At 37.7% G+C, this 144,179-nt stretch overlaps 1 protein-coding gene across 1 annotated transcript; it reads right to left on the reverse strand.

The window, feature by feature from the left end:
* Positions 1 to 3,088: 3,088 nt before the first annotated feature.
* Positions 3,089 to 60,932, reverse strand: LOC104360466 (ancylostoma secreted protein). The gene is made up of 14 exons (XM_042803456.1): positions 60,761 to 60,932; positions 57,745 to 57,806; positions 55,642 to 55,761; positions 55,075 to 55,162; positions 53,721 to 53,866; positions 52,858 to 52,952; positions 51,270 to 51,358; positions 9,204 to 9,265; positions 7,353 to 7,481; positions 6,016 to 6,106; positions 5,334 to 5,479; positions 4,664 to 4,758; positions 3,875 to 3,963; positions 3,089 to 3,216 (listed from the first exon to the last, which is right to left on the reverse strand). Exons 1-14 carry the CDS (start codon positions 60,930 to 60,932, stop codon positions 3,089 to 3,091), a joined length of 1,512 nt encoding a protein of 503 aa, XP_042659390.1.
* Positions 60,933 to 144,179: the final 83,247 nt, after the last annotated feature.

Below are 144,179 nucleotides of genomic sequence, written 5' to 3' on the forward strand. Positions count from 1 at the left end.
TAAGACTTAGACTTGTAACACAGTAGTTGCTCTTATCATCTTTCAGCATATGTGCTTCTTGTGAGTATATCTGGAACCCGAACAGAAATTGTAAGACATTCTCAGTGTTACTAGCTTCTTTCCTGAATTACACCTAAAAAGTAGCACAATTCTGTAGATGTAACTTCAGCACTTTCCAAAAAGCATATGCTAGTACTAGTAAGAAAACGATTCTCAGGGCATCAGTATGAAAAATAATTAAAAAAAAAATACAATCAGAGAATGGAGAAAAATGTTATTTGACATGCTGGATCTCAGTGAATGTCATATTGCTTTTACCTTGCCTGTATAAGGGAAATGTATTCAGAAACATCTCAGCCTTTCTAGGGACATGAACAACTAATTAGAATTACTCAAGCTCTCCTTTAAGTCTGTTACTAAGAAATAGGATCATCCAGGTAGCATTTCATCTCATCAGCTATTTCTTCTATTTCACATCAATAAGGAAGCAGAATCTTTTGGAATCTCCTATGAAAGTAAGAGGGTTAATGCCTGGATACCCTGCAGTAGCCCAGCAGGATGCAGGATGCTCCAAAGTGGCACTTCATGATGTGGATGATCTCTTCCTGCTCCTTTTGCTGCCATCCTCAAATACCATATGTAGATATCCAGAGCACAACAGCTGTCTCTTTGGGGAGGCAGCTCTCTCAGAAATCTCTGATAATAAAATAATTCCTCTTTAAATATTCATTGGCCCAGAGAGTGAGAGAGAGAGAGAGAAAGGATAAAGCGTGTGTGTGTAGAAGGAGTTTTAACACTCATGTCCTTGGTTATAAACAGAAATTAAATCTTGGAAAATACAACAGAAAACAGTTGAGAATTCTACCAAAATTATATATCTTCCTGTAAGAGAACTGGGACTTTACAGAATAGTATTTTCTGATGAAAACTTAGGTTTCTCAGGAAATTTTTACCCAGCTTTGGTTTGAATCACACTTTCTACAAATATCACTGTGCTTGTAGGAACTTGAATAGTGGCACACAGTCATGATGTTGAAATTGAGCTTCAGGAAGGTAGAAAATCAAGGCTACCAGAATTAGTTGTTGATATCCTGGAAACCATAAATTTCCTTTATTTGATGGAATAAATTGCTTTAATAGGATAGCAATTTGGCCAACAGAGATAAGATAGAATAATGAAGGGGAAGAAACCGCTACCAGACCGTTTCTATATGTAGTGATTATTTATTAATCCAGTATTGGCTAATAAATTCTGTGCAAACAAGTGTTAAAAGGAGGGCAGGGTAGGCCCATAACTTTAATTTCTAGTAGAAGGAGGAGCCCTTTATACAGGTAGCAAAATGAAAAACCAGCGCAGCTGAATGTTTGGGTATGGTTCACCCTCTTGTGTTTTTAACCAGAATTGCAGTCTTATTGAGAAAATTATTTTTACTCGTCTAAAATAGGAAGGGAAGGTGGTAAGTGGGGACAGTCCTGCTCAGGGCTGGTATATGTGTCTCAAGACCTATGGGAGATCAGCACCCATCTTGAGGAGCAGCTGGACGTCCAGTGGGACACAGCAGTGCATCCTGCATGGAACCAGGATGTATCACTTGGGAGAAGCATCAGGAAGAAGGTTAGTGGGAAGGAGTTTCTCTATGCAGTGAGAAGATGACATCCCAGGTATCTGCTCATTTTTTAATGTCTCTCAGAGTTTATAAACTGTAAGCAAAGAGTTTCTATTCCCTCTTTACCTATCTTTTTATTAGCTAGAAATACAAAGATTAGATAAAAGTTATGACAAGTGAAAAATAAAAGATGAAGATGATTCTGAAATACTGTTTTATCAATGTAATAATATTGTTAGTATCTAAAGAGGCATGACTGTGATAATGCACCTCAATAAATGGGTCAGAAAGTTTCTCCAAGTAACCAATGCCACTGAGAGATAACAAATCTAAGTCATCAGTTCTTGATCAATATAGATACGCAGTCATTTGAAGTCATACCCTGCATTATAAAGAGCCTGGAAAGATATGAAATTAAAAGCATTACTCAAGGAAACGCATCATTGGAAGGAATACACAAACCAACATGGCACTGTGAGCATGTTCAGCAGATCCAGCTAAACTTTCCCCATAGGCAGGACCTGGTGGCGTGCTTGGAAATAGAGGTGGGAGAGGGCACATCTAAGGCCTTCAGCTGAACTTAATCCTCTTGGAGACATCTTAAAGGTGTGCACTGCTAGGAATTGACACTGAGATGATTCCTGGGAAGTTCTGAAGAAAATCAGGTATTTTGACGGGGATTTTAGAGAATTTGGGTCTACTGCTTTATGGGGGGGTTTTTTGGTAGCACCATTTTTTTCTATGTGCTGCAATAGGAATTCCAAGTGAGTGTGGGACTTACTCATAGCGATGATGGGAAGGGATTTATATCTCTTTCTTTGTATGAATGGTTTTAAAAAGCTTCATATTTCTCAACTGTTAGTGCTGTATGAAAAAAATTATAATTTATCACCTGCATACACAGATGTATCAGAAGCTTTGTGTTTAGGCCACAGAGCAAAGCGCCTCTTATTTTGGCTGTGCAAAAAAAATGTATCATTTTTTTTTCTTTGTCTTTCTTTTCCTATTTCATCCCCACTTACATGAAGTACCAAAGATTCTTGAAATATCCATAAGGAATTTTTCAAATGAAAAAATTTAATTATAAATAACTTCAATGAAAAGCTCTGTTTGTGAACCAGTAGTAAATCATGTATTTATTTAGCAGGATACATTCCATTGATAATCAAAAAAGATGTAACAGAAGAACTTTATGTGGCATTTAACATATTTTGTAAAAAACCTAAAGTGTGTTAAAAGTGTATTTCCCATTAAAAAAAAATGAATCAGTGGAAGATCCACTGAAAGGAAAACCACAAAGTAACATATTAGTAGGTTAAGCATGATTTCTACAAAGACTGAAGTAATGGTGAGATTTCAGAAAAAAAAATGTTACCTATGGGTGAATCTGAGCTGATGCACTGACAGTGAATACACTTCACAGTGAGTTCTAGTCTTTCCTAATAAGTCTCACAACAGCTATAATGACATCCACCAGGACATTATATGATTTGAGTGGTGCATGTACAGGTAGCAGGACACTTCTTCATCACCAGTGAATGGCCACAGCCAAACAAGGTTTTCAGATTTCTGCAGTTTTCAAATAAGTCTCGATAGTTGCAAGGATTGGCTAAAATACAAAAGATAAAAACAAAAACATGCAATATTAATTGTAAGCCAAGTCCTGGTCTGATACTTCTACATTTTCCAAAAATTCTAAATTTTCATGTCTATATAGTACTTTGCTGTTAAAATTGCTTAAATATTATTGAAAAGGGAATGCAGTCGGAAAGGTGGTATCTTACAGTTCTCATTTATTTTTATGCTTTAACTTGCTCCACACAGAAGTCTGCAGAACCCAGAGGCCTGTGCAGATCTTCAAGTGCATGCAGATGTGTGAGGGCTGACTATCTGTTTGTGACCTTAGATATAGATGTACATCAAGACATTTTGTCTTGATCTTTTCAGAAGAGGACAGAAGAAGATTGACGTTGTGATAATGCCCCTATTGCTCAACAGCAACACAATGTACCCGTTCTCACAGGGTGGTTGAGTTTGGATGGGATCTCTGGAGGTCATCTGGTCCAACCCCCGTGCTCAAGATTGTGCCCGCGCAGGTGAAATATTTAACCACTGTTATTTCTGGGGGACATGAAAGGGGCAGTTCTAGAATCTTTCATCCAGATTATCAAGAAGTAACTATACAAACATAAAATGCTACAAAACAACAAAATTATTATCTGAGGTAATGCAATGTTTTTTGTAAGGTGGAGAATACATTCACTTACTGCAAAGCCCTTTGTCACAGTGGCCAGGACAGTCAGCACATTTTGGTCCGCTTTTGTAAGGTGTAGCTATTTCCGTTGCCCTATTTCCTCTGAAATTTGAAAGAAATACAACACAAAACTTGATCAAAGTGAAGCTCTGAGCCATTAACAGGAGTTTACATTATTTATCACAATGAAAGGCATCTGGAAGTTTTTGGATAAATTTATTTTCATAGACAGTCGTATTTTACTTTTGGATATTCACACAATACAATAACTTTGATTTAAATCAGAAGGACAATACGGTTTAAAGAAAATTAATCAATTATTTGCATTTGTATAGCATTATCTGTTAAAAAAATAATCTTATGTGCTTCCCAGTTCTGCTTTCCTAATAGCTTTCAAGTGATGGTGGCTCATAAGGAAATAACCTCAGCAGATGCCTTCTAACATGCAGCTGTTCCAGATATGTTGTTTACCTCTGTGAATATTCATTTGCTGTTGGCTTTCACTTTGCATCTGACTTTCTTGCTTGTGGACAAAGTTATAGGATGATTTGTGCGTAATGCCTGATTCTGACAGAGATAGACCTTTCTTTGTTCATATGCTACAATTTCCCTAATATCTGTTTCAAAGTGAAATAAAATAAATATTTAACCTGATGTTAAACCCACAGTTCACATTTGTGTTTTAAAAATTATAAATGGTTAAACTAGACTGTAATCAATTTATCCTGCACGTGATCACAGGAGTTTTTGAAAATGTATCCCTAATTATTGCATCTTAAATGAGTAAAAAGGCAGTACATACGCAGGGCAGTATTGGCAAACATAAAAGTAGTTGAATTGTTTCATAGGACAGTAGGCAACTGCACATCCGATCTGGTAACTGTTGTACCAGATTAACTGTAGAATAAAAATAAATACAATACTTCAGTCATATTTTATTGAATTCTTATCAAACAACTCACAAAATATCAGAACCAGAAGATAATTTCTTATTTCACAGTGTCTATTTAGCTTTTAAGTTTGACAGTTGTCAGAACTGTCAGAAATAATAAATAGAAAAATGAGTTAACCATGTCCTCCAGTTTCCAAATGTTTATGAACACAGTTTCTGGCAGGACACTAAAGTTTAAATTCAAGTATTTTCATCATAGATAGTTTGCTTTTATATTTCTTAATCAGGTATTTCATTCCCTATACAGAAAATATTTACTTCTAAATTAAAGGTATTGATTTTTTTTTCCTACAGAATATTTCTCTCTGGACATATGTTCTAAAGCACTGGTTCCATTGCATCATAATTTAGATGAAAGAGAGTTTTAATTTATCATTCATCTTTGGATCAGAGTGTGAATGATAGATAATGTTTTGATGACAGTGATAATTTTTTTTCTGACGATAAATATCTCCCAGATCCCTTAAGTGTAATACAGTAAATCTAGCGTATCATTGTAGTTTGTTTCAATTCCTCATACCTGAGTATAGTTCTCAATATTGACATTTTTCGCAGTTGCTCCAAATCCATACTTGAAATTGGAGGACTGACTCTGCCAGACTTGAATTACTTCAGCCCATGTTTTTGGGTTAGATGATAGTAATACATTCTCACCACAGGTGACACCTGAAACACAAATAAATCTATTTTATTAATTAGGAGAGAAGCAAACTGTAGGGTGGGAGGTAGCACAGAGTGATTGTAGCTATGTCCTAAAAGACTCTACGATGTCAACCTATTTGTTCTGTGATTTTAAGAGGAGGACAGCACACCCGATACTATGAAAGTTTCAGGAAATGTTATGCTGATTTTGGTGATCTTTCAGTCACAGATAATTATCTGACAACAAAATGATACACAGAAGTGTCTGTACTTAGTCATACCAACAGTCATCTATTGTGCTGCCTTGTCTCCAGCAGGAGCCAGAAGTGAACACTTCAAGAAAGGTACAATAATAGACAAGTACACAACATCCCTCTCTCAAGTTCCAACAATTTGTCTTTCAGGGTATTTATCAGACAAAGATGATGGTTTTGTTTTTAGTAATCCTAAAAAGATATTCTACAACAGATTAAAAGTTTTCTTTATTTCTAGTTCACATGCAGGGGTCATTTGCAAGTTGTCATTAACTCATCAGCGTAGGCTACATATTTGTCATGTACCATTAATGATTCTCTGATCTCTTGGACTGATTTTCATCCCACACATATTTGCCCATTTCTGAGCATTTTTGGCAGCTTTCTCATTCCACACCTGAAAAACACAAAGAAAGAATTATCCAGGTCACAGATAAATTAGTGCGGTCCATGAGAAGAAAAAAAATGGGGAGTAACTTGAGCATTGTGCACTGAATGCTCCTATGGTCCTCAACAGAAAGTAGAGAAGTTGTGTCAGTTACACTATTGGGGCATGGGCACCACATTTCTTTGGCTCTTAAAAGTTGCAGAGAAGATTATCCTCCACAGTATCACACAGTCCTGATCTCCAGATGGTCCTGATTAATAGGAATTTTACAACATACTGTTGCTTTCTTTTGGCTTTGTCTCGGAGTTAACATTGCAGGGTGGAGTGCACTAAATGGCACAAAACTCATTTTCAGTCCAGGTGCAGCCAAGATGTAGTGATAGACACCAGCTGGAATTTGAACCTGGGGAATGTTTACAAGTCTCACTGCGGAGACTTAACCATAAAGCACTGACGAGCTCATCTGCTCATGGGACAGGGGTAACAAAGAATGTCAGGGGTGACAGGGATGAGAGCAGTGATGGGCAAAGCAAGATCAGCTGAGGACAACTGGCTATGCAGAACTAAATCTTTTTTCTCCCCCCTGACAGTGTGTGATTCAGAAGTATGCTGCTGCTTGTGTTCCTGCTCCACCTTTGCTTTACATACGCCTTCCTTCATCCAGAGTAAATGTTTCTCTTCTTCTAAGGGAGCTGCTTAGCCCACAGGCTAAAGAATGTTATCTATAACCTGAGAGCCATCACTGCATTTTGTGCCCTCTACCCAGTTTAAATGCTTTCCCTGAAAAGACTTGTAGTTACTGTCTATTGCAATGAACAAATGTGAGGCACAAACTTATGATTCACTGTGCGGGCTATGTTAATGTAGGCTTGACAGCAATAAATAGATGTGGCTGGGGCAAACCTGCATTCATGGTTCCTGTAGACAAATAACTTCAGGCATGGAACAGTTCCTATGTTAATTAATTGAGTTTTTCTGAGTGAGGAAACTAAGACATGTTGGTTAGGAGAAAGGTTTTGAATAGTACTTGTGGCTGTCCTGAGACTTTGCAATGATTTTACAAATGCTTGCATCATCAAGGTTTGCAAAATTAAACATAAAGCCTGGAGAAACAAAGGGATAAAATTCTGATTTTTACATCTCAGTCCTAGAGAACCTTTCCTGGCATCTTTGTTCACTGAGTTTAGATTGTTTAGAAGACTAAAATCTTCTACTAATAATGTGGAAATCAGACTAATTGCAGTGCATAACTTACCATCTTCAGCATGTTCCTGGCCGTGGGAACTACAGATCTTCGTACCTCATTGTGTTTCTCAAGGATCTGTTTTTGGTTTTGAAACTGAACATGAGGAGAGGAAATGTCCATTTGTTTATACTGAAAACCCTGGAAAAAAATAATGGTAAGGTTTCAGATATCAGAATAAGCAAGATAAATTATGAGCTTATATCAAAGCAAACCTTCTTGGAAATTCCCAATTTTCCCTTATTGGTTCTTCTATTCTTATAATTGCCAATTTTATTTTTCTTTCTTCTGGCATCTGAACTGTAGTTTTCATTAGGAGATGTGACCCTAAATGAAATTTTTAGATAGGAATTCTACCTTCAGATGTCTCCACATCAAACATGGAGAAAGCTTAGCTCTGGAACCAAATCTCAAAACTGGTTTTGACCTCTTGTGTACACTCAAAATGTTCCCAGCTCTTGTCAGTTGTAAGCTTTGGAAGAATGTGAAGCTGGATCAGACCTGGCTGTTTCCAGACGACTTTCTGTAATACCTAAATCAAGATAGCAATAAATGATTTAGACTGCCTCTTACATAGTGATGCCAGGTCATGAATCCTTGCAGAGAAAAAAAGCTGCAATGTTTACATTGGAGTTTTCAGTCTAAAACATTCCTCAGGAAAAGATTATTCCCTCTTAAGGCCTACAAATTAGACATCTCAGTCTAAGCTAGATACCTTCACTCTCTTTGTGGCAGAAGGCAGAGGTAGCTCATCTCAAAAAATGTGAACTCATTTTTGGGACTGTAAGAACCACTCTCTACAAGTACCTCTTTCTCTTTTTGTTTGTAGAGGGAGCATGACAGAGATCTGGGCAACTAATACTTTGATGCTTAAGTCAGTGAGATGAGTTCTGCCATTGGTGTGGTGGTCTCTTTTCTAGGCACTGGTTAATCTTATTTAATTTTAGATATCTATACCATAGGTGTAAATATCTAAAAGTCATCTCAATTTGCCTTTATTGTCACTGAGAAAAACAGAAAATGAGAGAGACTAAATTCTGGAATGTCCAAGTAATATGAATGAATCCCCACTGCTTTGCTTTCAGAGCTCAATTCTAGGTTTTAAAGGCTATAGGCAGTGGCTTAAAATGTGACCTAATGCCATTTGAAATGCCCAGAGCGCTCTGCCTAGCCCCAGACTGTTGCTCCAGAAAAATATAGCTGTCTGTACAGCCATCTGTGAATGGCTCAGATACTCTGGAGAGTCTCAAGGTACACTAGGACACAGCTGTCTGGGCAACTGAACCTACCCCAAGAGGTGTCGTACATCTTGTTTAACTTAAAGACATTTACAGTGGTAGAAATAACATCTCAGCCAGTTATTTTAGGCTGCTGTTCTACTCAGGTAAAGGAAACAAGCAATTTAGGACATGGTTCACTCAAGATTTATTGAGAAAAGGGATGTTTGGCATCGTTAAAATACTTATTTATTTTCATTCATTATTAAATAGATTTTGATAAATAGTTCACAATCAAATGTCTATATAGTAGATACCTATATCCTACAAGATTAATTCTCTCTAATGAGAGGTGAAGAGTAGATTTCTGATACTTAGCTAAACTAGTTTATAATAGCCTTAGTTAGAATGTTTTTGGGGAAATATATTTTAAAAATTATTTTTTGTGAAGAGAAGACTATTTTGTTAAGCAGAAGAAATACTTTAATGTAAAGGTCTGAGGAAACCAAGAGTCCATCTTTACTGTGTTAACATGTTAACAATAATTTAAACTCTGAATTGTAAAGCTCTGCATCAGACTATGCTGTGTCAGGTATCTATGCAATGTGCTCAGATATGACTCTTTTGCATGGATGACTGCTCTTACCTGTCCATCAGATTGGTGTAGCAAAGCAGCCAGGAAAATGATTGCAGTTAGTAGATGCATTTCTACAGAGAAAAAAAACAAACAAACAAAAAAAAAAAAAACCAAATCCATGAATCGCTGTTGCATAAAGTTTGTGGTGTAATATGTTATGGGAGCAAGATACAAAACTGTTGCAAAGTCAAGCCTGCCACACAGAAGATTATTTTAGTTGGTACCTAATACAGCTGAATGTGCTGAAACTGTGTGAATGAGTGCATGATGGTACATGGGCACCACTGCCTTGGACAGAGAGATGACTCCACCTTGCATTGAATCAGGGACTGTAAGTAGCATAAAGTTGCATGTTTCTTGAATTTACAACATTTCCTTCATCTTTCCCTCCTTGTACAAAAAAAAACCCCACATTAATTTGTTCAGTACAGTCACATCAGTGTCCTGCTCAAGCAGTCATCACCCACTTGGCAACTGTCATTTTGAAGCAGAGCACTGAACACAACAGTTGTCTCCATTCCTTTTCTGCTCGCTGTTTCCTCATTAAATCAGCATCATAAAGACTCAAGCAAATCATGGTGATCACCTTCAAGTTATGTCTGACACTTAGACATAAACAAAGCCTTCAGGAAATTATATTGGCTATTGCCCTCTGGCTGCTGAGATACATTATAGAAGCAAATACCACAGTATGTACACAGGCAGTCTGAAACCCACTCATATTCGTGGGATATTTTTTCTATTTGTCACAAGCAAAGATTACGTACCTTCGTATGATTGAGGATATATGGGAAATCATGTATTTTTAGTTGGTAAAGATGAAAATCTCAAGGAAAAGTAACTGAGCTCAAGGAATTTTCTTAAAACAGGCTGAAGCAAGCAAGGAAAAGAGACATAATAAAACCCATAAAACATAATAAACCTTAGAGCTGGCCTCAGAAAAAATCCACAGCGTGACCAGTACACGTCAGTGGTAGAGATATAGGAAATCCTGCTTGACAGGGAAACTATTGGGATAGCACCTGTTAAAACCGTAAATATACAATGAAAATATAAACAATCTGCCAATCCATCTCTGCTAAGTGATTAAATGAATATGTTTATATTAGGTGAGAAGAATGAGTTAAGAGCTTTTACTTCAGGTAGAAATGGAAGCACAGATTCACATCTCAGAGAATTAACAGCGAGTTATCAGGGAGTTGGAAATGCAACTTAATATTTCATTCTTCTTTCACTAAGTAAAATGAACATTTATTTTTTCTAGAATTATGACTTGGAAGAAATGTCATTTATAACATTATTAATATTATGTTCATTATTTAACACCTGAAATTGCCTCTAGATTTTTGATCTGATTTCATTTATGTTGTGTTTGTGTTATCGATGTCAGTGGATTTACTTGTTATTTAGTCCTGTGTGAGTGAGTCAGCCTAGAGCTGTGGTGTCAGCCATTTCTGCTTATTATATGGATAATAATAATAATAATAATAATAATAATAATAATAATAATAATAATAATAATAATAATAATAATAATAATAATAATAATAATAATAATAATAATGATGAGGCTCCAGAAAGTGTGTTAGTTTTCTTACATGCTTTGATGTCACTCTTTCATTTATAAATTAGGAAGTAGCTCCAATACTATGAGAAAATTCTATACGTTGTGGTCTCTAACTGGGCATAAGCAGGTCCACTTAGAACCCTCAGTTTGGGCTAAATTTCCAACTAAAAATCAACCCTGGGCAGAGGGTTTGGGAAAAGCCTACAAGAACACTGGAAAATATGCAGTTTTTCAAACATCTCTCTGTGTGTGAGACCCCTTTTATGTTCACTTTTTATGAGTATTTCACACTAGTTTGCAGTAGGAGTATTCCAATATACATGTCACAGTGTATAGTGTCATGGTGAAGGGTTTGATGTAGCGATGCTCTCGCCAGCATTTAGCTTTGTGGTTGACAGTGACTTCCTCTGAATTTAGATGCTGCTAACTATAGGCATAGATAGAAACATTCATCATTTTTACACAGAAAAGACTTTCCACTAAGATTGGAGGTCAATCAACCAGAGAATATAAATGTATACCATGTGACTTTTACAGTCAGCAAAAAGATCTTAGGCCTAATATTCGCAGCAAAATATTCATGAACAAATATAAGGCATGAATCCATGCATCAGAAGCTGGCCATCAAGCCACTGTTGAATCAAGAGAAGTTCTTTATTTTTTTAGATGTCCAGCTATGCAGAGTTTCAACCTACCTCTAAGGAAATGAAACCAAAGAAAAAAAGTAAAACCACTGTTCTCTTCTCACTTGCATGGTAGCAATGCAAGACTAAATTGTCTGAGTTCAGACCAAAAGCTCCACGTACTGTTGAGTTATTCTATGAAATGTGCTGTGTTCTTTCAGGAACTCGGAAAGTAATGATCTTGGACTATCAATTCCTAAACCAATACTGACAAAAATGGTAACACAGCACTGCCATGCAGAGATGTGAGTTTGAATCCAGTGGGATTCATAGTTACATTATGATGGTATTGTGACTGGGCTAACAAATCTTAACTCTTAGGAGGTCTATTCAACCTATGAAAACACCAAGAAAATGTGATCTGGTGACTGTAATGTTCCTGGTACTAGATAAGTTGCAACTAGTTTGATCATTTATTTTTGTACTGTATTTTGTTGCATGATATAAGTTAACAAGACATATCTTATCACAGCAAAATCTTCATGTCATTCAGATATTCAGTCTTTAGCTTGTTTTCCCATGATTGCATAAGGAAATCACTTGTATGAGGTAGAGGCAGGGACCTCACTCATATTAATGAAGAATAAATTCTTAAACTGAAGGGATATTTTTGGCCACTGAGGAGTTGTCCTCTTTACATGCAGAAAAAAGATGTTTCTGGGACTCCCCAGATAAGCGCTGCAACTAGAAACATAAAATGTTTCTAGCTCCAGAATTAAACTTGATTAAAATACTATTGCACATCTTTGATTGTGAGACTGCACAATGAAATCTGTCCCTTAGAGTAAATGTATTTGACATTACTTTCAAAGTCAGAAGACAACAGTTCCCAGATACAATTATCCTTCCATGTCAATAGTATTCAGTCCACTAAATCACTTCTGTGCTTCTGGAAAGACAAATACTAGCAATGCATTTTTAGGTAGCTCTGCTTGAAAACAGGACATTTCATACAAATTTGATCAAATGTAAAAAAAAAAAAAAAAAATCTATAGCTAAAAAGCTAGAAACAAAGTTCTATTTGAATAATACAGTACAGGTTTTCATGTTTAGTCCTGGTGTTTTATTCCTCAGCAAGCCTTTTTCCTGCCAGCTGATAAATCTTTCAGGGCATATCAGGTTTGAAAGTTTGTAAGAGTGGGAATATTTGCCTTTTCAGTTACTTTGATATAAGATTTTTCTACCTCTATATCTTTAACTTCCAGTTAGTAAAAAAAAAAAATCACTCTGCATTAATAAAATGCAATTATCTTACTGCATGTTAGAGATATTTTAATAGCTTATCTACCTGAAAGCTTGGACAGATAATATTTATAGATGGCAAAATTCTGAGTTCAGCTTAGAACTGGTATATCCCAATACTCAAGTGAATTAAATTCAACATAAAAATAATTAAAATTACATTAGACAAGCATTTTCCATGATTGACCACCCTCTGCAAAATTGATTAATTTATGTTCACATTTGAAGAATGAAGCAAGTGAGTCAGTGTTACCTTTTGATCTAAAGAAATATGGGAATTAGACTTCACTGAAGCCATTTCTTACCCACACAGGTGGAAGGTATGCTTTCTAAGCAGAGAATATAATTTATTTTTAATTTTTTCCTTTGGGATTATTATAAACAGGCATTTTCCTTTAATTATCACATTTGGTATGACTTAGATATGAAATACATTAACCTTTGTAGCACAGTACCCAATCAATACTGACCAAGTTACTGTATGGATAAAATTAAATTCTGCATACATTACCTTCGTCCAGCCAGAATCCTTCCGTTTCTTAGGAAGAGTGGCAGGAGTGAGAGGTTCTTCTCATTATAGGGTTGTATATATATGTACGTTCCCTTCTCTCTCTTTGTCAATATTTATTGCCTATAAATGACATCAGCTTTAGGGCTGCACATTTTAGAAGAAAGAACTTTTCTTAATGAATAGGTGACTGAAAATGAACCAATCAAACTGCCTTGTTCTGGATTTTTTTGCTTGTCTTCAGGGCAAGGAAAGAGGTAAGATAAGATAAGGTAAGATAAGAGGCCTGTCCTTTTGCTGCACTTTGCCAAAATACTTGTAGTCTGGTCAGCAAGCTGCAGTGCTAATATTGTGTTCACAAAATGAAAGCTCAAGTTAAGAGGTAGTTGCTTTGTAATTATGTATTCTGGCTCTGGCAAAAGTGGAGTAAATATTTTGAGGCAGAGATATAAGTCAGTAACTCACTTCACAGCCATGCACAGAATGACCTGCACACTGGGCAACACAGTGATATTTTCTTCCAAGTGGCTCCTGAACTTCCACTTGCTAAATACAATTTATATTGCATTAGCTCACTGAGGCCAAAAGGCTGTGGCACTAGGCATTATTGTACATACAATTCACCCCATGTGTTGCTCAAGAGTAACCTACTTGCAGAATGGCTACAGACATGTACGTCTTCCCCCTTTAGTCTGAAGAGATCTGTGGCATGTGTTTGCTTTTTTGCTCCAGTGCAGCATCACTCAGCTCACCTTTCCCTTTTGCAGAATCTTTGCTTCCACTTATTTATAAGGTAATATCACAAAGTCAGCTTTGACAGGTCCTCAATGCTCAACTCTGCTCTGTTTAAACACAACCTGACTGGCTTCCTTCCGTGCTGCCTCTTGTCTTTCAGTAGGCATAAAGAATCTGCACATCTTGTAGAATCATAGAATGGATTGGTTTAGAAAAGACCTTAAAGATCATCTAGGTCCAACCCCCTCTTTATTCTGTTCCTGCAGTTCCCTTCCTCATCCTTGCCTTTGCTGTGATGCTTTTCACACTGAGCAACATTTTCATCATGCAGGGTCGAGGTTGCTGTCCACAGTACAACTCAATAATGTTTCACTTTTTCTTGTTTTCTGCAGTATTTCTGCAGCTATATGCTGCTGCCAGAATTTTAATATCAGGTTATAATTCACTTCTAACACAGCTGCTTTCGTTCTTTATTTGCGTAGCGGGCAACACTACAGGAATTGCTTGTGGTAAGGTCTCTCATATTCTCCCATGTTTTGAGACAAGGACAAGGGTATTTCTTTATCTGAAGTGTTTGTGACAACTTTGATGAGGCCAGGGTTGTCACCATCAGAAACCCTAATGAGCTGCCTACAATAATTATTCAGACTGCATCTCTATTGACTGTGAAGGGAGGAAGTCTAGCACCTCCAGATACTCAATGTCCTGGAAGATAGTTCCATTATTTTATCCCATCCACTGTGCTCAGTAATTTTCATTAATTTTCTAGAGTCAACTGATCTTTATTTGTATTGTTAAAATGAAATAATACTACTGCAAGTATTTCTTTAAAACATGCCACACCTGTTTGAATAGTGAAATTCTTTTGTTTTATAAAGAATGTCTGTCAGATATGCTGTAATTCATGGTCTATGGGTAAAATAAATGAGAAGAAAACAAAGATTAATAAAACTGACATCCGGGACCATAGTACAAAGAGCAATTTAACATATCAATTCCCACTTCCTCATGTGGATTACCAGAGGTGGTGGAGTAATTGAATTAAAAAAAAAAAAAATTAATTCCACAGGTTTCTGCAAATGTATTTTTTTAAAGATAAATATGTGGAAAGTTCTTTAAAAATTAAAATCAGCTTGGGAGATTTGACTGTGGAAGTTCTTCCACCCCTTACATAAACCTGAACTACAGGAATCTGATTTGAGCTCAAGCAATGAAGGAAAAATTCCATTTTCTTCAATTCTTCAGTTCCACTGAAGTTAATGACAATTTAACTGGTGCATTTGATTAAAATTCATGCTGTTCTGTGTGGTTCAGGCTTTGCATAGATCTTTTTCTTAGCTATACAAAACACCTTGCAACCAGGTCCTTTTAGATAACTTTGTTTTGCAAAAAAGAATATTAATTTCTTCCACACAACCCAACTCACTTTCCACTCCAGTTTATTATTAGGGACGTAACCCACAGGGTAATAATTCAAACAGCAACTGTCATATGGGAGTACTTGTCTCACAAAAAAAAGCTAGCCCAGTCAAAGACAAGGCACGTAAACACAGAAGCTACAGGTATTGTTGAAGGCTGTTGGATTACCAGGGGTAAGATGCTGGGTGTAGACAACTTGTCAAATTCAAAATTTTGACTACATCACCATTATAATACCTCACCATTTTTTTGAGCTGGAGGAGGCGCACATTCAGCCAGCATGGAGACCAGGTAGAGCAAATCCACCCTCCTCGGAGAAACACACCATTCAGTCTCTGCCCTCGATCTTTGGAGAGAAAAGCTACTTGCCATTTTTCTCTGACATCTTTCAGTCCAAGCAGATGCACTGTCTAGATCTCTGCCCCCCATGGCACAGCTGCAGTCTTCACTCACTTTACAAAGCAGACATTGCAGGCACCATTGCTGCAGGTGATTTTTCTGATCCACTGTCTCAGAGGCAGACCTGCAGACTGGCAGCGCATCTGATCCTCATTTATTGGGCTGCATTGACTCAACTGATGAGTTTAAGCCTTTGCTGAATACAGTTTAATCAGATCTGCAGTGGTGAGGGATGAGGAACAGCTGAGAAAAATCCAAACCATCACCAACTAGGTAGATTTGGAAGGAGACTTCTACGCAATCCTGAGATTGTTTTGATCTTGTCTTTCTAGCAGGAACTACTGAGCTTTGTATACTTACATACATAATATAATGTGACTGACTTCTAAATTTAAAAATACTGTGAATACATATTGTTCAGGTTATTTGTTCTCTGGCCAGTAGCAAGGAAATTCTCAACAAATGAAGCTGTAGACTAAGCACACACATAACTCTGACTGTGGTTACCTGAGGCAGTGTTACTTCAATAAGTACTCACTTCTGCCATAGACAAAACATCTCATAGATAGTTTTAATAGCTAAATATATTTGCACACAGCCTACAAAATAGGAAGGGTTTCTGAAATTCCTGATCTCTTCTTTTGAAATGAAGAGGGAGATTTTTAACTTGTAAACTTGTAAACAGGAGTTCATTACAGTTATATTCTTCCTTAGAGAAATCAGCACCCTAGAAACAGAACACAAGAGAGAAAAATATAAAGAGCATATGAAATAGAAGTTAAGCATGCTAACAAGCAGTCCCACCATGTACCTTCTACATGCTTCCCCTTTGTGGAAGGGGATGAGATACTTCTAGATGTTTTGAGCACAGGGACATTATCTTTTCTAAACTCACCTGCTTCTGCAAAGGCCCAGATCTCTGAAACAAATGGAAGCAGCACTGACTGTAATGTACAAATTGTAGTCATTGTTGCTAACCTACTGCTAGTACCCATCCTTGGCATCACAGCTAAGTTATGAAAGTATTCACGCTGAAGTGAAAAATATGTGTGTGAGTCCCCCACAAGGGATTTCTCCCATTAAAGGGATTTAACTTCTTCCAGTGCCCAGATGAAATGGTGATTCTGCCAGTGATTGTAGTAAGTGTGCTTTCATGACACTGTGAAACTTGAAACCACTGCCTATGGTAACGATTCACAACCAAGGATAAAACCCCCAAAATCTAAATGAACAAACATAAGCATAAGCACAGTATAATGGAATAATTAAAAAAATTGTCAACCAGAAACTTTGAGAGTCCTATATCCTCCTTTCTGCCCCCAGAACAAGACCTGTTATAAATAGGCTATACCTGACAGATGTTTTTTTTACATGGTTCCTAAAAGTTTGCAGAGAGGAGAATTAATGGTTTCCCTGGGTAATAAACTTCATTCCTTTCTAGTCTTACTATTCAAAAGCTGCTCTTAAAGTGTAACGTATGAAACTGCAGAAGGAAATTTTTTTGGGGGGGTGGAAGTCATTTGCATGAAGTCCAAAATGGATTAGCATATGATTCAATTACTAAAATCATACACTTTTCATATCAAAACTCAATATGTGCATGTGTGTATGCTCTTTTCAATCTTCTCTGTTTAAATGTGGCAAAGCTGAGCAATATGAAAATGTGGGATTGTTCTTTTTTAACTGTAAACATATTGGCACTTCAGCTACAGTTTAGATCTAATAATTCATTAGAAAGATTTTCTAAACCTATGACATCAAGGATTTGGCTTCAGAAAGAAAATCTGGGGTAAAATTCATTCCAGCTCCTGGAACAACTCAATGATGAAAATACTTGCATTTGAGCTAGTCTTTTTCATCTCCCTTTCTCGTAAATAGCTAAAAACCGGTTTTAACATCACCTTTAGGAATCATGGAATTATAGCATGGTTTGTGTTGGAAGGCACTTTAAGGATCATATAATTCCAAGCCCCCTGCCATGGGCAGAGACACCTTCTATTAGACCAGGTTGCTCAAAGCCCCGTCCAACCTGGCCTTGAACACTTCCAGGGAGGGGGCACCCACAGCTGCTCTGGGCATCCTGGGCCAGTGTCTCACCACACTCACAGCAGAGGATTTCTTCCTTATAGCTAATCTAAATCTCCCTTCTGTAAGTTTAAAACCATCACCCCTCCTTCTATACCCCCACCCCCCGATCCAGAGTCCCTCCCCACCTTTCCTGTCCCCCCTTTAAGCCCTGGGAGGCCGCTCGAAGGGCTCCCCGGAGCCTTCTCTTCTCCAGGCTGAACCCCCCCAACTCTCTCAGCCCGGCCCCCCAGGGGAGCTGCTCCAGCCCCCCCAGCATCTCCGTGGCCTCCTCTGGCCCCGCTCGAGCAGCTCCGTGTCCTTCTGCTGTTGGGGGCCCCCGAGCTGGCCCCAGCACTGCAGGGGGGTCTCACGATAGTGGAACAGAGGGGGAGAATCCCCTCCCTGGCCCTGCTGCCCCCCCTGCTCTGGATGCAGCCCAGGGCACTGTTGGTTTTCTGGGCTGTAAGCGCACTTTTCTGGCTCACAGGCAGTTTTTCACCCACCAACACCCCCAAGCCTTTCTCCACAGGGCTGCTCTGAATCCACTTCTCACCTGGCCTCTATTTGTTCTTAGGATTGCCCCACCCATGTGCAGGACCTTGCCCTTTCCCTTGTTGAACTCCATGAGGTTTGCACGGGCCCACCTCTCCAGCCTGTCCAGGTCCTCCTGGATGGCATCCCTGCCCTCCAGCTTGTCACCACACCACACAGCTCGGTGTCATCAGTGAACTTGCTGAGGGTGCATCAATCTCACTGTCCATGGCACCAACAAAGATATTAAACAACGCTGGTCCCCACACCAACCCCTGAGGAACACCACTCGTCACTGCTCTGCACATGGACATTGAGCCATTGACAGAAACTTTTTGAGTGTGACCATGCAGACAATGAAGTTCCAGGAAGCAACATATCTAATGCATTTAAAATGTTAGATTAGAATAAAAGAAACTCTCATATATAGGCCAATGAGAAAGATAAGCTATATCCCTTGAATTGCGTTTCTCCCATAAAACAAATAAAACAACGCCTATTGTAAGTGAATGTTAACAACAACATGGAAGGATACAAAGAAAGTGAACACAGAAGGCTTCTATAAGGAATCCTCATGTGGAACAACACTTTTTTTTCAGATTTGTCTTCCTTTCTGGGAGTCTTATGTAACCAAAACCCCCATAGTTATGCTCAGCTGATGTTTTAGAATAAATCTGTTATTTGAAATAAATCTGGCCAACAGGAAACAAAGCAAGCAAATAACAGCAGTACTTCTCAGAGTCCAAATTGTCTTTTGATATAGATGATTTACTGAGTGATTTAAAAAAAAAAAAAAAAAAAAAAAAGAGGTAATGGAAAACACATCCCTTTATAACTAATAGTGAAATATACAAAGCAATACAAACTCTAAACTTTCACAGATATCTCAAATGTATATTATCTGGATTATCTGGAGATATTTGTTTCTTACTCATGAATAAAAATGGTTTTAAGGGTTTAGCTTCAGTTTACATGGTTAATTACTTAAGCTATAACTGTTTCTGTGTAAAACAGGCTAACAAGTTTTTTATTAATTCTTTTTTGTTTGCTACATGTATTTGCTGGGAAAAGGTGTTTCTCTAATCTAACAATAGTGATGACAATGTTGGGGATTTTACAATGTATTCTCTAAAAAAAGTGTCAGCCCTACATTCATTCCATATATAAACATTTTAACCTTCTCATACACTTGACATAGGAGTATACTAGAATATTATAGATGGCACAGCAAGAAGGTTGGTCTTCTTGTAACAGTTTCCAGTTGGTAAAAAATATTTTGAACTTGCTGAGACTGAAAAGCATATTAAAATGTAGAAGAAAACAGGAAAATCAGATTTTCAAGTCCTACATGGATCATTCTATTGAACTGGTTGCAGTAAGCAAATGAGAAATATTTAGAGCATGGAAAAGAAATATTAAGATAATTTTCATTTAAAATCACAGTATCCCAGCATGAAGAACCATTTGGAAATTATATTGCTGGTTAATTTCAGTTTGACTCATAATAATTACTGAACTAACTTCATTTGACCACAGCCAAGCTTGTTTGTGGGGCGGCTTCTCACCTTTTTCATAATAGCATAGTGGTTATAACACTCTGAAATGGGAAACTACTTGTTAAAAGATGAATGCAAACTACATAGACAGTGGACATATTACATATCCATTCACAGCATATCTTGACCAAGAAGACTTTCTACACACCTCACTGAAGCTCAGCCATTCCACAGTCTGGCGTGCAGGAGCCATAGGACTAGATGGACAAAAAAGCAAGAGGGAGAGTTTAATTGCACGAAAAAATTCCTGAGAAAAAACATTGTAAATGGAGGCATAGATTTATGGGGTTTGCATCCTGTAATGTTTTTTCCTTTTAGAGAGACTTGATCTGACAGAAAATGTGCACACAGTCCAGGAAGCAGAACCTGGGACACTCTGTTCTGTAATGAGCAGCAAAAAAATAATTGGTAAGAAAAAAAATATTTCCTGGTTGAAACTGATACATGTCTTTTAAAAGTTCCTACTATTGGAAAGTATCCAGTTATTCACACTAGTATCAGTAATATCTAAGCAAATTAGTGCTTTTCTGTGATCAAGGTGGCGAAAAGCAAATACATACTTTTCTTCATAGATCAGTGAATAAACTCTTTTGAAAGAAGTCATAAAATACAGTTGTGTCTAACTGAAGAGGGTATCTAAAATGTAGGTTTCTACACCTGAGCTAGTTATCCCAAAAGTGTGAAGGAGATCTTCTAGGTTAGTGGACACCTAACTCTAAATGCAACAGCCTGTATACAGGTACTAGACACCTTTTCATATGAAACAGGATGTCCAAGACACCCTTTCAGTGTGAAAGATGTTACAAAGGACATATGGGAGACTTGCACCCTTCCAAATTGTAGCCGGACCCCTGGCAGGATACTCTGGGGCATCTCCGGAGGCTGTGGACTCCCAACTGAATTAAATGCTTAAATGAGAAAATGAGGGATGTCTTGGGAGACACTTCTCTCATATTACGATGTCTACATTTCAGCAGGCTTATTGCGTATCAAGCTCTATTGTGTTGACTGATCTAGCTCCACCAAGGAGAGGAACCCACAGTAGTTTTCTGGAAAATCTAACTTTGAGCAAACAGCTAAAATCTAACAGGCGAATCTCCAGGTGAAATACAGTTGAGCTCAGGAGCACTCAAGATATCCCTGTTTTCTAATTGTGCACTCTCGTACCTTTTATTTAATAGCTTGTAATACTGCTATTAAGATTCCACATACCCATCACAGTCTTTTAATGACTAGAGTAGAATTCAATTTATATTTGAACTGTATATAACTACAGTATAGCTGCCTTCATCTAAATTTAGTTCCCTTTAGTCACTGAAGAAAACCAGTCACATCTGAGATGTGATATGCATTGCTCTGAATGTCTCACCCTAAACCAGACCACAAAGATATGGGATTAAAAACATGTATTTTTCTCAACTAACCAGAAAAGTAATTTAGAGAAATTAGTCTGCATTATAGATATTTCAGTCCAGGAGAACTGACTATTCACCTTCTACTCTTCAGCAATGGGGTATAACAAACTGGAAGTATGTTATCTGTGAGGATGTGTAGTTTGGACAAGGTATACCAAAATGAAGCTATGGAGAGAAAAATAAATGCAAAACTGATTTAGCAGCAGCCAGGAACTGTTTTAAAAACATAGTAAATAAGTACACCCAATCTTCTCTTTTCCTTATGTGACTGACGTTTCATAAATTATGTTTATCCCAATAAATTAATCCTGCTCAGAACAATTGTGCTCGAGGATGTGGGTCTGATGTCTCTGCTTCACCTACTGTTCCACAGTCAAGTGCATTTACTAACCATGTCTGGTTTAAATTTCAATTTTTGTCCCTTGTTCTGACATTCTGCTGTACCTTATTAGTATCAAAACTAGAACAAAGACTACATTTCTATTCAATTTTCCTTGTACATGTTGGGACATGGTAGAAACTTCATACAAAATATAATAAGCAGGAAGTAGTGAGGAAGCAGGGAAAGAAAAAAAGAGAACCATACAGAAGTATGATACAGTTGTACTCAAAGCAAGGTCAGCTGCAAAACGGGGCCATTGAAGGACACCACAACTGTTGAATTCATACACACATGCAGTTATGGTTTGTGGAGAAAACCTGACAGTGAGATGTTCAGGCGGTTAGAGATAAGTTCTGCTCTATTGTATCCATTGACCACAAAATCAGCAGCTGAACAAGAAATTTAGCAATCAGCTAAAACACATACGCTTTTCTTCTCATGTCCACTGCTGTCAATGAGAACCCACCACAAAAAGTTCCTGGATATAAAAACTGCAGGTGCAAAAAGAAATAGGTACTAGCTCTCCTTTCATGTCCTTAGCTCTTAACAGTTTAATGCCTTTGGCTAGAGTCTTGCTTGCATTTAGGATTTTGGAGATGGGAATCTTGTCCCTCACTGCATCAATACAGTTGCAGAGCACCAGGGGAGGGCAGTTTTGTGGTAACAGCTGTGCATGTGGATTTGCAGAGGCTGCAGCTGTGTGCAGAGAGGAAATGGGTAGGGTGAGAAACATAGGGCTAGCAGCTCATAAACCCCAAAGCATGAGGGCAGAAGTCTATGATCAGCTCTATGAGAACAGTCCAGCAATAGCCCAGGGCTGTTCGTTGCAGGTTGAAGCTCTTCCAGGTTTGGTTTCTTATCCATTCAGCTCAAATTAAGCAATCAACCGTGCTTGCCAGGCAAATAGCAAAACTGTAGCCTAGAGCGGAAGAACACCAGCTGGGAGTCAACCTAGAGCTGAGAAACATCTCTGATGTTGTAAGCAGCAGATCTTTCACGTCCTACCTCTGACACTGAAGATGAGAAGAGATATCAAGAGTATGCCAGTTTTTAATGTCAGCTTAGGCTGTGAAGTCAGCTAGGCTGACATTCACTGATCCTTAGGAGAATATAGCCTACAGAGAAAGGGTAGATAGTGGTGTTTACATGATGTATGTTTTAATCTGTCCCCTTTACAAGCCATAACAAGCTGTCCCTCAACCTATATGACTCATTAACTATATATTAACCTCTTCTGAGGAAAAAGAATACTTTATCTGGATGGTCTAACCTAAAGAAATTACTGCTCTGGTATGTGACTGGATTGCTTTGAACCTCTGAGTTTTCAGTCCTGTGAAAAATTGCAAGAAAACAATTTCTGAAAATGGGCAAGATGACTTTGTACTCAGAGAGAGCAGAACTGTAGTTTGGTTGGAGTGGGAAGGCCCCAGTGGGTCCACAACCATTTTACTGGTTCTGGCTCAGAATGTTCAGCTGTAGAAGTAAGAGAGGGTTTCTGTTGCATTCTCATTTGGAAAATTGTGAGCTAGCTGAAGAGCACCATTTTAGTTGTCCTGAAACTATCGGGGATTTGGGTCACATCAATCAATAAGTTTTGTCTGGAATTAATTTTTCAGAGTTGGATAAACACTGTTCCTTTCTCCTATTGGCATGGGATTAAAGCACCCAACCAGGCTACATGAAATCCAGTTTAATTCCCTCTGTTTTAATAGAGAAGACATATCAGCTCTTTACAGAGCTCCCCAAAATGTGTTTATACATTATTTTGAGGTTATTCTCCCTTGATATCGACTCTGCAGCCTCATGTTTAAGACACTGCCCTAGGAAGCAGCACACATGCATTCTAGCGTTGCTTTAGAAATTGCAAACCCTGCACAGATATAGGTGCCCAGAGTGTCTGTGGGTGCCATGTAGGTCTTTCCTGGCCTCTTCCTTCTATTCCAGAAGGATATGGGACTCTCACAAACCATCTGCCAGCCCCACTCAGAGGTACTATAGGCACTGGGTCATCTAATAGGCATTAGGCACTTATGTTTGGGCATCTTAACCCAATCCAGAAGTCATTGGGAAGAGGCAGAAGAGGGGATAAAGAGGGCATATTCATGAGTGCAAGTCACTCAAAATCCCTAGTGACATGAGGATTAGGGCAGTCTTCCAGGAGGGGTCTGTGCATCAGCACAGAGAGGAGAGGGGTACATCCAAGTTTCCTACACAGTGAGTGAAGTATTTTATTCATGTAGGTACTAACTGTGAAGGAGATGGAGATCTAATCACTACTTGTACATCTCTGTCTCTGATTTTCCCATAAATGCCCTGAATCTTGTTCCCAACTGAGCAGAGCAATCCAGTCTGATTTATTTTTTTTCTTAATGTGTCGGAGAAAATGGGAAAGAAAAGGTTATGTTTATTTATTTCAAGTCAAGTTCCACCTCTAGGTCCTTAGCTGAGCTTCAGGACAAGAGCACCAGAAGAGTAACAATTATTGTAATCATCTTTACAGGATCAAATGTTTAATTTCTGAATCTTCAATAGACATTTCTGTTTTATTTAGTTTTTACAGTCACAGTTTGACACTGCAATTAACAGTTTAGGGTATTACCTGACTATAGATCTTTGTGCTCTTTTTCAATATGCTTTACATTCATGTTTCTCTTTAAGAATACTTTATTATAGTACAAACCTGGACAGCTTTCAGTTCATCTGTGGTGAGAGACGTTTGGGAATAGAATTTACGTAAGCATTTGTAAAGGTCTGGTAGGAGAAAGGAACAGTCTCTATCCAGATCCGAAAAATATCTTCCAGTGAATTATTTTAAGCACTTTGTCAAAGAACCATTTCATAAACTTGGGGAAACAACGCACTGGATGCAAAATATAGAGAATTTATGTGACTGTTTTGGGGAGCACTGAAAAGCACCTATGGGAGCTCCAGCATGGTAACTTTTCCAGGCTTCTTGCTTCAAGTGCAATTAAAATCTTAACACTGTCATTCAAAGCATTTTGGTGAAATCTTAAAGCTTCGGCTGTAGCTTTCTACTACAGATGCTTGTTGATTTTTTCCCTTTTTGTTATTTGTCCCGTCATTTTTTAAGGATTGTTACTTTATGAAGGAAAAATATTGATTTATGGATCAACTCTTTTTAGAAATATGCACTACAGTGTAGGGGCTAACCAGAACTCTGTCTCTGTTAATATGTTGCATGTTGTAATTTATTCTGACCATCTATTCATCTTGGTCTGGTTACTCCTTCCTCCTCAGAAAGGAAAAATAATTAAAAACCTTAGTTCTAGTTACTCAGACTTCTTTCTGATATCTTTTTTCCTGAACATTATATGTCTCACAATCACCTTGAGAAACTGAGGAAGGTCTTGATATATTGTGTGGGCCAAATGTATCCTCACTAAAATTCACATTGCATGAGGTTAACTGTTGCTTTAAACGGAGGAATCATGCTAATGGAAATATTACAGCTGTAAATTTCTTGTAGGAAAAAAACCCTGAAAAATTCAAATATCTGCAAGAAAGAAGCTGCTGTCTTGCTTATTGCAGCCATATAATATTTTCAGTTACCATGCAAATTACTTAGCCTGGCATGAAGTTGAACTCACACATACCTGTTCTAAAAAACTGTGCTAGGACTTTCCAGAAAGTGCACTATAGTTGTTATGTACTGAGTCATCTCTGTACCAATATTTACACAACAATATATTTTAAATTTCTTTGGAATATTAGTATATTAATTTAGTATTTACTGATGGTGAAGAAAGTGAAATAATTAACTTGTAGGTCTTACTAACAGGAAGGTATTTAACACATCCCAGAACAAAACATACCGTTTTTGATGCCTCATCCATTTTAAGGCTTGCTATCCTCCAATATCACATACTTTGTTATTTTGTTGTCTCATCTTTTAAGAGCCCAGATAACATTTCCAGTTTATTAGGCTCTTTTTTGAATTCCAAGCCCATCTCCTACACAGTGTGGAACTTCAACCATGTTTAGTTAAAAAGTTTTTAGAACTGAACTCCCTGTTCAGCTGCACAAGTAAACAATTAAAACAGTGATTGGTTCACACATCATGGGAGCTCTCTGTGCGCTTAGCTGATATCAATTCTTCATATCAAAGTGAGATGTGAATTGAAACTTTTCCGAGTTTCAACTATGTGTATTTCCTTCATGGAGATGTAATCTAGATGACATTTTCTTTCTTTATATATAACAGCATATTAATCAATATCAAAAGTCTTATTAAAGTCAAAGTATACCTTCTCCACTGCTTTCAGTTTACTCATTTTGCCAGTTATCCATCTGTTACAGCTGAGGGTAAATACTCCCCCTTTGAATCGGACAATTGAGATGTAACATACAAACTGATCAAGGTGTTTATTGATTAGTGAACACACTTTGAGGTAATAAGCAAAACAGCCAGTCATCTCAATCAGTAAACTAAGGAACCAAAATAATCCAGAATCCAATTAACAAAATAACAAGCTACTAATATTAACTGACTGTTATATAGCTATGCAGGCATTTGTATGCAACTATGAAACTTTTGGTTATAGCTCTTTAATTTAACATTTAGATACACTATTAAATTACAATTCTATAAATACTGTGACCCAATGTTATTTACCCCCCCCCCCCCCCCCCGCCAGATGTTGACCTGATACAAAGTACAGTGGGTTTTCCAATGGGAGACTCTCAATTGCCCTGGTGGACTCAGCTGGCATCATTGATGTCTGTAGGTGTCCATGCTCTTGTTGCCAAAAGATTCACTTACTATTGTTCTTTGATTTTATTCTTTATTTTCCATTTTTTTTTCTGAGTTTGAATCCACCTTTTCACTGTCCTTGCACCACATTTTATCTTCTCAAACTCCTCTCAGATAAACAGTACTTTCTTAATTACATTTCCCTCTTTGATCTTAGTTTTGGTTTTAGTGTATCAAAAACCTGATATTTCTGATAGCATTCCCATGCCAATCTTGCCATTATATGATACTACTCATATTGTAGATGTGAGTGCCACTGCAACCCAAAACACTCCTGTCATTTTCCAGTTCATACTGGTTGTATTTATTTTACCATATCCAGTGACTTGACATAGTTATTCTACTTTAGCCTTGATTCTTCTGCCTAGCTCCAGTTGAACACAAGCAGGTTCTTATGTGCCAGTAGTTCACATACCAGAGCAACAAAGTAACTTTTTTTCACATTTCTGCTTTGCAAACAGAAAGGGAAATGTGAAAGTTCCTTTTTAAGAACTTATCTACCATGAGACTTCTTCATCTTGTAGGCTTGTTTGATGGAAAGTTGAAATATCAGATCTGTTTTGTTATCAACAAAACCTTTATGGATTTATGCATTGCTTTTTCAACAATTTGATCCAGAATTCTTCCCTGGATCAAACCAGGCCAATGATTCAAACCAGGCCAATGATTCAAATGCTTCTTTAGTCCTTTTTTAGGCAGAATTCCCATAGTCATCCTCCCAAAGATCTAAATCATTTTTCCCATGAGGTGATTGCCTCCATGAAGTTGGTTGTTCATGGTTCAAAGGTTTGTTCAATTAGTTCCTTAAGTATATGTGGTGAATTTCATCGGACTTGACTACACTTCTGCCATCTCACTGCTATCTTTAATCTTGCAGATGGATTTGTCCTGTCTTTTATTGTAGTGAAGACAATTTACATGGAGATTTATTACATTTCCCCTGTATATGACTAGGTGTTTAAATATCACTACCTCGGTCATCCCCATATTTGTGTAGCTTTAGGAGAGAAACAGAAAAAAGCTTTTACTTCGTGACATTCTCATATGACAGAACTGCAGATTACAGTCTCATGGACTTTTGTTTTGCCTGTCATTTGCTCTGTGGAAAGCAAACATTTTGGGTCAGTGAAGTACCACTCCCACAGAGCCAGAGTGTTTACCAGGAAACTTTCTGTTTGCCAAAGTAATTTTTCTTTAATATTCCATGTTGTACAACCAGGATATTTTTTCATCTGCTCCAAGAATACTTCTAGTGCCAAGCAACAAATCACAAGCTCTGTTCAGCTTATCAAATAAACAAGTTAATGTATATTTACCTTGAAATAACGTCATAATCTGAAAGCCTGAGTTTAAGAGCAAATTACAACTCCTTTCCTTGATTTTTCTTCCCAAATCTTTTTCTTTCTTTGTCCCTTACTCCTGCATGAAAGGCCTGAGAAAACACAGGGAAAACCATGCATAGTCACAACAATATTGATCAAATGAGTGGATCAAAGTGAGGGTTGGGTAGTTTGAAGGGAGATTCAGTGGATGCCTCCAGCTTCCCTGTTCTTTGTTTGGTCACCACTTGTGTGACAACCTCTCTTGAGTCTATTTGCTCTGGTGTCTTTAGTCAGGCACAAACTGTTCAAGCAAGAGATACAAAATATAAAGCAATTATTTAGTGCTTTATATAATTTTTGTCATATGTAGAGGTGACTACAGTCTGAGAAGCTTTGAGGCTAATAGGCTCATGACCATGCAGAATCTTTGCTGCAGGGCCAGGCACTGAGGGGTCTGGTTGGCCTCCCCAGATCCTTGGAGTGCATCCTCAGTGGCGTTGAGATATCAGCTTCCACCAGCCCTGTGGACACCAGTGGCTCTGATGACACCCAAAGGCCTGGTGATTCCCCACTAGCTCCTGACCTGCATCCCTGGCTTTTTTATTTTATTTTTTTTTTTTTTTTTCTTGTAGGACTTTATACATTTCCATATTCATGTTTTCCTCTTTAAATCATCAAGCTACGAACAAACCCTTATCTCAATAATACTTCCTTTCTCTCTATTTTTACTCTGCTGTTTTTCTACAAACTTTCCCTCTGATCTTTCCCAGCAGCAGGATTCAAGGGTACCCACTTGGGCCATGGATATTGGGAACACAGGCAGCTGAACCCTGGCACACACCTGGAGGGAGCTCACAGCTGGGGTTGCAGACTGACAGGATCACACTCATTCCCAGTGTAAAATTCAAGGTTCAAACTGTTTGTACGTGTATTTTTATGTGCATTTTTCTATTGTAAGACTGCTGAACAATTTTAATTTATTGATGTATAGTGGCGATAATATTGACAGATGAATAAAGCTTTATACACTGGTTTGTTCTTGCTGTCACCTCCATGTTTGCAGCAGGAACAGTTAATTGGTGAGGGTGAGGGTGCTCAGGTGGCTGTCAGAGCTGTACATCGTCATATGGGCAACAACAGTTAAACCAGTTGAAGTCTCTTGTGAAGTGGAGGAGGTGGCTGATTTGGTAAACCTATACAGTCTAAATATTGTTTTAAGGTCTCCCTTTTGTTTTGCCCTTGTCCAAATTAAGGGGGCAAATGAGAGGGGATATTCACGTCATCTGTACCTAGCACACTCAGTGACACATCCCAGACTCCATCTGCAAGGAGACACTTCTCTGCAGGACACCATGAGGCAGCTAATCAGAGATCCTGCCCTGATCCATCCCACGGAGGACCCTGTACAAAGAGCAGCCAGCTGTCATATTTGCTTCAGTTCCATGTGGTGGATCCCCCCAGAATGGCTTAGGGGACCACTTCCAGTCTAAGTGCAGAATTTACACTGATCATTAATTGTAGCATAGGTGGGATGACACCCTGGGTAGCTGGCACAGAGAAGCACTCTGCATGCACAGCTTTCCCTCTAGCTTGCAGGAATGACTAAGCACACAGGGTAAGACCGTTTAGCATAAAGAAAGTGGAGGGCACCTAATTCACTGCTGAATTTTCCCACTAATAAACAGATTCAGACAGTAATTTTCCCACGAGCACGGTGTCCTGTTGCCATCTGACGGATAGCAGCCGCCCATCCCCTCCCCGGGCAGAGCAGGTTGGCTACGGACACACCCTGCACACACAGCAATTTGCTGAGCACTCATTAGGATGGCTAATTTGGGGATACGACTGAATGGGTGTCAGGACAGAGGGTTTCATACCTCTTTACAAGACCCACCCTGCAAGTGTTTATATGAGTTCAGTAGATTTGCTCAGGGTGTGGTATCTGATTGCAGTTTCAAATCTACACATGTTGTCATGCAGACAGAAAAGATTTATACTGACAGAAATTTATTATATTAATACAGACGTGCTCCCAGTAGGGACAGCTGTATCACTACAGGACAGTTTCATGTCAGTGTAACTGAAATTACAGAATTAGCTTGTGCTGCTTTGATTTCTGATGGAGTGATGACAGAATCTCTAGGAGCCCCTGGAGATTTGACATTTTAATTTGAAGTACCCTGCCTGGTATTTTTTCCTTATAGAAGACACATTTAATTTTTCCTATAAGGCTTATAAACAAATGGTGAGAAATTAAAAGTATCTTACACTTCACTTTGAAGGCACTTACTTAAATAAAAAATAGAGCTGGAAGAAACTTTGAAAAGCCCAATTGCAGAATCCACAGACCTAAAACATTCCAGACAGCTGTTTGCCTATACTGGCTTCACATCTGTTGAATTTAGACTGTTGAATTGGCTCTGGGAGCCAATTGCACCCCCCACCTCTTCCCAAGAGATTGGTCTCTCAGAGTAAATAATAAAATAACATAAAATCAAATTTTAAACACAGTACTATGCATTAAATATAACACAATGAAGTTCCAGTCGTTCATGAATTACTGCATGATGAACTGCATGATATTTTATTTCTCACTTGTTATCCATGCAATCTTAAATAAATATGAGGAAAGAAAAGACATTTAAGATTATGTTGCTTCAGAGAAAAAATCTCAAGAAGTTGTGAGGTGTGGGGGAAAGGAAATCTCTGTCTGAAGACAAGCTAAGTACCAGTAAAAATATTACAAAATATTTGCTTTATTATTTTACCACTAATTAAAAATTTTCTTCCTCTGTAGAAGTTGATTGGATGTCGTTGTTTGTCATTAATGCACAGTTCTCTTATTCCATACAAACAGTGATTGGTTTGTAACTGGGTTGTATTTCTCACGAAAAATCTTGATTAATTTATTTCTTCCAAGTTGTATGTCTGATTTCTTGTTATATTATTCTCTATAAACATTATAAAAACTGCACTGAATATGTGCTGCCTGCAGTTATTGCTTATATTTACTTGTCTGCTCTTTTTCAAAGATATTTATTATACGATAAAACACACAGACACACCCTGAATTAGGATTAAATGGCACCTGCCTTCCTGTCTTGCTCTCTGAAGGTGGAAGGTCTGAAATTTCCCTAAACCAACTTTCTCCCTCATTGTCCTGGTCACAGGGAAAGCTCCACTGTAACCTCAAACTGGTTTTGAGCTTTGTCAATCTGCAAGGAAGTCTTCAGAGCCCTGACACTGAAAGACAAGCAACAATTTTGTTCCATGAGGCAGAGCTGACATTATTTTTGTATGCAGCTCTTTCAGCTGGTCTTGCAGTGTTGTAGCACAATCCTAGTAAGTCCAAACTTAAATAGCTAAATGAATAAGAATATGAAAATGGCATCACTGGGTCACACCAAAAGTCAGCCTAGCCCCACTGTCTTTCTGCAGGAACAGCCAAAAGCAAACTCCTAGAAAGAATTGGAGGATAAAGATATGATGCTTTCCAGACTATCTCCCAACCTTTAACTCCTTCTTGGGATTCCAACTCCCAGCTCAATTCCTTGAATTAGAGATGCTGTATTTGTATTCAATACCTTTGACAGATTTTTCTTTTATGAGTTGGCCTAATAACATAAAAAATCCACAAAATTTTTCAAAAACATAGTGTAATAAGTTTTAAGAAAAAAATTTCGTATGACAGTAAGACAAGGTGAACTACTGTTAAAATAGTGTTGCATGTATTGTTAGCAGCTACAGAAAGGCAGGTACCAAGCCCTTACTGAACATAAAAGTCAGGTTTTACAGTCTTCTTGCTTTTGAAACCAGCCATTGTGCTTTTGGATGGACATACACCCCCCATTTATTTTCAGTAGAAATTAGCACAAAAATAACTCAATTTTGATAAACTTGACAAATTGGAACCAAGTTCCTGATTCACTCTATTTTGTGCCTCATTTTTCCAAACATCCTAAGATATATTTTTTTTTATATATTTATAAATTACCTGTATGTATAAAATGTATCTTAGGATACATAAAGCCCTGCTGCATATACTTACAAGATATTCACACAGGGGTGTTATTTCTTTTCTGGAATGACCTAATTCTGAGTACACGAGCAGTATATTTATTAAATATGTTGTACTATATGATACCATGCATTTCAGTACTTTGCTCTTCTGTGATAATGATGGCTGAATACTGAGGGAAGGTCTGTAACTGTTCAAAACTCTTCAGTATATCTGAACTAGTTTCTGAGGACAACTTTGACAGAGGAAATTGTTGATAACATTGGGCCCTGATCCAGACAAGTACTTAAGCATACATGTGAGTTCAAGCATGGAAGTTTTTATATTCAAACCAAAAGACTGAGCATCTTGGAGAATCAAACTCTGCATGCATGACTTAGCTTTAAATAAATAATTTTAACACAGAAGGAACCTGCTAGGTGGAAACTGTTTCTCTATCACAAGGCTAAGCTGCTGGTAGTCTAGTGTTGGTGCTAGCAGAGGTTGTTTTTCTGTTCTTACTGTGCTGTGCCTTGAGTGTGAGGAATTGGTAGCCATAAAACAGTCACAGACTTTTCCCTGTCACCAATAGGAGAGATTCTTCTACCCTGACATGGAGGTCTAAAAGTTGCATATTTAGGTATAGACCTCCTTTATGATTGTAGACATACTTGCACAGGTTGTTCACCGAAGTCCAAAAAACATGGAGAGGCACAAAAGACCTCTCCCTACCTGCAAGAGTAGTCTTTGCAGCAAATTGACAATAAAGGGTGCCCTTTTGGCAGCAATTACTCTCCCAGACCTATAGAGCAAGTTTAGTCATCTAAAACAGAGCTCCATATGCTACAATCCCACTGAAATTATATATTCAACATAAAATGTGTTACGCTTGCTAACTGTTAAACAGATAGTTTCTTTAAGTCTCAGGAGATGAAACACAGTACACAGTACATCCCTAGTACATCAATATGAACTGTATTCCAATGCTTTTATTAAAGTTGGAAAGAAGATTAAATCTAAACCAACTTTTTTTCTAAGAATAATAATAAAAAAAATATTCTAGGTTGCCTAACCAGGAGTAATGCTTAGATGAAAATATCCAGTGATGTAACCAAGATCTGATCTGGGCCCTGCAGTTTCTTTTGGTTTACCAGCAAAGAATTGCAAGTATTTGTAGTTGAGGAGAAAGGTAATTTTTAGTGACACCAAAACTTCAGCTTCAGATGTTCAGTTTTCCACCAGAGGGCACTCCTATATTTTTAATGAAGACAAGTTTCTGAACAACGCTGATCAGGCTTGCATAGTTTGGCATGTATGGTACAATTCTAGATGCGACATGGGAAGCAGCAAAATGCAGAATCAGATTCACCTCGTTGCACATCTGTCGACACTATGCATCATCTGCCACCCTCCACTGCCTGCGGACCGTGCACAACAAGTCTTCAGCATGCCAGATGTGTGAGGCTTATGCACATAAAAGAAATAATCAGTTCATACGCACAGCATCTGATGTGGCCAGGATATGACCCAGCTTAATTTGGGTTTGAAGGGATCTGTGTTTTCCTCCTGAGGACGATCGAGGCCACCTGTGTCACCAGAGTTGGTACCAGATTTCAGCTTTTTCTGTGGAATATTCTATCTCCTGTGCTGTCCAGTGTTTTATCTTAGTTCATAGAAATACATATTATAATAAAAATTAAACCACTTTGAGAGTTGATGAAGCTTGTGTTGATTTTGTAGCTTTGACACTTGAGAATTTATATCAATATATAATAAAAAACAAATACCTGCAGTCAAAACTATAGAGACTGAAGAACCTGTTAGTTTAGATGGACTCTCTCCCTATCAGTAGTCAAATATTACAGGGCTTTTTGAGCCTTTTTCAGCTGTTTTAGTTGTTTTTAGAATGATATTATGGTAGTTAAAGTAATGTATTTGGATGAATAAAATCTAGATAGTTTGTTTTTTGATGACAGAAGAGAAATTATACATTTTAGGGCATCTGCATGAGAAAGTCAGAGCTTTTTGAAGAAAAATGCTAGAGAAAATTAGAAGCTTGTTTTATCTAGGCATACAATACTAAACCACATTTCTTAACAAGCTCTGTTAAGGCTGAATTACCTCCTAAGGATTTATTAAAGTTAGTCTCATTCTTTAATTACTGAAGTAGTTGACAAAGGCAGTTTAAGGACTAAATGAACTCTTCCGGTAATTTGACCAAAATATGTATGAACAGAGTCAGCAGAGATTGGGCATATGACACACCAAATGGTTTACATGTTCTGGCACCAATGTCAAAAGTGACAGATTCTGACAGCAACTCTTAAACTGAACAGGTAGATACTTTTCCCTTCCCTTAAAGACAGTGAGAGGGAACAGCCTGAGGTCAGACCACTACACTTGGCTCCACACCAAGGAGAAATCTATGTTACCCTGAACCCAGTTGAGACAACAAGGGGGAGCCAGGCTGAGCTAACACAGCTGTAAGCATGTTGTTTTGGTTTTTTGTCGTGTTTTTTTTTTTTTTGTTTTGTTTTTTTTTCCTATGGACACCTTTGGCATGTTATTTCTGTCAAAGTTTTTTTTTCCCAGTTAGTTATAGCTCTACAAGAGGTGCTTACAAAATCACTGGTCTTCACCAGACCTACAGATATCCCAGGCTGTGACCTGTCGGTCTAGTCAGAAGCAAAGAAAATCACAGAGAAAAGCCAGTCAGCTTTCAGTTACAAATGTACTCTGTGATAAGACCACTTCCTTGACTGCATTGTTCTGTGATGGTACCTCTATAACTTGCTACCTGTTCTCCAGTTAATGCATCAGCCACTGTCTGCTCTGGGCCAAACTCATCATCTCTATTGTAATCAAAGGGAGATCAAGAATATGGGGCTCTCCTATGAACCTGTGATGTTGAACTTCAGGAAGAGACCTCTGTGCTTTCAGGATTCAAATATGGGGAATCTCTAGCTAGTTCATCTAATGAGACCAGTCACTTCACTTCTCTGGAGTGTTTTATGACTACTTTTCTTAATGTGCTTCTTAAACTTCTTTTGACCCACTGTAGAAAATCTCTCAGCGTTTAATTGGCTGCCAGTATCTCCACTATTCAGTCTCTTGCTTTTCAGCAAGAATCCTTATGCTCTGCATATCTCCCACCTTGCAGCCCCATCCCAGCCAAGTCTGCTGTCATTAAAGTTATCGTCACTATAACTAGTTTCCACATAAGTCTCTTGATTTTACAGGTGATGATGAAGATCTGTCCCTGAAAGAATATTATCTAGACTTCTGGGGTGGGATTCATCTCATCTAGCTCTAGAAGCTAGGGGTCTACTTCAGAGCCATTCTCTGTATGCTGTTTTTAGAGGTAATGGAGGGACTTCAGGTCTGCATTTCATCTCCCCACAGCACATGCCAGAGATAATCTGGATGAGCAGCTAAGTTAAATGACTGCCCTGACATCACAAAAACTAGAAAAAAGTATCATATGGGTCAAGTCAATCACTATATCTCTTTGAGGACAAGGTTGAGGAAAACAGTTGTTTCAGGAAGAGATGTAAGGGGAAGCTGTAAGGATATAAATGCAGGATATAAATGCTATGTCTATAGTACTATGTGTCTAGGATAACTTTTTGGGCCTTAAGGCCAGCTGGTTTGGCTCTGGTCAGTATAGTGGAACTCTACTTCTTGAACCACTATGATGTCTTCCAAGCTGCTGGTATAATGAAGGGTCCTTGACATTATTAGCCTCTTAACCATGTCAAGGCTTTTCTGGAGTGTAATACTAGTTGATCTAAGCCAAAATAATGTCAAGGACTAAGATTATAAAGATACAGAAAATCATGTCAGTGCTCAAGCCTGTGTTCTAGTTCCCTGTAAGCTATCAGTATAGATAGACATGGGAAAAAGAATGGGTGGACACGGTTTAGAAGAAGATCTAGAAGAAGGTCTAAAGCTAAGAATAGAATCCAGTCATACCACAGAGACAGCATTTACACTTCCTACTGTAGAATGGCATCAGTGACTGACTAAAATACACATGGAATGTGTTAGGCTACAATGGACACTTGTAAGGAAGACCTATCTGATCTAGTTCATGTTTATTGGAACCAGTAGTGCAAAGCCATCAGGAAGAAAACCTACTCCCAACTGATTCATCTCAACACTGTATTACCTTTTGAGCTTTGGTACTGTCTCTATATGGTCTGTAGGAATGATTAAAATGTGCTGTTTCCTTGGTGAGAAGCAACATATAATTGTACCTCTCCACTCCTTCAGCTGGTTAGCCAATTACAACTACCATCATAGCTCTGGTGTGTATACACATCACCCATTCCTGCCCTAGAGGGTTATTTTTAGAGTGCAGTGCAGTTTTTGACATGTTCCCTAGTTGCACAGTCACAGAATGCCTGTTCATGAGGATGGACAATACTACACATACCATGTGTATTCTATATACATGGAATATCCAGGCATGCTGCACAACTACTATTTTGTCTTTAAAACATGACTACTGCTTCCCCAGAAATGAGCTCATATACTCGTTCACCTGCACAGTGCACTTACATGACACACTTGCTGGAAACAGTGGCATGAAAAATATTTGTTTTTCATGCAGAACAGTACATTTCATACAATCATAGAATGGTTTAGGTTGGAAGGGACCTTTAAAGATCATCTGGTTCCAACCCTTCTACCATGGGCAGGAATGTCATTAAAGATGGGAAAGATTTTATGGCTGTTGTGTTGTACACCCCACACAGCCACTCACTCACTCCCGCTCAGTGGTATGGGGGAGACAATCAGAAGGGTAAAAGTGCAAAAACTCATGGGTTGAGATAAAGACAGTTGAATAGGTAAAGCAAAAGCTGCATGCAAAACCAAAACAAAACAAAGGATTCATTCACTATTTCCCATTGGTCAGTGGATGTTCAGCCATCTCCAGGAAAACAGGGTTCCATCACATGTAATGGTGACTTGGAAAGACAAACACCGTAACTCCGGACATCCCTCCCTTCCTTCTTCTTTCCCACAGCTTTTATTGCTGAGCATGACATCATATGGTGTGGGGGTATCCTTTTGGTCAGTTGGGGTCAGCTCTCTCAGCCGTCTCCCCTCTCAGCTTCTTGTAACCACCAGGCTACTTGCTGTTGGGGTGGTATGAGAAGTTGAGAAGACCTTGACACTGTGTAAGTACTACTTATCAATAGCTAAAACACCAGTGTGTGATAAACACTGTTTTAGTCAGAAATCCAGAACATAACATCGTATGAACTACCCTGAGAAAACCAATATAATGGCAAACAACTTCACTAATTGCAAAGATGGAGACCTGTAGCTATTGGTTTTAGTAGTCTAAAACTATCCCCTTGTTTTTCTGTAGATTCTGTAGTGTACCCACCAGCTCTATGTGTAGATCTTTGACAACCCAGAGTATCACATAGTGCCTCTGTTTGACAAAAATTTTTACTTTTTTATGAATTGTTCCGTAAAATTCATAGTAATCATATCAATTTATCTCCCTTCTCCCCATTAAAGACTGTCAGTATGACAAAACTGGGTGTAGATGGCTAAAGTAATTCAAGATGGATCCCACTCCCCATATTGATATTCCTGACGTTTTAATAGGTAAGTTCATTTGCCTTGGTTGACCCCAGGAGCTGTGTGGTACTTCTTGCCTAATAGGTGTCTTCAGTGCCTAAGCTGTGCCACCTTGTTTCTTATTAACAGGTAATGGGTGGACTGACTGGCAGTTATGGCTCATTAGGTGATGGGTTAGCCTGAATGACATTGTTATTTGTCATTAGTTTCTTAAATGCAGTAAAAAGGTAACCTATGCATTGTGTAACACCTCCTGGCAGGATGAGCCTACTGCTATCACCCACCAATGGCAAAGCAGGTCAGAGGCTGCAGTTCATAAAGTGAACAAAGACAGCTTGGGCTCAAGGGAGATGCTTTATGCAGCAGATGAGATCAGGCTGAGACATCGAGCTGCTTGGGGCGATGTGTTATTAAATGCTATCTAGCGATATGCTACTTTTGTAGCAGCTGATTAATGACATCCTACTTTATTATTCCTTATCTTTTATCTTCACCTTGTTTCACAGATGTAGCTGGCAGTACACGGCACTAACCAAAGACCCGTGGCACTCATTAGATGGTGGCTGCTCCTCACAAGTGCCATCAGGCATGCAATTCCTATTCACGATTTTGCTAACGATGCTGGTTAACATGTTGCTGTGTTGCTGTTCAAGCAACCTAGACAACATGGTCTTGTCAGTCTCAAACTAACTTATCTTTTAGTTATCATTTTCTTTGACACAATCCACTGATAAGCTGAGACATAAATACATGACAGGCTCTGCAATGTATTCCCCCGGCACTAAAATCTTAGCAGTAGCACTGTAGAGGGGTTTCATCTAATGAGTGCTTCTTTTGACCTGTTTTCTATTTTGTTAGACTGTTGCAGCTGCAGATCTTAAGGCACATTTAAACTAGAAACAAATTCTTGTTTAGCCATTCTCCATGCCTCAGGAAGTTTTCTGTCTTTGTGTGAATGGGGGTGTTTAATGCTAGCAGCTCAGGACAGGTACAGGATACAGGCAAGTCAAACATATTCAATTGCTAAAAGTCCTGTTTTGCATTAGCTTTGATGCAGTGATTAGAGGAGAGGAGCAATCCCCTCTAAGAGAAAACTTACTAGAGGAATAAGTTTCTGCTGGGTTACTGTGCTGATTTATCTCAGCTAGGGTTAATAAGGCATCAGCATACTTTTGTTGAAAACAGTTAAATCTATCTTGGTTACTTCTTATGGCAACCAGGTGTGGATTTGGTGAGGAGGGAGAAGAGGGGGATTAGGGAAATGCAGCTTCTTGTTAGTACTGGCCCATCTGATGATAATGGTGTGAGGCTGTTGTGTGACCACACAGTCAGCCTCTCCTTCACCCTGCAGCTGTGCCTGATCCCCAGGGGCAACCCAGAGCTCTTGAACAGGCTACAAAACCTGCATAGGTCAGGGGGTAAATAGCAGGGCAGTTGCACTTCATAGAGCTGTGAAGGCTGCTGGTATTACCTGAGCTATAAGGAGCCTAAAATCAACTCCAAAAAAACACTTAGAACCACGTGGAGTTCAGCTGTTAAATTAACAACAGCAAGGATACACTGTGGGGATAGCTTCTGCCTAGAGAGCAGGTCATGGAAAGGAGATGCTGTAAGGCAAAAGGAAAGCACAGAGAGCAGCAGTAACTGAGCCACCGTGTCACTACAGGTGAGAACATAAGATACCCCACACCTTGTTTGGTGCTCTATCTCCCAGTCCTAAAGCTGGCTGGGTGACTAGTTAAAGATCGTGGTGATAAAACACAGCTTTTTTGTTGATATACCATTGTGAGAATATGGTTCTGTTTATTTTATTTCAGTGGTGCCTGATAACGATGCTCAGCTGAATTGCGGTAATATGCACGCCTCTGCCTTAAATGAGACATTTTTAATACTTGCCTGCACATTTACAAGAGTTTGCTGAAATATAAAGAATGGAAAATTTGAAAAAAAAAAAAAAAAAAAAAAACCATGTGATAGATGAACTAGCTTTCAGGACTTATTTAGTATTACAGATTGTCAATCACTGCAAGTCTATTCTGCTGCATGTCCTCATCCTAGCTGATTTCAAGTGGGAAAAAGACTGATTTAGTGAAACGGAAGTGAGTAAAATGCATCTTTCTTAATGTGCTATCCCTCTTCTATAATTTTCTGAGCCAGAAGGATAAGACCTTCAGTGACACCCTGTGCCTCACCCATCTAATCTGGGCAAGGGGTTCAAGTCTCTGTCAGTCAGTCTCATAAGGAATGTTTCCCAAAGTCATCCTCTTAGGAAAAGGTTAATAAAAAAGCTTGTATTTTGCATATTTATTTTGTTAAAAACCTCTCAGAAGCTTTTGCCCTTCTATTAAAAAATTTTGCTAGGAAATTAAATCTTTCAAAGTGCACATCTACCTGATTTCAATAGCAGAGAGTGAGAGATTATTCTTTTGTAGCCCTTGCACTTACACCTTTGTGCTCTTTAATGCATATCTAAGAGATACTTAGTGTCTTTTCCTGATGTCCAGCCCATTCAATCCCTTAGTTAAGAAGGAACGGTAATTTTTTTTTTGCTCCTAGCTTGTGCAGTTCTGATGAAATCCTGAAAGACCTTGAGAAAGGCCAGACTAGACAGAGAAAAAAGCTGCTTGAGTTTATTACTGTTTTGAAGCCATGATTTTAAAGTAAACCTGTAGTTTTATGAACTACGGCTCGTGAGTTGAGACCTTGTAAAGAGGTCACAGAAAGCCTCATCAATGGGAATAATGGTCACCAAACAGAATGAACCCTAGTTGAAAAGCTTTTCATTGCAAGTCATGGTTATATAAAAGTCAACGAAACAGAAAAATGGAGCTCAGCTGTCTCTTCTAAATACAATTCTGGCATGCAGCTGATTGAGCCACCTAATAGTTTCCCACTGTTGTTGGGGAAGATTCTGTTAATTTCTGTGACTATATGTCTCAGTACCAGACAGACTGTGGATGTTTTTTTGCCAGATTAGAAAATGGAATCAACTCAGCAAGAAAGAATCATAGTGGTGGCACTGGGGATAATCCTCCTCTTCCAACAGTGGTAACCTGCATAAGCCATCCCAGGTACCTTCGCTTCTGTGGTGTTGTCAGATAAGACAGACAATCTATTCTAATAATTTTTTGCTGCTTCCCCCATCACTCAATTCCATTCCCACAAACAGTCTCTGCACTTCAACAGATCATGTCTGAAATCCTACCTATGAGGTATGCATGAAGTAATAGCATAGTTTAACATTCTCCTTCCACAAAGTTAATTTTGCCTTTTTACAGCACCTCAATTATAACAAAAGGACTTGGTGTTGGACCTTATAGCAAATTATGCCGAGGACCTTACCCCAATTAAAAATAACTGATTTTTGCTAAGTTATTTTTTATCATAGACCAGCTGTCTGAAAAGCAGCCCCCTGCAAAACAGCCAGAACAACATTAATAACTAAACTTATGGAAAAATTGACAGAATTTTTTTTGCTACATCACTGCTACTAAATGATAAACTTGCAAACTATGAGGAAAGCATATTATAGGCAGAGTAATAAATATACTTACAACAATGGACAGTCCCTGCCACTTAAAGCTGAAAAAGTAAGAGGTGTGTTCTTGACATATTACAGCAAGTGCTGGTTTGTGGACAGGCTGAAACACAGATTAAAGGATCCCTACAGACAGCTCTGGGAAAAATACAGCTACTTAAATCCAAATGTGTGGTCCTAACTGCCTCTGATAGCTCTCTGCCATGCCAAGGGAAATATGTAAGCCTTATGCATGCCACAGCATGGAGGGAGTGGGAGGATTAAACCTTGTTTCCTATTAAATTGAAATAGACCACTCCTTGCTCAGTCTTTTGTTGCAATTTGAATATAATTTGGAGACACATACCTCTCGCATAAATCACTGTGTGGGCAGTCTGGGTGTTAAACAGAAGATTGTGGAGACCATGGCTGAATTTCAGGGTGTAAAACATCAAGTTCTGGAGCGTTTCTTGGACCAACTGAAGGCACAGGTTATCTCTGGCAATAGTAAGATCTGAATGCGCGTCTCCTGGGTATATACCTGCTTCCTTCTTTTACGGCTGCAAAATGATAAAATGTTAATCTATAAATATGTAAAACTATCTGTAGATTATTTCTGTTTTCTTTAAAGTTTGTCTTATCTTGTTTACCCATCCAGAAAGGTGACACAGCAGAGCAGGTGAACATCAACATAAATCTAGGAAATCCATCTAAAAATGTCATAGAAAGAGTTAGAAAAATATTTGTTACTTTGTTATATAACACTTACCTGAAAAGTTTATCTGTGGCTATTATAGAGAAAACAAATGAAGATTATCTCCATACAAGTAGAAAAGGCACCTTTCTGCTCAGATGATTAATATCTGAAGTACAACTGTCCCAAATATTTTAAGGCCATTTAAAAGTTCATTGCATCTTTTTTGATGTCTTTACTCATGCAGAACAGAATCAAAACCTGGCTGATGCAGACTGTGGACAATCTGATACTAACTATAGCATAGTATGTAGCAGATGATGATGTGGCTTCGTAAGAAACCTGTTTGATAAAACATATGATAGGTTACATATGATAGGTTAAAAGACAAACAGTATAGAAGGATAAACCAGCACTGGCAGGATTTAACTGGATAAGAAAAAACCCTAAGTATTTCTTGGTCTTGTGTAAGCTTACAATTCCAATTAATTTCTCTGGGTTTACATAATTATGTGAGAGAAGATTAAGCCAAAGGTACCTGCACTTGCAAAAACACAGGAAAAAATATACAAAACCCAATTAATTTTTTTAATGTAGCAATCAAAATCAGATGTGTGAAAAGTGTAAGTGTGATTTCACTATGTCATGGATGCTGATTTCTTGACTGATGATCAAACTGACACAGGTGGGATTTTGTTGGGAAGCTAGCATTGTCAACATATTCAACAGCAGTAGAATGGTGTTTCTTACTTTCATTTGGAGGAAGCTGCAAGACAAAAAGGTAAAATAGACATGTCTCAGTGAGGTTTTACAAACAGGTTACTCTGTTAGAAAAAAAAGGAAAAATCTACTGTGCACTAATTCTATGTTTTGCACCACTGCCACTGGTAGCCTCCTAGGCAGAAGTGCCATGAGGTTTAGTTAGTCATTGGCATAGTATCAATGCATTGACCGTTACGGGTTGTCCTGTCTGTGATGTTGTTGAATGCTCCCTTTTCCCAGAAGGTGGAGTCTTAAGCCTCATTTTTAAAAGAATGCTCAGCTATAGTGTTCCCAATAGGCCTGTACTGATTATCCAATTGATGAATTATTTTGGAAAGTTGAGTGTCCTGCTGGGCCTCAGGTGGATTAAGGCTTTTTTTTTTTTTTTTTTTTTTTTTTTTTTCCCAATAGGCCATTAGCATTTTCTGCTATTCTATTTGATTGAGGATAATAGAGGGGGCATGAAATATCCATTGAATTTTTTCCTGGTTTACCTACTCTTGAACCAATTACTTGAGAAGTGCAAGCCATTATTGCTTTGAATGACAACAAGAATAGGTTGACTTGAAAATCAAGTCTAAAGTCATATGATATTTTGCCCATCAATCACTGTAAGCAAGCCAGAAACCGCTTCCACTCAGAGGGTGTCAGTGGCCTAATATAATCAATTTGCCATGTAGATCACAAAGTTTTCCCTCCACTGATGTGTAGAGGTGGTACTTTAATAGGATCATCTGTCTGTAATTTCAATTTACATTGGGGGCATTCTATAAGGATGTTTTCACATGGTTTTCTGTTTAGAGGCCAATCTCAACTTTGGGCTGTAAAGTGCATTGCTTCTTGGCCTGTGTGCCCTAATTTTTGATGCAACCATTCCCCTAGTAGGTACCATTCAGAATCTGATGTCTCTCCTGGTTTTATTTTTTTCTAATTCTGGCTAATCTACTTGTTGGTTCCAATTTGTAGCTGGCTTATTGTCTTTGGCATGAGCTTTCACTGATCCCATCTTGAATGGTGTTTTTCTGGCTGTGTTTAGTAATAGTTGCCAATCTTCAGTTCTCCAGACTGGGGATCTATTTACTCCCCACTTTAGGGCTTCCTATTAAGAAAGCCACTGGTGGCACTTGCCCATACAACAAGGGAATATATATAGATTATCTTTGTTCCATTTTGTGCTGCTAGAAAAACCACCCTTAATTCTCTGACTCGTTCACGATCTTCACCACCTTCTATTACTTGTTTGCTGCTGTTAACTTATGATGAAGCAGCCTTATATTACCACTTACAATTCACTCTTTTTGCTGAGGCCTTGGTGAAACAATTGCCCTCAGCTGGTGTTTCCTCAGTGAGAGGAGGTGCATCTAGAACTGGTGAAGGTTTAAATGGTTGTTTAAGTGCTAGTGGGTCAGTGTTTATAAGCATTTGTAACTTAGAAAATTTTGTTTGTCTTTCAGTCAATTGAATTTCATCTGCTACTCCCACCAGGTAGGAATATAATTTCTTCTTGGTGGCTTTCTGTGCAATTCCTTCTGGGGTACCGGTTTCTTTTAGACTGTTTCTAGCAAATTAAATGGCCCTCTAGTCTGAACAGATTCTTCCTGGTGTATTTTCTCAAATTGTTTAACTTCTTGAACTAAAGACAGAAGTCCATTTTCCATTCATAGTATCTCTGGTTTGTTTCTTTATTATTTTGCTCAACTGCTTTTAAAGGTCTCCTTGGTCCATCAGGGCCAGTTTGGAATAGGTTACAGTAAATAACATGTTCTGCAAAACCACATTGTACTGTAACAGGATCATGGGGGTAAATTTGCCCCAGTGATTGATATGTTTTTAATTCCTGTACTAAGGTTTTAACTGACTTTTCATGTTCTAGATTCCATTTCCACGTTTTTCCCTTTTGTAAAAGTGAATACAGTGGACAAGCAATGATATAAAATCCAGGCACATGCTTCCTCCGAGTACCCTGAGGTACCCATGAGCTCTTGTAATTCTTTCCTATATTGGGATATCTTCAATTTTTCTATTTTACTTAGAGTGTCCAGTGGAATTGCTGCACTACCTGCAATCCACCATGTGCCTAAAGGTTTTACTTCTTTACTTGGTCCTTGACATTTCTCAGGTGGGGTCTCAACTTCTGTTTTGTGTAGAGATTGTCACACTTGCTGCCACTTGCCGGACTATCTGAGGGGAAGTTTCTCCAATCAGAATATCATCTATATACGCGTACAGTTTCACATTTTGGGGGAGTGACACTATCTGTAAAAGTTCAACAAGCACAGCATGAACAATCATAGGAAAATATTTATGTCCCTGTGGGAGTCTGTTAAAGGTGTATGTTGTACTGTTCTTCAAAATCCTCATGAAATCTACCTTGAGAGGCATCCCAGCTCAGGGGGAGATACTGGGTCACAGCCTGCTGCAATCCTGGGGAGACCAAAGGATCTCACTTAGGATCGCTGTTTATAAGATCACAAGATTATTAACTTTGGTCAGCATTTTTTTTTTTTTTAATATATATATTTTGACCATAATTATTGTCAGGTAATTCTGGTATCTTCCAGAATGGGTTATGATCCAGGCAGCAGGATTTTTAGATACAGTTCCCAGGCAACAGGAATTTGAGTATCGTTAAGGAGCACCTAATCATCCCAACTCATTACATTTGTAACCAAGACAAGGAAGTGCCAGATTGTCCTAGCCCACTGCCTTTGTAGCCAAGACAAGAACACAGTGTTGGCTGGTCTTGACACGTCGCCATTGCCCTGGGGGTTTGCACTGCCACAGGTACTATACTCCTAATCTTTGCTCTCTCACTGTAGCCTCTCTCTTTTTAGTTATCATCGAAATATGTTTAGGTGAGGAATGGAAAGTTTCATCTCTCTAGTATGCAATTTCAGCTACTTGTGATATGTATTTCAAAAAATCAAGCTGTCCTTCCCTTCAATGCTTAGGACTTTCTTTAAGACTGTATTTGAATAATATGGAATTTTCCATATTTTGATCAATGCATTCATGTATGCTTTCATAGCAGGATGTTGATAGCAATTGCAGAGCCTATATTACTTGGTTTCCTCAAATGTTAATAACATGTTTAGTTTGAGAAAGGAAAAAAAAAAGTTGAAAGATACTTTAAAAATAGCTTGCAGGATGTTAAATATCATTAGCATATCTTAAAACATTAATATTTGTGACCTGTATTAGCTAATGTTGATGTCTCTCTCAGTAATTATATTTTTGGTTTTGTGATATATACCAGGCAGAGCTTTGCTGGAAGCTGTCAGGCAGATTAAAAAAATAGAGCTTCCTCTTCAAGTATCAAGAAAGTATGAAAAGAAATTCACTGAAGACATTATATAATCAAATGTCAGTTTTTAACATTTTAGATTAATTTATGAGGTGTTGGTTTGTTGTCCCTGCTCTCAAAGGTATCCTTGTATTAAGTCCATGTTATTGGTTACTAGCTCTGTCTTTCAAAATGTTGTGGGGTTTGGTCCTTGGATGTTATTTGGAAATAAATAAAAAGTGACAAGCAAAATGAAGTTTAAAAAAAGAAAAAAAAAAAAAAAAAAAAAAAAGGAAGAAAGCCTATTCATGTCTTGCAAATAACAACATGAGTTCATTTTTCTCCTGCTGCTGCTTACAGAGTATACAATTTGGAAGTCATAATAGGTCTCACCAATCTTTGGAATGCAATGCCATTTACCTAAAATTTACTTCTCTTATAAAGCCTATTGGATGTATTGTTAAACAGTACTGTCCTGACACATACCAATGTATACTAAACGTTCACTGGTTTAAGGAAAGTTAGCTATCTCTGTGATGAAGGTGGTATTTAAAAGTTAGAATTCCTTCTTGCAGTTATTTTGTTCAGAGACACTTTGTTTCTTTCAACTCCCTTTCACGGAGAACAAATGTTACTTTAAAGCACACGCAGTATCTTTTTCTGGAATTTTGGGAAAGAACTGTTAATTGTGCAGCCAGGAAATAGTCAAAGTGAGAGGCAATCCACAGTTTCAGGAGGGATTTTTCAAACCCACCACACATAATAAGACTTCACTACTTTCCCCTCCTCACCATTGGAACATTGTTGTAACACTTTAAAGTGTCAAATCAGTCAAGGCTCTAGGCACACATTTAAAAGCGTACTGCAGGCTTTTGCTTTGCAGGTTTCAAGAACACTTCTTCAAATTCTGAAAAGTAAGTGAATCAAGGCTTACAGCATGAGAGGTGTAAAATACATCCGTCTTACAGCTTTCACAAGGCTGCATACGTTCTAGGAATATCCAGAAGTTTCATAACTAATGATGATACATTTTCAAAATGACATTAAAGTGTCTGCTTCAGTGCTAAAAGGATGTCATGACTGGTGGATATCAAATCTGGGGAAGGAGCAAACTCAGTTTTGCCTACCACCGAATTTTTCTTCTTGCCATTAAAGGACATTATTTTTGTAATAGTGAGAGACAAGATACTGCCTTAGCTGAACTGTGCTATCATCAAGTTTCACTGTTCCTGTTACACCATTGCACAAGTGAGAGATTTCATGCAGTTTAGAGAGGAATTACTTCTAAACTAGTTTGTGATTAGTCAGTGGGACTAGGTAGGTCTCTTCCAAGTGATTCTATTTTATTTCTATATTTTATTCCTATCCTGTTCTGTTTTAAACTGTAATTCTACACATAGAAAGAGTGGCCCATTATACAGGATACTTCAGGCACCGTCCTGGAGCAACCAGCTATCTGCAGGGAGCTCCATCAGAAGTAGGTGAAGAAGAATGGGAAATGACCCCTTTCCATGGGCCCTCCCACAGCAGCTCCTTGTCTGCTCTGGATCCTTGGTGAGGGTAGGAATGGTGAAGTGACCCAGCAACAGGATATGCTGGGGGAATGCATGCTCTGATGTGGGGACTCCAGTGACCACAGGGAGCTATCAGGGACAAGGCACACTGTGTTGCAATACATTATGAAGCATATAGTATAATGGCTTTTAAGTCTTTTACCAACACTGCCTGGTTGCAGCATGACCATGTGGTACCAGAGTCAGTCACTAAACTTTTCTCATGCTCTAGAAACACTAGTAGATGAACATAAAGCAGTGGTAATAGATATCTTCCTTCCAAAATATGCTTAAATGAAAAAAAGATGTTGGTGGAGGTCTACTTTTTACCAATTTTCTTTGTAGTGAGAGAATGTTTTAGGGGAATAGGAGACCTGATACAATGTCAGTCTGCAGTACAGCCAACATTTATAAAGAAGATACAGCAAGCACTAAGCTAAATGCTATTTGGGATAGGTGAAGAAGGCATTCTCTGTTCCACTCATCAAAGATATGTCCCTTTGGAGAGAAAAAGAGTATAAAATTCCTTGAAGTGAACAGGAGCAGATTAATGTCTCTCTAGAACAGCACAGGACATCTTGGATATCCTTCTCCAAAGACTGTTTATACCATCATCAATCTGTTGATTGTTACTGCTTCTCCAGATCTCATCTCTCCTAAGTACCAGTTATTCATTTTAAACTAAACTGCAATGGATTAAAATTATGGCATATTTCTTAGAACAGAATCAACTCTTAATGTTTGTTGGAAGTAATCTGGGAATGTAGAACTTGGTTTTGTCCAAGAAAATAGCCTAAATGTGCTTGTGGCAAATGGCAGTGTACATCTTATCCTCCTTCACCCAAGAAAAGCATTCAGTGAAGGTATTCCATACATTGGCAAAATCTGTCTTCAACTGTGATTGTGACCTGTGGCTGGGGAAGGTTATGGACATCGTATGTGAGAACTGCACAGTGAGCTCTCGATGTGGGTACTATCTGCCTCTGCAGACACAAAATTGCATTGCCAGAAGCCTCTGTCTCTGCCCCCTGCGCAGGAGCATTACAGATGTGTGTGTTCAACACCATGTGTGTGCCATGTCTTATTCTTTTCATTCGAGCTGCAGCTCCTGAGTTTGCGAATGTCTTTTGTGGCTTTGTCAAACATGCTACCAAAGCCAAAATAGCATCCACTCATCCAAGTTACTCACTGATGAAAGTTTGGTTTGGCAGGGTCAGCTCATGACGAATCCATGCTTCCATTTTTTACTCAACTGATTACAAAATTACAAGTAAAGAATTCGCTCCATTTTCTTCCTGGATATCTAAATTAGGCTTATTGACCTTTAGTTCCCTGGGTCCTCGAGTTGAGAAATTACCTTGACACTACTTATTTTCTCTTGTGAGTGACTGAGAAATCAGTTCTTGTGGTATGGGTTATGACGAAAGGGCATAGTATTCTAGACCCATTATTCATAGTAAATGGACTTTTTAGGAGGGGGGGTAATGGGTCTACCCATTTCCTTAGTGATAACAATACTGGGTTAACTATTGCGTTATCATCATTCTTACTTGGACCTCTGCTAATTATTTGAAGTCATGTTCCAGAGCTCACATATATATCCTGACATTGCTTAATTTACTAGTAGAGATGAACCCGAATGAGATGGCAGTATATCATAGAGTGAAAAAGTGGTGGAGATGAATAAGGAAAAACCCAACCAGAACAATAAGCACTTTGAATTGTGAAACGAGTCTTTTAATTTAATTGTCACCTTTCATACACTAAGAAATGCCACTAAAATGAATAAGTTAGAAATATGTGTTGAAATTGCCACTGAAATGAATGAGTCAGAAATGTGTGTTGAAATTATTCTGTGCCAAAGAATCTTGGACTTGGAATATTAGTTATGACAGGTGAGACTAAAATAATATTTAGTTCCACTGTTGACTGTACATAAAAACATGTGCTTCTCAGAGATCACAGAAGTGGGTATTGCATGTTATTTCAATTAATGGTCATTTCTCTCTGAAAGAGAGTCTGAAGGAAATTATTTGACTGACATCTGTTTTTGCCTCGGAAATCTTCAGTTTCTCATATGAACATTTCTCACACTTCTGCTGCTAAAGAATCAGGCTCCCTTCAAGACCTAATGATAATAAAGTCACACAGTTTGTAGAAGTTTAGTGAACTGTATTTCATAATAGTAAGAAAGAATGAAAATTACAATTAATTGGTCAGTGAAGAATGAGTAATTTAGTGATTGATAAAGCAAAAGCAGATATTAAAACAGAAATTTTGGAAGAGACCTCTACTTATTATTAAAAGCAAAGTTTCCAAATGCAGGGACCTTCCATCTTGGTTATCTGTTATTGTGAAGGCAGATTTGGTTACCTGTGTTTATGCTAAGTGCAATCTTATACTATAATCAGGATCATTAATTTAAATTAAGTACAATTTAGTTTTTTGTTTTTTGTTTTTTTTTTTTTTTTTTTTTTTTTTACAACTGAGCATCTTACAGTAGAATGTATTTCAGCAAAAGACACAGATTCTAAACCAGAATAGTTCTAGTGGAAACTGCTCTGCTCTCATAACTACTTTTGAACACTACATATTTCAAGCAATCCTGTTTATATTCTGGTCCTGTTAACAGTACAATAGTTTAAATTGTTGATCAAGTTAAATCTAGTTGCATGACCAAGGACTATCCATCTATGCTGAGAACAAATGGAACATATGGAACCACAGAACTCTAAACAGTGTTCCTTAGATAACATTTTGGGGAAAAATATGTGATAAGCTAATCATTAAATATATCTGGCACCCAAATGCCAAATTTCAGTTAAGTTCTCTATTATGTTCAAGACTGTTATATGAACAGAATATATACATCCTCCTACAGCTTTTTCTCATGTGAGTCACTGGACTGAAGTTAAGCCTACTGTTTATGTGGGAGAGGCAGTATGGAATCTGTTTTTTTTGAAAGAAGTCACTAAGAAGATGGATGTCCAGGAAAAGAAAAGTTAAGCCTGTTATTTTATTTCAGTTTTGCATTGTCAGGAAGAAGAGCAGTGAACTTGATGAAGCTATGGGTACATCCAGGAGACTTTGCCAAGGTAGTTGGAATAAACATCTTCTGACTTTCAAAGCCTGGCTGAAAATGAATTGAAACACAAAATTAATCATAAATGGGAAAGTAAAACATGCAGCATTTCATTTCAGAATAATTTTAATTGATATTTATTTTTTCTGTATTTTTTTCCTCTTTGCTGTCACTTACTCCACAGCAGCATACAAGACTTTTGACCACAGATACAAAATTCTTAGTTCTTTCAAGGAGATTTCTCACTGAACTTGCAAAGTGTTTTGAAGATTTCTTCCTTTATACTACATCCCACAAGGAGAATTAGGTTAATTCCATAAAAGAAGATTGAAATTAAATCTTGCATTATGCCTATAAGTTTTTATTTTCTATTAGAATTCTTAACGTTCAGATTTGTTACTTGTTCTTATCAACTGTGTTGCTACTGCTACTTGATCAGCCACCATTGTTCAAAGGAGGAAGAATAAAAAAAGATGAAGAAAAAAAAAGATAAAGAAGTCCCCTCCTTCCCTGGAATTTCCTAGATTCAGGGATGAGAATGAAAAGCATATAAACTGCAGCTGGAAATCTGGAGCTCAGATTTCCATGCTACCATCAGTATAAACATATCTCTGACCTCACTTGCAGTCAGTGCATCTTCTTACACTAGGAAATATTAATGAAAGTTTGCACATGGAGACCCAGATATTGTCATCTTTAATGAAAATATGGTCATGGGGATATCTTGATTCATGAAGTGGAGGGTATCTGTGTGCCAATGTACACCAGCCACTGTCTAACATTTGCCCACCCTTATCATAGACTCCTTTGGTTTCACTCCACAAGTCATCCCAACCAGGTAAAGCAGGTAGCATGGTGAAGTGTGGTCCTGTAATAGTGCTTTTGGCCCTGTATTTGAACAAATAATTTCAAAAACTTTCAGTTTGCATAAGCTAATTGGTATTTTTTAAAGTGCCAACTCTACACAAGTTACCATTAAAATGCTTAAAACTTACTGCATAGTCCGTTCTCACAAGCACTAGGGCAGTCACCACAGGGTTCTCCTGTTTTGTAAGGTGTCTGAATTGAACTTAGTAGATTCCCCCTGAAACATCAACATTGTCAACAAAAGCTGTAAAGTCACTATAACATATACGAGAATTAAACTTAATTATATAGATGCATACATATATTAATTTACAGAGTCTTTGGTTATATGTAAAAAAAAAATCTATATATGTGTTGGGTTTATCTGTAAAGGTTTTGGTAGTGGGGCTGGGGAGCGGGGAATTTGCAGAGGTGGCTTCTGTGAGAAGACACCAGAATCTGTCTTTATATCAGACAGAGCCAGTGCCAATCAGCTCCAGGTGGAGCCCACTGTTGCCCAGAGCTGAGCCAGTCGGTGACGGTGGTAGTGTCTCTGTGACAACATATTTAAGAAAGGTTAAAAACTGCTATGCAACAGAAACGAGAAGAGAGGAGTGAGAATATGTGAGAGAAACAACTCTACAGGCACCAAGGTCAGTGAAGCAGGAGGGGGAGGAGGTGCTCCAGGTGCCAGAGCAGAGATTCCCCTGCAGCCTGTGGTGAAGACCATCGTGAAGCATGATGTGCCCCTGCAGCCCGTGGAGGTCCATGGGACAGCAGATCTCCACTTGCAGTCTATGGAGGACCTCATTTCAGAGCACGGGGGTACCTGAAGGAGGCTGTGACCCTGTGGAGAGCCTGTGCTGGAGCAGGCTCCTGTCAGGACCTGTGGACCCATGGGGGACCCATGCTGAAACAGGTTTTCTGGCAGGACTTGTTACCCCACAGGGGACCCACACTGGAGCAGTCCATTCCTGAAGGACTGCATCCCATGGAAAGGACCCACACTAGAACGGTTTATGAAGAACAGCAGCCTGTGGGAAGGACCCATGTTGAAGTTCGTTAAGGACTGTCTCCCACAGGTGGGGCCCCACACGGGAGTGGGAGAAGAGAGTGAGGAGGAAGGAGCGGCAGAGACAACATGTAATGAACAGACCACAACCCTCATTCCCATCCCCTGGCACTGCCTGGGGAGAGGAAATAGAGAAATCAGGAGTGCAGCTGAGCTTGGGAAGAAGGGAGGGGTGGGAAGAAGAATTTTTTAGGTTTGTTTTTATTCCTCATTATCCTACTGTGTTTGATTCAAAATAAATTATGTTAATTTCCCCAAGCTGAGTGTTTTGTTTGTGATGGTAGCTGGTGAGTGATCTCCCTGTCTTTATCTTGAGCCATGAGCTATTTGTCATGATTTTTCTCCCTCTGTCCAGTTGAGGAGGTGGAGTGGTAGAGCGACTTGGTGGGCTACTGGCAGTCAGCCAGGATCAACCCACTGCATTATATTGCAATGTGAATGTGTAAATTAATTTTAGGCAGTTTATGAAATCATCACTCTGCCTTAAAATTCCCACTAAAGTTTTTGGTATTACTTATAATGTTCATTGTACTGTCTTTCATATTCCTGACACACTTCAAACCAGTTCCTCAATTATGGGTGATGTGCCCTATTACAATTTCCGCCATCTCCCAACTAATTTTAATAATTTAATAAGAAGTTCCAGAATCAGAATCAATACGTACATGGGGCAGTACTGGCAGACATAGAAGTATTTGTATTTACTGTTGGGACAGAAAGCGACAGCACATCCAGTTTGATAAGAATTGTACCAAACGATCTGTAGGTATAAGAATAAAAGTCATGGGAGAATGAAAAATATATATTTGAAAATCATTTAAGTACAATATGTATTACAGAAACATTTGCAACCAAGTTAAGTCACTTTATTTACCCTTTGTAGTAAAATATATGTCCCACCTTACTGGAAAAACAAGTTTTTCTCAGCTTTCACCCCTGAACCAAAAAACATGTTGGTTATAACAATAATAATTGATCACACATTTATACAAAACATTTGAGTTAAATTGTCTCAATTATATATGTTTTCATTTAATTGAAACTGTTGAAGAGATGTAAGAATCATGCTGTATATTTTGCAACCTCTGTTTCATGCAGGTGAACAGAAGAGATTCCCATAAGCCATTGTCCAACTGGAAAACATCTGAGTCAATGACGCTCTGTAGTCTGTAATAAACTTATTTACATGTCCTTCCTGATACCTTAATAACCCTGTTCTTCCAGTGTCTGAGCAATTTTCAGATGTGTCAGCAATTTTCTAAAGTTAAACAAACAAATAAGTTTCTTCCCTTTGTTTCTTCCTGAAGATTTGAAATACCAGTATCTTTACTCTTTACTCTGTAAGAACATTTAGCCTATTATTTTCATTTTTATTCTGTTACTTTGAGAGTTTTCATCTTGTTTTTGTCAGAATAATCCTCATATCTCCACTGTACCTATTCCTTTTAAAGGTAATGACAGGGTAAAAGTTGTCTAGCTAGCATATAGATTGTTTATTCCTCCTGAAATATAAAAAAGTTGCATCTACCTGAGTGTAATGGCCAATCATAGCATCTTGTGTTTTTGCTCCAGTACCGTATTTGAAATTTTTCTCCTCACTGTACCAGGCCTGAATAACATCTGACCACGAGGAAGGGGCAGTCGACATGAAGAGATTTTCACCACATTGTACAGCTGAAAAGAGAAAGGTACAGAAAAATGCATAAAAGATACATGTGTGAGAAAAAGACAGCAAAAGGTGGTATGATTTCCATGGAAGTTCTCGTCCCAGATGGGATAGCAGGGTAGGTTTGTGTTTTTTTTTTTTTTTGGTTTTTTTTTTTTTTTTTTTTTTTGTTGTTGTTTTTTGTTTTTTTCCAGTTCAGTGACATCAGTCTTTGTCAATACTGAAGTTGTCAGTTGAGACCGGTTTGCAGCATGGACAGCCTGCTTGGCTGGTAGTTTGTTTGTTGACAGACCTTCTGCATGACTGTAGACACCTGCACGTGTGCACCACAGATTCATGCCTGTAATTTTACTATTTGAAAATTAGCAACCTAGTCATTCTTCAGGTGACATCTCAGTAATTTTGAGAAAATCCCAATAATTCAAACTTATTTGAAATAAAAAAACTTATTTCTGGTACACAAGAAAGTGTCTACACTGTCCTCACCTACTGTTTTTATTCAGGTCCAACCCTACTGTGTATGCATTAGTTCTTATCTGAGATTCACCTTAGCAGGAAGCTGAGGATTTGTTTTTTAGGTAAAAAGTATGGAGTCTGAAGGACCATCCACATCTTACATACAGTATAGACAGAAGTCAGTCAGCTCCAGATTGGGCACTGATCATGGCCATTGTTAGCAAATTATTGCTGTAACTTCAATAAACAATGACTGAAGTGTTTATATGAGCCTTCAAGAGAGTTATATGTTGCAAGTTGTCATGGGATTTAAAAAAACTATGAGTCTTGTCTTATAAATTATTCTTAGCACCACCAGCCAGTTTTTTGTCCTTCACCCTTTTCCCCTTCCTTCCCAGACAGTTTAATCCAGCACATGCAATTTGGTTTCCGCAGTAAACTGGGTCTAGATTCTTTTCTTTCTGATGGATATTTTGAGAGTGTGCTTTCTCACTATGTTTTTTTTCACCTACTGTAGAAAATGGTTTACACCTATGTAAAATAAATAAATATTATTGGGATGAGAATAGGATTTACATTTCTCACTTACTGGACAGATTTATATCTAGAATTTTGCCTTTGTCCCATGCACCGATAAAAACAAATTAAATATAAATAGCATCTCAAAAAAAAAACCCAAATCAAAAACCAAACAAAATCCAAACTGTTCATATCAATAACATGGATGAAATGATTCAGTTAGCACTCATGCTTCACTTACTGGTTCTCCTCATGTTATCAGGACTGTGCTTTAAAGTACATTGATTGGCCCAATTTTGGGCATTCTTTGCAGCCGGAGGACACCATAGCTTAATGAAAGAAGAAAATATTTGTCATTCAGACACGTACCAACTAATAATCCCTCAGGAAGGAACAACATTTGGAAATTACACTTCAAATAAAAAAAAAAAAATCATACATAATATCCTTTTCTTCCCATTTTTTTGGGGGGTAGAAACAAATTTAGTATGAACCCAGTAGAATAGAAACTTTGAAGACTGCTGAAGAAGGTATCAGAAAGAAATTAACAATGCCATGGATGCTCCTTTTCCTTTTCTTTTTACTCCAAAAGAAAGAGACATTATTGTTGATATACCATAAAATTTTCAAGACTTTTTTTCCACCTGCCCAGCTTTATGTTTCTCTTGGCATTGGCCATGCTCAATCCTTAGGAAAGGTCTGGAGAGTGAATCTGTGGCTAAATGAAATAATGTGACCTTTCATACTGTCTTGTATCTCTCATAGAGTCCATTACTCATTAAAAATAGATTTACAGCATGCAACTTACCATCTTCATCATGTTGCTGGCAGTTGGATTTACTCCTCTCCTGAGGGCGTTATGTTTGTCAATAATCAGCTTTTGCTGATCTGCTTTGCTAGTTGACAGAGCGTCAAAACCTTCAGGTTCCTAAATTGAAAGAACATGTTATATTTCTTTTTTATTGGAATATAACTAAATCCTAAATCTTGTCTAGGAAATATTAAAATACCAAAATGTTAATATCAACCAAGGAGATGATCCCTGTGGTGGAGGAGGTACTGTGATATGCTTTGTTTCCTAAGTACCTCTAGGGGTGCTTCCATGTGGAGTAGCACTTTCAGTAGTTCCACAGTTTACTTAGCAGTAATAACATTGGTTCCTGTGTCATATCTGCCAACCCTCTGTGGATGGCTGAGATCATGGAACACCTCATGTGCCTGTAGACTCTTACATTTAGGCAAGTGAATCAGACTTATTTTATTATAATTTCCTTCATGATGTTTTGAGAAAACAGGATCTAAAAAGCAGCTGAAGACATTAATGTGCTTATTATGTGTTCCTTTTCTGCAGTATTTTAAACATGCCTATCAATTTCTTTTACTGAAGGAAGCAGTTGTTTAATCACAAGGTCATCACAGACCTCTTGTGGTACTCCATCAGGACATCCCAATGAACAAAGAAGTGTGCCTATGTTTTTCATGTCATAGGTTTTCTTCCTATCCTGCTATAACTAATAGCATTTCTCAAAATTTTCATGTGTTTTCTAATTAAAAAATAGGCATGTGAAGAACTCAGACTCCTCTTTACAACCATTCTCACTAGTCTTCTAGACTGCATCATGAAGAGTGGAAATTGAAAAATTATGGGGAAATGTAGTTCAAGACTTCAGTTACATTAATGTTTCTGAAACAGAAATAGTAAACTTCAAACTTCAGGCTACCTATGGTTTGGGAGGAACCACTCTAAGTGTGTGTTGACTATATTAGTTCATTAACTGTTTGAGAGAAATCAGTGATATGTGTTGAGCGGATGGGAATGTGAGCAAAGGGAGAGATACATAGCTCAGCACCTGTAGGATGAGAAAGGGAGAGAGTTAGGTAACTGCTGCCTGTAAAACTGTGGGGAGCTGACAGAAAGAGAGCTGGATCTCTGGGAGATCCAGATTACAGGATCCGTGCATGGGAACTTCTGGAAAACACAGTTGTCTCTGACTCAACTTGTAACACTGGGTCTATAGATAGTTTAGTGTGCAAGTGTGGAATCAGTCTACAACTTTGAAATTAAACAGACTTCAAAGATAAATGCTTTCCATATCCTAGATATCTAATCAGACTCTTTCTGTATATGAGTGGACAATGAGTGGATTGAGAGCAGTGTCGCAGAGAAGGACTTGCAGATACTGGTAGACAGAAAACTGACTATGAGCCAGCAATGTGTGCTTGCAGCCCAGAAAGCCAACCGTGTCCTGGACTGCGTCAAGAGAACTGTGGCCAGCAGGTTGAGGAATTCTCCCCCTCTGCTCTGTTCTGGTGACTCCCCCCTGCAATGCTGGGTCCAGCTCAGGGGCCCCCAACAGCAGAAGGACACGGAGCTGCTCGAGCGGGGCCAGAGGAGGCCACGAAGATGCTGGTGGGGCTGGAGCAGCTCCCCTGGGAGGCCGGGCTGAGAGAGTTGGGGGGGTTCAGCCTGGAGAAGAGAAGGCTCCGGGGAGCCCTTCGAGCGGCCTCCCAGGGCTTAAAGGGGGGACAGGAGAGGTGAGGAGGGACTCTATCAGGAGGTGTGGGGATAGGACAAGAGGTAATAGCTTTAAACTGAAGGAGGGTTGATTTATTTTAGATATAAGGAAGAAATTCTTTCTTGTGAGAGTGGTGAGACACTGGCCCAGGGTGCCCAGAGCAGCTGTGGCTGCGGTTCAAGGCCAGGTTGGACGGGGCTTTGAGCAACCTGGTCTAGTGGAAAGTGTCCCTACCCATGACAGGAGGGTTGGAACTAGATGATCTTTAAGGTCCCTTCCAACCAAAATGATTCCATGATTCCATGATCAGTGTGCATACGAAAAGACATATTCGGTCAGACAATAAGTGCCTCAGGTTCTATCCAGATTTTCTGAGTCTAAAGTGTGGGTCCTACCTCTCCAGTAGATGGAGGCAGCACAGCTGTAAGACACAGAAACACCAGTGGCAGAATCATCTCTGAAAATGGGAGAATGAAAATTTAATTTATTTTGTAAGGAGCTTTCATTTCTCTGAATACATAATGCATGTTTCTCCAGTGTATTTTCTGGCTTTTATTCAAATAACAAGGTAATGGTTTCTTTCTTACCTCCTCTCCTCATTCCATTTTTAGATGTAAAAAAATAGAATTCATTCCCTTTCTGCATTTCCAAATTTCTATGAACCAACTGCTTTGTACATATCATACTTCCTTCTGTAATCCTGGCTAAATACCTTCACCTGAAATCACAGTACAGGAGGACATTTGTGTTTCCCTTCCTGTAGGAAGCTTTCTTCTCATTGTCACACTGTGAAATGGCTGGGGTTGGATGCTGCTTTTAGATTGTTCCTGCACCTGCGTTAGTTTGAAACTTCCCCTACTCCTCATTGACTGCTTTGACTGGACTGCATTGGTTGAAAGGAGAATTAGACACTGAGCCCATGTGCAGATGTCTACACTTAGATGTCTGAGTCAGGATTAAAACCCCTTATTTAATCACTAGCACTGTGAAGCTTTGCACGTGAGCTGGGACAGAACTGGCTGGACCAGAAATGGACCAGCACTGGCTTCCTGGGAAAGATTTCTTTCAGAAAGCTTTTCTTTGTTTTTATTTTTTAAAAGATGAGTCTTGATTATGTTACAGATAGTGTGGAATGACAACAGAAACTAAAGCCTCTAATTGAAGAAGCAATCACCAGACTCTGGACTCCAAGACTCTACTTGCTTAGGAGGCACAAAGCACCGTCACATCCCACTACAGTGACCCAGTAGGTAATGTAGGTCACTTCAAAGTTCAGGTGTCTGATTGCAATCAGTCATAAGAGTTACATTCAGTTTGTTTCTGTTTAGCTACCTTGGGCAGGCAAGGAGGTGACTAGAATGGAATTTACTTATTTTGGCATTTGTCCCAGCCTCCCACTCTATGGGGATTTATGGATATGTTACCACAGAGATATATTATTAGCTTAACTTCTTATTTGCTTTTGAGGGGCTGCTGGTTTTAGTTTTAATTTATTCTTGGGGAAAGGCCAATAGGGTTTGCTGATCTTTTCATATTCAGCAAAGCCCCTTTACCTTGAGGCAACCAATTTTTATAAAACTCAAGGTGCTCCAGCTCATGGAAAACATGTAAGTAAGAAAAATCACCCTTTTCCAAATGGTGCAGCAAGGCCCATTTTCCTCAACAGCTTGTTTACATTGCACTGGAGGTGAACCACAGTCCTCAGCCTGTAGGCAGGGATGCTGCTCCAGCTCTGCTAAAGACCAAAGCCCAATGAAGTGGACTGCGACTATGAGCAGCTGTAGTTGGGCCAAAAAACTGGATAGGCTGGCCACATCTGTACAATTAAACTCTTACAGCCTTCAAAATAGTGTGGCTTTTTCCAAGCACTTGTAGTTGAAGAAAGATCTGGTTGATCCAGGAGAAAAACATACTGGTAATTAACACTGTAAGTCATTGATTTCCTGTTCTTGGTATTGTTTTATGTCACTTAAGTTTCATTTTGACATCAGCTATGCCTCCTTAAAGGGCTTTATGATCACAGAAGCTTTTTCTTACTAACTTTTCTATCACTTATTTCTTAGAGCCATTACAAAACATTGCAGGGTGTATGACCTAGATATTTAGCAATAAAATATTATACTCCCAATAACATGAAAAAAATATTCTTTTTACTTAAATTTTAAGTAGAAAGTAAATAGATGGGGTTATTTTTAGCTGTACTCAATTTACAAGCAAAAATATGTCTTTTGAGTGCAAAAGGTAGTGATATGCAAATAGAAAACAATCCTTTTTGCACCTAAAACATGTAAAAACAAATTATTTGTTTCAAAGGAAAAATACCTCTTCATTGAAATTGTGAAGTTTTCTATTATTCAAACCAAACTGAAGAACCTAACTTAAAGGCATGGGCAAAGTATTAATTCACTGTAATATTTTCTATGAATTAACTTACAGTTAAATATAATTGGTAATTTAATACATGATACAAATTTCAAAATGCTATTGGAATGCTTTTTAAGACTTAGTGGGTTTCCTGCTCCAAGATATTAACATACTTTTGGCAATCCCACTGATTTCAACCAAATGCTTATAGTTTATGAGATGTAAATTTAATTGCTCTGCATTAATTTCTAGGCACTGGTCCTAAAATCAGTCTCTCTGTCCCCCTCCCCTGTTCCCCCTCAATCAAACATAAATCAGGACATGTGCCAAGTCTTACTGACTTTCCTGCAACTCCATCTGTGTACAGGGATCTGCCACTGAAAGATGGTGTTTTAGCATCCCTAGTTTGTATGAGTTTAGCAAACTTGTGTGAATATATTTTTCCCATCTCTTGTCCTAAAAAAAAAAAAAAAAAAGGTGTATCCTAAGTTTTCCTTACAAATTAATATCTATTAGAAATAAACATCCCCATTAATTTTTATCATCCTTGAAAAAGACCTGAAAAGGAATAATGCAAACTGTCATTTAACTTGTACAACGTTGTTGCTCAAAGTCCTACTTAGCAGCCATCTTGCACAAGAGTGGTAAGTTGCACAAGGTGGTAATTTCCCCACTCTGAAAATAAGTGGTGATAGCTACATATAGCAATATAATATACTGAACTGAATATATATCCAATTCAATATGTTCAGTCTGTCTCTGTCTCTTTCTCTATGTACATGTAACCTGCCAAGATACTGCTTTCTTGCATACAGGCAGCTTTTCATCTGTTTTAGATCGTTCGTCAATTTTCTCTCCCTTTTTTTTTTTTTTTTTTTTCAGCTCATGTTACACTATTGCCTATGTATTCCTTATTTTTCACTGAATAAAATCCTCTTTTTTTGTGACTGTCCTAAATTGTTCAAGAAGTCTTCTGACAATAGGTTTCATTTTAATATGTGAAAAAATTTGCAATAGTTTAAGCAAATAACTCAATATAAATCCTACCTTTTGTTTCCAGGAAGATCAGAAGTTTCTTTCGTCCTTCAGGTGTTTGTGGAAGTGAGTGGAGTTCTTCACTGGAGGGTAACATATAGCTCTTCTGTTTCCTGATAGGACAAGGTGACTCAGCGTCACGGGTATTATAAAATTCAAATAGTGACCAGATAGAGCAGAACATTTGTCAAGTGCACATTCTTCCACGAAGGAGGTTGTTTGCTTGTGTTCCATTTTTATTTCCTCTTACTTCTTGTATTGGAAAAGATTAAATACCCTGAAATGAGTTTTGTGTGTATTGCTCCTTAGAAGTGAAATTTGCAGTCGGTGTGAATGCCAGGTACAAAGACTTTCTGCTAATGATTGATGCATACAGTTGTAGTAAGACTTGATCTTAACCTCCAGCAATGCAAATAAACTCAGCTGGATATAGAGTTGTCTCCAGATTGACATTGTTGTAGCCAAGACAGAATCTTACCTATTGATTTTTCCATGGGGGTAAAGAACGTCTTGGGCCAAGTCCCTGTTCATGCTATGGTTTCTTTACATCAGTCCTACAGTCTAAAAGTCAATGAAGGAGACAAAGATATTTCTGTAATTGAAATTTTTGCCCAGGATTGGATAAAGATTAAAAGATTATTGTGCACACTAACATTAAAACACATATTTGTTTCGGCATTTCCGTGTACATGAGGTAAAATGAGAATAGGTAGAAATATTGCCAGATCAGAAGGGCATTTGTGTGAACGTTGACTGTTTTCAGTCCACATTCAGCCTCAAGTAATTGCTGACCAGAGCAGCTGGTATTGTCTCCTTTTTATAAAAATTTTTTATTTTCCTATTTAAATTCAAGTCTTCCTTCCTTGTAGCCACTTGACTCCTACCCTAGCCCCTTGTGAAGTGTGCCTTCAGAACATTCTTTTGCTTTTTGTTACCTTGGAAAACAGTATATTTACTCTACCAGGTGACATGGTAGTGGTATGATTTGTTAGTTTGTAATTATATAGAAAGAAACACTCTGTCAGCAAGTTTGGGGTTGACACCAAATTGCAGGGAGCAGTCGTTACGATGCTGTGCTATAAGGCTGCGTTTCAGATGAATCTCAAAAAGCTGAAGAAGTGATCTGACATAAGTCGTCTGAAAGAAATGATCCGAAAGTGAACAACTGGGAGAGACCAACTGTCTAGGGAGCTCTGCTAACAAAGAACTCTTAAGGGTTGTTGCTGGACAACAACTTGCACAGGAGTAAATAGGTCTCCCTTGCAACAGGGAGGGCTAACCATGCACTGCACTGTATTAACCATGACATAGTAAGAGTATTGAGAACAGGGATTATACTAACTTTTTTCATAATTTCTAAAACTGTGTCTGGACTATTGTGTCTAATTTTGGTGTCCCCAGTACAAGAAAGATGTTAACAAACTGGAGTAAGCCTAACAAAGGGCCACTGTGTCAGAAAAGGGAAATGCAAAGATGGACTCTTTTGCAACATGGACATAAGGTAAGCGACACAGATTGCAACCCTGACTAGATATAAAGAAAAATAATTAATGACTGAAGCAGATTGACTAGTGAGGTGGTAGGTTTTGCATACTTGGAGATATTTAAAACTGGACAAGGTGCTAAGTAACCTAATCTAACTTTCAAGTTGGCAGTGCTTTGAACATGGTGTCAGACCAGATGAGCTTCAGAGGCCCTGTACAACCAAAAGTGTTTTAAGGTTTTGTGATTTTTGTATTGTTTACACTGGAAAGGCACCAAATGAGACTTGTCTTATTTTACTTGTTGACAGATATGGCAGTTTAATTAATTACAGTGGGAACCTCTAATTGTTATACAAGAAAGCAAGTGTTACTAGCATAACCATTGTAACCATTAATAATGAAAAATGTTTCATTCTGGCAATCGGTGAACCATGGATTCTAAGGTAAAAACTATATCCTCCTATTATATGCATGTCATTCATCTCTTGCATAATATACACTGAAACCTCTTGAATCAACTCCCCATTCCAGTGTAAGAGCTGTCTATAAACCTACGTGAATGACTCAGAACAACATCTTATCCCATAATAACACTTCTGTAAATAGAAATTCTTTCATGACACTTCATAAACTGTTCTTATAGTTTATTATCATAGAATTACAGAATCATAGAACAGCCCAGGTTGGAAGGGACCTTGAAAGATCATCTGGTCTAAACTTCTGTGGGAAAGGGGACCTGGATCAGATTATCTATCATCCTGTCCAGTTGCATCTTGAAAACCTCTAGTGATGGGGACTTTACCATGTTCCTGGGGAAGTTATTCTAGTGAATGACAGTGAAAAATGTATTTCTTATGCTGAGCTGAAACCTCTCCCAGTAACTTGTATCCACTGCCCCTTGTCTTCTCTATGTGACTCATTGTGAAAAGACAGCCTCTGTCTTCTTTATAGCTGCCCTTTAAATCCTGGAATACTGTGATGAGGTCCCTCCTGAGCCTTTTCCTCTCCAGGGAGGAAAGACCTAACTTCCTCAGTCTTCCCTCAGAGTGCATATTCTCCAGCACATTGACTGTCTTCGTAACCCTCCTTTGGACCCTCTCCATTCTGTCCACATCTTTCTTGAACTTTAGGTACCGGAACTCGACCCCATACTCCAGATGTGGCCTGACAAGCAGTGAGTAGAGTGGGATGATGACATCTTTATCTCTGCTAGCTTCTGAGAATGCAGCTCAGGATCCAATTTGCATTTGTTGCTGCGGTGATGCAGTGCTGCCTCATGTTCATCTTGTCCACTAGGACTGTCACATCCCTTTCAGCAAGGCTGCTCCCCAGCCACACAGATCCTGGCCTGTACCGGGATTTTTGATTATGATATGATATTGTAACTCTCAGACTGGCTATGGAGCTCCAGTTCCTCTTTTTTGTTGGCTTTAACTTGTATATAAAGGACTTCTACTGAAACTGTTCTAGAGGAAGGACCACTGCCTTCCTGAGCACAGGGGACCTGACACCATCCTCACCTGCCCAAGATTCTGAAGCAAACCTAACTGCTGAAACGTGTATCAGGGATGATAAAAGGTGGCTACATCAATTGATTTTAGCTTGCCTGTCAAAAACATGTATTGCATAAACACAGGCTTATAAATTGCCTCTCTGGCTCTAGAGTTCAATCTCCTATTAGAGGCTAGTGATGCTATACATTTATTTTCATAAAGCACCTCTAGTTTGAATTTCCATGCCTTCTATTTTGAGACGTGAGATCTGATTTATCTTCAATTAAAATTTTCCATCATAGAGTTCTTTTCTTGCTGGAGGCCTTAGTTATCAAAAAATCATAGAATACCAGGTTAGAAGGGACCTCAGTGATCATTTGCTCCAAACTTTCTTGGCAAAAGCACAATCTAAACAAGATAGCCCAGCACCCTGTCCAGCTGAATTTTAAAAGTGTCCAATGTTGGGGAATCCACCACTTCCCCGGGGAGATTATTGCAATGGCTGATTTCATTGTGAAAGTTATGTTGACTTCAGGATCACAGAATAATTGAGGTTGGAAGGGGACCTCTGGAGATCACCTAATTCAGTCTTCCTGCTCAGAGCAGGGTCACTTAGAGCAGGCTGCCCAGCGCTCAATAGTTATGTTTTGAACATATCTGAAAATAGAGACTCCAAAACCTCTCTGGTTAAGCTGTTCCAGTGTTTGATTATCCTCAAGATAAAAAAGTTTTTTCTCAAGTTTAAAAAGAATTTCTCGTATTTCAGTTTGCACGCACTGCTTCTCATCCTTTCCCTGGATATCACTGGGAAGGGTCTGGTTCCATTGTCTTTATATCAGAAACTTGTGCATACTAATATGATCTGTCCTGAGCCTTCTCTTCTCCAGGCCAAACAGACCCAGCTGTGTCAGCCTTTCTTCATGAGAGAGATGTTTTAATCCCTTAGTCATCTTAGTAGCTCTTCTCTGGACTTGCTCTAGTATGTTCATTTCTTTCTTGTACAGGCGACCCCAGAATTGGACACAGCACTCCAGTTAGTGTTGAGTAGAGGGGAAGGACCACCTCCCTTGACCTATTGGCAATGCTCTGTCTCCAAACCAGGATGCAGTTGGCCATCTTTGCCACAAAGGTACCTTGTTGGCACATATTCAACTTATCATCTGGCAGGACACCCGGGTCTTTCTCCACAAAGCTGCTTTCCAGCCAGTAGGTCCCTAGCATGTACTAATATATGGGGCCATTCTTTCCCAGGGATACAACTTGGCATTTCCTTAACTTCGTGTTAGTCCATTTCTCCATCCTGTTGGTCCATTTCTCCATCCTGTTGAGGTCCCTCTGAATGGCAGCACAACCACCTAGTGTACAAGCCACTCTTCTCAGTTTTGTATCATGTGCAAACTTGCTGAGGGTGTACTCTGTATCATCATTCAGGTGATTAATGAAGATGTCTCATATTATTGGCCCCAGTATTGACCCTTGGCAGGAAACAACTGTTTTTTTGGTGAGGTCTCCTGAGTTTACTCTCTACTGTTTTGTTCTTAGAATTTATTATAGCATTATTCTGAACTGAAATCTCTTGTTATCCCTAATCAGAAAATTCTGTATTAGTCTTACTGCTAAAATAAGATCTAAGAAAGGCATGTAAATTCTTGAATGTTTAATGAAAGTTGATCTACTAGCCTTCTTTCCCCCTCATTCACCACCCCTCCGGAAAATATCTTCTTTTTATGCCTGGCTGATCATTTTCATTAAATTTGGGAAATTAACTTCTTTGATGCCATTGAAGCTAGTCAGGCACATCTCCCTTGATAAAATACGAAGAAAAATGGACTTTTCCAGGATGTGAATCATTTCATCCTGTATTACTTATCTAAAGTAGATTCTATTCACAAAAGCCTACAAATGTCTGTTTTACTTAATTTTCTCTAAAGCCTAGAGCAACTAACTCAGCTGTAGACTTCTATACTGTAGATGTCTAAAGGTTGATGAAATAAATCACATCCACTGAGGGAGCAGAGTGGTCACGCACACAAAAAACATTATTATCTAAATCTCACTTCTCTAGTAAATCACATTAAATCTCAGGTATTTATAATGCATCTTTATGCCTGGCATTGCTAATATAAATACAAATCCTAGTCTTAAAATTTTTATGCCAGTCCCATCTAATCAATCATAAGCCACTGGTTGCTATTTTTCAGATATGTAGAGCACCCCTCTGTCTCCTGATAATCATCTTTCACTCACTCTTCAGATTCTGACTATGACTACCTCAGCCCCTGGTGATGACTTTCACCTTTTAGTTGGTAAATTTTCAGCATCTTTAGTTTTGTTATGGAAGAGTGGTCAGTAAATATTTGAAGAGTTATCTTGGGATATTCTTTGCTTTGATGTCTACAAAATATTTGAGTTCAGTAAGCCAGCCCTAGTCTGTGGATACTGTCTTACAAATAGGTCAAAACCATTTTATTTTATTCTTATTATCTCCATTTATTAGACCTGTTTGTCTGTACCCCTCTTTTATCTTGTCTGGTATCTACTTATACACCCTCTAGGAGGGAAAGCATCCATTTGTTCTCATTTGTACATCATATTCTAAAATAGTTTCTTAGTACAGAACAGTGTCTTAAAGGCTATCACAATAAGAACAAAAAGCACTAATAAACTTTATGAAGAATCAAACTTCAGATACCTCTCACTTGTCTTTAGATGTCCAGGCAATGCATACCTAGCACAAAATAGTTTCCAAGAGTCTCTCAATAGTCAACAGAGAGTAAGAGACACCTTTCTCTTTTCCTATCTTAGACATCTATCTTAAATATATTAGCTTCTGAAAGTATTGTTCTTTTCTTGTTGGCTACAGAGAGAGCCCAACCTAGTCTAGATGCCACAAAAGTCTACAAAAATTCACTCTGTCAAAATATTCTTGTATGTGGGACAAACCCAGCACAGGACACAGTCTCTACATAGCTAGATATTCCTGGTTCCTTATTTTGTTCCACTTCATGATTGTAGAAAGGATTAGATAAGAATCAGATATGGAAAGAATTCTATATTTTCCAGTGGAGAAAAAAATCATTGTTATCATAGATTAGGATTCTTTTTAGCTAAATTTATCAATCTAAAAAATTATTTTTAGTCTTTAAAAAGGCAGGTAACCTCCAAGTTCTTCCTACTTAGAGACTAACCTTGGGTGATATCCCTGTTCACTGATTAAAACAGACACTTGTATAAGAGATGTCAAACATTTGAGAGAGAAATTTCACCTTTCCATCCACATAATCACTTCTGTTCAGCAGTCCTGCATTATAAATGAGTGGAGCTGTCACTTTTTCTTCCCGCCACAAACCAAAAGCCCAAACACTCATCTGAAGTTTCATACATGTTAGACAAATGAAACAGTCAATAAATGCATTGCTCTTAAAGGCCAAATAGACTTTCTGGCAGCTTTCCCACTGGTATTTGAGACATAATCGGCCACATTGTTTTCTCATGCTCCATATGACGAAAATGTTCTCAATTATTCGAGCATATAATTTTTTTATTACCCTGAACAAAAGTGTGTTCTTTTCTATATATTATCTACATTTATCTCAGGGAGGTAATTCCTTTGTGAACAGTATAGCCTCAAATCTTGAGAAATGTACTCAGATATTTGATAAATATTTTGAGTCCATTAGTGAGTTTATTGAGATGAGTCCATTATTGAGATTTGAGTCCATTGAGACCATTTGAGTCCATTATTGATATTATTGAGATTCCAATCTATATTAATAATCCTGAAAGAAACTTGATGCCTCAGCTTTTGTCTCAAGTCACTTTTGTGTTTCCCAAGGCCTGTTTTACCAATAAACTGATGGAAATATAGTGTCATTAAGCACACCCTTTGGAAAACAGCAGCATAAAGGCTCTGCTGTGTATCTCTAGGAATAGACTGGTTGCAAAGTCAATCACTGAGGCACAGTGCTTCCATCATAAAGGCAGCATTTGTTCTTTCAGGAATCAATAGGTCTTTCTTACCTCTCCATCATCTCTAACTTTGGCACACAGAGCACAAACACCAGGCTCTTCTGTAGCTTCCCAGAGTACTAAAGCCGGCAACTCTAAGGAAGCATGACTTAGAAGAAGGCAAGACAACTTCCTTATTTAGTAACTTCAGACTTCTGCCATAGAAAATACATTCAGCAACAGTGCACTTATTTAGCAGGATTATGTTTCATGGATCTACTCTATTAGGCTGTCTCACAGAAAAATGCAACTAAAAATAAAATTAAATTTCCATAGCTTATCTGAAAGAAATGTTTCCATGTTTAAGGTGAGAAGCTGTATGCCACTATTTTAACAATATAGCAAGCTTGTATAACAATATCCTTCTACCATAGCATGCTTCTCTGTAAGGCCTCATTTAGATCTTCAGCGCAGTTAATTCCCAACATAACTGTTGTTATCAATCTGATTTTAAAATGTCAAGAAGAACACGTTACATGTCATGGAAGGGAATATCTGTGATAACCATTTTGGGCCTGAAAAAAATGATAGAAAAGGAACATTCTGCGGATTTTTATAAATAAATGTCCAGTACATATTTCTTACCCTTTGTTGAACATGGATCATTTAAGGAAATAGCATGTCCATGGGTATATTCTAAAATTCAGTATCTTCACTGAATGGAGCTCTCAGTTCTCTCCTTCCCAAAGGGGCATTTTAGGTACAGTCTTGCCTTTAGCTTGATCAAACCCTGAAGTGATCTAAAGCAAGAGTCTGTTACAGAAATAGCAAAGTCTTATGTTTAAGTCTAATAATGTACTACATTAAGAGAGTAGACTTGGAATTAAAATTTAATTCTACCAAGGAATTTGAGTGGAAGAAAATTTTGTTGTAAAACTGTGTTTCTGTTTTTCTATATCCCTGTATGTGTTTATTTTTCTCTCTATGACTTAGAGAAAAATATCACGGGGCAAGGAAAGTTGTGTTCACAGTGCAAATACCTTTTGCTCCAGCACCTGTGGTTCCCCAAGCATTGCGCATTAGAACAAATCTTCAGATCTTCTGGGCTGACTCCAGGCAACTGGGTTAGAAATTTAGTCATTGTTTCACTGGCTGTGGTGGTATGCATGTTATCACATGAAAGGACCTGAGAACTAAAGTGTCACATCTTCTCATGTGGCCAAAGCCAGGGTGTCTACTCAAAACTGAATCTCAATAGCTAATTTGCTCTTTATTATGTCATCAATGTGTGGGAGAAAAAGAGGGCTCCAAGAGCTAAATGAGCTTTTGTGGACCTTTTCAACATGCCTATGAACACACGCAGGCCCTCGTTAATGTCAGTGCAGAATTACACCTTGTGGCCTTTCACAGAAAAGGAAAAGCCCCAAATCTTTCTGAACTGCCTCCCACAAAAAGGCCTTGTCTTAATACCACAGACAGGAAATGTTGAGGAAGATATTTACTGCAGTTGGAGACTTTAATAATTATTTTCATGAATAATGTACCTCCAGTTTTATTGAGAAACCTCAAAATCTTTGGGAGTAATTTCTTTCTACAGGTTAAAAACATATCCTGCTGTCAAGCACCTGGATGTGATTCTAAATAACTTCTAAAGTAATACTGTCTCCATCATTACACTAAATCCTATGCATATAAAGGCAATAAAGCTGTAACTTTTTTTTTTTTTTTTCCTCAGGTATTCTATGTTAATATACATACACAATACAGGAAAATTGACTATCAACCTGCACATCTAAAGAACTACTGTGTCAAAACTAAGTCACGTATGATTAGAATATAAGAAAGAAATATAGACAATGCTAATGAATCGTGCATTTTGTTTCTTTTTAAGAACTATTTGCAGTCTGCACAACATTATAGCCATGGTCGTCTCCTGCATTAGTGACTTATATAGTCACACCCCTTTTGAATTTACTTTAAAACTAGGTCTACTAGGAAAGATGATGAACAGTTCTCAAGAAAATAATATTACAGCGACTATTAAGACCACATTCTCCATGTCATCTAGGTGTCTGAAATGAAATTAATTTAATTAAACATAGGCATCTCCATTTGAGCAAGACTCATTTCATAAACTTTGGAAATTAACAAGCATGTTAACAGGCATAGGACATGATACATTTCATCCTAAAATGAACATCTAATCAAAATCATACTTTGTCCTAGAAGTACCTGTTTATGTTATGAATACTGAATGGCCATTACAATTTCAGGGTTTTTTTAATTCTTCTTTTTTAAAAATTATTTTTATTTAACTAATTAATGAAAGAGTTACTAAAACTTATCCTTGTTAGGATAAATAAGTGTAGCAGATGCTGAGGGAAATGGCTGAAGTAAGGGAATAGCATATTCAAAGCTGGTACACACTTCTGGAGAGTTAGTCTTGTCTGTCCTTCTCTTCACAGGGAATTTTTGTAACTTCTCTCTAGTTTGTGTACAATTTTCTATGTCTTGTTGTGAAATTTTAATGGATATTCAATAATCATAACATAAACATAAGGTGAAGTAGTATTAATTGCAGGCTGTTATAGGAGGAAACAAGAGGAAAACAGTTGCTGGTCAAATGCGGCAAGTTTGTGTCTCAGTCACAAATGGAACTTAATTTCCATACACAAAGCCAAACTTCCCTTTCTCCTTCTCTTACAAAAAATGTCATTGAGTGATCTGCATGGTATAGATCTTAACTCATATGCTGTACATCCACCAGAGGATCTGAGCATCCTCTTTGGGTATGTCCTCAGTAGTAAGTGAAAACTGAGCAAGACTGGATTATTTGTAAGAAAGAACAAATTCCTGGAGCAATGAGCACTGTCTGGGGATGAAGGTTATCTGCCTTGGATTACACACCATACTGCACTATACTGCTCTGTGCCTTAGCTGGCTGATGCTTGCGGTTCTGTGCTATGTGGGTGACAACTTGCAAGGTTGGTTTTCCACATGCTCAGGAAAGTGCAGACATATAAAAGAGGATTTTGTTGCTGAAACATGGATGGCTGATGCCAATTTTGCTGTAGCATATTTGAGACATATGCATGGTACTGACAGGTATTACACAGCACTTATGGGAGACTACCCTTCTGGAGTGTCAGATGGAGGCTAGGTAGGACATCCTGTAGTACTTAAAATAACCCTAAATGTCTATATGTAGGCAAATGAATCACATCCCTATTGTTTCAGACATTGTGAGCTATCTTGCCCAGACCCAGCTATGCTTAAAAACTCTGGGCATTTCCCAGAAGTTGTCTGTCACATCTGCATATCTTCTAAAATTACACTAAGTATGGGCAACTGAATATAGCCCACTGTCTGATTCAGTCACTTTCCTTCAGATGTTGAATTCAATTACCTCAACTTCAGTGCCTGGCACTGTCTTGAGATGCTGCAAAATATTCTGCCTTAACATTAGCTACTGTCTTTTCTTAATCTTAGAAAAGGGTGAACCATCCTCTACAGGTGCCTATTTCTCCCCAGTGACTAAAAGTGAACCTATGGCAGGATTCAAGTTCACACATCTAATTGTAGGTGTCTACACTTCACCTGCATGTCCTGTATCTTGTCATAATCACTGTCAGTAAGATTCAGTTGTCTACAGGCATCCAGAGACTTTATAAATACCTTTGAATATTAAATATATTGATGTGGGCCATGTTGTTTCTTTAGATTTACAGATTACATTAAAAGAGTCATACAGGCTAGTGGATCTAAAATACATCTCTCAGAATCACAAGAAAATCAAGGAATTTCTTGTGTCATTTGAATACTCCATCCCAGGTGCTTTATTTGGTCAGATCTTGGACAAACAAGGCTTTTCAAGATCTGATACCAGACTGGATCCAGCTGAGATATTTCCTTTGATTTCCCTGAATACTGCATTGTGTTTACAGGCAGGATTCAGATGGTGCTGTAGGAGAAGACAACACCCTTTTGTTACAGTAAGACCCCAAAAGGATGTTTCACCTGAAGCCCCAACGTTGGGTAAAGACTGACTTCACTGCAGTGTACTGTAGACTAATGTGCCAAGGTTACAATGTCCTAACAGCATGGCCCTAACCATGCTAGACTTATGAAAATGCATTGGCAAGTGTGATGTAAGTACCCAAATGAAGGTGGATTGAGATGGAGTGACTTACAGTTCATACTCTATGAGTCAGCCTAGGCCATTCATCAATTCATAGGTTTCTCGTGAAATCTCTTTCCCTTATGTTTGTCTTGGCATTGGCATTAAGAGAACTAAGTTTCAAAGTGGAGGTCTCCTCCAGGAAATACTGCCACAGATGAGTTCTGGATATAGAATGAAGGTGTTACTAACCCTGCAGTTAGAGTTAAGATCTTATGTGTTTGATTTTAATGAAACCATATAATATGCCTTCTTTGTTTGCAAGATCTCAGGCTTGTATAGAAGTACTTTCTTCCTTGGGGTTTTTGTTGTGTGTTTTGTTGTGTTGTTTTTTTTTTTTTTTTTTTTGTGCTTGGACCTGAGCAGTAGCCAGTGATGACTGTTTCTCTCTATGTGTGTGTGTATGTGTGTTTGTGAGCCCAATGCCATATTTGAAGTCTTTCACCTCATGCTTGTCTGACAGCTGACCAAGTACCGAAAGTGTCTGTCACAGACAGATTTTCACTGCAGTTCACAGCTAGCATAACAGAGGGAGAGGGGAGGGGAAAGACAGTTCACAAAATGTCTGAGGAAACGTGTCGGGAAGATGCAGGGATCTCTGCGCAGACAGAGTGTCTTTTGTCTCTCGGGCAGAATGACTCCCTGGCTCAAAGCCCACAGCGAAGCAAATAACAGAGCAGATTCATTATGCCCTAATGCTGCTAAATGACAGTACATCTGGGAATTAAATTATAGACAAAGGTGCACTCTCTCTATATTATTTTTTTTGTCATCTCAAGAAGTTGCCATTGTCTCACAGTTCAAGAGCTTCTTTGTATTCACTAGATGGACACACTAAAGCCCAGAATTACCTTACTCGAAATAAGTTACAGTTGCATTGCAAATGTTTCTTCATATTAGTTTTCACTCCATTTCTGAAAGAACAAGGGCCTATTATTGATCAGTCATACAAAACAGATGGCATTATTCTTTTTTATATCAGAGAAAAACACAACCATATTTATGTATAAATGGTGAGATTAATTTTTAACAAAGTTTTTATATGTTAAAGTCTGATGTCTGGTCTAAACTACTCATATAGATGTCCTGTAGATATTAAACTGAAAAAGACATCAGTGGAGAAGGATTTAATCCACTTGAACAACTAAAGACAAGAGGCATTGCATTCTGGAAGTCCTTGTACTTCTCCATTCATTACAGAAATCTTAGACATGGATCACTAAAATAAAGGACTGTCATTTCTTCTGAACACCCAAAAATCCTGACTTTTTAATGAAGATCTTTATTTTAGTTTCTACTTTTTTTTTTTTTTTTTTTTTTTTTGGTAAGGCCAGATGTAATTTTAATTCTTTTTACATTTTCTGTGTAATTAAATAGAACGTTAAAAAGATTATATAAGAATATAGAAACAACAGAACAAAGAAAGGTCTCCCCCAACCGATATTAAATATTCACATCAACTACTTTTATAGTTATTTACAGGTGGAATTTTACACTTCCAACATTTAGCTAATCACTGTTTTCACTCATCTTGATGAACTGCCAGGACTGATAAATGTCTTATTTTCTTCTGAGGTTCTTGACACTTTTCTCTATGCCTTGGTAGTTACACATCTTGTCATTCAGATGCAACATATTTAGTGGCTTATCTTAGGAAGCAATGGTTCTGCTCAGAAATAGTCTGTTGTTTCAGCAAGATAAATCTCCATGAGTTTTGGTATGTCAAGAGAAACTCATTTGGTGCTATACCTCTTCCAGATGAGTAATTTCTTAAATATCCAGTCAAATCTCAGGAATTGCCATTGGTTCTGTACTGTTTGCCACAGCACCTAGGTTTCTTACAGGTATACAGATTTCTCATAAAGGATCCTGCTGGCTCCCCAAACAGAGCCTTGAAAGAAAAGTCTGGAGAAAGCACCGATAATTTATTTGGTAGACTTGTGAGCTATATGCTAGCTTCATTTGCAGTACTTTTCTCAAACAATTAGTTTGTGTTCAGAGGCATAGAATTTTCCTAGTGTATAAAATGAACATTAGTTTTCAGATTTTGAATTTGCAACGTAAGCCCAGAAGAAAGACACGGCTCATAAATAGTGTAAATACACAAATATGAGCCTAAATGCTGCCAAATAAATTTTGTTGTCACACATTTAGTTTGTAAGAAAGACAAGGTAAACAGAAATTTTTAAATTAAAGTACTGGAGTTCAGACCTTATCTCTGTATGATCTGAGGCTTTATCTATTCTATGTGTATATATTTACATATGTATTTACATATGTACACATACATAGACTCTCTATCCTTTTCCACCTCTCTGTATATACCTACAGAAATACGTATATGTGTACACACATGCATAAAAATACATAAGTGTGGCAATTTGGCTGCCGGCTGGGTTTAAACGGTGACACAAATAAATCTGCCTGTTCTCTAGCTCTGAGACAATTTGGTGACTCAGCCTCCAAACTGTATGACTGCATTGAAATTATCTATTGGGGATGGTCTCTGACCCATGTTGACTCTTGAACCATGTTTAGACATTATTTGGGAAAGAGTTAGACAGACATGTATCCTTCTATCAATTACAGTGCTGAGTGAATCAATGGAGTCTGCAGAGCTATTAATTTTGGCTATGCTGACTCTATCTCCACTGGCTGTAGTGGGAGCCTAGGTATCTAACTTAAACATAGACACCTCTGTATATGTGCTCAAGAGCAGGTAAGCTGATTTCCACCTTTGTGCTCTCAAGACAACTTTGAAAGTGAAAACTCATGGCTAAATTAGTTGCTCAGACAGACATGTGAAGAGTTTTCTTGCATATCTTATTTTTTAAAAATAGAAGCTTTAACGTGCCATTTGAATGTTATCTAACAATAGAACAATACTACAGGATGATAGAGAAATGCCCAAAACAAAAGCAGCAGATACTTCTGAAGCCTAAAATTAATGCAGTAAAATTAAAATCCCTGCTCTTTCACTCCTACCAGTACTCATCCTGCACCAGTGAAGCCTGTTGTTCATTTTAGTACACACAGAATAACAACCATATCTTACTCTACTATAAATCAGCATGAATTTGGGGCCATACTTTGACTGTACACTACAGGTACCTATCCTGGACCCTGTAAACTTAATGGTTTATAATCTAAACAGTATTTAGACCACTTAATAATTTCTATCCACTGGATTTTCTCGATATGGGTGTTGTTGGTTTGGTACACACATTATAAACAAGACATTTGCAAATTGCAATAGTTCAGCAGAAGGCCATGAAGATAACTGGGGGCTGGAGTTAATGACAAAAGTGGAGAGGCTGAGGGAGCTGCATTTGTTCAGGTTGGAGAAGATAAGGCCAGCAAAGAATATCAGATTCATAATTCAGCAGGGTCTGTAGAGAAGACAGATACAGATTCTTCTCAGAGATGTACAGGAAATTGTATAAGGGAATAGGTATGGATTGTAAATCAAGGTGGGATGAAGAGGTGTGTCCAAGAAAAAGTCCTATTTCATGGTTCTTATGAGAAGTTTATGAGAAAGGAAAGTAAAAGCTTCATCAGCATTAACGTTGGGGAAGATTATAGTTTTCCCCACTGATAAGAAGGGAAAAGTTCAGTAATGGCAGAAACATATTGGTCATGTGTCCTGAGGAAACCAGACCGCTATGACAATCATAGAGATACTAGGAATTAATATGGGTGATTTGTGTCCTGATTTTTATCTTCCCCCTTCTTTCCCATGATTATCCTGAGGAGGAGTGGATTCTCTTGCAGTCTAGCAGTCTAGACATGCTCATGGAGAATGACAGCTACTGCTTATTCTGCTTTCCTTTTTTTTTTTTAAAAAAAAAAAAAAAAAACAAAAAAAAACTGTATCTGCTTGAATAGCTGCTGTATTTTTCCTCAACACGCTCTCCTGTCCATTTTTCTGACTTGCTTGCTGCCAGTCTGAAATAATTTTAGTTATACAGGATAACCTATTTAGCAGTGCCCGATAGTGGTACACATATGGTCCATGATGCAAACCTCAGCTTTACGTTCTTGAAAATTTCCATACACTGCTAACTTTCCCAAGCTGTCCCTAACACTCTTCTATGTAAATTTATGTCCTAAATCTTGTCATTTCCAGATCAATGGAGCAACTGACTTACTGAAAATCCTATTCTGCCAGTTGTTAAAGTGTGCAACTGACTTAAAACAGAGAGGTTGATTTTCTGGGGACTACTCAAACCTTAATGTTAAATATTCCTTGCTGAGTCAGTTGACATTGACTATGGCTGTAGGCAATTAATATAAATTTCCCAAATGACAGCCATCTTCTCTTGGTAATTTACTTTATTATTTTTTTTTCCATTTCAGAAACAATTTCACACGGAAAGACTATGACAGGTTGCTACTGTGAAACTGCTGCAATGCTTCCAGGTATTCATAATATTGTTTGCATTGCTAAGTACTGTGAGAGAAAGGTATCAAAGTCAAGGGATTATACTTTGTTGAAGCTGATTAAACAGTTCCTTCAGTTCGCAGTTATGACAAATAAAAACCTCTCACACACAAAACCAAGTTATCCAGGTTGTCTGTTAATGAAACAGATGCCAGTTTGCTTAAATGTCTGGTTTCCTTTTTTTTTTCTGTACTTCAAATGCTTGAATTTCTGCCTGAGCAAAATTAGGAGTGTACTCTTGCATAGCATTTGCCATAATAGTAAGAAAATTCTATAATCTGGCTCTTCCAGAATTAAAAAGGGAATTTTATAGAAAAAAAAGAAAATGTTGCAGGAAAAAAAAAAAAATCTCATTCTTTTGTTCTGGTTTTCATCTTATTCATAATTATTCCATTGGAAATGCATTTATAAAGTAGTTTATCAGAAGGTAGAATTCAATGGACCTACCTTAATCTTCTCACTTTAAGGATCTAATCTAGGAGGTTGTGTAGGCTTCCTGTGTATTAGATGGAGAGAGAGAGCTGTAAGAGGGCTATTCGTCATATCTTTGCAGTGGTGTGTCTGAAAACTAGGATAAAACATTCTCTGCAAGAGATTCGCTTTATCCAGTGACAATGGTCAGACTAGATTGGATTGGATCCTTCATGTTTAAAAATCTGCAACTAGGCAAGACACCTTGAATTTTATTTAGGAAGAAAAGACATTGCAGATTCTCTGAGAAAATTACACTGTGATGAAGAATTGGAAGCAACTTTGTAAAATCAGTATTTTTCTTGAATTTTCTCAAGTGGTGTCAAAGCAAAAAACATTGAGAAAAAATAAAATTATGAGGGTTCAGATATTTTAGTAGGGAATTTGATTGACATACAAGGAGACTCAATGGGAACATATTCCTAGTTAATAGGTAGCAAGACTTAGTAGAAGATAAAGTCTAACTGGAATATTATGTATTATAACTAAATTATAATACAGTCATACTATAGCTATAGAATATAGTAGGCAATCAGGTTTGTTTGTTTGTTTGTTTGTTTTTAATTTGGAGATAAGTTCTTATTACATATATTTTTTGTTGTACCACAAGGACTAATCACTTCTATGTCAATTATGTAACTCCCTTAATTCAAGTATTTTTCTATCTCAGTGATGCATTTATAGGAACCAGGATAGTGTTCTTGGACATATGGGTGATTGAAAGAATACCTCTCTTTCCATCATGAGTAAATATCCATATTTACAAAAACCAGCTGAAAGTCTCTAAGGCTGTGTCCTTCCCGAAACCCAGAGCTGTGGTTAATAATCTGGGCAGGAACACCTGAGGTGGTTTTCCTTTCTTTAGTTTGGGTTGATGAGACTAGAGATACTCTTCTAACTCAGCTGGTCCAGGCCAATAGGATGAGTATTTCACAGTCATCTTTAACCTTATTCAAGTGCAGAAGAGAAAGAGGATGAATTTAGCATCCCTGTGTTAGGGATTATGTCTGTGTTAGTGGTGCAGGTATGCCTAATACTCATGTCCAGGAGGATTGAAACCTTGGCCCAAATAAATCCTGCTGATTGTCTCCATTAGTGAAGGAATTGTTGGGCATGGTTAACGAGCTGATGGCTTGGGATGGTGTTTCTCAATAGGACATGGAATAAGGGCATCTCAGATAACACTGAAGGGAAAAGGGAAAGAAAGGATTTACTATATCCAGCTCTGACTCAAGCACAGTCGTCTCTTTGCCAAGGGCCTGCTATTCCCCTGCTCTTTTCCTTCTTCAGGCTTTACCAATTGTTCATTTATTTCACAAAATTCTGTTCTGCCAAGATAACCACCAAAACATCTGCATCCTCTCCACTGATATCAGCTCATTTGACACTGCTTTTGTAACAGTGGTATAAGTCCACACACACCTTCACATTTGGGCATTGGGAAGTCATTGCATTCCCAGGCATGTTATTTACCACTTGTCCCTTTCATTCTTTAAAGTGATATAAACATTTCATTTCTCCCTGCTTTTTAAAAAGATGTTTTTTTCCCAACATTTGATGCAAATAGTGTCATATTCACAGACACTCTTGCACTCACCCAGGACTCCACCAGACCAGGGATAGGTGAGTAAATGGCTTCACTCCTCTTATGCAGCTGCTCTTTGAGATCAGTGAGAATAGTCCCACCACAATAATACTAACAGGCTATATGAGGCTATAAGAAGGAGTTACTCCTTTGGCATAAAAGCCACTTCCAGGAGCAGGACAGTATGACTCATTTGCATGTATTTAGATGGATAGAATATAGAAGCCCCATTTGGTCAGCCCCATCCTTTCTTTACAGACAACAGAGAATAGGGGCTTGACAGAAGTAAACTCTTTTTAAGGTGCAGCTAAAACACGTGAGATGTTCATATTCTTCTTCACAGTCTTTAGCCACAGTCAAGACTATCTCAAGTAAGGATGTCAACACTGTGGACATAGAGGTTTGCCCATATATAGTCACTGAGAGCAGCCTGAGACGACTCAGACCATCTAAGACACCTACCCATGACATGGGTCTGACAGGGAAGGAAGATATACAAAAGATCCACAGTCTTCTTGAGCAGCAGCTGGATGCTGGATTGTAGATACACAAATCAACAATTACCAGTGATGAATACTACCCTTAAAGTTAGATGACCTCAGTCTCACTCTTACAGATGTATCTAAATTCAAGAGACTAAGACCATGTCAATATGTACTGAATGTACCTATTAGCAAAGGCTGCAAGACTCAGTGTTCTTCTTTAGCCTAAGACTGAGGTAGGAATTTTTATTCTTCTATGTATGTAATACAGACATGCTCTGTTGACTTGTTTGATACACACTAAAGCAGTCTTAGATAATATTCACACTGATTTACTCATATTTGTTCTGAATTTAAAAGGCCATAACAGTTAATCCCATCTTGATTAGCATAGCAGGTAGTCCATTATGTACTGGATATAAACATATTCAGTAATAGAAACACGTATTGTTTTAAGAAAACAAACAAGTCAAATCCCCTTGACTGAACTTGGAATGGATTATCAAGCTCAACATTACTAAAGACACATCAAATCTTCAAAAGAATTACTGTCATCTATTTACTTACCGTTTAGTCTGTTATTGCAAATGTGAGGACTGTTGCTGCAGGGGATTCTTCTGGGGTAAGGTGTGTAAACAGAGCTCATCAGAGTTCCTCTGAAATTTTGAAACAATGTAGAATAGTACAAAATCTTTTCTTCATATCTACTCCAAAGACAAGAAACCTTGTTCACCGGTGCTGCAGCTGCTACCCAAAGGGAGAAAATATTATCTATTGTCTATCTAATTTTCAGACAACTGAATTCCACCTTATATAAAGTTATAGGACTGGCAGAGAAATGCTGGTTTCACTCAAAACCAGTTAATCTCCTTTAAAGGTAAGGGAAGTAGGCAGAACAAGAGACCCCCTTGGTTTAACTGCAAGCTTCTGAGTCTGCTCAAAACCAAAAAGAGAAGTGTGCCAGATATGGAAAAACAGATGAATACCTGTTGAGAACTACAAGGGCATTACCAGGGTGTGCAGAGATACACTTAGAAAAGCAAAAGCTCAGCTCAAACAGAAATTGTCCAGAGATGTCAAAAACTACAAGAAAGCGTTCTGCAGAAACAGGAGCAGAAAAAAAGATAATATTGGCCCACTGTTAAACAGGAGAGGTGAATTACTCACCAACGCTGAAAAGACAGAGGTTCTCAACACTGTTTTCACCTCTGTCTTTACCAGCACTGTTGGGTCCCAGACCTTGGGAACAAAAATCCAGGTCAATGCAAACACAGACCCACTGTCAGTGAAGGAAGAATTGTTAGGCAAACTATTACAGGATCTTGACCCCTACAAATTGATGGGCCCTGACATTATCCACCTGAGGGTGTTAATCTTTGAGAAGTTATGGAGATTGGGGGATGTCCCAGAAGACTGGAAGAAGGCTGATGTCACCCCCCATCTACAAGGAGGTCTTAAGGGTCCTGGAAATTATAGGCCCATCAGTTTTACTTCAGTCCCTGAGAAAATTATGGAATGAATCATCCTCAGGGCTATCGCAAGTCAAATGAAGCATGTGATTGGGAAAAGCCAGCACAGATTCACCAAAGACAAATTGTGCTTAACAAACCTGACCGCCTTCTATGACAAAATAACCTGCTTGGTTGATGTGGGGTGAGTGATGGACATTGTCTATTTGGATTTCTCCAAGGCTTTCGATAGTTTCCCACAGCCTCCTCCTGGAGAAACTGGTGAGTTATGGCCTAGAGAAGTTGTCTGTGAAGTGGGTGGAGAACTGGCTGACAGGACCCACACAGAGTGTGGTGGGAAACAGTTCTTTTTCAAGCTGTCAACCTGTCACAAGTGGGGTCCCCCAGAGATGGATATTGGGCCCAGTTCTCTTTAATAACTTCATAAGTGATCTGGATGGTGGGAGCAAGTGTACGCTGAAGTTTGCTGATGATGCCAAACTTACTGGGGAAGTAGAGACTTCAGAAGGGAGAGACACTATGCGGGAAGACCTGGATAGGCTGGGAGAGTGGACTTACAAGAACCTTATGTATTTCAACAAGGACAAGTGTCAGGTCTTGCACCTGGGAAATTATAATCCAAGAATGCAACACAGGCTGTGATCTATCTGGCTGGGAAACAGCTCTGTGGAAAGGGACCTGGGTGTACTGATAGACAACAAGCTCAATATGTGTGACCAGTGTGCTGCAGCAGCAGACAAAATCAACAGGATGTTGGGTTGCATCAACAAGGGCATCACAGATAGAGATAAAGAAGTCATTATAGCACTCTACTCAGCTCTTGTCAGGCGTGCCTGGAATATTGTGTTCAGTTTTGGTCCCTGTTATACAAAAAAGATGTGGACAGGCTGGAGAGGGTCCAAGAAGATCCACAAAGATGATCAAGGAACTGTGAATCCTGCCATGTGAGGAAAAGCTGAGAGAGCTGGGTTTGTTCAGCCTTGAGAAGAGAAGGCTTAAGGAAGACCTTATCATCATGTTCCAGTATTTCAAGGGTGGCTACAAAGCAGATGGAGACTCCCTTTCTTCATTAATGACATGGAAAAGGTGAGGAGTATTAGGTACAAGTTATACCTGGGGACATTCCAATTGGACACAGGAGGAAAATTTTTCACAAAGAGAACAATAAGCTACTGGAGTAATCTCCCCAAGGAAGTGGTGGATTCCCCAACATTGGACACTTTTAAGATTCAGTTGGACAGGGTGCTGGGCCATCTTGTGTAGAACGTGCTTTTGCCAAGAAAGATTGGACCAAATGATCCTTGAGGTTCCTTCAAATCTGGTATTCTGTGATTCTACAATTCTGTGATTCATTTACATAGCCTTATCTGTTGTAGGGAGAGCTTAACAGTAGCATAATTCAATGGCTTCTGACACTGAGAGCATGTACTAATAGCAGTACTTGGCAATACTTAGCTGTTGCAAGGTAGTAAAAACCTGGCAGAATTTTGGAAGATATTGCTGCCACTGTAATCACTATTGGCAGTGCTACACAGGAAAAGGTTGGTTCTCCCGATGCAGCATAATTTTTTTTAGTTCAAGAAATACCTAAGATTGATTTCCCACCACTGTCCTGGATGTTCTTGGTCCATTAAACATGAAGGTTTGTGTTTCAACAAACTAGTCCTGGATGGAAGGTGATCATGAGGTCTATGCACTGGCATAATAAGGATTTTTAACCTTAGGAAAAAGAGTATGAGAGTTTGTTTGCTTTTGTCAAGGAAATGTTATGAAACCATTCAGACATTGCTAGAATTAAAGAGAATGGAATACAAATGAGAGAGAACAAGTGCTTCAAAATAGCAGTTTGGACACCTCTCAAATATCCTTATCAATATCAAGCTGATCATTCTTGCATGCCTATATGTACCTTACACATTTTGACCTAACTTTCATTTATACCAAGATTTCTTCTGTCTTCTGTGACAACCTAAAGAGAACTTCAAAAGTGAGCAAATATATTGCTGCTATCCTATCTCACCTGTTTACATTACAAAGACTTTGTGTATATGAGAATCTGACTCTGTAATTTAAGCTGATTCACCTGTAATTTTTTTAGTATGGAACAGTTTAAACCTCGACCCTTTCCTGAGTCCCCTTATCAATGCCCAGAGTCTCATCAGGTAGACTTCATCTTTGAAGGAAGTCTTTATCTCCATCCTTTTCTAAATCTTGCTTTGTCTTACTGTCACATTTCTATCTTAGCTGAGGAAAGTAAAATTATTTCTGGCAGCTGATATAGACTATTAGCCTTCATAACTGGTCGGTGCCATCAGATTCAGATTTCCATTTTCCTAGCGTAGATTTTATCAGCTTGGTTAGTTATCTGTTACTTTACATTGTCACATCAAATAAATCAGAAATCTTGTGCTTTTGGAAATAATGTTGTTATACTTCTGCTTCTCTTATCCCTATATACAAAAGAATGCAAAAAATCTTAGACTGAATAGAGGGTACTTGAGGAAAACAAACAAACAAACTTACTTTTGCATTGTCTTCCATAATTAGAACTATAAGATAAAGTGCACATGTTTTCCTAAGGTTTATCATTCTTTGCAGCTTCATCATTTCACACATTAACATTAAGAAAATAAAGGAAAAGAAACGGTTAATTCAAAGGATAAAATAAACTACTGAAGGGGGTTTGTCTGCTTTAGTGGCTTTACCTAAAGTTGAATACACTAGTTGATATTTTCAATACCTATTATTAAGAACTGCGTGTCTAAACTCCTTAGAACCTGTTGAATTTCTTAGCCCAGTGTGCACAGGTAGTTCAACTGTCTGCAGAACAAGTGCTTAAAATTGCTTACATCTCTCACGGACACTGTATTTCTCTGAATCTATACAAACCAGCCATGTAATAAGGTTTCTTTGTAAGGAATTAGATCCCCAAATATAGATATCTAATCTAAAAGAAACTTGTTCTCATTTACTTAGTGTACCCAATGTCTCGTGAGATATAATGATAAACTTTTACCTTTAGCTAATTTATTGAAGTTAATAAATACTGAGATAAAGGCACATTCCTAGGTTACTTGTCAAAACGGTTGTTGATTTTAATTCAGTACTATTTGAGGAACTGCTTACTGAATAAGGAAAACTTCCATTCTAGCACAAATTTCCAACATTATTGGCTAATTAAAGCTTTGTCTACACTGGCAGCTGGGGACTTTAGGCAATCTCATGCCCATATGCACTAACCATTTACATTGTAAATCTTTTGGCTAGGTCTTAAGTGACAGTCTTGCCTGATGCTGCAAAAAATTTTGGCATGAGTCTGATCTGACCCCTTCATACCATGTGCTTTGAAATTATCTGGGCACACAATCTGTAAGCACTATAAATCGATCTGTTGCAATCCCACAAGTTCCTGGTTTTGACTTCTTTCAGTTCCTGCAAATCCTTTCTTTTCTTTTTGCCACCCATAAATACAAAGTCAGAAAAACACAGACAATTCAAGGTCGATTACTAAAAGAGATCAATTTCATATGGGAAAATGGAAACTGCGATTCACCTTAGCCCTTCCTCAGGTAATATAAAGCATCAGATACATGATTTATAGTCCTTGGAAAGGGGAGGGCGGTTAGGTTTACTGTGGACAATTCAAAGTTGGTCATAAATATCAGATTAGATTTCCTTTGTACAACATAATGAAGACATGCTTCAAGGTAGCTCATGGCAGAGGCATAACATTTAGCAGAGAAAAATAAAATTTACCTTGCAAACTCTTTTTTATGCACAGATTTTTCCAGGTCTTGCTTTTTGTAAATATCTTGCTTTTATTACATGAGCACCTTAAGAACAAATTAAGCCTTTGACTTATATGCATGTACAATACACATTGAAGAAAAATATTTTCAAGACTAATAGTCTTGAAAACACAAGTGCTTGAACTTCTCAGACCACTCTGAAAGCAGCCTGTTTTTATTGAGTTCAAACCAGTCCCTTTTTTTGCCACTCTTGTCATTTTGTTCAGTTGCTAACAGTAGTTTCAGCCCTTATTCTCTAAATTTCTTCTCCTTTTTCTTTTTTTTTTTTTTTCTCCAGATTGTCTGTATTTCTCTCCATCATAAGTACTACTTATTCTTGTGATTAAAAGGATGAATAATGATTTATAATATATGCCTTCCTGATCCTTTTCAGCTCCACAGCATATTTCATACATATGTAGTACTATCCAGACTAAATCTTGCCTGAATTAGATTTTTTGCACGAGGTCTTCCTTTTTCTAGGCAGAAATAAAGATGCTCACACTAGGGGAAGTAGATATTTCCATTAAGAGAAAAACATCCGTTTCAGGAAGGACTGAAGAGATGGAAGCTGAGAGAAGGAAGCATGTAGGATAAGCAGACTGGATCTTCCTCTGCAGAGGCTGCAATGTGAGCAGCCTTAAAGGTGGCCTGGTTAGAAAGGAAAAATTACTGAACAGAAGAAAATGACTACTGAAAACTACTGACAGAGGAATTGCCTGCTGGCATGGGAGCTGTGAGCCTGGAAACTAAGCCTTCAAACTAGAAATGTCCCTGAAAACTGCAGCTGGCCTCTTTGAGGTATAGCTAGGGTAGCTAGAAGCCAAGGCATCCTGAGATACCATTGATAAGCACAAGAAACTGTAGCAGCAATCATCTGAAAAAGTCTGGAAAAATAAAAGTGGTCTGAAAGAACCAAAACCATCATTATCTAATGACTGGTACAGGTGAATACCACAATTAACAGCATCTATTGGCTCCTCAAAGTGGTGATGTCTTATGTCCTCTTATGACTCTATGATATAAAAAAGACTTAATTTTTATCCAAAATAGAACCTCTGTCTCTGAGAACTTCCCATTCTGCATATTCCTTGCCTTGCCTTATCTTTCCCTGATTTCTCTGCATGAACTTTCTATGAGATCTTGGATTCTCACCAGGATCGTCTGGGCAACTTCAGACTCCATGATACAGATCACTTTTGAAACGAGTCTCTGTCCATTTCTTATTGGTCCCCTTTTCAGTCCACTTCTGGCATCGGGTTGGTTTGTCCTCCCAGCTCTGGGATGGTTTGGTCCCCCTCTGGGATTGGTTTCCCCTCTCTTTTGGGATGTTTTTTCCCCTTTTGAAATCTGTCCAATTCACTTGTAACAGGTATTATATATCCACATAAATAATGTATCTTAAGTATATCAGCAAATGTATTGTTGATAAATTGCTTTGTTAATAGGTTTATAGTAACCTATAATAATATATACCTACTTTGTTATTGTTGTTATTAGCTGTTGATGATATTATTAACTGCTGCCATACTATTAATTGCTATGCTATTGATTGCTGATAGAACTTGTAATAACTTGAGAAAGGGAGATACATATGTGTTCACTCTATTAATCATTGGTGTACTTGTTAGTGGTGATTATTTGTGCTAATCTGTAATAAAGTAGAGAAATTTAGAGAATAAAAGCCTATGTGTCGTTGTGTATTATAGTCCTATGAACTCATCATCATGATCTTTACACACTCACAGGCAAGGTAACCATTTAAGTCATGACAGGCTGATCTGGTGCTAAAGGGTGAAAAGAATTTCTCTCCCTAAAGTCAGACTCCTCAGTATTGAACAAGACAGTGGCAGGGCAGATTCTACACAATTTTAGGAGTTCATTGTTATTGCTTTATAATACAATGGAATACAATAAAAATTAGTAGCTATGTAATATCTGATACAGGATTTGGTGGTCTGGAAGACACAGAATCATATAATCACAGAATCACTGAATGGTTGAGGTTGGAAGAAGGGACCTCTGGAGGTCATATCCTGCAACCCCCTACTGCTCAAGCAGGGCCACCCAAAGCCAGTTCCCCAAGACCATGTCCAGACATCTTTTGAATATCTCCAAGCAGGGAGATACTCTTCAAGTCACAGTTGCTGTAGTACCTGGTGGCAAGGATGAGGCGCTGAGGATATTTCAGCCAAAATGGTTGCAATGTTTTTCTTGCCTCCATCAGAATATCAATGAAAATTGAGTCTGTGAGGCTTCTGGTGTTAAAACATTTGAGAATCACTGCTCCAGTAACATGTACAACATCTTTATCACAAATGTCGTCATCAGTATGTTGTTAGGTGTTGGAATTATTCATTGTAAGTCAGTGTGCTTGTCAGTGACCTCATCTTGTGTCTCTGGCAAGTAGGTAGACAAAGCAGCATAAACTGCAGCAGTGTCCTAAAATGCAATTAAAAATTTAAGGAAAAACATTTATTTAAATAGATATTTATTTGCATTTACACACTTACATTATATTCATTTAGGTGCCAGCTTGGGACAGATTTTGCCAGCAATATTTTAAGTCTTCCAGGGCTGCAAGAAGAGTTGTTGGTGACCACGTGTCAGGACTTAAAAGATTTCTAAGGAAACACCACATCTGGGGGCTACCTTAAATTTCAAGTTCGTATCTGTTTGAGGCAGATGAGATTCAGCAACTGGTTAGATGAGCAGAGTTGGTAGACTCATCTCTGAAAAGGAAAAAAGGCATTTTTGAATCCCCTGAACTTGCTGCAAGTTTAATCATTTGGAGAATTCCCATAAAACCGTCTCACAAAGAACATATAATTCATCAAAGAGTGTGACTTTATTGAAAGACTAATAACAAAACATATGCAAATATAGGAAGGAATTGTCTTAATCTTGGAAGTAAGTGTTGACTGTGGATGTTCATTCTGAAATGCTCCAGTCAAAGATATCATCTGACTTACCAGAGAAGAACATAAAATATTAATTTTGCCAGATTTCATCCCTGTAAGGCAAGTTAAAATACCTGTGGGATACTAACTAGACAAGTTTGCTTGGTAAGTCTTTCTGCCCATCTGCATGTGAGTCCCATGGTACTGGGATGTTTCATGATAGTTTCCATCACCTCCAAATTTTACAGTTCTCCAGATAGTGGGTCAGCCTGTATATTTATACTCCTAATTTATATATGCCATGATCCTATGCATTGCAGCACAAAGGAAAGTGTATTGCTGAAACTACTTGAACAGGCTATAGCTGGAGCTCAGGATGATCAACACTCTCTAGACAATACCAAGGTAAAGTTCAGGAGTTAGTGTGGACCAAGGACCATCCCCAACTAATAGTTTAGGATCTAGCTACACTGTCTGGAGAATAACACCTGTTGGTGGGCTCAATGACTTGGGCTCAGTGTCAGAAGACAAGCCTGGTCACGTCTGCATCACTTGTATAGACATAGTCTCAGCTGTAGAATGGAAGGACTACACACTGTCACCTATGTGGATAAACAAAGCTGCTTCACCTTACTGTGTAGTAAATTTTGGTTCTGTATATCACATAGACAGTAGAGTTAAATGCTGATGGAGGATATATAGAGGTTAGTAGCAGTTTCTAGGCTAAATGAACAGTTCTTTATGCGTTTATAAGCCACAGGTTGAATACTACTAATGAAAACCATCCCAAAAAGTTGAATAATTGCAGTCTCTCATAAAGGCCACATCTGCACCTGAATTCACTATGGTGGAAAGTGTGGAAAGGCTCAAGGTGAAAATAAAATTCAGTGTTGGCTTATGGTCTGTTACCAGTTATGAGATAACTAAAGGCCAGGACAAATTTCTTGAGCTTTTTCCTAGCATGTGCTGTCTGTCATAGGACAAGAGTCTAAATGGCCTTTATGTCTTCCAAGATTGACTTCCGCAGCTAGCTCTCCCTCTTTGCCAGCCTAAAGGTAGGCTGTTGCTCTGGAATAAGAGCAAGACGCTGCTCATAACACATTCTCATACCTTAGGTTAATATATCTGTCTTGGCAAACAGTCATGGAAAATTTCCATGTATCCTGATAGGTTCTTCACATTGGCCCTGAATCTTACTTGAATGCAGATCTGACTGAAGGAGACACAGTGGGATTGATAGATTTCAGAAGATACTTCTCACAACTGTCACTACCGTTTTGGGTCACTTTTTACATAATCTTTTTATTTGTTCCATTTATTGTAACAAAAAAAAAAAAAACAAAGCCATGTTTATAGTTCAACAAAGAACTGAAATGTATGCTGCAGATCATTCTCATTCAGGACAAGCTAGGAAAATAGATACTTCCAGAATTTTTACTCACACTTCATTGATCATAGCCATCTTTTAATGCACTCATTATCTTAGGCAATTGCTTAAATGCTGTTTTGAGTATGAAACACTTTTCAAATAAGGGTCCAAATTATTATGGGCCTTCAGTCAAAATGGTACACTCCTTACAGCTCCACATCAGAAGAAGTCTAAGATGCAAGACCAGAAGGTGCTTTCTGAGCTGTTAATTCTAATTCCACTGATATCACAGATAATTGAATTAGATAGTTTCAATTCGTAAAATGTACTCTTACAACCAGTTTATATTTCTTGTCACAATAAGTTGTTTCCAAACTTTGGCCAAGCACTTTAAACTGTTTACAGCTGCTGTTGGGTTGCTAAGGAAGTGTGTTAAACAGAAGTACAGAACATATCACTCATCAGTAACAAGAGTTGAGTTGTTTCTAAACATGATTTATCTTTCACCATGGAAAATCAATAGTATTTTTTTCTATAGTATAGATAAGAATCCCTCACTGCAATTTACATCATACAAGCATTGACAATCTACAGCCAGGAGGACCTCTCTTAACTGTCCTCCTCGAACAGGGGAAAGCAGGAAGGACAATAGCAAAATTTTAGATCTAAAAATAATTAGATAAGATCACAGAGTTTTATTCTATTTTTAACCACTCCATGTTTAATCACATTTTTTGGAACCCTTAGAAGTAATTCAGAGACCTTGTGGTGCCATGGATCACAAGTTGAAAGCCCTGTTAGAGTAAGGCAGAAGTATTTTAGCAAAAAATCAGTAATTTCAAAGTTTAGTCAAGGAGGCTTGTGGATGCATTACATATTCTCTGCTTGTTCAGTTCAAAGAAACAGCATCCTTTATATATGCTTTCTCTTGAATGCACACAAAGTACCACCTTGGAAGGAATAAGTTTATAGCAAATGGTATAAAACTGGTGAGATCATGAGACTGAAATCATGTGCAAATAGTCTAAACAGAAGGTCAGTTTGTTGCATTTATTCAGTCATGAGCACCATCACTGACCTTTTGCATTTTAATGTCATGCTTTGTAATTTTAATCATGCAATTTAACAGGAGAATGGAATAATGCAAATATTTGCATTTGTGAAGAGACATTGCTATTTAACATTCACAGTAACCATAAAGATAGAAATCTTGCATGAAGTTCATGGCCTTATGCATTTGTAAATTTAATAGTGAAGGATAGTATGCTACCTGCCTCTCTGCCCCAGCCCTAATGAAAGGGATAATATATAAAGCATAATGAAACATCATTTCAAAGCAAGTGGGTAGCTAGTCTATATTTTAAAAGAGGAGGTAACCTCTTTTGCTTCATTTGCTTCAATTTCATTTGCTGCAATTAGAACACTAGAAAAAAGTAAAAATTTCTAGTTTAGTTGTTCACTTGCAGTTATAAAAATATTTGCAGAGATTTGCCATTGGACATTTTTTATATAAAAATGGAATATGACTAAAGTGCCATAGACTTTAAGTGCTGCTATAATAATCAGACCCACTGGTATTTAAGTGATGTGGTTTTTTCTTGAGACATAGTCATCATAACTACATAACAGAAATCTCTTTTCACAGAGACTGGGACATTCAGGCAAGTTGTTTTCTGTTCTATGTCCTTACTCAACATATGCTGCAGGATTTTATATCATACTTCCTGCTTTGAGGAAAAATGTTTTATGGAAGTCTAAGAAAATAGGATGTTGCACAGGACAACCTTAACTTTTTAAATAATTGCTCCACATATTATGCTTGTACGATTGCCATGTGTCAGTTTGTTCACCTGAAGAAAGTCTCTTCATGACATCTCAGTGATGGTTTATGAGTTCTCCTGGAAGTGGGTGGTAATAATCTCATAATTGTGTTTTCTTCTGGATGTACCCAGAGATGAAGCAAGGTTGACAATGTCTGAACCTCAGCCATGTCAAATGAATCTTCAGGGTAGGTAGCTAGAGTATCCTTTCTTTTTTTTTTTTTTTTCTCCCCCAATGTTTCTGTTGCTGTAGAAGGCCAAAATATTTGATCTTTTCTTATTTTTACTGAGCCTGTTCTCTGATGTAAGGTGATAAAAATTCTGTTCCAAAATGGATAACTATGGCTTTTCCAACACAGTTTACGTAAGTATACACTTTATCCCATAACCAAGGTAAATTTTCCTATTGCTTAACTTCCTCCTTTTTTAGAGGTGACACAAGCCATATCATCTCTGTCAATATTTCAGAAAACTACTCACTGCTCACAGTATTAAAGTATTACTATATTGATATCGACTAGCTAGTGAAATCATTAATTTCCTTTAGCTGGCACTGAATGCATTGAATGATTATTATACAATATGTGACCTTTTCAATGCTTATAAATATTATACATACTTTTACAGAAATTAGTTTCAACGCTGTGTCAAAATATTTACTTACTTATTGTGGATTTGGGGTTATAATGAGCTAAAGGATCCTGCCTAATTCATCCAAAGTAATTGAAAACATATTTGACTGAAAGCAATTTCTACCAGCCACCTGCATGAAGGAGCATTTGTTGAAATTGCCTTTTCCCTGTAAGCAATTATCAGATTTGTTACTGACAGTATCACATTGAGCTTCATTAACCAACAGTTCTTGAATCCTGCAAAACTGAATGTGCTTAATTATAACCCCATCTTACTATGCTTATTATTGCAAATGCATCTTAACCATAAAAATTAAGCTTATTAATTTAATGCTGAATGAAGCAATAGCCAAGCTAGATGTTTTCTACTTTGTGTTTGGCATGGAGATTGTGTGGTTGGACAGGGAAACACTATAATTATTGACAACTGAAGGGAGTTTTTGTCACCTTTGTCATATCTCTGAAAACTGAGATGTGATATTGTGCTAGTTGACAACTTTATATTGCAGAACTCTCACTACTAAGCAATAATGTTGTGAGCAGCAGAAGTAATGAACCTGCAGATGGGATTTAGCTGACAGATTAAGACATCTATATTTAGGTGGCTACATGTAGATGTGCACTAGTTGTTCAAATCACATTGCAGTCAAGAGCTCATTCAATGCAGAGAAATCTGCAGCTGTTCAGCTGACCAAAGGTCTGAATAGCTCCAAGATTATCATCACTTTTCTCCTGTTAGGGGTACAAATTTCCATTTCTGTTCTCTGTCTAGTCAGTAATTTTCATGTCATTTTAGAATACATTCCTGCAATGAACTTGATGCTATTAAGCGAAGCAAAGATAAGAAATAGTGCTGAGCACTGGCACCTGGTTGCTGTGTTTGCATGGGTCCTGGCCTGATGTTGGCCTGGGACAATTTGTACTCTCCCAGACAATTCCTGGGCATGATTTGAGAGTTAACATGGACCAAAGACCATTACTAAGAGACTGGATGTGACTGATTGGTTTTGGAAATCAAAAAACCATAGTAGTATGACATGGCTTGTCTATGCATTTGTGTCAATGGGCACAGTGTTAAATTTAGCTACAGCTAGTGAAATCTGGCTTGTCAAACATAGTAGGTTGAAGAGTGGGTTCAAATCTTGTTAAGGTAAATAGTGACTGCCAAAAATACACATACAGGTGAAAGGTGAATAGATATTATGTTAGCTTTTAAAACAGGCTAACAATAGACTACCTGAGGTAAGCATGACTCAATTAGCCTGAAATCACATAAGTAAAATTTGGGGCACACTGTTTAAATAAAAGTGGATTGCCATGGCTTCTTCCTGAAGATATACCTGAGATTTTTCAACCACACTCCTGCTCTAGGACTTGTGCATGTTCCATGGTGATTATTTCATGCATTCTGCCATATCCACAGATGACAAGGGCACGCCAACAGACCCCACATTACTGGAAAACTACCTGGGTAAGCTAAACATTGTCAACTCCTATTCTGTTGCCATGAGATCAACCATCACAATCTGCCACTTTCATTCTCTGAAAGAGTCTGCACCTCACTGTGTGATCAGACAAGGTCTGGTGTAGCTCCTGAACCCTGCCTAGGAAATATATGGGGCATTGTTCATGGGTCCAAGCCCAGACAGTTTCAGGGACCATTTTAACACTTCAGCAATGCAGACAAAAATAAAATTCCATTGTAAAGCTGTGTTCCTCAGCCCTGTTGGATTCACTAATACAGGTGCATGTTTTGAGAGTGTGTTCATTCAAGCAGGAGTCACAGTTTTTCACTAGCCTTCCTCATATGAAGCATAGTTTAGATGAGTACAGTACAACATGTAATACCCCACTGAGGCAGAACAGTACAACATGTTGGTAAAGCTCTGAACCAAAATATTTGCTAAATCTCTTAAGACATGACTTCCAAAGCCTTAGGAAATGACCTTTTATCCGAGGACTTGTAACAAATCATTTTATTCTATAACAAAATTTGCAACTTAAAAAAGTTCTGACTGTTTTAGCAAGAGATTAAAATGCTCTCTTCTTTTGTCCACACCACAAAGACACCCCAGCAGATTTAGTGTGAGTTAACCCAGACCTGAAGTGCTGAAAGTAAATTTCAAAAATGCTCAAGTTTACATATCTGTGCCAGGAAGTACCAAAGAGTACGTACATGCTGCCTCAAGTTGGCTCCAGTCTGATGATTCTTTATTGCATACAATTTCATGCTTTCTATACAACCTTATTTGCATTGCTTTGCAGATCATTCATTGAATTCAACAGTCTTATCTTTCAAGCAACATGGTTTTGAAGATGAACCAAGAATTCTTTCTCATATTTGAGATTTAGACTTGATTTTTTCCTTTTACTGATAGGAAAAAAAAGTATTATATATATATAGGGAGAGAGATATATATACCTCTGAATTGATTTATAAAACAGATACAGAGGCAGCCCTTTAAATTGATGATCTCTTTCTGAAGTACACAAGTCATGCACAGTGAATCTCTTTGTTATTGTGTAACAGGACTTGATTCTGAGTTGCAAAGCTTCTTGTTGCTTTCTCATGTTGCCTTCTTATGACTCATTAAACAAATGATTCCTATCCCTAAACTTTTTCTTAGCCATTTCTGAAATTCTATAAAATACTTGATGGGAGCAGGCTATGGGTCTAATGAATTGTTCTTCTGTAACTTTCTCACTTTCTGTTCCCAAAACTTTTTTAAATCTTGGAAAAAAAATAGTACATCAAAACCCCTTATGAAGAATCCTGTTGTGAATCATAATAGACAGAAAAAAGACTTTAATCCAACTATCTTTAGTAATGCCTACATTGCAAATATTACATTATTCTTTACGGGTGTGGATTTGTTTGATAGAGGATGATCACAAAATTAAAGTCAATATCTTTAAAGCTATCTCCTGAAAACTTGTTTTCATTACTAATACAGTTGTAACACAATGTTAAGCCTAGTGATAAGGAAGTCTAGCATAGAAAATAAATATTTTGCAAGAAATTTTTATAACTTTAAAAATCTTTCATTTCCTTTTGAGTCTACTTCTTCGCTTCTATACACATATGAAACAACTTTCAGATATGTTTATTAGTAGCTTTTCCAAAGAACAATCAGAAGAAACATAGATATATTTAGAAATGCCTCAGTATGCCCATCTACACTCCTTTTTTTAACAGTCCTTTAGAAGTGTGGCTGAGAAACAAAATATGGCCTGAAACTGATTTTTCCCCAACATTAAGGATATTCAGATTCAAGTTTTGACTTGGATGTATTTTTTTCAGTTATGTTAATGACATTTATATTAAAGATACATTAGTGTTTTTTTTTTTTTTTTTTGTGGGACACTCGGTTCCATTAGGAAAAAATCTCCAAATCTAAAGGCAGATGAAAATATTAATTCAGTTGTGAATTCATCTTCTAATTAGAAGCAGTAAAGTACCTTTGAAAGAATCCTTAACTAAGGCAATAAAAATTCAACAGCTTTCTTTTCTCATTTGGTTATTGACTAAATAATTATAAAGTATCGTTTGGTTATTTTTAAGTCAGGGAAAATATTTTACACTGGAAATTGTGTCCAAGAAAATTTCATCAAAAAACTCTTTTACTTTTGTTTGTTGAAGAGAGAATGAATAAAAAATCAATAAATTGATAGAGGACTGATGTCATCTATCTTGACTTCTATAGTACCTTTGACACAACCCCATACAACTATCTGGCTGCTAAATTGGGGAGATATGGGTTTGACAGATTAACTGTTAGGTGAATAAGGAACTGCCTGGATGGCCACATCTAAAGAGTTAAAGTCAGTGTCTTGGAGTCCAAGTGGAAAACAATAGAGAATGATGTCCCTCAAGGGTCTGTACTGGGATCAATATTATTTAATATCTTCATCAGCAACATAGTGGGATTCAGTGCACCCTCATCAAGTTTGAAGACAACACCAAACTGAGTGGTGCAGCTGATTTTCTAGAGGGAAGGGATGCCTTTCAGAGGCACCTTGACTGCTTGAGGAGTGGGCCTGTGAAAACCTCATGAAGTTCAACAAGTCCAACTGCAAAGCCCTGCACCTGGGCCAGGTCTATGCCAATATCAATACAAACTTGGGGAGTCTGTGTGTCTACTCCATTCTTGTGAGACCTCACTTGGAGCACTGCATCCAGCTATGGGGTCCACAGTACAAGAAAGACATGGACCTGTTGGAGTGGGTCCAGAGGAGGCCACAAAAATGACCAGAGGGATCAACACCTCTCCTAAGATGAAAGGTTGAGAAAGTTGGGGTAGTTCATCCCGGAGAAGAGATGGCTCCGAGGACACCTGACTGGGGACTTTCAATATATAAATGGGGGCTTATAAGATGCAGATTTTTTATCAGAGCCTGTAGTGGCAGGACAAGGTTCAACAGTTTTAAACTGAAAGAAAGTAGATTTAGGTTAGATATTAAGAAGAATTTTTTTACGATGTGGGTGGCGAGACATTGGAAGAGATTCCCCAGAGAAGCTGTGGCTGCCCCCTCCCTGGAAGGGTTCAAGGCCAGGTTGGACGGGGCTGGGAGCACCCTGGGCTGGGGGAAGGTGTCCCTGCTCATGGCAGGGGGGTTGGAACTAGATGATCTTTAAAGTTCACCTCCAATCCAAACCATTCTATGATTCTAAATTAAAAAAAGTTGCAAACACTTACATTCAGGCAAAGAATCAGTATTAGTCATCCATCAATCAATCAGTTGATAAATTAGTATAGGACGAGCTATATAAATGCATAGAGATACCTAAGACTTTTTTATATTTTTGAAAGTTAGCCAATACTTAGTGACTAAGCAAAATTTCTTTCTTAATTTCTTTGTCCTTTGACGTTAAAAAATAGTCAATAATCAGTAAGAAATTTTCAGTACCAAAAAATCAATATCTGCAGTTGGTCACCAACGGTAGTAATCTTTTCTTGAAAATACTAATTCATTTCAGCCAGTAAAAATGAGAAAATTACTTAAAACTGATTTAACCATAGTTAAAGGAAAGTGAAGCATATAAGTGTACCCTGAATTTGCAGATTCTAATATAACACTACTGTCAGCATTCCCTAGAGTCATTATCCGTCCATTATAGCAAATTATATTGAGGATAGAATTTAAGATGTTAGGCAGTTTCTATGCAAGCCAAAAAGAAAAAATCTTCTAACAAAACCCATGAGTTTGAGTACAAAGCAGTTAATCACAATTTACATCAAGTGGCCTGATCGAAAACTATCAGATCTATGTAAGGGTTCCAATGTTTTTTGAAACCTCTGATTAAGTTTATAAAAGGGAGCTAGACCTTTGGTCAGATGATAATGAACTCACCTTAATTTCTAAAAATGTCAGCGTATGTGTAGATAAGAAATAGTAGTCGTAACTAACTATTAGATAAATAGAGGTTATTGAAATGTGTTTATTCTGCTGTGAACTCTTGTCTCACTCAGGAGCGAATCCATCTTCTCTCAGTGCTTAAAGCTGAAATTGAGTGTATTAATTCTTTGTATAAAATAAATATAAATGATAGTGAAATTATATTTGTTGTTATGGTAACTAAAGTAGAAAATATCTGATTCTTTCATAAAAATCAAGAAGAACAGACTAAGATGAAATAACAGTGATAACTGGCTATTACTACCAGGTTATCTGTGTAAAAAGTGTAGACTTCATCAAAAGCATAGACATCATCACAGATAAAAGGAGTGGGATAAAATTACTTGGAGTGGAGCAGGACACAGCAACAGAACTTGTGCCTTAAATATTATTATAGCATTCCTGTAAATATAAATGTCTACATCTGGAGTAAATATTTGATTTCTCTTCAAAGTGGATGAGAATAAAGCAGCATTTTAATGACATGCTTTTAACTGGAGATTTTAGTATTTGTTGTAGGATGAGATTAACTGAAATCTAGAAACACTCATTTGCTCTTTTGACCACAATAACGAAACTAGTATGCATTCAGAGGGATTTTCACTTCATTGTTTGCCAGAACTGGAGGAATTGTACAGTCAGGGCTTACTTCAATGTCCTACTTTGCAATTAAATAACTTGAAGAGTAGTATCTGAGTAGTGAACAATTATTCTTTTGTGCTTACATCTGGATCATCTAGGAAAAGGACAAAATTTTAAAGAACAAGTTGTTTTTTTAACTATGATAGAAATTTCACTGAACTTCAGTCTACTAACTATAAATGAAATACACTTACAAATATGTCTGTATATACATTTTTACTTAAGTATATACACATATATGCAGTTTGCATTTTTCTCTTTACTGACATTTTAAGGAGGGCTTTTTGTGTTTTAATCCAAAAATTTTTATTTAAAGCATTATTTTTCTCATAAAATGTAACCATAAATGTTGATTAAAGAACCCAAAACACATTTTCAAGAATATTATTGAAAAGGTCCTTACTCCCTTCCAGGATGCCATCATCCTTAATTGCCTTAATGTGGAGAATAGTTCCTTCCCAAACCTGCTTTTTTTTTTTTTTTTTTTTTGGAAATTGGCACAGTTCAATGCAATGTTTGATGTAGCAAAAAGACATACACCCTCAGAGCAAAAAACTTTTTCCTGATGTGGAAAACTTTTAAATGAGCAAGTGCCATGATCTAGACTCTTCATTTTTCTTTTTTTATTCTCTAGCTAAGAATAAAGAAAAATAACTAAAAAAATCACTATCGGTATACTTTACAAGTGCCAATATCACTGCTTATGAAAAACAAGGAAACCAAATTTAAAAGGAGATACCATCATTAGTTTCACTAGCATGGTGCTCCTAAAACGTAGGAATAGGAACAAAGTAGGAACAGTGACTAAATTATCAGGGTAGTCACTGAGGCGGAAAAGGAACATCAAATACCCTGGCTGACGTCTTGCTTGTTTGGATGAATGAACTGAGAAAGTATTGACTCAAAGGAAGAATTCTGGAGTCATACAGTCCAAACTCCTATTAACTGTGGAATTGCACAGTTTTCTCAGTAAGAAAAATCTGTCTCTGACACAACTTTCAGAGTTCTTGACTTTAACAAGGTTTTTATAAGGCCTTAATAAAGGATAACTTCTGTCTAAAAAGTAATTTATTTAGTAAGATAATGATATTATACTTTTCCTATTTCTATATATACAAATATATCATCAACATATTTGGTATCTGAAGACCTTCAAAGATATTTAATATCATCATTTTATGCAGGAAAATAAGTATCCTAAATATCAAATCAAGATTTGATGACCAAAATAGTAATGTTGGGGGTTGACTAGAGGACTTTCAAAGGTCCCTTTCCAACCCAGGCCATTCTATAATTCTATGATTCTGTGTCTGAAACTCTCTGACTCTACTACCTTAATAAGAGTATTCAAACCTTCAAGGAATTTTTAAAAATGCCACAACTCTTCTTATTCTGGTCTTTGATTTTAGCTGAACTCAGTGCTGAGCATGCTTTCAAGCTTTGATCAGTCAATGTCTTTGAGAGAGGAATACATAAATCGTGTCTATTTTTAAGTACAAACTTAGAATCTACAAAGTCAGTGCAAGGGAAATGAAGTCCATCCTTGCTTAATCACCTAAGAAAATTGTTTGGATAAACCTCTGCAGTTGCAGATTGTTGTATGATTAGAGCTAGGAGGTGTTTTAATGAATTATTCCATCATAACATATAGGTCCATATGGACCATAGATAACAAAGTGCCATCTGTGTTTTAAATTGAGTACATGGGTGTTGGCACACACTTCATTTAATTGTGAAAATATTTGCAAATATTAAATGAAACTACCATGTAATTAGGTGTTATATTTTAAAAGTTCAGTTCTCCAGCTCCCCTAGTTGGCTGTATAGTCATTTCAGAGCTGTAGCTGTATTAGTTTTGCAACAATAAAATTCCCCAGAGCTTGATACATCATATTTTTTTACAAATGAGTACATAAGTGTTTGTTCCCTGCCTAGGTTCAGCTTTGACTCACAAAGAGGATATTCCCTTGCCTGTGTCATTTGAGGAAGCAGACCTCGTTGGCACCCTCTGAACATGTTTTATGTGTATCATGGGGACTGGACTCCACAGTGAAGCCTGGCTGCTGTTTTGATGTAATAAAGTAAAACATCAGAAACAGAAGCTCCTGGAGGCAGCTGGTAATGTTTCACTTCCTTGACACTTCAGTGGCTAAAATATGCACCAAAATTGTGGAATGAAAAGGCTGAGTTTCTTTTCTTCCTAAATGGAAGTTCAAATGTTTGGTCTTCTCAGTCAAGACCCCAATATGAACAACTTCCACTTTTGACTTCTTATTTCATTTCCATCCCTATGTCCCTCTAGAAACCTGTCTCTCTGTTGCTTGCTCTGTGCTTGACTGAAGTGAAAGGGATTCAACACTGCAGTGAGGATGAATAAATTAATATCAACAAGGTGCTCAACAGAGTGAGGATGGATGTTAGAAAAGAAACTAAAATATGAATCATTAACCAGGGCTTCCCATTTAATTGTAAAGTTTGGTTAATCTTTAATGTTATTCTTTGTTCTGGAAGAGGTGCTCTTTTTTATGTTATTTTAACTTTTACCTCCATGTAGCCATATTATATTACATGCCTATATGCTGTAGGTGTATTATTCTACATAGCAACAAACTACCCTACATACATATATGTATATATATGCAGAGAAAGCAGGGGAGAGAGAGAGTGTTAGTTGGTGACAACTAATAGAATTAAAACAGATGTTTCTTCAGCATTATGTAGCACAGTGAAATCATGTTGAATGGTTGTTATAGTTAAATTAATCTAGAACAAGTAAGCCTCTCTGAAACAAAAACAATAACCTTTAGTCTAATAAAACCTGAACATTAGTAGTTCAATCATGAATAAACTTAACGTAAAATTCTCAATGAAAATCCTCATATTCTGTCACTTTTGTGATATTTCTCCCATCTCCCATTTTCCTCTCACTTTAGCATATCTATACTATAGCTTAATTTTGGCTTATATTGTTTGAGCAAAACTTAGTTATCTCCCTAGCACAGGGGCTGATAACTGAACAACTGGAGAGTCACTTAGTTCAGGATCCATTTCCTCTAAGTTTAGACATATACTGTATAGCTGTCTTAATTTAAGTCCTTCGTTTGGACCCCTTTACAGTCAGGGAAAGAAAGCTTCTGGTTGCAATTCATGGTATCCTAACTGAATGTCTAATAAGGGTGGGATACATCATTTTATATATATTTATTTCTTTCTATGGACTACAAACTGACCATGTTGTGATTTCAGACATAGCCAATTGGACTGTCAATATCTAAACCTTGGGGATGTGAATCTGACTACCTATGACATCTCCTAAGTATAACTTAAAGACTAGACTTACCCATTTTGGTATCACAACCCTCTGCATGCAGCCTTAGTCACTTCCAGAGCTGCCAGAAACAGTCATGTTCACAGAAGTTGTGTGGGAAGTGGAGTGCACCCTGTTTACAACATCTCCAGAGGGTGCTCTTTCAGGGTATTATGGCAGCAGCATTTATCCCAGAGGAGTAGAGACAATGGCTGTGTTTATGCTTTCCTTTATTTATTTTTTTTCCACTAGGGAGGCTATTCACAATACCTCCAAAGCTATTCACTACTAGGGCTCTGAAGGGAGACTACTTATTTTAAAAGATAGTTTATCTACAAGCAAGATCAACATCAGGGAAGAAGGCACTATGTGAAAGAGCACCACAGAATACTGTGGAAGTAGAGACAGTTCTCTGTTTTCTGCTCTCACACACATAATATGGAATGATTTTTCCATATTGGAACAAGGGAAAGATATAATGCAGATTAAATGATAGATGTGATCTGGTGTAAAATTATTCCAGTCTCTCCTATTGAAGCAATTGAATTTTTGGTGAAATAATGAACCATAACTTTAGCAGGAGAGATAAAGCATGTGAAGCAGCATTATTGTATTACTTAATACCTGCAGAACAATTTGTTCTGTGGAAAACCAGAACTGTTTCTCTTGCACCCAATCAGTCTGTGTCATCATTTGAAATCATATCTCTGAGTATTTTTCCTACTTACAATTCACTTATAATAAAATACTTTAGAAAATATTTTAATGTCCCTAAAAATCTTGTTTCTCTTCTGTAGCTATATGTTTTACTATCAGGAAAAAACATAACTAACTTACATATCTAACTTTAAAAGATGGTCTGTGATGAATATACACTGTAAATTTATCTTTGGGGTAAGGGCTGCCATTAGCGCTAGTGTCTCTCCACAGAGTCCACTGACTTTGTGAATCTCACCATTAAGTGACAATTGTATTGTATGTTGTCATGGTTTGAGCCTGGTCAGCAACCAACCACTGCAGCTGATCACCGTCCCTTCCCCCTCCCCACCTGGGAATGGGGGAGGGAATTAGATGGGTGAAGGGAGACTCGCAGGCTGAGATAGGAACAGTTTAATAATGGTAATAAAATAGAACAATGACAATAATAGAAAAAAAAATATAAACAGGCAATGCACAATGTAATTGCTCACCACCTGCTAACCAATATCCATCCCATTCCTGGCTAGCGATCCCGAAATACCAAGATCCCACAATCACGATCCTGGAAGAGAGAGAGAGCCCCTTCCTGACCACCCCTCCTCTATATAGTGAGCATGACGTTCCATGATATGGAATATTTCATTGGCCAATTCGGGTCTGGTGCTCTGTCTGTGCTCCCTCCCTGCTTCCTGTGCCTTTGCGCACGGGCAGAACATGAGGAGTTGGAGAGTCCTTGAAGTCTCAGTAGCAGCTGAAAACATCAGTGTGCTATCAGCATTCTTCTCATACCAAACCCAAAGCTAAATCCAAAACATAGCACTCATCTAGTCCCTGAAAAGGAATATTAACTTTATTTCAGCCCAAACCAGGACATCTGTGTGCATGGATAACTAATTTAAAATTGGTAAATCTTAAAATTAGCTTCCGCAAAATCTCAAGATCCTTTATGAATTTAGCCCTTTAGTCTGAGGTCCTGATTTTGAGGAGGTATTAGTAGGGCCTTTGAATGTCTGTAATTTCTGCATCTGAGAATAAATATAGAAAGAAAATAAAAGAGAAAATAAATAAAGAGATAAAGGCATATGCATTCATTGTGTGAGACTGTGGATGAAGATACTTGGACATCCTAGGACATTATTATAACTTTAGATCTGGTGAAGCTCTGTTTAAATGACACCAGTAGGGTCTGCTAATCCAGCCCATTAAGAAAGGCAGAACTTTCAAAGATATCTGGCAAGTGCACCTGTGTTGCCTGTCCCTAAGAGAGAATAAGCAACAGGTAGAAGAATGTTGATACATCTCTATAATTTCACTGTATATCTTTAAACACTCAGTGGGTAAATTAGAAACCCTGGCTTGTTCAAAGGATTTATAACAACACACTCTGTGGACCACTGATCATTACTCCTACTATGAAATGATAACTTTCAGGATGTATCTAACTTTTTGTGAACATGGTAACTTTTGAAGCTAATATTTGGCTGTTATCAGTCTAATTATCAGACAGTATAGTGATTGAAAAAAAATTTAGAGAATGGCCAATACATGCTCACTGAGGACTTAAAAGCATTAGAATATCTAAGATGAGTATGTGGGGGGTTGTATTTATCTTTTAAATATGTCAAGCTCAATCATGCTTGATTGAAACTCTTCAAAATAAGACAAAATTTGAAATGCAGCAGAGATGTGAAGGTAAGATTCCTGGTTTCCTATATTTGTAACTAATTGTGGACTATAGATATTACTCTCAGCAAGTTAATTTTGCTTTCAATTTTAGTTTAATCAGTGTTCAGAAAAGAACTCCTATAGAATGTCTGCATTATCACTGTGAAATAAATATTTCCAGGAGTGCAACAGATTTTTTTTCTCTGTATTCCTCTGTCCAGCTTTAGAAAATGCATTTAGAAGATTAAAAACAAAATGGTTGCTGCTAAAGGGGACTGAGAAAACTGTGATTATCCTAGGCCTAAAGTGAAGAACTCAGATCTCCTGAACCCCCTATCACACACCAGTAAAGCAACATTGATACATATCCTTAGACCAACTACATATTCTCCTAAAGTGAGATCAGTCCATTTTTTGATGAAGTGAACATATAAGTCCACATGCAATGATCTGGGTTTTGTCATAAAGAGAAATGTCAAACATCTGTAAAAGCCATTTTAAGTTAATTCTTTTGCTACTCGATATTTAATTAGAAAGAAAAGACAAATCTTCAAGCAGTACCAGTCTCTACCATGTAGTCTATAGCATGCACCCCACTGTGCATGCACACATACAAATACAGATGTTCATAAACACTTCTATTCACTTGAAATAGCGTGTTCGCAACTGTTAGTGATTTCTCTAAGTCTGTTGTGGTATCTTAAATCTTTTCTTTGTAGCAGAACTGATTTGAAACATTTTAGGTGAAATTGCATTTTGTGGCTGTGACAGAAGTGTGAACATTTTTATGGAGATAGATGTGATGATGAGTCACAAGAGGGATCAGTGGGGTTCTGGAGGACGAAGATATGGTTCTGAAGAAAGCTCCAGGGATGTGAAGGGAGGCTTAGGGATGAGACCCAGGAGGGTCAATGAAGATTTGAAGAGCAGTGAATGATTTCAGGAAGTTATTATTGGGAGAAAACTACCTTTCCCCCTTTCTTACCTTACATTCACCTCTCTTTGACAGTTGATCAGACTGTAACATTGCCGTGGGACTATAACATGCTCTTCCACTGCCAGTGTCCTCCCCAAAAAGTACCTTCTATCTCACACATTCCCTTATAGAATCATAGAATCACAGAATGGTTTGGGCTGGAAAGGACCATTAAATATTATCTAGATCCAACCTCTCTGCCATGAGCAGTGGCACTTTTCAGTACATCAAGTTGCCAAAGCCCCATCCAACCTGACCCTGAACATTCCAACAGTGGGGTATCCACAACTTCTCTGGGCAATCCATTTCAGTGTCTCAACACCCTCATTGTAAAAAATGTCTTTCATATCTAATTTAGCTCTACCTACACTCTTTCAGTTTAAAACCTTTGCCCCTTGTTCTCTTACTACAGGCCCTGGTAGAAAGTCTCTCTCTGCCTTATAAAATGCCCCACATCAAGGGACTTCTGAGCCCACTCTAACAGGTCCATGTCTTTCCTGTACTGGGGGACCCAGAGCTGGATGCAGCACTCAGGGTGGGTTCTCATGAGAGCAGAGTAGAGGGGGAGCATCACTTCCCTCGACCTTCTGGCTACACTTCTCTTGATGTAGCCTAGGAGATGATTGACCATAATTCACTTCCTGGGATTCCTGGGCTCCCATCAGTCCAGTGAAGTGTGGGAGGGGATCTGTGTGGTTCTACCTTAGGTCAATGGAATGGGGGAGAGGGGTTGTAGGCAAGGCTTGGAGCAGCCCTGGGAAGCTGGGCTTGGTGCAGGAGAAGGCATGGGAAAGGCAATAGCAGTGCTAAGAGGGACTTCTCCCCCTTCTGCACTACCATCCACCACTCAGAAACAGATTTTTCTCAGTGGCAAGAGCAGCAAGGCTGTTTGTGTCAAGCCATGCAGCCAGGAGACAGAGGTTAGCATTTCAAATGGTGCAGATGTTGTTCCAGCAGACCACTTCCCAAGGCAAAACCTTACTTTGACAGCTGTAACAGTCACTTCTCGAGAATTATGTTAGGATAAAATACAAGCCATAGAAATGTGACTCCAGTCATTAGCTCTACTGCAACACAGCAGAAAGAGGAGGAGACATTTGGGTCAGAGTTCAAATTCTATTTTTTTTTCTCCGTAATCTCTACCTCCGAACAGTTCAGGAGGCTGAAAACCTGCTTGGACCTGATGAACCTGAAAATCTACTACACTTTAACTGTTATTCACTGGGATTTGATCAATTGCATAATAAGAAAAAGTTACCCCATTAAGTTTCACTGTGTTCAGGATCACAGCCTGGAACTGATGGCAAACATTACTGCAGACTCCTGCTCTGACCCAGTGAAATAGGTGAGCTTGGCCTTGTAACTGTCTGCTGAGGTGAATCTTGCCAATAGTGAAAGTCTGGGCAAAGGGGAAAGATGGTGGTATTAGATTTTTTTTCCCATTGAATTTCAAAGTGTAAGACATGGAAAACTTAGAATGTGGAATAACAGGAGACAAGTAAGGCCAGAATGTCACTCCTGTAGCTCAGCAAAAGTTAAAAACAAAACAAAACAAATCAACATCTGGGACTATTTCATGTCTGATTCTTTTAGATGGAGGAAGCTGAGATCCTAGGCCCGGTAAGTCACATACCAAAACTTTCACATGTCCAGCTTTACATCATGGGATGAAATATGGATGTGTAGCCAGATATCTGGACAATTTGGTAGTGGCATCTTCAGCAGCTCCCACTGGTTCATTTGCTTTTACAAGAGTCAGATTTCCTAGCAGTTGCTCAGCCAGCACAAACCCATGGCTGGTTATGTGATGTCTTCATCATTCAGTGATGCTGTGGTGATGTTCCTTGCAAACTGTTCAGTAGCCGTAAGATGACAAATCAGACAGGTGATGGGTTTCTCTTAAAAAGGTTGTAGCTCCCATGTTTCAAACTGTATCCATCCACTGATGTCTTCAAGCCTCACTACACCTTGCCTGACCATGTTTCCTTGGCCAAAGTAAACCAGAACACAGATGACGTTGAAAACTGAAGTTGTGGAAGAAGAATTGAAATGAGCAGCTTAACAAACAAACCCAAGTAAAGGCAGAAGATCCAGTGTGGAATGCCCTTTTCATTATTGTCTACTTCATACTAAATGTTTCCATTTCATATTTGAATCAAATTTTGATTCAAATTCTGCCAAAGTCACTAATGAAGACTCATTTCTGTCTTCATGAAAAGTGCAGAGGCTAAGGTCCCTGATACACAAACACCCTGGACAGAGGGCTTGAAAAACCATAAGGTTTTTAAATTCTTTCAATTCTCTTTTAGGACACTAAAGGAAATGTCCAAGAAATATCTGAGATGAACTCATTTTAAGTCATCCACTACTCAAGTAATGTTGGGCTAAGTGCAACGGTGTGGAATAAGAAAATATTTATACAAAGCGTACAAATACATTGTTTTATGCCACACCATTGTGCTTAATCCTCTGTTCACTAAACCACACTGTAAAAATAAATTGGCATAAAATGAAATATATTCTGGAAAGAAGTAGGAAGTTCCTCCTGACTGACAGCGGCTTTCAATGCCAGGGCTTGTTCTATATTCATACTTACAAAATGCAGATTATATTTCTCTCATGCTGGCAAGCCAATAACTAAGCTTCACTGCTTTTGGCATTCACTAGATTTTTGTCATACCTCCCTAATATGCCTTAAGGGTACTTGTTGATACCAAGAATTGAAACAAAGCTTATGCTTTCGGTTGCCAAGTCACTTCAGCCAGATGGAAACATTAATCTAGAGCCAGAAAATATTATTACTGTTATTTGAATTTGGTATGTACAATGGTGGCTTTGTCTTTACCATGTAAATGTTTCTTCTTTTCATGGAAAAGTCTAACATAAGAAAAGACGTATCTAATTAAGGCTTCCTTTGTTGCTGTCCTAACAAGTTGGCTTGAATATGTTGTGAGGTATATAACCTAGTTCTGATAAATAAATGTACCATGTTCCTTTATGGAATTTACTTCCTCTTCAGCTGAGGAAGGAAAAACAATGAGTAATGGTTGTTAAGACGAAACCAGGCAAATCACAGCAGAGCAGTGCACACGTATTTAACAGAGAAGGTTTGAACATCCCTGGTAGCTCATCCTGATACCTTTAAATCAAGACAGGATATTATTGCTGTATTATACAAAAAGATGTTAGGGGTTTTAATAATCTCAGTTAGCTTTATAAATCTATGAAATTATAAAGTCAATAACAAAGGTCTTAATCTGTTGGTATTACACTCAGGATATCTTTAAAATAGCAGAACATTTTGTATTTTTTTGTTTAAATAATGTTTTTCCTCATAAATTATCTGGGAAGATTTAGTGAAAGGAGAAAAGTTACATGAAATAGAGTCAAGTATGACTGGAACACTACATTTCTTCAGTAAAAGGAGGTGTTTCCTTGTGTGAAATATAACAGATACTGAGGTACTCTTCTGAACATCAACACTTTTTGTTTTTTTGGTATTTATTCCTAAAACTTGAAATTAAAATGATCTTCAAAAGATAACCGGAATAGCCAACATGTATTATCTAATAAGAACTAACTGGATCTAACAGAGGTCATCTGAGACAACACAGTGTCACCTGAACATGATGAAGCCTTTAGGAGTTGTTCTTACATCACTGCAGTCAATGCAGCCCCATACTGTTACACCAGAAACACCTTAGTCTCTCCAGGGGATACTAATCAAATTAAGATGATATTTCCAGCCATCCTGACTTCAGTATCTGCTTCAGCTGTTCTACAAAACACAGCAGCAAAATAATCAGTTTCATCAAACTTTCTCAAATGGTGGCAGAGGCTAGACTTCTGTCAAAGACTGCAGAGCAATGATTTTCAAGAGAGGTGCCATATTTTCTTCAAATGTGGAACTGCCAACGCAAACAAAAAATGATGGGCCCACACTGTAGGAAATATCAGCCTTCTGATTTAGACTTTGCAATTTTATCTTCTGAGAGACTGGAGAGAAGCAGCATCAGTTACACAGAAAAAAATCTAAAAGAAAAGGTGAGAGTCAAAGAGAAGTCAGTGATGTTTTTATATATTACTTGCCTCATACCAGATGACAGCAGAACCAGTCTTTTCTTAATGCACGTGCAGTTTGAAGGGATGGCTGTGCTGCTTGGGACATGTGGGGTCAGTGGCTTCAGTGAAGCGCTGGATCCCCAGAGCTGCCTGAGTCACGGGCCAGCTCTTTCGCCAGGCTGCCCAAACACCTGCATCCCACTGGCTGGTGTCCGAGCCAGGAGCCAGATGGTCTGGGAGTCTGGAAACATGAGGACCGACGCTTCCAGGGCAATCTGCATACATGCAGCCTTTCCAGGGCTGATCCGGAGCTGCGAGTCCTCCAGCCTGTGCAGCCCTGATGGAGCCTGGCCAGTGCCACCATTAAAAGGCACTGCTGTTACAGACCAGATTGTCCCTTACTATCAGCATCTGTCAGGGTACCTAGGGAGTGTATTTTGCTTCAGGATCACAAGTATATCAAAATTGCTGAAACAAGGAAGTGCAGTATTTATGTTTTTTTTTTTTTTTTTTTTTTACTGATATATCGGTGTTTCTGGTTGTCACTCCTCTTTCAGGATAAGTTTTCTCTTCTGCAAAAAATCTCTCTTCCCCAAAACTCCAGAGCTCCTGCGTAAAGAAAAAAACCTGTCTGGGAGCACTGCAGATTTTACCAGAGATTAAAAGCACCATCTAGTGGCGTCAGGGGGAGTTTACAGGGAACAGAGAAATCCTGACTCGTGCAGTCAATAAACTGAGTCACAGACCATAGAGGTGTCAGGGACTTCTTTTGGTGTTTCTCTCCATGACACCTTGTCAAAAGGTGCTTGCTGTATGAAAGACAAGATTACAGGCTGCACAGAGCAAACCCTGCTTCATCACAGGTTCAGCATCTCACTATCCCTCACACCACTCTATTGCCTACTCACAAACAAGACGGTGACAGTTTTACTGGCAAGTCCTTCTGAGCAGGTCATAGATGCTGCAGAGAATTCAACAGGAGAGGTTTCAAGCCAAAATAAGTGTTCTTCTCAATTCTTTTTTTTCCCCCAAGACTTTAATCATTCATATGTGCCTTCAGAAAACGATATGTTTTCATTGGTGGCCAGACATAGCTTTGGGCACAGCAGTCAACTTTGGTCAGCACCTTTCCTCCAGCTGGTAGCCTGAATGACCAAACTCCTTTACTTCTACCCCAACAGGCATATGGATTCACCAGTCTTTCTGGAGATTCACTTTCCAAAAACATGTATCTTTCTTGTCAAGACATCCCATTGTTCTAGTGTGTAGGATATCTGACCTGTCTAAGCTGTAATGGTGCTAAAATGATGCAGACCTAAAGCACTGAGAGATTAACAACTGGAATGATGGATGAAGCATGTGGCAACTAAACACTTGGGTAGTAGACTAATGAGTTGGCTGCCTAACATCTAAGGATTAAACAAGAGTCTGCACAAGACAGCTGATGCACTGCAGGAAAGCCAAAGAAGTCAAAATATGGCACTTCACTTATGTAAAAAGACTGAGGATACCATGCTAACGGTGACTGGAGCTGGTACAGGTAATTAACCTTTTCAAAAGGGTCATGTTGACATGCAGAGGAACAGAGCGCTCTGTGAGAATTTGGTGAAGGGAAAGGAGAGGAAGTGCAGGAACCAGAGCCCAGGCCTAAAACACTTGTATTTATGCATACTGCTTTGTCATGTTTGAAAGCATGTGGATTAAAATTACTCTTTCCCATTAAGCAGGGACCCCTAGACACGTAACTGATCTGCATCCCTGCCTTTATCTGCTTCCTTATGTATTGTATTATGCATTTCCTTATCACCTTTTGTCATCAGCCTTAGCTCCTGCTGACTGGAAGCACCAAAAGTCAGCTTAAAATTTTGGGATCATTAATGAACTTGTAAGTTTTTATGAACTGTTCTTGCAGCCCCTGTTCTCTGATGCAGCTTCAAGTACTGTATGTTGTATAGGAGAAAAACAAAAGTGCTCCTGTTCAGTGCTGATGTCCAATGCTGAGAGTAGTTATAAAGTTCATCTCCTAGCAAAGGTATCAGCTACAGGGTAATTCTGGTTTTGTCCTAGTCATTGTCAGTCACAGTAAGGGCTCCAGCATGTTTCTCATCTGAGTTGATTACACAGACAGTTTGGAGTTAGCCTCATTTCAATGGCATGGGCTTCTTTTCTTCAGCAAGGTGATGGCAAAATCTCATGGAAATCACTGGTCTCACCAGTTCAGGGAACTTCTGCTGGGAAAATTTCTTCTTTACTGTAATTCATGTTCAGATGTTGGACTAAGAGGAATTAACAAAGGTAGTGGTGCCCGCTTAAGCCTGGCTAACCCATGAACTTTGTTTCTTGACTGTTGGCTGCCTCAGTAGTAGGTCACTGCCCTCATGGAGATGGGTTTTAAAATTGTGATAATTAAATCAATTTCAATAAATGGCATATGTTAAGGTCATAAATAGTCTTTATTTTCATATAAAATGCAGGAGGAATATATCTTGCTCATCTGCTAAATACAAAATAAATATTATGACTTGTCTTAAATCTAAAAATATTTAAGAAATATAGTCTCTCCGTATCACTGTCACATAATTACAACAGCACATACATGACAGTTTGACAGATTAAGTTAATTAAACAATTAGTGGTTATATATTTCTGAAAGGTTGTCTTTGCCCTAACCTAGAGAAAAGACTTCCATTCTTCTGTAATACTCCATATCTAGTAGGTAGGTTTTGCTCAGTTAAAAATAGGTTTTAACTAGCTAAATCTAAGAAGCAGTCTAAAAATCATGAGAAAAGCAGGCAAGGTGACCTTTAATGTATTGAAATATACACACTCTTTGGTGATAAAAGGTGGCCAAATGGCATGTATTAAGTTTCTTGTAAGTCTTCCAGGGTGAAAAAGCAGCTCTTGGAGCATAAACAACAACATGAGTAACAATAATTAATGATCGTGGTCTCTAAGCTCATCTGGAAGTGTGAACTGGGGGCTCACACTGAGGCAAAATGTGTGTGAAGCAGCAGCTCCTGCCTTCTGCTGAGTTACAAAATCGGCTTGAGCCAAGGAATAAAAGGAGGTTGAAGGCATAAGGGTGGGGTGATTAGAGAGGAGGAAAGGAAGGGACACAAGAAAGCATTTTGATGGCAGGAGTGGACAGTCCAAAGTCAATAAGGTCAGTAAAGTTCCTGATACCATATATTTTCCTGGCTTTTCTTCTGGGAAAGATTGGTTATGTCTGGGTTAAACCATTTTCAAATGTACAGGAAAGCAGTGTCCTTGTTCCCAGACCTGATAATATAATCCAAGATCGGGTATAAGAAGCAAGCCCTTTATGCAGATAAACAACCTGTTTTGAATCTGTGTTTATCTTTAAGCTGCTGAGGTTGATTGCAGTTAAGCACATGCTTAATTGGAAAAGTATACGCATTCTTAGAAGCATACATAGATTTAATATTTTGCTTTAATTTTTTTCCTGAATCCAAGTTTTTGTTTTTATTAATACTGTTATAGCATCACATATGTGTATAGCTTTACAAAGCAAAGATGGACCCAGCATAGTGAGAACAGAGAGGCAGAAAAAGCAGAACAAAATGTTAAGATCATCAGATCATGCTGACTTCATCTCTATAATTTTATTTTCTACTTAAATAAAATGAGATTAATCCTTATTCTGGGGTTGTTTAGTTCTTAGGATCTTTTCTTTATCCTTTTTTATTTTTTTTTTTGCTTTTTCCTCCCGCCTTCACATTTTAGTGAAACACATGCAAGTTCTGATGTAGAGCAATCTGATTTCTTATGCCTTTAAAACACTAAACTGTGATGACAAGACAGGTTAATGTTGATTTGTCAGTAGTTCATATTTGATGCATTGGAGAAAATGCAGATATAAGATAAAAATGTGATGGCTTTAAAGAGAGAACTTAATCTGTCCCTTCTGGTCATAGAAACATTAGAAATTTCAAAGTGATCTCTCAAAAGCATTTATCCAGAGAACACATAATCTTAAGTGGAGTAAAAATCAAGGGAAATACTGGAAGGTAAAAGGAGAACAGGCTTAAAATACCCCAATCATAGGCCACAGAATAGTGTGAAGGGAGAAGGGATCTCTCCACACGTAACATCACTTCAGGAGTGTGTGGACCCTCTCTGGGATGTGTTAGTACCAAGGATATTTAAACTATGGACAAAAAAAATTTGAATACAGACAGACTGGCTAACCATGCAGGTCAGAGTAGAAAAGATCCTTTGCATTCTAAAATAACAAAATGCAGAACTAACAGGGGGAAAGGAGCCTTCAACCACTCCTCCCATAATCAATGTCCAGCACCATGTATATTCCTACATCACATCACATACTTGTCATTAAAACCACTGAAACCTACCCTATGTTACACCCCACCCATTTTGTCAGGAGCTGTGTTCATCCTGGTGAAGATCATGAATAACCTATATAGCTGCTTTTTACATAAAAATTGTATACCATAGCCACAGGTTCCTTTAAGTTTTGCTATCTTAGGTCATGTTGATTTGATCTCTGCATATGTCATTCTTTCCGTCAATCAGATGGATCAGAGATCCCATGTGTTTAGCAGTCCAAGAAAACTACCTGTACTGTACAGTACTTTCATATTAACAAATTAAACAGGACTGTGGCATTCTACAGTTATGGGCTAGCAATGACCAGGGACTGTTTCCAACAGACAGATTGCATGTAGCTTTAATTTATTCTGAGAATAAGAAGATGTCATAGTATGGCCATGGTAGACTACTCATGGGCTCTGTGGACAAAGAATGGGCCCTGCCTCTGCTGAGTTTAATAGTTACAACCACAAATTTGATTTTTTTCTTTGGAAAGGTGAAGAGTATGTGGACACAACTATGTTAGGTGTTCCAACCAGAGGTCATGGACCAGGGAGTTCTTCCTCAAAAGAACCATTTGAAAGCCTGTGGTCTGACAAGTAAATTGACTGATTGGTCAACTATACATTTTGTACGTAGTTTCATGAAGAAAATAACAGTAAACGCTTTGTCCTATCAGCACACAATGTAAGATGCAGACTCTCAGAAGGTTTAGGTCCTCGACTCCTCTACAGCTGTTGGGTTCCATCTGCAGAAATATGAGAGCTAAATACCTGATGAGTATTTGGTACTTGCATACTTTAGGGGAGGAATCTGGGCAGAAAAAGCCCAGTTTCAAGAAGGAGCCACCACAGAAGTTGAATACTATTTTATCGGGAAGGAGCTATCTGACTTGGCTTCATTACAGATTCACACATTCAATCACACCAACATCACTTTTCAAATACCATCTCTTACAAATGGATGTTGTTAACTTTCCCCGACAGTAAAGGCACAGCATGTGATTTTCATCCATCAGAGGAAGCTTAATAAATCAACCAGTACATTACAGCTTCACGCCAAGTTAGCACCTTCATCATGGAATGAAATTAGCAAAGCAAATACACTGGCTAATTGTGAAATATGCTAATTACCAGCTCAACCCGTGAAATAAGGCATGAGTGATGTGTGACGAGCTTTGTACAGAGTCGTGAACACTTGGAAATGCGACACTTAAATAAAGTCTAAAACTGCTTATGCAGAGAGAAAGGAGAACAGACAGGGCTAGGGAACAAGCATGGTGGAAAAATATTTTCATAAGAAGTTTGAAACCTTTTCACTTCTGCTACTCTCATGGGATTAAAGGCTGGGAGTAGGGAAATGCACTGATAACAGGCTACAGACCATTTTTCATCTATTTCACACCAGTCTAAATCTATTCAAGGTCATTACCGAAGAGAACCAAGCTAGCAGTTTGGGATAAATTCATGAGTTGGCACGGTTTGACTTGAAGTCAACAGAGTTGTGGTTTTCCATCAGTAGAGAATTTGTCTTTTTTTTGATGAATTCAGACTTTTACTCACAAGCTAGGAACTGACAGTTGGTTTTTGTAAATGTCTTCATTACTCAGAATGAGAAGATGATGCATGGGAGCATATTTCAGCCTAGGGGTTTCTCTGCCATTCACCTTGGCTATTATGGACACTTGTGTTTCTACACAAATTTCCTACTTTTGTTTTCATCTTGATCTTCTAAATTATGTAGTGGTTTCTCTATTTAAATTCCCCCCACCCAATTTTTCATCTTTCTAGGGGAAAAACAGGCATTGCAAGAGGGATAAAGTCCTACTATATTTCAGGAATAAGGGAAATCAGCACCGGTGCAGAGAATGAGTCTTCTTTAATAGTTACCCACTTAATGACCAACTGTTCACTCTTCAACTCTTTCCATAGAGTCTAACAAGATCTACTCGCATGCAGCCTTGGATAAGAGGAGCAGGAACTAAGCCTTCAGAGACCTTGAAGAGCTTTGCCAAAGTCTGAAATGGTCTGATATTTTGATTTGTAAAAATTCAATTAACAGTTTATTTCATAATGAACAAACAAACAAACTCATTCTACACCTTTAAAAGTTCTTTGCTGAAAATTTCTACCCAGAGCATTCCCAGTCCTGCATTAGATTGGCATAAATTCAACAGGTTTTTTTTCGAATTCTGCTGTAAAACAAGTGGTAGAATGAAATGTCTCCCAAATTAAACATTTTCAGAAATGCTTAGAAAAACTCAAGACTGAAACTGAACAGAGTTTGACTTTTTATATCTCGCCGTATTGAAAAAAAAAAAAAAAATGCAATTCACTAAAGCAAAAATGGGACATTATTTCATGATTTAATATTAACAGTAGAATGTCCTGCAGCTGACCATGTGTTAGTAAATGGAAATTGTGTTGGCCCATAGCTTTTCTAACTTTCCAGGTTATGTGGCTCCTAATATTTGTTGACAAAGATACAGACCTTGTCTAGCTCAGTCAAGCTTTTTATAGTAAGCTCAGTTGAGAAAAATGAGTAACTCCACGATCACTTTAGTTAACACAGCTCAACACTGTTGCCAGAACATGCTATCCCCCGGCTCTTTACTCTCGCACCCTCCCTCATGCCAACATGGGTGCTTGTGTGGCCACACTGTGCGTTGGATCAGGGAACTGATCCAGCTGAAAAGTATCAGAGTGAATTTCTAAAGATACCGAATTTCATTTGTTGCATACATGGGCTGAATACAGAAGATCTGCCTAGTTCAACACCATCTCCAGCAGTGACTGATAGCACATACTTTGGGAAGAAGATAAGAGCATGCAACTGAGGAATTAATTGTCTTCACAATATTTTCCTGGTCCCAAGGCAGTTTGTAGCTCAGGGACTATGTACATCTCATATATTGTATACTGGAGTCAAACTGCAAAAGCTTTTCTCCTCCAGACACTAGAGAACAAGTTAATGGGCATCCAAGATAAGTGGCTAGTAACTTGAAAAGGATTAACATGAAGATTTTTAATTATTTCTTGCAGCACAAAAACCCCAAATCCCTTTTTTCTCATGATCAGCTTCTTGTTAAAAACATAACCTCCGCAAAAGAAGATGAGGATTGTTGTGTTTCTTTAAATTTGACCTAAGCTTATTTACCTGTCTAAACTTAATTTAAAAAGAAACTTTATGAGTACTTCAAAATTAAACTTGAGTATTCGCAGTACTACTTTGTTTTGTATCTGGTAGGTTTTTTTGGGGTTCAGCTGAGCTAAATATTAATGGTCCTGTGGTGTTTCTATCTAGTTAACGATCCACTTTCAAGACCGACTGACAGGTAGCATTCCAGCAGAGTTCAGATGCTGGTTTATCCCATAAATTTGTTTCCATTTTTTAAAAATTTCTTGTCTTGAAGGATTAAATAGCTGAGCTATCAAAAGTTTGTTGCTGCATCCTAGCAAGAGTGAAGACGTGAGAAAAATGAAACCTGAAGGCAGTGTTGGTTCATTTTGCCTCTGACAGGTCTTCAGAGAAAGGGTGGGAAGGCATGGGTAAGACCACCAAGAGCACTTGTCTTCTCAGTGTCACTCTGAAAGCAGGTGATGGAGACACTGGTGATAGTAAGGCCATCCTGTGAGACAAGAACAGGAGAATGAACACTGTAAATCAGATCTCCATAATATGGCCAAAATGAGTAATCTGGAACAGAAATATCGAAGATGTATATCGGAAGAATATGTGTGGCTCACAACATATAAATGCAGGCTGGGAAGGGGACCATGGCATTTCGGCAGAGGCATCTGTGAGAAATGAAGCATCTCCAGGTCAGGACTTGCACTGCATGCCAAAGTCTGGGCCCCCTGCCTCACACAAAGGCAAAGTACCACCAGACTTACCATCAATAAAATCAAGAAGCCCATGGCAGAAGGGGACATGCCTCACCCTCACGTGAAAAGCAGGTCAAGTGTTGCTTCTGTCATAGTCTAAAGGAGATTTCAGACTCTGGTAAACTATGGGATTAGACTTTTATTAATATAATTTTCTTCTCACTTGCTGCTGGCCTGAATCAGTCACTAAAGTCATGCCCACAAATGGCTGATAAGTGTGACAGGAGAATCAGGCATGAGCTTTTAGGATTTGGAATATTAGGTGTATAGGGGATAGGGGGTGGGGGGGCGCGCGGTGTAGCAAGATGATGTAAAAAGACACAGTGTGTTTAGAGCAACTTACGTGTTCCTCAGTGAATTTCCCTTGACAGTTTGCAGAAATACAGTGAGTCAGCTGTCATCATATAATATATTAGTATAAAACAGTGTAAAAAGGGACAATATGCTTAGGCACTGATTAAAGAGAAAAGGGGAAATAAAAAAACCAAACCCAAACAACCAAGCTCTTTGTTAGTGAAAAGGAATTGTGAGAAAGTTTGGAAATGTGCCTCCACTCAACTTCAGGAATTAGTTTTGAATTAGTTGGAAGTATTTTCATTCAGGCTGCAAACCATCCCAAAGACCACCTGCTGTGAAATAAAGGAGCACAGACCAGCGGTTATTATAGCAATAGCCATAAGTTTATTGCTTATTGGTACTAAACTTAAATCTTAGTAATTTTGAATTACTGAGTTAGCTTAGATTTATGGAGATGCAGGATCATTTAGAACTGCAGTCATTCCAGAAGGGTATATTATCTAAACCAATTTTCTTATAGTGATGCAATTGCAATACCATAGTTACGGTTGTATCAGCATTTCCATTATAAACTCCTATTTTCAGGGTTTTGTAATTTGACCATAAAAATTCACTCCTTGTTGAAACTTAGCATACAAGGTCTGAGATGAACAACTTTTTTTTTTTTTTTCATAATTTAAAGAAAAAAAAATATGATCTCTTCAGCCATTTCTAATGTTCCAGCTCTGCAAACAACAAAAACAACAAAGCCAAAGTTATCTGTTTGACATCCTTCACTGTCCATTTACCATAACTTAGACGAGACCTTTCTTGGTAAGTAGAAGATGGCAAATTGCTCCTGTGTTGTGATGGGAAGGAAACCAAATCATATGTATCATCAAATACACTTGGGGAAAGATTTGCACTTTTGTGATTTCAAGTGTTCATAAAACACTTAAGAGCAACTTTTTAAGAACCTCTAGATGAAAAAATAGAGCTTGTTTTGGAAAGTTGAATGGTTCACATGACAGCATGGGCCTTATGAAAACACTTTCTGTGATTTGTTTTTGCTCTTAAAAATTTTGCTCAGAAACATTAACAACCTATTTCCACTAAAGAATTCCCATGAATGTAATTGAGCTAAAATATTAATATTTGCCTAAATTAACCTAACATTGATTCAATTTGTTAATTTTAATTCTGATTTGTTTATTAGCATTTCCTCATAAATCAGTTACATTGATATATTAGCTCAACCTGCTCATTTCAAATGTACCTCTCTATCCACTAGAAGGCATAACTTACATTCAGATTAACGTATTTACAAATGGTGGAGGCTTATTCAGAACTGTGTTTAAAAGTACACTTTTTCCATCTGATCTTAGAATAATGTAGATAAGGTCTGACATTTCAACCAACAGAAAATATACTAGTTTTGGCTTTAACATTAAATGAAACTAGCAATGATTATTTTGCCTCTGGCTGCTAATTATTACTGCACAGTACTTCAGAAATACTTAAAGCCACTGAGTGTGTAAACCTACAGCAAAGTTCGCAGTCACAGTTGGATGAAATACCTGTGAAGCAATTGCTCTGGCAAAGCCTTCTTTTAATCTCATGGTGCATTTAGCTGAAACAGAGATTCTGTAAAATCACCCCTACTTAAGCAGTTCTCTGAACTGTGAGATGGACTTGTACTTTTGTTTATTTCTACTGTGGTTAATAGGCCATTGAAATGGAAGCTCTGGGTTAACCTCAGAAAGGACGCCAGATACTAGTGTTGCTTGAGGGATTGATCCTATGCTCAAGGAAGTCAACGACAAAATGCCTATTGATTGCAAAGGATTGAGATTAAACCAAAACCAATAAAAATAATTTTAAAAAACCCTGCACAGTGTATTCCCAAAAAATCTGAACCTTGATATAATTTTGGATGTGGAAGTAATGTGATTCTACATTAGACACACATTTCACACATATCTAAAATAAAACATAAGGTAATGTTTCTGATGAGGAATAGGTATGGATGCAAGCCATAAAATTTAAGGTACGAATCCCTGCCTCATTTATGCAAATCAGTATTCATTAATGTAGAAAATAGTGTAATCTTTTTTGTATTATGAAATGAAATAATCATTTTCTAAAACCTTTAAAACTGTCTCTTATTTATTCCTGTAATTACAAAGTGAATTGGTAAAATGTTGAAGTTGTGTAAAAATCTAGGGATAATGTCAGGATTTATTTCTGTTGGCATTTGGATCTTTAACTTCATACATCTAAAGTTATATGCTAGACAAACAATTTACAGTCCTTACAGTTTACTGTATACAGCCAGCATATCTCAAAACCAAGCTAAGATTTAAATCAAAATGCAAGGAAAATTATTTGCCTTGCATGTAGTCCTGAAAAGTGCTGGTAAATAGTGTGATGCTTTGAAAGAGCTAGCAGACAATGTCTCCACTTACTGACACTGTTTTGTGATGAATAAAGGTGTGTGCATTTTAAGTATGGATATTTAAAAGAAATTTTTCTGTAAACTTAAACATGTGACTTTAGTCAACCAAATTTGGTATCTTGGCCTAATGCTAAGCTGTTGAAATACCATATTCTTATCATGACAAGGCTGTATTATTGGCTTTATCATAATTAAACACTCTTGTGATTGTATTTATATTGGTGTTCTGAGACTAGGCAACTATCAAAGCTCAGCTCTTGCCATGATATTCTTTTTCTTAAAATAGAAAAGATCAACACTGGCTAAGACCAAGGAACTATCAGCCTTGCTATTTTATATATACAAAATCAAGGTATAAAAGAATTACAAGTTGGAGGGCACCCTTCAGATGTGGAGAATGAATTTTACATCCCACATAGTTCTGTAGGAGAAAAAAATAAACTAGAAATTCAAGGCTGTCAGTTGGTCTTTTTAGATACCCCAACATCTTGACAAAGCAACTCAGGATTAGTTGTCTCTCTTATTCTGGGTATTTTGATGATGACGTGAATGGAGCTTCAGCAGTGAACTTTATTTTATGAAGCCCCACTCTATTATGTGACACCTCAGTGGGAGCCCAGGAACAATAGTCCCCAGTAGGTGGAATTGGCCTGCAATATTCTAAATCCACATAAAATGTATCAGATGTTTAAGACTTCATGGGATTTCTTTATGCTCTCTCTGATGGCAGTGAGACAGAGGTGAATGACTCAAAATCAGAACTGGCAGAAAAGAGCCTCTAAACCATGATAATTTAAAATTTTCACGCTTTTTTTCCAATTCTGGTACAAGATGAGAAAGTGAAATAGCAAACGTTTTCACCAGACAAAATAAAACAAAATAGCTACTATTTTGGATCAGGTCAAAAACGATGTTTGTTTTCATAATTTTAAAACATTTTGTTTCAGAACCAGGTTTTTTTTACACATTCTTAAGTGGCAAATTAACTTACAGTTTGGAATGCTCTTGAGATAGAAAAATCCTTCAAAATTATACTTTCTCACACACTGAAAGATTTGTTTCTGAAACATTGGCATGTTCTAATATTCTACTGAGGGGAAAAAAACAAAAAGCTTCAGTTCTAAAATTCTTGAACAGTATCATTAAAATTATATAGCTATTAAGACAGGTGGAGGGAAATGTATGGATCCCAGGGGATATATTTCCTGTTGCTTATACCTAGTTTTGGTTTTGCCACTGTCAGTGAGAGGACATTTTGCTTTTTCAGGAGATAATTTAGCTCTTGTTTTCAGGTATTCCACCTTTATTTCTAAAACTTCCTGCTGCCTACCTCTCACATGGAAGATATATTCACATATGCTTCTTGTTTCCTCAGAAAAACAGTGAGCTGAATTCTTACAGTATCTCACCTTAAAGAGCTGATTCTTGCTTTCTATATTGGTCAAGAACAACGATTTATGTTTTATTCTCTTTCCTTGCTGTGTTCCTATGCCCAAAGTCACTGCTTTGGATGAAAATCTGGGTTAAAAATAGTATGAGAACATTGGCAAAGACAACCATGTTTAGCAAAGTCAAACACATTTATCAATTAGAGAGCTGGTACACTTATTTCATGACAAGCAAAAGATTACATTGATTACGTAGTGAAATAAAGCATCATCATAAGGAAAAGCATGGATTTACATTAAGGGTTGAATCTATACTAGCAAATAAAATGGGCCGTGGAACTTTCACTGGGGGGAGATGGCATTATGGAATGCTTGTTGGCACCAACCAAAGCTGTGTTGAGGAACCTGCTAACAAATTGTGGGAAGACTGTGGGACCCAGCTCAAGTCTATGTCTTGGAACTGCTTTGTTTATTTGTATATATGTAGTCTGGGAAATTGGGTTCTGTTCCTTCATCAGTTTTTTTGTATTTTAGAAATAAATAAAACCTTAGTAAACACATTTCACCTCCTTATGTCTGTTTCCCCATTTGTTAATGGGTATAAAAATACTGACCTCCTTTGTAAAGATCCTTGAGATCTGCTGATGAAAAATGCTATATGTCATCAAAGATTTTTCATCAGCATTATGCACATAATAATTTCACAGGACAATGAAATTAGATCACATAATCATTTATAGGGAGTGAAAAGAATATGAATGCCTTTGGCACCAGTCACTACAATGTGGAAGTATTGGTGTGATTAGGGCCAATAAAGTTGGAACAATTGCGGTTCTTCCAGCCAAAAATGTGGCTTGCTGGCAACTAGAAAACTAGCCAGATGTCTGCCAGATACTGCATGCACAGCTGTATAGATTATGTGCCACTGCTGTTCCATCTGTAAAACAGGACCACAAATCCCATACTTCATGACTGGACCGAGGTTGAAAGGGAATTCATTAGGAAATTAAAAAAAAAAAAAAAGAAAAAAAGAAAAAGGAATAACTTGTATCTTGGAACAAGAACTTTAATATTATTTTTGTCACATTATTTTCATTCCTTTTCATTTTCATTTATACAAATCCACTAAAGTGCAAACTACTAACATTAGTTTATTTATTACTACAGGGATCAGAAACCCTTGTTCTGGTCCAGAATTCTATTGATACATGGATAGAAAATGCCCCAAAGACAGAAAACCAGATAGACTGTATTCAATCATCTAAGGAGATGAGACAAAGTATTCTCAGGGAGTGATGTATTCAGGGAGCAATATATGCTTTAGATAATTATTTTAGGAAAGCATCAAATAGTTCGGTAGAAATATTTTCTTTCTCTCTATTCCTGGTAGCTAGACAAGGTATCTAAATGATCATGGACACAAAGACAGAATCTTTTGTCATTTCCTCATTTACCTGCTGAAACCTAGTGTCTAAAGACAAAAATCCTCTAAAAATCATGCTGAAGAAAAGTTTAAGAGGGATTGAAGGAAACAGGAGAAAGATAATTACAGAAAATGAGGACAGAGTAACATGGTTTCAAGAAAACCAGCTTGGATTTTCTTTGTCAACTTTGCAGAAAGAGACTGGGAGGAGAAAGATGACTCTGGAAAGCTGGTTCTAAGATATGACTAAAGAGGATAATATCAAGAATCAAATTAATTTAGTGGATGGTTTAGGAGGCAGTTCTGAAAGGTCTAACATGGAACACTACGAAATGAACTTCTTTATTTATGAAACCAAGAGTGACATAACTTTACACTGAGTGGTCAGGTGTATTAATAAGATGTTCCATCTTGTTCATTTATTGTTCCTTGAATAAAGATATGAATTTGAAATGATAAGTACCCAAGTAATCTGAATTAGAGAGAGACCAAAACTTCCCCATAGTTTTAATTTGGCACAATAAGTTTGGGATTTTTCCAAGAGACACATATCAACATTCAGAAAAACCCTCAAATCGGATTATTAGCTTTCTCCTTTGCTCACCTGCTAAGTTCACAGAGCAGTGGAATCTGCCCAGTATGAAAACATAAGACACTTTAATTAAGATGGAGCACAATGTAGAAAATACAGTATAAGAAATGGGTATCTCATCTATCCCAATCTCTAAAACCACAGTTCAGCTCTTCAGTGATCATGTGCTCACATGTCATGATATGCTTCCCAACCTATTTTCTTAAGAAATCCTCCCCTTTTCTGTACTGGTTCCATCTCAAGGAGAAATCTTTAATCTTCACTTCTTTCAGAAAATATTAACATTTATAGCTAAGTTTTGAATAGACTCCTGTTTTGAATAAATGCTGTGGTCAGATACCATCCTCAGTGGCTGTAAAGATAAGCCAGAACTCGGTGTCTTGAATTGTTATGACCAGGTGCCCTTACCTTGCCTAAACTGTTGTCTATATTAAGTGTAACCCAATAGAATAAAAGACAACTCTAATGAATACACAACAAATGGAAAGTGGAGTTGATGTTGCTTTCTTCTCTGAGATAATAAATAAATAAAATCTGCTGGTCATCTAGGGCAAATTGAATTTTCTTGCTCACCTCAGTCCATTTCAACAGCTTAGTTTTGCCCTCTTTCAGTGTACTTTTATCCATAACTATAAATTAAATTTTCTGTCAGTGTTATGACTTAGTTGTTAATTTTTCCCTAATTCAGTGACCTTCTGTCCTGTCCACTGATTCTGTCAAACTAAGCTGAAACATTTCTTTACTAGAACCAGTACATATGTCCCTGTCTGTTTTCTTTTTTTCCTTTGCTGAAATCAATATCCCACCAAATGCACTGCAGTCCCTCGGTTTAAGATTCACTTCATTCTGATTCTCTGTGTTCTTCACCATAAATTTAGATTCAGAATTCCCTGCCCAGTAGGAGAGGGAGGAAAGATGCGTGCTGGTCATTTGCATATTTTAACAGACGGAGCTGCTTTTACTGTACAGCTGTCGATGCAGAAGACATATTCTTTGGGGTAAAGCACTAGGCTAGGCAAAAACGTCTGTGAAGACTTCCATCTCTTCCACTCCTGCTTTTCCACCAATGGGGACAGAAGATATTGTCATGGTATTAGATTATCTACCCTCCTGTAGTCAGAAGGACAGATATCCCTGGTGTCTTCTGGAAAGCTCAGCTCCCCTCCAGACACTAAAATCCTTTCTATTTTAATAACTCCAGGAACAGATGAATATGCTTTGCAACTACTTGGATTTTGTTAATCAAACAGATTGGATTAAGTTTTTCACTAGACTCATAAAGTAGAAGTTTTTTAGCTCAATGGTCAGTGATGACATCTGCTGCAGCAAAACTCAGTGTATTCTTTCTGGGAGAAATCAAGGCTTAGGATCACATTAAATTCTGCTTCTTTTCAAAACCAGGAATTTGTATTCATAAATAATAAGTGAGTGATAAAGAAATTAACAGAAATGGTAAATTTGTTACTGGACATAGTAGAATGGTAGGATTAATCTACATATTTTTAATTGACTGAAAATCAGATATACAGGAATGTATTACCTAATTCAAAGCACTTAATATTGGTGGTCTAAAAGTTAAGCTGAATACATAGGCCATTTATTCAGTCAATGGGGAAAGAAAAAAGCCACCTTGAGAGAGTTAGTCATCATACCATAATACCTAATGTCTATTGTAGAATATTCCCCCTGGAGCTGCATCATTTTATTAAAGGTGAGGAAGTATCAATGATTAGCTTAAACTGAGCCCACAAGTTTTAGAAGGATAAGCATGGATGTGAAAATTCAAGCTTGGCTTAATTTACTGAGCTGAAGTGACGATTCTTCCAATGTTTCAGTAATAGTGTTTAATTATCTCTGGTTTTCAGAAAACTTCCTTGCCTTTAAATTTTTGTTTCTCAGGTTTCAGCTTCTGAGCACATGGATTTAATATGTCTTTGTCTATTCAATTAAACTGTGTCCAAAATTGCTATCAGGATGGAGGTAGTCCCTGGGTCAAAGGTAGTAGCATCAAAAGATTGACAGAAGAAATGGGAACACAAGACACTGAGGGAAAGTAGCAATATTTTATATATGATAGACTACAGGGAGATATCAAGGGGTCATCAACTCCCTCTCTCTACATCCAATCTTTCACTCTGACCACTGCTGCTATTCGTGTGACCTAGACCATATTTATCAATCTAGAAAGTTTTAATCTAACTCTTATTTCAGTCCCCCTGATAAATTTGCAGAGCTGTATTTTCCACCATGCTTATTGTTAGAGCATAGCCCAGATACTTTATATGCTTCACTCCTCAATGCAAAATGCCATGCCGCTTTTTTTTTTTTTTTTTTTTTTCATTTATTTAGTGTTTGCAAGTTGTGTCCAACAATACTGCCCACATATTTTAAAAGTGGCAACATAAGGAGTTATTTGCAAGAAGTCTTGAAGCACCATCAAGGACACCTGCTTGCAGGATTGTATTAAATTGAGATCAGCCAACATTACAGTGTATTTCAGCACTGGAATCAGCCAAAAATATGTCCCTAGCAGTGCTATTTTCATTATTCAGACCTTCACCCAAAATCTGTGTAACTGCCTCTTAAATTAATTTTCACACTTGCCTGTCTCTATAACTAGTTTCAACACTGTGCTGTATATTTTAACTACAAGAAAATATTGCAGGTAGAAGAGTTCTCCCTGAAGTCACTAGCATCCCTTCTTAAATTCAATCCACGGTCTCTCAGTCCCACGCTTGCAGTGGGGGGCACCTGTCATCTTTTTCATCACGGCAAGCTGTGCCTTAGATTCTGAACCCCCTCCCCTTCCCAGCATACAGGTACATGTGAATGTATGTTCTTTTCCCACTGAATTTTTGATTCAATAAATAAATAAAACTTTCCTGAAGTTGCTAAGGTCTCAAAGGTGCAGGAACTTGTAATATGAAGAAAAAAAAAAAAAAAAAAAAGGAAGAAATAAAAGAGAAAAAACAAAAGAAAAAAAAGTTCAAAGACAATCAGTCAGGGTAGAAAGGAAAATATCAGTTGAGTGGGACATAACATGAAAATGGACCTGTTCTAGATTAACACCAGTGGAAGGAATAAGAAATATTAACAAAGTCCAAATAAGTATCATATTGATCTTATGCATTTGGGCCAAAGTCATGTGGGTTTTCTGCAAAACCCAGAATGAATACTAAAATGCTTAGGCGGTACAGCAAACTTTCACTGGTAGTGAAATACAGATTTTTCAGGAAGGTAATAATGATACCATAATGAAAGTATCATTTCCCTCCCATTAAGATGCTACTGTACTGGTCTCTATTTCCTCTTAAGGGATGTGTAGACTAGTCTTTATTAATATGTTAGGCATAATATAGAGATCAACATTAGCTTTTCCTAAAATCAGACTAAATCTGAGTTTTCTGAAGTGCTTTACCAATGTTTTGCCTAGTCCTATATACTGAAGCCATTGCAAACCTCCTTATTACATTGGATATCATATTAAAACATTTTGGACTCTATCTGAAACATAATACTAATCTATTTGTATCGACAGCTCTCATGTTTCTATCAGAACAGCTGTTTAGGTGTCTTAGAGGCAAAGAAAAATAATTTGTAGATTATTTTCACGAAATAATTTTACCATTAAGCTTCAGGCTCCTTCTAACTAGGAGGCAACAAACAAAAGCAATTTATCCTTACAGTGCTTTGAGCAGCCTTTCCTCTCTAACCTTCTGTCTGCAGCTTGGACATCAGTTTTCTTGACAAAAAATGCTCGTTCACTGAAGGCTAAATATTCCACCCCAAAACTTTTAATTTTGGTGAGGGAAGAGCAGAGAATAGACAGGTTCCCATTCAGGTAATCTGCGATCCAGAGCAATGATTATCTGAAATATCAAAATGTCCCACACAGTAAAATTTCCAGTTTTATCCAAGAACAGAACTGCTACTGAAATACTTTTTGTTCTGTCTCTAGACTGATAAAAAATCAACATGTTTGTTGATATGTTTTTGACTGTTGGCCAAAAGTAAGTATTTTAAATGTGTTTGTGAAATGCCTCAAAATGATGCTGGTAGGCAACCACTGTCAAGGAGCTTCTTGAGGTTTGTTTTGGGTCCCTAAAGAACTCTAGTAATAGAATATTACCTGAATTAAAGTTGTTTGTTTGTTTGTTTGTTTGTTTGTTTTCCTATAAATAGCTTAAATTAGAAATAATTTTATCTGGATTAAATTGCAAATAACTTTCTTGGACAGGAGACCTGCCCAAGATGGACAAGACCTCCATCTTGCCCATCTTTAATCACAGTCATAACATCCAGCTGTGCCTGGATAGAAATCTTTTGGTGATGTTTCTCAGATCTTAGGATGTCAAATGCAGGCAGCTTGGTGAACCCCTGCAATGTGGTTTAGAAGGATGGTTTCACATTCATGATTTACAATGGCCCAGTTCAGGAGATGCAGCTTCTTTTACTCACCTGTTTGTATCTTTAGGTACTACATGTCACCTCATGGGTCTCTTCTCATGCTGATTTATTGATTAAAATGATAGGATCTTTGGGATATGAGATTTTTAGACAAGGATGGACACAGTAGGGCTTGAGTTCATGTCCTCTAGATGTTTTCATAGCATGAATAATAAGTGATAGCAGGCTAATAGTGTACAAGGCTGACCCTGGACTTCTGCAACAAGGGAATTTCATGTGCTGGAAAAAAAACATGCTGAAGCAAAAGGAACCTGCAACTGCTACCACACTTCCAGCTTACACTAAATTATCTTTTCCATCCTCCATATGACAATTTTCCAGATGAGATTTCAAAGGCTATTACCTTTGCCAGATATTTTTTTTTTTTTGAATTATCCTTTTGCATCTATCTTAATTCTACTCAACTCATGGGGGAACAGAAAAAAAAAAAAAAAAAAAAAAAAAAAAAAAAAGAGAGAGCAAGACACAGAAAGAAGTTAAAAATAAAAGACAAACAAACCCATCAAAATGATAATTGCTAGGTTATCATTTGCTTGCTCTTTTCCAGTCTAGCTGCTGCGGCAGCTCCTCTCTCGTCTTCCACTCTGCCTTAGCTCCCAAATGGTATCAATTATCCACAAATCTCACAGGGCCTGCACCATCTGAATAACAATTCATTAACCTTCACTTTCCTCCTGCTGATTAACTCGCCCCCACCACCTCCCTGATGTAGGAGACAGCGTGTCGGAAATTCAGCCAAACTTTTTAATTATGCAAATAATACAATACCCGGAGATAATTATTTAGCCCAGGACTCAGACTGCATAGTCTATGCTTTGTTTTGCTCTCATAGGCTTTTTGACTCCGTTCTCTTTACATGGTCTTAGTTGTGTCAAGGATAATGAAGGATTTTCACTTTCACTCAGTGCAGGTGATCACTCTGAGAAGCTGTGCACAGACGTGCCATGGTTTGAGGAAGAATAGGTTGCTGCAAGGCTGGCCAGGAAACACAAAGAGACAGTTTAAGTTTTCAATATCTATCTTGCAGTCCGTCAACTTCCAAGCAGCCTCCAGATAAACCCTGTGTGGATCCAAAATCTTTCGTTGCAGGGCTAAATTTTGCATCTTACATCTGATAGGATCCCATCTGCATAGCTCAAGTTTTTTTCATTGCTCATGTCTGGTATGGAATTGCTGAGCACTGCCTACTTTTCATCAATCAAACCCCTTTCTTATTCCAGTCAAATTTAATATTTCATAAATGAATAATTGGAAATCAAGTTTATACCTTCAAACTTTTCAACAGTTAACTTAAAAAAACCAAAAAAACAAAAAAACAAAAAAAAAAAACAAAAAAAAAACCCAAATTTATGACCAGAATTTTGTTTTGTACAGATACACATAACTTTCACCCAGAGTTAACTCAGGAATGGCAGGATGGATTTGTTTCAAGCTCTCTAGCATGCTTTTTGACAGACACATATGGGATTGTTTCCATTATGCAAAGGGTGAGATTCTGGGCACATGAGATTCTGAACTTGGGTCTGCAATCAAAATTAAAAAAAAATGCCTCTGACCAAGTCACATAAATATGTCTACGCATCAGTATAAGTGTTCTACATAGTTACCTCTGTAGTGCTGGCTGGTCTGTCGCGTTTCTTTACCTGTAAAATAGAGGTGATATTGCTTTATAGAGAATTTTCAAATCTCTGAACTGAAACTTTCTTAGAATTACAGATCACATTGACAATATCAAATTTTACCATCTGCTACATTCATCTGACATCATTCCTGTACACTGGAAAAAGATAATTGATTCTGCTTGATAATCAGCTTCAAATATAGTAGCATAAGCAGACCTTTGTGAGATTAAACGATGCAAAATTCAGGAAAGATTAGATTCCTCTGGCAATATTTTATATGTCCTGATTTAAAAGTGTTTAAATTTCATTCTTGGAAGCAGATCATGGTTATGTATTCAATAGCTCCAATTTCTGCTCAAAATTTTATAAAATTCCAAAATTTCAAACACATTTGGACTGATTTCACTGTCCAGGATGTAAAAGAAATAAAACCTACATCATTATGATGTTTTGGTGGTAAGCTTCAAAATCATTTCACAACAAGAAATAACAATATTAAGCCATTCTATTATTTTGTAATTTTCAATTTCTTAGATAATTCAGAGTAGTTGAATATAATTATCTCAGTTTGGCAAGTGGGAAAGTGAAGATATAGGCAAGAGAAAGTCCTGTTCTTAAATCATTTTTTAAGCCTAAATAGGAATTGCTAAATCCATAAATGGACTATGGAGAATATTTTCTCAGCTGGTTCTAAATGGAAGAGGAATCCACTTTTCCTTGGCACCTTGGTTGTTCTCCAGGAACACCTCCTTCTCTTTCAGTAAGCAAAAACTATTCAAATCATGATGCTGGAAAGTTCATCACCTAAAATCTCAGCTTTTCACAGTAAATAAAGATCCTGACCTCTCTTGTCAGTCAGAATCAATCCACTAGGAAGCTGAAACAGGTCTAGATGACACAAAGTATATAAATGATCACATAATTAAGGACTGTGACCACAGATTCATTCTTTCTCTCTCTCTCGTTTCTTAGTCTTGTTAGCAATCCCTTGCTCACGCTGCTGACTTCTACAGGTCTCAGGTATCTAGCTGTTTACATATCTGGTATAGGAAACTAAACTGGGGGTATCCACACAGCAGCAGGAGTAAGACGTGACAATACATAGTCTAAACTCAACCTATAGACCAAATGCCATAAATTGTTTAAGAACCTAATGCTTAAAGAATTAACCTATTTCACAGAGATGTTGAGCATCTTTAGGCATTATTGTCTACAACAGGAGAGTCAGGTGGTCTTCTCTTCTAGAAACAGCTCACATACTTAATTGCTTGTGTGTGGTGTTTCATAACTAATTTTAGGGACTCAAGTTTTAATAGTTTGACCTGTACACCTGGAAAAAAATCATACTGAAAAGCAAAGTCAGTACTGAAGTGAAGATAAAAGCAGCCCTAGGTCTCTGGCCCACGTTCAGTGTCTCAGATTGTATTACTTCTTTATATCAATACTATATATGAGTAACTCTTTGCCTTCTTAGAGTTTGCTTCTGTCTTTTTCAGTGGCCAGAAAATAACAGACACTTAACAATACACAGAAATCAGGTTAGGAAGTTAAATGAAGAATAATATTCAATCCAAATGAAACATTTGGGACCAAACATCAGGCCTATGCAAGGATTACTAATGGAATGGATTCACTTTCCCAAAGGTTAGAGAAATGCCCACAAAATATTTTCCGTGAAGGCAACAAGTGGGAGAAGGTATATATACCTTCCTTTAAAATGCACCCAGGACATCAGTCTTGCTAGATCTTCAGTCACTGTGAACATCCAAGGTTTGATTTTTTCCCTGATTTAGAGACATCCTAATAACTACTGATTGCATGACGCCATCAGGGGATATGGATTTGGTATCAGTACTGATTCATGGACAAAACTCTTCCTAATGGAGCTCCAAGATTATGTCTTGCACCATTCTGAAGGTCTCCACACCTCTGATTGCACATTTGTCCTTCAAGATTTCCTACTTAAGCATAAAAATATGCAGAAGTCTTCCACACTAGTACTTCATTCTTAGAACCCGATGAGATATTGATGACTAGTTCAGGTCTTCTTGGGTGCAACCATGTTCACTCAAATAAATTTAAATGATCCATGATATTCCCATGTCATTTTTTTGGAAGCTATACAACATTGATTATATGGCTTGCCTTTTCATTTGTACAAGCCACTACTCATCCTAGTATTTTTCAGATTTAGAGCTGGAGTGAGGTCTCCAGGTAAGAATTACTGACCCTGTTTCACTATCCAGCTGGACTGACCTTCAAAACCAAAGTTGAAGAAGGACTCAGTTAATGTATGTCTACAGACTTGTAACTTGATTTTTATATAAGTGCTAAGCTAACTCTGTTTAATTGATTTTCCACATTGTACACTGAGAAATAGGATTTTTATGGCTCTTGAATAATTCAGAACTTTTATTCCTAAGGCAAAAAAAATGGGCAAAGAATAAAAGCATAATTATCATTGTAGCAGAGGTCAAAAGGACAAGCTGGCCATAAGTTCATAATGTGCTTGTGCTCTTGGACTCATTGTGGACTGTGGAATATTACCTTGTTGAAATCTTATTACTTAAGGAAAAAAAAAAAAAAAAGCACACAGGCAGTTAGCTGCAAAAGAAATGGAGGAAGTGTTAATTTTTAAGCAAGTTTGACAAAGATTGAGTTTCATATGACAAATACTGTCAGCAAGACAGGATTCTGTCAGTGGAAGAAGTTTAAACATTAACAATTTCTGTCAGGCTGTTGACACAACCACGGCAGACATTTCCCAAGATGCTGAGATGACTGCTGGCATTTGTCAACAATCCTGTCACAGTGACAGCAATAAGACCATGTCTGGAAATGTGACAGTTTTGGCTTTGTGTTCCCCTGAGCATTGGCCCAGGTGTTCAGAGAAAGTGTGGGAAAAACCCGTATTTCTGCATTGTCATTCGAACGTGGAAAAACACAGGAGGAAAATGAGCTGTCACTCCAATTCCCATGATGCCTTGCTGCTTAGCATAACTCTACTCTGCGGCCCAGGGTCCACTGGTCCATACTCTGACAGATAATTAAGAAAGCAGCAGCTTTTTCTAGACGGCTCTTCCTCGTGATTTGCATTTTAGCCAGAGGCGACCAGTTATAAAAAAAACATGATGGAAAGATGGTAAGAAGCCAATTAGATGGATGGATGGCTGACTGACAGCTCTCTGGTATTACTACTCCAGATTTCATTGTATGTAGCCTGGCAGTTTTCAACAAGAACCAACTTTTGCAGGATTGTAGAGCTGTTAAATGAAGGACTATATATAGATTGCAATGGTTTTGCACAAATCTTTTACATTTCCCTGAAATAAACATTTATTATTCCCATTCTAGTTTAAATGCAGTAATCTTTCTTAATTAATCACAATTTACGTAACTGCATTCAGAAATTCTGGAAGACTTTGTATTAAAATAACTCTGTCAATGCAGCAATGATTAAAAACTGAACTGTAAGTTAAACTGTGACACTTTACAACATGTCAAAGGTGAAGCCAGTTAGTAATTAATGTTTCTAAGGAACAAGTCTGATTTTTAACATACTTAATTGACACTGACTCATTTGAAAGAATAAGGTATTTGTTTGAAAGACATTAAGTATTTGAATGAATAAAGAGAAATCTGAAATGTTTCATTGTGCTGGGGGAATCTGTTCTCAGTGAATGTTTATTTTCTTCTGGGGTTCTTTTTTAAAATTATTTTTTGTTGTTATTCCCAGAGAGAAACGATTGTTTTGCACAGGACCTAACAGTTTTAAATATGAAATAGCTTGTAAATTGCTACTTTTCAGCTCATCTGTTCAGCTCTAACAGCTGGTAGCCAATCAGAAATATTCTTCTGTGCTAGTGCCTTGTGGCTGTATCTCACTATAAAATTTAAACATTAGCAGGGCTTTTGTTTCACTTTTGTGTTGTTTGTGGATTTATTTTTTGTTTTGTTTTGTTTTTTTCTTTTCTTTTTTTCTTTTTTATGAATATCAAATTTAACAAAGCGCAGCAGCAATTGCTGTTCCAAAGATGCAACCTCCATCCGATGAGTAATAGTCTTTGCCAATATAAAAAGTCCCTAATCTTTCTTTGGGTTCTGAAAGTTTATCCAATGCTGGCAATTATCTCTTGATGAATGGTTGTTTTTTTTAGCGAAGTTTCCTGTAAACCAGTGCTTCAAGGAATATGACTCTGTGGATGTGAGTCATCCAAACTGTTGGGAGCATGGATAACTGAAAATGTTACTCCTTGCTTTTTCCTGCTGCAATATAACAAAACCAAAACAAACCCATGGGTATCTCCTTGCTCAAACCTGGTCAGGATTTTTTTATTTTCAGATAAAAAATTAGGACAAAAATATAAAGCAAATTTATAACATGTTAAAGGCCAGGTAATACTAATTCATGTTAAATAGCAGTCTGTGGGATTTCCACTGGAACAAAACAGACCATTCATGTTAATATAGTAAGTGAATTTATTCTATAGTGAATTGCTCAAGGCTTGCAAAACTTTTAGAAGACTAAGAAATCTTTTTTCAGTCTTACCTTTTGTTTCACTTCATTCTTCATTACATCCCCATTTTTCATAATTTAGGAAAAACCTGAACCATGGGCTGCACAACATGTGAGCCTCCTGGGGAAAAAACTGGACTTCTAACCCCACAGCTTGTAGATCTTCCAAAAGTCAAATCTCCACTACAAGGACCTTCATCTCCTTTTTATCGTCCATCTACACAAATTCCTCTCCCACATAATATTCTGTTACGTCTACCCTAATATATGACACTTAAGACTCTTCATTGCCTTTCCACTGTATCTGAAATTGTGAACTGTAATTAGGACTTTATCCTGAAAAATCATAGTCTCAGACTTTTTTTCAGTAGTAACACTCATCCACTTCCTTATTAGTGAGAATCCTAGCATATCATAGATTTAGCCCCAAAGTATCATTGCTGGAAAGAACTGAAAGTTAAATACAATACAATGCATAAAAACTGCGGTACCAAATTAATTTTGCCAACTGAAGTGCTTGAAGGGGAAACATGTTAATCTGTGATGTGACTTGGAAAACTAGTGCAATTCTAAAAAAGCATTAGTATAGGAATTGTGATATAGTGCTCAGAAAGTCTTGTATGGGTGAGGAAAATCTCATTCTACTTTTGCTGACCTGAATTTAAAACCTTGGGAGAATCCTCCCTAAGAAAAATTAGAATATAGGCTTAAATTTATATTCATAACCTTTGACAGGAACTTGCCATGCTTCTTCTAAGTAGTAATAAAGATATAAAGGTGCTGTTCATGACCAGCTCTAAGCTGAAATTCCCATCTACCATTGGGATGGCAAGGAGAACTTAGGACAAAGTATTTCCTAATAAACTAAAAAGTCTGCTAATCCTGTATCTTCCAGATCATTTAAATAGACTTTTTCCCATCAGATTTATGTCCCTATTTACTTATTTCAAAATATTATCTGTGAATTTTGTCTAGTACCTGTTCATGAAAATTCCTGTTATTTAAGCTCACCTTTACTCCTCTAGGTCTCCAAAATACTCATAATGAAATGAAAAATAACGCAACCATCATCTTTAGGGACAGAAAATTTTAATGGTGTGGAGATCAAATTAAAGCAAAATATATTTTTAGCTTATCCCACAAATCATTATATATATATATATATATATCTAAAAATATACGTAAATGCACACACACATATATTCAAAGGGAGATTTCTGCAATTAAATTCCATAATTAAAGAAATGTCCTCACAGAAGATGATACAATTTTCAAGAGAAGCAAGGTCTGTAAGGAAGATGAAAAAGTGAGAAAGAGGGAAGGAAGGAGTTTGATGTCAATTTTTACTTTAGTGTTATTTCAAAGTTTTCTTATTTGTTTATTTATGTAAAATCTAAAATGTGGATTTGTTTCAATCATTTATTTGTGAACAATGAGAGAAATTCTTATGGACACTATTTCAAGTTATCTAAGAATGATGTAACACTGATCCAGAAAATCCACAGTGAAAATGGAGTTGATCTGACTCACCATTACTAGAGAAGAAAGAAGTAAACAGTCATGACATATTTTTTAACCTTTTCATCAGGGAACAACCTAAAAGACTGGACAAAGTAAATATTACACACATTGTTTGCTTCAGCTATTTGTTTTGTTGCAGTTGGATTTCTGAGGATGGGAGGACAAAGAATCAACTGTTAACATATTCATTACTGGAGGGATGCAATAAGGGGTGATAACGTGTGCTCTATTAAAATTTCAATGATCATTTTAGTGTACCAGGCTGTAGCGATCAGATTTGGGATGTGAATATGAAGCTTGAAACTATTCCTGTTAGAAAGATTCAGGGACATTTAGGGTAGAAAATATCTAATCTACCTTCACCTACCTAAAAATTAGGCATTTAGTCTAAGCTTGATTCTCCTGATGTCAGGTTGAGAGAGTTGTTCTGTGCATGATCCATCCTTTCCTAAGACCAATTGTCTTGACACTTCAATTATTTACCTTTATAAGCTATAAGAGGAAGCTGAATCTCTAGTTTAAAGTAGTTATTCACTTTTTAAGTGGTTTGTGTTGGACAAAATAGATCTCAAACTCCATGCATACATGGCTGTGCTTTGGGATTTAGATCTTACTCAGTTCTTTTATCTTATCCAAGACTGGAGGTCAAGCTATTGCTCGACTGATACAATGGCTTACATGATAAATCACTTTCTTTAAGGAAAATCCAGAAATTTCTTTTTAGATCTTTTGTCTAATAGTCAATTCTATCCAGCTCCCTAGATGAGCAATATTATAATCTTGGCAGTGTTTTAAGCCTACCTTTCCTTGTTCTTTCAATATAAGTTGCTAGATGTGAACTGCTGCTTTATTATTATATAATGAAAATTACTATTTTTGCCTGTTTCATGCTCTATTTTCCCCACAGCAGTGATGAAAAATTTTATATGAGATAAAGGCAGAAGATACCGAAGGTAAGAACAACTTTATTATTCACCACTATTTATTATTTCTAATGCAATAAAACACTAACATAACAATAACACAGACTCCAAATATAGCCCAAATACTTTAGGAGAGACATTTTGCCCATAGTCTTGAAGCCAACACAAGCATAATTTAATACTAGATGATATGATGGATGTACTGAACATGACAAAACACCAGGCTCTTCAATCCAAACCAACACAAACGTGACAGATGAAAACAACTCTTAAAGTGGAGCTTAAAAGCAGAACGATCTTTGTGTAGAAATATTGCAGCAGGACTTAAGGTTTGACTAAAGACCAAGAAAAAATCCTTGCATTTCCCCAGTGGTCTGGAGAGCAGGTTCAAAAAGGATAGGGCACAGCAGCAAAAAGTCTGATCACACAGGGGTTTAAAACAGAAAAGGAGAATCACACGTATTCCCTAATTGGAAAACCGGAGAGAACAAGGGTGAGTGTAGCTTTCTAAAATTCAGAAGAAGGAGGAACGAGGAAGATGAGGCAATCACTGAAATGTCAAGATAAAATCAATACAGCATTTTCTAGGAAATCAATGCAGAGAGTGGAAGATATTCAAGATAACAGAGAAGCAAATTCTTTCTCTGGCGTGGATGAAAACTCCAACAGTGGCACTGAAAACAGGTGTTGTTTTCATAATTAAAACTCAAGGGAAACCTGCCTAAAGGGAGCTGTAATAATGAAATAGGGGGAAAAAATACCCATGGAGTACAACATCTCATTAGGAGAGATAAACTTCACATGTGAACAACATTGAGTTAAATGATAAACTGTTTTTCTTAATGGTACTCTGATGTGAGGCAGGTTCAGAGGTTCTGCTTTATTTGGCTGCAAGCTGGTGATTAATGACTGTGAAGGTTTTCACACAAGTGTGAGAGACAGGACTGGAAAATAAAGATGCAAGTTGTCTCTCCAAAGGGGCACTTTATAAAACCAGTGTCTGGACAGAAATAGGAAAACCTCTGAGAGGTTAGAAAGCCCTTATAATAACTGGCTGTGGAATGACCCAGTTTGGTTATTTTCTGTTTGGTTTCTAGTTAATACTATTTTCCCCTTGTAACCGATGCACACTAAAACCTCAAGAATAAGGCCCTGAGGCAATTTTGAAATCATCTACAGTGTATTTTCTCAGAGATAAAAAACATCAGCAACTCCAGTCCCTCTGACTCAGCTTGGTGTTCAGGTACCATGGAGTCAAATGTGGTACAGAAAAGCAGAGCATTGCCAGAAACCCTCCAGGAAATCTGAAATGTCTGGGTGATTCCACGCTTGATTTTTCATAACCTTATCAATACCATTCCTCAAATATGGATGTTTAAAGATGGAGAGAAACTGCTTATGTCAAGAGGCAGCTTGTAGTGCAGAGGAAAACTAGTTTGCTCTGAATAAAACTCTTCAGCTACGAACAGAGGTTTTAGAGAAGCAGCGTAGTGCAAGGATTTCTGATAAGGGATTTTTGGGATAAACATCTGCAGCAGATCCAATGCTGTCCAGTTTCTATGTGCTTAGTAGGCACAGCTGGGATTCAGGAGCTGTTACAGTTGACTAACTACCTGCTGCATGTCCAGAAGTACCAAGCAGGTCAATAAATCCTCAATTGTGTAAAAAAAAAAACCACCAAAAAACAAAGACACTATTCTATCAGGTTCCTGGGTGGGAAACAAAGATACACCATAAAAAACATTGTAAATTGTTCAGTGCTAAAAAAACTTGGCTGTTGTCATGTATACTAACTTGGAATATTTAGTCAAACATGTCTGTTCAATGACAACAAGATCAAAATGAGCAATTGTAAAGTCATACTCCTAAACGTAAAGGCTCTGTTTGAAGCCTGGGTTCATCATCCACAGCAAAAACATTTATAAGGCATATGAGTTAATAATGTTCTTATGTCTGTAACATAAGGTTAGTAATAAATAGCAGTGATTTTGTCTCCAAGCACATCACTGAAGAGATCAGTACTTTATTGAGTTCAAATCTCTAGACATTAAAAAAGGATGTTGGAAAACTGAAAATCATGAAGAAAGCTACTGTCATCACTGAAAATCTTACACTGGAAAACTTAAGGAGTTCCATCTCTTTTACTACATCTCCAAGACTAAACAGTGACAACCTTGAGTTTATACTTCACAAGTATAAAATACCAGGAATCAAAAGACTCTTCCATCTCATGGAGAAAAGCTCATAATATACTGCCTGGAATTAAAAGTCAGGAAAACCAACGTTAGGAAAAAGCATCTATTTTTTTCATTCAGGATGATGAATAATAAGAAAAATAACCTATGCAATTATAAATGATCTTTTATGGAATTTTATTAAGACTTATATTAGGCATCATAACAATAGAGTATTGCTATAAAAGTTACATCTCCACTTGACATGATTAAGCTGATCAGAAGAAATAAGGCCTTCCTGTGGTCTCAGATCATCTCCGTACCAAAATCTTTTCTGAGGGTGGCATATGGGGACATAGTGTTTCTCTTGTATATGAAATTACAGAGGTAAAGAACCTTCGGTACACATTCCTCTGCTTTGCCAGATTTGACAAAATTCACTTTATTTTGGGAGGCAGTGTGGTAAATATGAAACACGATTCAGCAATGTCCCATGAATTCAAGGGAGACACACACGTAATCTTTTGCAATTAAAACTGCATAGGGAATATGAATAGGTGAAATAGTAATTATCAAACTGGAGCCTTGCCAGGAAAGTGGGACAACTTTGTGATCTTTGTTTACTATCTCAAAATTTCCTATTTAAAGAAAAAACAGCTAGGATATACCTCCAGAGGCCTTATACATCATCCTCATCCAAGCGACTGCTTTGCAAATTTATACATTTAGGACTGCTACCTTAAACACTACATCTGACAACCAGAAAGGTACCTAAATTCAGCTATTTCCAGCAGTGTAATGGTTATTGCCCAGACAGAACTGAGAGCCCATGTCTCCCGTCCAGAGAGCAGGACAAGTTATGTACCTTACAAAAGATTTTTTTGAGCTGATTTATTTTAGCCAATTAACCTGAAAAGTCAATGAAAAAAAAAAACAAAAAACAAAAAAAAACAAAAAAAAAAACAAAAAAAAAACAAACAAAACAAAACAAAACAAAAAAAAAAACCAAAACAAAAAAAAAAAAAAAAAAAAAAAAAAACAACAAAACAAACTGTCCTATATAATCATATTTTTGAAGCTCTGGATAAATATTGCTGTGAACCTGGAGTTCACTACTGGATTTTCTTCTAGATTTCCATGATGGACAACTGAGTCATCTGGTGGCAACTCTAGCCTTGTCAGGAAGTGGAGGTAGATGCTCCCATCCTAGCCCGTGACTGGAAGAGCTGTTGGTTTAACCTGCTCTCCATGTTGAGAGGAACACAGAACCCAGGTTTGTCCATGCTGCAGGAGTTCTCCAACCTCTAGGTGACATTTAGAAATGAGCCTCTACCAACATTGCTCTTGTCAATGGTTTTCAATGAAAAACAGGAGGACAGCTGTACTTTCTCGGGCTAGTCAGCACTGCCAACCAAGGCACCCCTGTGGGATCATTTTCCTCCCTTCTAGATGTGCCAGCCCTGTGGGTCCTGAGCAACCCACAGATGTGGCATCAGTATCAGAAATCTCTGCAGGCAAAACGTTTTGGAGATTTTCACATCTCTTTTTGTTAGTATTATGGACATACATTCTGCCATAAAGGAAATATCTGAATTTGGGTCCCTTTGGTTGCAGCTGCGCTGCAAAAGCACAACGAGGCCCTGGTTCAAGCGTATCCATGCAGCAAACTGTACCATTATTTGCTAAAACAGTTCCTGGACTCACAGCTTGGTTTTGGCCCAGGCCAACCAGCAACCACATAGCCTCTAGTGATTTGTACATAAGGATCATGCCTAGTTGGAAATTCATGTGCTGTCATTGGTTGTGGAGCATGAGAAAGCCGATCTGTGTAGAAGTGAACTCTGTTGCCTTGGATCAGGGAAAACTTACTGACTAGTTTTATAGTAATAAAATTATAGTATAGCAATAAATTGTTATTAAATTAATTTGCTAGCATAATAATAAAAGGTTAAGCTTATTTTATTACTTTTTTAGTCAGACCAAATGTCCCTATAGATTGGAAGCCTGTCTCTGAGTGGTGACTGGTAAAAGAGTCATGACAGCAAGAACAGGGTTGGTACAGGCAGGTATTTCTCCAGTAGATGCTCCAAACCCCACCAGCTGGTGGCCTGGGGCATTCTTGAGCCACTGTCTGTGTTGATGTAGTAAAAATCCTTCCTTGCTTCTGGGGTCAGAGCACTGCAGAATCATTCAGCTTCTGGAAATTTGCTTGTCCATGAAATAACACTTAATTGGCTGAATTCACAGCCAAGTACTGTGTGATACCCAAGCAGTACTTATGTTGTGGAGAAAGCAGAGAAGGGCTATGTGCTGTAGTCCAAAATGAATGTGTTGTGATGGAGATATGTTTATCTTACAAGAACATCTAATATCCACAACCAGCATCAGAGATTGTGTGGTCTCTGTACACACAATAAAAAGCAGGTTTTGTCTGAGGAAGCTTAAAATAGGTAACAATAATGAGAAGAAAAATAACACAAGCAAGAAAATAATATTCTTTTCTATTTTACAGGCCGGGATCAGAGGCACAGAGAGATTAAATGATTTTCCCCAGTTTGAGCCGGGGGTCGGTGTGTGTCCTGAATGGGAATTTCTCTCCTCTGCTTTTGCCCTAAGATTATCCTTAATCAGATTTGTAAGGTTCAGAGTGCTTCACATACTGTCCACTGACACATAGTAACTTGTAAGGAGCTCTGCAATTAAAGCCTAATATCAGACTGGGCAGAGGGACTCAAGGTCTGTAGGAATTTGGAGGAAGGATTTTAAAAAATATTAGAATGAGGAGATCTACTTGAACTAGACCTCAAATACATTTTAAATCTTAAGAGAATGAGCTGTATTTGCAAATGTGTATGAGCAACAAAATGCAACAACAGCAAACCGGACAAATCAGTCATCACATATTCATTTTAACAGACCTTCCTAAACTCCTAATTAAGGTCTCCCTTAGGAGTCTTGTTTTCTATCTCATTATCCTGATAAAGTGGACACCAATGAGTCTCTTAATGAGGATTAAACTGTAGGCTTTAGTTGAATTTGCATCTCACACTCGCTATTGATGAGACTCTCCTGAAATATGCCACATACACTTGCCAGTTTCTAACTCAGAATTCAAAATACTGTATGAAAAATCTGGTAATGGACTACCACTGCTTTGCCTAGCAATTGTCCACAAATAAGAGATAAAAATTGTCTGTTTTGATAAATACAGCATTTTCCCATCCACAGTCCAACAGTGTGTGTCATATTCCTATGTATGTGGCTTAAAAGGGACAGCTGCTCCAGGGATCTGGAAACACTCTCTTTAGTTTTTAACAGAAGGAAAAACTGAAATGGAAGCAGATGTTTGTGACTGTATCATGCATGAGATAAGGCCTTTGGAGACTTTTTTTTTTTTTTTTTTTCCCAGACAGCAAGTGTTTAAAGTCTCATCTTCCTTAAAGGAATTTTGATTTCATGCCTGACCCAAGAAATATGCTTTGTGTAAATTCACATGACGGAGTTTCTTGCTGATTATTTTCGTCAACACTGGGGCTAAGTCATTAGGTTGTTCTGAAACCTGGTTACTGCCTGCATTTACCAAAGAGATGATCCACTACCAGGTAGGAGTTTGCTCTCTATACCTCTTCTATTGCCATGTGTTTGCTCTCAGGTAGCACCACTAAAGTCTGTGTCCACACAAAGACCAGGAGCCTTCTAGGTCCTAGAAGACAGAAGGGATTCCTGACAGAAATTGGACAAAAAAAGAAGTTTGATCAGCATTCCTAAAATCTGCAAATCCCGAATTAGTGTCTCAGGCAATTTATCTAGTGTTCAACAGACCTTAATTAGCACCCTTTAAATGAAATTTGTATTTTTCTTACAGAGATCTTCTGTGAGACAAGAAGTTAATTTCTTTCTGGGGACTTCCTTACTCTTCAGTGTAGACAAGGTTCAACACTGACACTCCCAGCAGCTTCTCCACCACACTTGCTCAGCTCTTATTTCTTGTCTTATTGCCTTAATCTATTCTTTTACATTTGATAGCAGATTGGTGAGACAATTTAACCTTCAGAAGAGATGCCAAATGTTTCCCTCTCATATATTGGAAAATGCACACATACAAGCACATAACTCTGTTAGTATGTGCATTGGAGACATTTTTACATGAATGTTTAAATTGGGAAAGACTCAGTATTTTCATTGAAATTTGATGTCTAGGTTATGCAAATGCTTTTACACCTGTACTAAATTTTCTGTTTACAGAAAAACGGTTTAATAGAAACTATGAAAGCTTTATACTTTGAGATAACAGAGAAAAACTTGGAAATACCACAAGCACACCTCTGGGTTCAGAAACTAAGAAGCAAAAAACCCCTAATATTTACTGTTGATTTAGAGATCTTATTTAAGACTCTCAGAGGGTGTGTACAGGCATGTGGCCTGATGCACAGGTTTTTTAATGTTTGAGAGATAAAAATTTGTTAATAAGTAATTTCCATCACTTTTGCATGTCATCATCCACCAGATCTGAGCTGTGAAGCACATCTATGAATGTTCCTGTTACAGAGATAACTGTTCCTAGTTAGGTTCAGATAGCAAATATGACACAAATTGTAATCACAGTAAAAACAGTGAGATATGTGAAAGCAAATCACATATGTCAGGCAAAACCAGAGGAAATATACAGGAACACTACAGTCCTAGAGGCAGTATTTCCCAACTTTGTCATCGTTGTCCATAAAACAATGTCAGAGAGAGGTTTTTCTTAAAAATATGACTTTGTTTGCCCACCCAACAGCAGCCATGACCAGAATTCTGCTCTCTCTCTGATGTGATGCCAAACTAGTTTTCACCTCACAGCAGGACTTCCTGTCCAAAAAGTTTCCACCATACATACAAGAGCAGTGGGTGCCAAAGATGATGCCTGGGTTTAGTCATCTTCCAGGCAGCTCTTAGAAGAATTTTCAAAGCCCTACTCAGTATCTTTTTTTTAGAATGGGGTTACAGACAGGAGCTGGAAGGACAAGTGGCTTTGACACAAGCATTTTCTCCTTCCCGTTTCATGGCAAGGAACAAGAGTAGTCACATTCATTTGCAAACTATAAACTTATAACTATAAATTAGAAATTTTTTTTAATTCAGTAAAAATGGATACATTGGGAAATGACTGTTCACTGTCTTGATGAAACAGTGAGGTGGATCAAATGAAACAACAGGCCAGAGATTTAAAACAAACTAGAGCAAGTATCTTGTCATAGAACATGCAGTCAACCCATGGAATTTCCTTTTTCCAGATACTGATACCAGATATTGAGTGTGTTATAACTTTAGATGAGTTCAAGTGTTGCCTACACAACTTTACAGAAAATAAGTTCATTGAGTTAGACAGAAAGCATGATTTCAGGTTCAGGAATTCCCTGAGCTGTAAGGTATTGCAGGCTGAGAGATAATTCTGAAGAAATACTGTTTTATGTTTTTCCATAGATATTAATTTTTAGCTCTTACTGAAGACAGGGTACTGGTCTGATCCAGTGCTGTGGTTTTTTGTTCTTAAACATCAAAATGTTTCACTTGGCATTGCAATGTGCAACATGTTGTCTTCCCAGTCATAATCTCCTAAATAATATTTTTTTACACAAAATTTAACAACAAGAAAGAAAAAAATCATACAACTCCTTTCTTTCTAATTGTTTGATTCAAGCTGACTTTTCATTTTAATTTTCAGCATTAAATTGCAAAATCTGTTATTTGCAGTCAAAGCTAAGATTTGCTTTACTTAGTCAGTAAATCATTTGGACTTGAATATAAGCAGGTTTGCATAGTGGCAGTCTGTTGTGATTCTTAATTGAGGAATTAGTGAGCTTGAAGGAACCCTACTGTTTACCAGCTTCAGTAAAAAATCAATTTTAAATTCATTTCAATGAGTTATGTTTATTCTCTTCCCTGTGGACAAGTACATCTCATATTACATGGTACACTAATTATACTGGTCACCCTTACTGATGAATAAGAGCTGAGATTAGTTTTTAGAGATGTATGAAGGACACTGATGTTCAAGTAAAAGATTTTTCCTGTTTGACTTCAGAAACTGGACATAATTTAACCTTAGCCAAAAGTTCTCAAAGCTAAATCATCTCTGGTTCAAGACCTCTTGTACCCCAGAGACCATACTTCTGCACATAGAATCATGGAATCATTGAATGGTTTATGTTGAAAGGGACCTTAAAGAATCCCACCCTGATTATCTTCACCTGTTCTCCGCATTTACTTAATACTCAGATCTAAAAGTCAAAGATGGGTCAAGATCAGGGCCTACTCTGTATTGTCTTATGGCAAGAATGAATTAAATGTATCTGAATACTCCAGTTTCACTTTAAACACAGATTTTCAAGTGCTCACCTGGAAAACAAAGCCTTGTTCATCTGTTATTTACACAAATGGAGATTATGGCATAATTACAGAGGTAACCTCCATATGACAGAGAGAACCAACATCAGATGAGTATCATACCTATGACAATAAATTTTAGAGCACCAGATGTGTTTCCAAAGAAGTCACATTTTATGCGAGCTTAGTCTCTGTACAATTACATCTCTTACTTTTAAAAGAAGGGAAAACACTTTATTAAACAATTGAAAGGAGCAGAGGCTGCTATTTCTACTACTGCAGGTATCTAGTAAGTCATGTGTAGATCCAGGAGCTACCAGCCACCCACTTACCAGTTTTACAAGACACATGATTCTTGCTAAAGACACCAAGTCACTACTGTATATTTTAGTATGGGGGGAAAATCTGTCTCCGATGGTTTTGGACACCTTGTTACATCCGATTCCGAAATCTGTCAACCATGTAATGACAGCTAGGACACAGAGGAATACATCTCCAGTTCAAGAACAAGAAGGCCCACAAGGAAAATTTGCTGATTTGCTAAAACCTTTACATTTCTAGATACAGCTGTAGGATACTGAGCATATTACTGTAAACTATCACAAATATCAGGACTTTTGCCTCTATGGGTTGTTGAGCCAGGCAGTTCATATCTGAACAGTTC

The sequence above is a fragment of the Tyto alba genome, unplaced genomic scaffold (assembly GCF_018691265.1).
Source record: "Tyto alba isolate M040663 unplaced genomic scaffold, T.alba_DEE_v4.0 Super-Scaffold_40, whole genome shotgun sequence".
In the NCBI taxonomy this organism is placed as follows: domain Eukaryota; kingdom Metazoa; phylum Chordata; class Aves; order Strigiformes; family Tytonidae; genus Tyto; species Tyto alba.

What these genes read in the sequence shown, in the direction of transcription:
- LOC104360466 (XM_042803456.1), bottom strand. Translation starts at nt 60,932, where the DNA reads ATGTTCTGCTCTATCTGGTCACTATTTGAATTTTATAATACCCGTGAC. An exon ending in GATCTTCCTGGAAACAAAAG is followed by an intron (nt 57,807 to 60,760) that starts GTAGGATTTATA and finishes TCCCATTTTCAG; the next exon opens with AGATGATTCTGCCACTGGTG. An exon ending in CTGTGACAAAGGGCTTTGCA is followed by an intron (nt 3,217 to 3,874) that starts GTAAGTGAATGT and finishes TTTGTATTTTAG; the next exon opens with CCAATCCTTGCAACTATCGA.